The following is a 144,179-nucleotide window of genomic DNA, read 5'->3' on the forward strand; positions in this document are numbered from 1 at the left end:
AGGATGGTAAGTAAAAACTTAAATTTTATAAAATTCAAACATTTAGTTAAAAATCTAACAAACATTTTGATAACATAACAAAACTAAAAACATTTTTAAACACCCAGTATTTTTACCATTTAAATACTTCAATCTCCCATAAAAAGAGAGCCACACACACACGAGCAGAACTTTGCAGCCCGTCTGCAAAGCTGTTAAAAAAATCCTCTAGTAAACAAACCAACACGTGGCGCTCAAACATCAAAAGAAAACATTACACTTAACATTCAAACAAACATACATAGATTACATCTTTATGGTGTAAATAAAGTGTGAGTAATGTAAACAAATCATAAAAGCAGCAGCAAGCTGGCAGTAGCAACTGCGGACAACATGTGGTAGCATCTATAAGACAAGAAGATAAAGTGCGTTAGCAAACACATAAAAAGGATTAAATATTAAAATTTTTCTAAAATTAAGTAAAAAACACACATCAGGAAATGAGAAGAAAAGTATTAGAAATACACTTAAAACGACAAGAATTTACATTAAAAGATTTTTAACTCAATTTCTATAATAAATAAGATTAATTTATAAAGATGTTTACAAACACTCACATACAGTATATACATTTGAACATATACATACTTATATACGTCTAAAAATTACATACATATGAATATACATACATACTTCCCTTTCATTTACACTTATTTTCTCATTTCAGAATCCTGTTTTCAAAACAGTGGGTCCTTATTAAATTAACACACTCTTGTATGTTGCTTTCTTAGTCATATGTTGCTTCAGCTTATGTTGTTGATATTAGTTACATTCGTTCTCTCTCCGTTTAAATGGAGAAAAACAGGGTAAAAGTCTTAAAAACTTCAAAAAGGGAATTTTTTATCTTTAGGTTTAGCATCAGCCTTCTTTTATTTGTGCGCCACCCTAGTAAACAGAAGAGTTAAGTAACAATAAGGGATTATTACAATTGTTCTTGTTATTGCTTTTATTTTACATATGAGCCTTAATTCATGCAATGAAAATAATGTTAAAAATTCTTATGTTTCTAATTAGAAATTTTTGTTTTATTTTTCTTACACTCTTGACATTAGAAATGTTCTAATTTCAAAAAACAAGTTCTTTTGTTACAATGTTCGTATATACTATTTTTATATGTATGTAATGTATGTGTATGTATGTTAATGTGTTTGTTTGACAAACCTGTCAATCCTTGTCTTGCTATTAAAAGAAAAACTACTTTAGAACTATAAAAATTGTATAAAGAATTAAATGGGGAAATTAGTGCAAGACAAAGAAACTTTCATTAATATAATGGTATTAGCGTTTATTTAACCCTTTGAGAAACTACGTTTTTAAGAAATGTTTTATATTTTCTTTAAAAAATCTTTCAAGCAACATTCTTAAATGACTTTATTTAAACAAACGAGACAACAAATTGGTTGAAAATAAAGTATTATGTATTTTAACATTGGATTTAATTAATATTTTTTTAAATTTTTAACCAGTTAGTTTAATTAATTAGATTATTAAACTTATTAACTTTACATCTATTTTCTATTAAATATTTAATTCATTCAATTAATAGATTAACTTTAATTTTTGGTTCAACTAACGATTCTTTTGATTATTTCGTTAGTTGAAAATTTTTTTTATGTTTACAAATTTGATAAAAATTTGGAACTAGAAAGGCTTAATACAATTATTTTTTTAATTAAAATCTACTTTTTCAAAGCTTTCCAATAAATGTATAAACTCATTCTAAGGGTTAAAGGAAAAAACTAAAAAGTTATTGCCTATTTTTTTCAAACTTCAAATATCTTGTTTAAATGTCCTGCTATTTAAACACATACGAGGCAATTGCTACAAACAACACTACTCTACTTTTCATTATTATAATAATAGTTATAAAAAACAAAACTTACGCAAATTGTACATTTGAGACATCAAACAGGTTTTTTTACGCCAAATACACACTTACCGTACAAAGTCCTGTTTCAACCGTCAATATCCTTTTCTTTTACATATCAAACTCATTTTAACCCTATTTGTTCTATATAAGGAAACAAAGGCAAATGTATTTTATGCTTAAAAATGAAATCATTTAAATTACAGAAAAATCTGTTTAATATTAATCAACTATGTATGCAAACATAAAATACAATAGCCGGGAAATTACTTTATTTTTATATGAACCACCATATGTTCTCTAACTCCACGAAATATTATCATCATCATCGACATCGTTGCAATCATTGCAGCGTGGGTAGTTTTAGTTTTCTTTTCCAAGGAGCAGGAGTTTTTAAAAGCACTCATTACACCTTTTGTTCAGACAGCCATCTTTTCTCATTTTCTGTTCATTTGCTATAATAAGTTAGTCAGGATATGTGATTTTTTTATTTCTGCCATACGCACATTCTTGATTTTCAAATTTAAACAATGTCTACTTTGCTAGTTATAATATTTAGTAGGAACACCTACGAGGATTAACTAAAACGTATTCATTATTAAAATTTTTGCAAGCTGAAGTAGGTATCACAAACCTCGTATATTTCCTGTTAATTGTTGTAACTTCTGTAATATTTTCTACTGTAGCTGTTACTGCAACCGTAAAAAGTAATCCTTCCAATCCTAACATTATCTCTGCAGTTTTGGGTTGCAGTTCCTAATGTCTATGGACGTTATGACACTCTCAAAAGTGTCACTATGTCCATAAACAAAATGGCTAAATTTAGCGAATCCGGTATTTGAAATACCCCTGCGCCTGACCGCAGCCCCGCTATCCCGCAATATACAGCAAAGTTGGAAGCAATTATATCCGGGATATGAGTGCCTCTTTCTAAAATTCTAAACAAATATTTCAGCTCATGTCTCTTTTAAAAGTATTAAAGACCGTTAAAGAAAATAACTAACTAAAACTAACTACACACTAACTAACGAAACGAAAACGAACGAACGAAACGAACGAAACGAACACGAACGAACGAACGAACGAACGAAAAGAACGAACGAACGAACGAACGAACGAAACGAACGAACGAACGAACGAAAGAACGAAACGAACGAACGAACGAAAAAACGAACGAAAACGAACGAAAAAGAACGAACGAACGAACGAACGAAACGAAACGAACGAAACGAACGAACGAACGAACGAACGAAAAACGACGAACGAACGAACGAACGAACGAACGAACGAAACGAACGAACGAACGAACGAACAACGAACGAACGAACAACGAAAACGAACGAAAACGAACGAACGAACGAACGAACGAACGAACGAACGAAACGAACGACGAAGAACGAAACGAACGAACGAACTAACGAAAAACGAAAACGAAACGAACGAACGAACGAACGAACGAACGAACGAACGAACGAACGAACGAAAGAACGAACGAACGAACGAACGAACGAACTAACGAAACGAACAAACGAACGAAACGAACGAACGAAAAAGAACGAAAGAACGAACTAACTAACGAACTAACTAACTAAAACTAACTAACTAACTAACTAACTAACTAATAACTAACAAACTAACTAACTAACTAACTAATTATTAACTAATTAACTAACTAACTTCTTATGTTACGATTGACTTTCCTCCAGATTACTTACAAATAGTCTGTCAAATCATAACCTCATACATATATGTACATATATTCAAGTCAAATAAAGGCGATACATTGAATCCTTGAAAGCTAATGGGTAATATCTATCACTACCACCGCCACAGTGAACAACTACACCAAATCACATATAGTCGTAATTTTACTTCATCGTTGGCCTTAAATGAGTGTAGTGTATAACGGTACGCATTAAAAGCAATTCACTGAACGCTTAATGCAAAAACATTTCAACTCCAAAAACTAAAAAGTAAATTGTTATCAAAACCAAATTTTTCAAGTATTTAAAGACAAATGTTTTATTTTAATTTCAATAGGATTGAGCCCATTTAGAAAACTTGTGCTAATTCATTTTTCAAACTTTGAAGTTAATACATTATTGTAGTAAGTGCACCAAATATTTATATGTGTATCCCTCCTGCCTTCATGTTTAACGCTTGCACATGTATGTACATATGTATGGTATGTATTTGTTGCAGGCAATGTTGTCGGCCGTGTTACATCAGGAAGTTACTTGTATTCTGTGTGTTTCTTGTTTGGCTTGACTTGCTATGCTTTAGTCGGGCCTAGTGTGGCTTTGCCTTTTTTGTAAAAGTTTTTACCTTTTTTGCGTTAGACTTTAAAAGTATGTGTATGTCTTCTTAGCACCTTCTCTAACACCCACTCATTTATTTGCTTTAATTATTTACCTCCATTTTTGCTCACTTTATAGATATATAGTTTTTCATTCTAATGATTAACACAATTGTTTTAATGTATGTATGTGGATGTGTTTTGAAGTTGGAAATTACTTTAAATTAGAAATGTCCGTTACACGCATTCAATATGCATATGTAGAAGTTTTTTTTAATGCATACATACATATGTATGTAACGATATATTTTTAAGTGGATTAAGTTGGTCCCAAAAAGTGTTTCTACGAATTTTAAAATTGATTTAAGGAATTTGCAATTATTGATTTCAGTTATTTGCCAAAATAAAATAACTCTAAGACAACGGAGTATTTTCAAAAAGCCTTTATGTAGTAGTCTTGACTATAGACTGATCTAAAGTCTTTTCAATTGATAGAGCTTTAGACCCCTGATCGGCAAAGATCTTCTTTATGAGCTTTCTTGCACTCTTAATTTCACTCGCATGTATGCTTACACATGTATAAGAAACGATAAAAACCTGTAAGAGAACTTATTTTTTACTCTATGCCGATGTAGGCTTTAGAATAAAGATCTTTTGTTGTCTTATCAACAAAAGATCTTTAGTCTTGGTAATGATGAATCAGTTAAGAATTTCTCAAAAACTCAAGATCATGTTTACTCAGCAAGATTGCAAATTTCAATAACATTAAAAACTAAAACAATATCACTGTTACCAATTCAGAAGGATAGATATGCCTTAAGGATTCAGTCATTGTGCTCTTAAATTTGCGGAAACTTATAATTTATATCTTATGTTAAGTCATTCATTTAAAAAGATAAAGTTTAAATATAATAAGTCGCTAGTTTTCGTTCAATCCTGATTTCCAGTCAAGACTAGATAACAGTTTTATAAAAGTAGTGTTCATTTTTAGCCATATCTGAAATATTTAAAGTAAAGCTACTTTCCCCATTGGTCTCCTTGGGTTTAGCCTGTAATGTATTTCCATCCCCGACTATTGAAGTCAGAATGTGTATGAAGACACGAAAGTATAAGATGCCAGTTCATTAATTGCTTTAGCCTACCTACATGGGATTTAAAGAATATTTTTGAACATCATAATCGGTTGTTTGTTTCAAATTTTCAAAAAAAAAATTGTTCCTTTCAATTTTAAAACATTTTAGCCCACTGTTACCATCTTATTAAAATATAAATACATTAATGAAAATGCTGGCTGAAAACTAATGCTGAACAAGTATATTTCAGTCTACGAGTTTGAGTGAGTAGTCTTCATGTGTAGTTGTAAAAGGGGTTTAAACTTTTCTAATACAACTTTTGCAGTAACATGTTGTTAATTGGAGAGTTTGTTTTTTATAGTTTAGCAATAGTTCAAAAGCAAATATAGAAATATAAATAAATTAATACATATGAAGCAATAATAGCAAGAGAAAGAGTTAAAATATTATAATTCACTCAAAAATAGTGGTAGTGAAAGCTTATACTAATGAGCAGAAAACTTCAAAGACAACTAAATAAATAAAATAATGTAAACTAACATGCAACATGGTGGGAGGAAGAGGAAATATACACACTCATATAGCCTTATATGTGTTTTAACAGTAAATGTATGAGTGTGCTCTCTTATAAGGATTTATACAATTTGTTGCACTTGTAACTGTAAATGGGAGAGTTAAAACTACTACTACCACTACTACTACCCCCCAACATCATTAGTTTAAAAACTATTAAAACTACTGATTATAGTTGCTGCTTCTGTACATTTAACAGTAGCACGAATACAGTTATAAACTTTGCTAGTGTTTATTATAATGAGTACTATGGCTTTATGTATGTATGTGTATTTCTGCTTGTTTATGCTTTCCTATATATTGCCATCTCGTTTTTTTACTCTAGTTCTGACTTATTAATGGGATGGTCCTAGATTTTCACTACTAACCAAAATTTACACTGTTTTTTAATGGAGTTTTTCAGTTCTATATATACACGTGTGCATGTGTGTTTGTTTTCATGATTTTCACAAACCTACAGCTTTTTTTAATGAGTCGGAAAAGCGTATAAATGTTTAAGATTTTAACTCAAATAACTTGTTTTTTCTGTTTAAATAAATTTTTTTATTGTTTAAATAAATAGATGAGTGAATATTTTTACGCTCAATATGGAAGTAGAAATTGAAATTTATTTAAAATTATGTTTTAAAAGAATGTATTCTTTGTAGATAGAAAAATGAAGATATAGAGTAGATGGTTGAACATTTTCTGTAATTGTGTTTTAGTTTATCTGACTTTAGATTTGATAAAAGATCTATATTCGTTTATCTGTGCAACAGGTCAATTTGCCATGACTCCCGCTATAAGGACTTAACTTGTCCCCATGGGTCGTCGTTCATGGAAGGATCTTTTCTGGGTTTCGATAGATTTGTTATTGCTTTATTAGTATTACCTAACATTCAATTGTAAAAATAAATTAATGTATAAATTATATGGATATCCTTTAGATATCCACTTTAGTGGGGATTTGTACTGATGTTTGTAAAGCATAGAAATAATAGTCCTACACCTACACCTTAAAGTATACCAATCAGCTCAGAATCATTTTCTGAACTGATTAAGCCAAATGCGTCTGCCTGTCTGTCTGTCTGTCTCTCCATATAAACCTTGTAATCAAACTACAGGTCGCAATTTTGAAGGGTTGCCCCTATACAACCGGACCTTGTAATTACGCCACTCATACTTATATCCCTACTAGCCCCCTTATAACCCCCCTCTGAAAATGCTTGAACGTAGTTAGTTCCCTCATAACACTTGTATTTCGATGAAGATTGCATAACTACTCCGTAAAAACTTTCATTACCATGTAAGGGATTAAAATTATAAAATTTACTTACACAATAGCATTTCAAGTCATTATTTTAACACGGTCATGTCATTGGAGGCAAGTACTTACCACAAGCGATTACAAGTAATTAGAAAAAGTAGCTTCTATATCTTCACTGGCAAGATGACTAATGAATTAGAAAGTATTTATATAACACATTATTAGTAAGACACTATTAGACTACTTTTAGTAGTAGTCTTTGAAAAGTATGTTCTTATGTATGTAACTACCATTGAACGAAAAGTCAACTGAGATGAAATTTTACCCGAAATAAATCCATTTGGTGGCTACTTCTGAAGCAGTGAACATCTTCAGTGCAATGAATGTAATACCTCATCCAAAGGACTTTGTGGTCTTTGTAATGCTAGTACAAATTAATTTTAATTCACGAAAGTCCTCAGATGAACCACCGTACACTACACCGCAGTCAAGTTTGTTTTCGAAGGATCGTTCGATATGTGGTACTATGTCAAAGCAAATGTGCGAGGAAATGAAAACACAGTCTCGAATATCTAAGGGACGCTCAATTTTAAAAGATTTCAGAATTTAGGGCAAAATTCAAATGCTTTTTTATAAAAAATAGTACGTTTAAGATATATTCATAACTCTCTGATAATGTTAGACATTTTAGAGGAACATCGAGGTTATAAAAATGTGGTGTTTAAGGGCTTAATATTTAAGAATGTAAATCTACAAAAGACGGCATTTTGGAATCAATTCTTTACTAGTTCTGCTGAGATAGTAACTTTTACGTATGAACATATAAATATATAAATTTGTTGATATTCCTACACATACACACAACGTATCCTTATAATAAGGTTGAAATTTATGTATTTTGTATAGAAAATAAAACCAGATTTTTTAATGCTCAAATGAGTAAAATTAATGATTGTTAGTATAATTGTATGAAAACACACACACATCGCAAAAAGAGACACATACTTTTACATAAACAAAAACACATCTAACTATGTTTGACCCCTTTCCATTAATATTTTCTTACATACTTTTCATATGAACCAGTGTAGATTTCATTAATCTAGGAATTGGATACAGGTTTTTTTGTTTCTATTGCTGTTACTATTGTTTTAAATTTATTTGCTGGGCTTTTAGAAACGCAAAGGGTTTTCTCTTTTTAATTCACCCCCTTTCCTTCAGTCAGCGACTACCACTTCTTCTTTGTTATTTAACACACACGCCAAAAAAAAAAAAAAGCAAAAATCCTTTTGTTGTAGATTTTTAACATTTTTATTCATTTATTTTAAAATTTATTTCCTCTTAACAAAGTAGATTTTAATTTGCATGAATGAACCTGTGTCCACAGCACAACAATGAATGGCTAACTGCCTGGCCGACTGAATGACTGAATGGCTGGATGTTTGTTTGTATGCACTACGTCCTTATGAATATGTTTATATGTCTGGTCATTTTTTATATGAATTTACTGACCATCATTACAATACTCTGCTCTACGTTCAGTGTTGTTTTTAAAGTTTCACGCATTTTGTAAGTTCTACGCAACTCGCATCTTTTTTTTTACAGCGTTTGTCAGACAAGTCGTTTAACACACGCATTGAATAAATGACTTTTAAATGTTCACATCCGTTTTTGTTACTTTTTCTCATTTTAAATTTAGTAAATCAGCATGCGTTTGTTGTAGAACAGTGGGTGGAAATTATAGGAAATTATATGTATATTTTAGTAAATACTTTGTGGCAAATTTTCTATAAAACAATTCAATAAACTTTTTATTTTTATTTAGAGAACAAACCATTTTCTATGGAAATCTCTTTGGTGGACTTTTCAATTGATTTAATTAAACAATTATTCGATCTTCAATAACATTTCGTTAGAAAACTTTTCGATTGAAGAGTTTTTTTAGAACAGTTTTCCAATGAAGAGTTTTCTTTAGAAAACTTTTCCAATAAAGAGATTTCTTAAAGAAAATTTTTCGATCTGCGATGAGTTTTGTTTAAGAAAACTCTTCGATCAACCATTTCTTTCAAAAATCTTCTTGATTACATATTTATGTACTTTCTCTACAAAGTTTCGATCATCGATCAATTGATGAGATTTCTTTAAGAAATCCTTGATCATTGGTGAGTTTTCTTTAGACAACTTCTCGAGCATCGATGTGTTTTGTTTAGATCGATATATTTTCTTAAGAAAACTTTTCGATATATGATGATCGATATTTGTTCATTCGATATGTAGTCTATTAGTATTATTTGCACTCAAAAATAGAGTTTCTTTATAAAACTTGTTGACCAATAAGTTTTCTCTACATTCTTTTAATTACAAGATCTTTTGATTGTTCTAGCTTTATTTACAATATTTAACAAGTAAGAAGTTATAGTCGGGCGAGGCCGACTATATAATACCCTACACCTGTTACAAATATAAAATATGATTTAGTTTTCATAATAAAGTATTTAAGTTGAATTGTACCTTGCCTCAGATATACTTAAGCCATTTATTTTTGAATAAAATTGTGAATAGGGGCTATGGTCAAATGAGACCCTATAATTATAAAATTCATGAGAGTCATCAAGGCTAGTATAGAACTTGGTTTTGCTGCTTTTTGTCGAGATATGATTATATTAAACATAATTATGAACTTGAAAGCTCTACTCGTCCGGTTCAGTTGTATGAGGGCTAGGTGAAAACATGGACCGATGTTAACCATTTTCAATAAGCTTCGTCTCCGGTACCTTGGAAGATTATGTGCCAAATTTCATTGAATTATCTTGCGACCTGTAGTTTGATTACAAGGTTTACATGGACGGACAGACGGACGGACAGACGGACGGACAGATGGACGCACATAGCTAAATCGACTCAGAAAATGATTCTAAGCCGATTGGTATACTTTAAGGTGGGTATAGGACCAATATTATTGTGCGTTACAAACATCAGCACAAACCCAATATACTCACCCCACTAAAGTGGTGTAAGGTATAATGATCGATTCAATTTTCATTAGAAGATTGTTCGATCGAACTAGTTATTCTTTAGTAGATTTTTCTGGAAGTGTTTTCCATAACTATATTCGTGATACTTCAATAGAATTTTCGATTTTAATTTAACATATTGTAGCACTGTTCTTTTTCGAAGAGTGTTAGCACAACGTCAGCAAAATTGTATATGTGAATTTTCGATTTTATTTTGAACAAATCCCTCACATTGTATATCCATACAATTTTTTTCCACGTAACCTGGTACTCTGTGCAACCTCATTTCCGTCGTTGTGCGTATGTTTAACATTACATGGCGGAATGACGGCAAATGATTTTGATGATATGCTGCTGGTGGTGTCGAGGTTGGTCGTAGGCCGTGGTAGAAAGAGATGGTGAGAGTTAAATGGTCACTACGGAAGTGTTGATGGAGTAAACAAACACCAGTAACATACCAACATATCCACAGCCACATCCACTGGTGAGTTTCCCTTCAGTTTTATTACAATAACAATTTCCAGCAGCAGGAGCAGCAACAGCTTTGGCTTAAACAAAAACATATAATGTTAAAAGCAGAAATTTGTATAATTTTAAAGGAAAATTAATGTTCAATGTATTAACATTTTAACTACACAGAAGCTGCACAGATTTTAATTTAAAATGGAGTTTTTAATAAGTTATTAAATACAAAATTGCTTTACATTGCAATATTTCCGTTTCCGTTAAGTTAGAGCAGGAGTGTGCTGTTATAAAAATTCATGCAGAATTTTAATAAAACAGCCAAAGAGAGAGTCTGCACAAGTGATAATTTTGAAGGCATTAAATGTTCTGTCTGCAAAGCTTAACAAAGCTACTGTGTTTATGAAGATAAAGTTGTTGTTGCTGTTAATTTTAAATTCTCCTCCCACCCATTGTATTTGTTTTGAATTGTTTGTTTATGTGTGTGTGTTTACGGTTGTTTATGATTGTGTGTGTGTGTGTATTTGAAAAACCAGTTATAACTCTTTCATTTTATTGAGCTTAATTCTTATTCTCATTATTTTGGGGCGAAAACTAACTCAAAAACACATGCATAAAACTCAAATTAACACATTTACATATTAACATTTAAATTTACATATGCACATACACACACACAAACATCATAAAACAAGTTTTCAATTGCTGCTGTATATGTATGTGTGATTTTTTGTTGTTTTTGCTAAAGAAGGCAGGTTGTTTTGAAATGTTTGTATGTAGGATTTTTTTCTATGGTGTGAGTTGGTGTGTATTGTATTGCTTTTTGAAAATTTGAAAATTTTTCCTATGAAAAATTTCAAAATTTTCAACTCGTTTTTTCCACACTGAGCTTAATGTTTTGTAGTTGTTGCTGTTGTTGTTGTTGGTAGCAAATAATTTTGTTATCACATTTGAAATTTGTAAGGCGCTTCTACATGATTTCAAAAGGTTTTTCCGTCACACATTTAAAACCGTTTTCAAACCGTACGCACGCATTAAAATTGTTGTTTAGAAACGAACCCGTCGTGTCCTTATACATTTACAAGTGCAACATACATAAGTGTATGAGTGGCTGTGTGTGTGTAAATTGCAATTTCTAACTTTGAAAGTGTTTCACCAACCAACCAACCAGCCAGACAGTCAGTCTAGTTGAATCAAATCAAACGTTAACATAAAGTGTTAGTGTGTGTCCACAAACACACACACACACACTCACATTTACTCACTTAGTTAGTTTGTGCAACATAAATGCAACGTGCATTTTTAGCGGTAGCACATATATAAAGTGATTAAGTTGCCTCATAACGTCCTACACGCATAATAAAACGTTACGCATACAAAACTAACAAAATAGCAAAAGAAAAAAAAAGAAATAAAATTTGTTGTCAATACCAAACAGTGGCAAAATTCAATGATTTCATTTCGTCATCAACGTTGTAGCTTTGCATTGCATGTGTTTATTTAGCCACGTTACTGGGCTCATTTGTGTATTTACATTAACGTGGCCATCTTTATGGTTGGATTTTTCCTGATTTTCGTGGCCAAACCTACATACACGCATTAGTGTCTATCAAGTGTTACAATTTTGAAAAGGTTTACATACAGACGACGTGTCACTTTACATATTTCTGACCACTAACTCGGCGGCCATCTATATTTCCGGTTCACAAAGTTGTGCATAATTAACACTAGTCAAGTCTAGCCAAAGTTCAATCATTTATTAACGGCTAGAAAAAAAGTGTTTTATTGAGTTAAAAAGTGTAATTTATAGATTTACAAGTTTAAAGAAATTTGATTTAATTCAAAATAATAATAATAAATTTATATAAAAAATTTAACGAATCCTTACATTTAAAAGAATAAAAAATTTAAAAAAAAAGTTTGAAAAATTATTAAAAATAAATTTTATATTATAAGCAAAAAGTGTTATCTTGTTTTAAAGTGCAAACAAATCTCAAAATATATTGTTAAAAGCTGCTTAAACATCAAAAAAGTGAGTTTGAAAAATATATTATAATATATTAATATAAAATTTTTTATAAACCACTAATTTTATTATTAAATCGTTTTCAAAGTTGAATGGATATACACAACTGACAGTTCCTTTATTTACTGTTAACAATTCCTCATTCCCATATCATTAGTTCTTTTCAAGCTATAGTGCATTATTTTTTGAAAACTTTTTAGAAATCCTTTGTAATCATAACAATTTTCGACAGAAAGGGAATGAAATATTACTAGAATATAATAAGAAAAAAATGGTGGACATCATCTAAAAAGTCAGTCAGTTAATTTCGTTAAAATCAGATGTAGAAAACCGGCTTTAAATTGTTTCCAATATTGATGATACCAAGTTGTTGCTACCAAGTTTGATTTTAATAACATTTGGTGCGAATATTGCTCTAAACGGATTGTGACCACATTTTTTTTTTAATTTTGTTCATAAGCGAGATATTTGTATAAAACTGATTTCTGTAACCTTTGATCCCCAATATCTCGCTTAGCGTACATGAGATTATTGGTGACTTTTAGCGCCTTACTTGAGACTCTAAGACAAAACTCTGTGCCAACTTCCATTTAGCTATCTTCACCACCATTAGTAGTGATAAATGATATATATAAGTTTGTCATTCCGTGTGTAATAGAAATATTTATCTGAGACCCAACAAAGTATATATATTCTTTATCAAATTCTGTGTCGATTTTGCTATGTCCGTCTGTCTGCCAAAAACAAAAATTAACCAAAAATATTCATTGTTGTTATTGTTTGGTATTGAAAATCAGCAAAATAGATTCACAGTATTAAAAGTTATCAGTAAAAATTTCAGACTACCTCCAGTCGTTTTCTCAAACTCAAACTACAAATGATAATTCGATGAATTTTGTCACACTTTATTTCATTTATGCAGGGATCAATTATGAAATTCAAAACAATGGATTAAAAAAATTCCATAGTCCCCAAACTAAGGTACATATTTCCGTAAATGGATTTATCGTTAATAACTTCATCAAAAATAGTGGTATCAACTCAAAATTTTGTACATATGAATATAATATGAACAGAAATCATACTACCAACGTAGATTTGTATTGGTCCACAATTGGTCATATAAGGACCACTTTCGAAAACCACTTAAACGAGCTTATTTCATTTATAAATAAAGCTATCGATATAAAATTCGGCACGAATATGTTTTGTGTATGTATCAATCACTCTACGAATTTTTTTTCGGATAGTCCCGTAATTGGTCATAGCTCCCATATAAGGTCAACTTTCGAAAATCACTTAAACGCACATATTCTATTAACTAATAAAGTTATCGGGGTTAAATTCGACGCGAATATGTTTTGTATATATATAAATCATTACGCGTAATCGGAACGGATCGGATCCATAATTGGTCACAACTCCCAATAAGGATCATATTCGAAAATAACTTAAATGCATAATTGCATTGACAATAAAAGTTATCGGGATAAAATTCAACTTGAACAAAATATGCAGAATTTACCCTTGTGAAGCCTCCTTTGATTGAATAAGTCCGACTATAATACAGGCCAACGAATTGTTTGGGTTTGTGAAAACTTTTTAAATCAATTCGACTGCTTTTAATGTACTTTTAGCTGCTGAAACCAAATCTGATATCTGTTTTTCTCATCATCTCACCCATCGTTTTATCGCAAAATGGCATCGAATATTATTTACGTTTAAAGGTTAATTTCGTTTTTTCCGATGTCATCGTAAATATTAGTCTTAATTGTATATTTTTCCTAAGTTTCATTTAAATCGGTTGAAAACAAAATAATATTTCACTATGTTTTCAAGAAAATTTCCTAATATTGCATAGCTTAAGTTTGACCTTCAAGTTTATAGGTTAATATTATCCGATTTAACTAATACTTCAGATGTATGTTTCATATTATCTTAAATTATATAATCTGAAAAATTTTAATATAAAATTCATAACAGTAAAGAATAAATTCGGTTATTCAAAAATTTTAACAAAAATTTTTTCTCGAAATCCTTAAAATTCAAATCGCAGGTACCGCTAATGTGTAAGATATATGGACCTAATTTCTTTACTTTTTTATTCCCTTCTTTATTGTACACAAGTCACATGGAGATTTTCTGAAATTTCTAAAATTTACTTAACAAAATTGTTAAAAGTTTAAAACTGGAGTTTTGAAACTGCCATCTGAAGAGTTTTCCATTTATGGCTATACCCCAAATACGGTTTGCCCTATCTAATGAGGATAAAAGCCCACATTTAAGTTAATACGAATATATTTAATGTAATGACATGGTTTTATTAGAATATTTCTCAAAATTTGTTAATTTGTTTTAAATATTTCTCAGATAAATATTTTGTGCCACTAAAGGATCAGAGGAATTTGTAATAACTTTTAAAACATAAATTTTGTGACAACATTTTTGTAAAAATCTTTTTCTCCTCAGAGCCGTGGTGCCACCAGATAACGTGCACCTCTATCGAGCAAAATGGGAATAGTGAACATTATTTAAAACCTTTTTTATTCGCAGGTTCAAAGAACCAAGACGGACGGACGGACGGGCGATTTGATCCCTGTGGGCATTTTAATTTGTCTTTACATTATATAGTTAAAATCTATTAATATTTTCGACTTCCTAAGACCTAAAGTTTAATTTCTATTGCGCTTTTTTAAAGATTTTGGTCATTTTTAATGCTAAACATTATGAATCAAAATGAAGGATTCCATTATCTATGTAAATTTTCAGACAATATATAATTTGATTGGGAGTAGTAAAACATTTTGTTCTAATTCATTTGGTTTGACCAATATGGGTCATTTACAAAATATTTGTCTTCTCATATCTTCCGATTAAACTCTTTTGTATCTTCCGAAGACAGACGGACGGAAATTGAAAGATCGTTTGATATTTGAATAGAGAATCAAGATATTCATACTTTTTTGTCCCTAAAAGCAATATATCGATATGTTACAAACGGATCAGCAAATGCCTTCATCTTTATGCATTACACAGAAACTCATACATACATTCATACATATAAGCATTACTTAAAACCAACAAAATATAATGCCTACTTTAAGGGGTTCAAAGAACAAACCTTTAATTCTTTACAATTCTCTGGTTTTGTTAATATAAATAAAAAATCTTTTATAAATTAAAAAAAAAAAAAATACACATATTTAACAACAACTGAAAAAACAACAACATGGTCTCTCAAAAAAAAAGGAAAATAATTTCCATTTACTGATTGTCTGTCCATTTTTTGGACAAATGATGAATTAAATGCAAAAAACAGCACATAAATGAGAAAACGAAAAAACGCTGGTAAATAAAAAGAACAAAAAATCCTGCTAAAAATGTGCGTATGGAAAATAAATGAGATTTTTTTGTTAATGTTGTAGTCCTGTTTATAAATGTCTGTTTACATACAGTAATACATACATAAATACATATGGTCATTCATTTATACATAGATATGTATATACATATATACATTTGTATGCATTTATACTATGACCAAACATGCGAATACATTTATTTCATTTTAATTTTTGTGCAAAAATTGCAATGCGTTGTATTTCATGCGTAACATGGCATTAAAATTAAATCGATAAAATGCCAACAACACATTTGTTTGAATAAAACAACAACAGATCGTGCTGCAATTATACAAAATACAATATTGAAATGAGGAAAAAAATAATAAAATGAAAATAAAACAGAAATTTAACTGAAAACAAGTAAGAAAGTATAGTCGGGCTTGGCCCACCATATGATACCCTACACCAGTTATGAATATTAAATGTAATTTATTTTTCATAACAAAGCATTTATCTTTAATATTACCTTGATTCCGATTTATTTAAGCAATTTATTGATGAAAAATTTATTTTCTAAAAGAGGATTTATATGGGGGATAGAAGCAAATATGGACCGATGGGCTGTATAGATTTGTATTTATATAATATTTGTCTGTGCTAAATTTCATAGCAATAACAGTATTAATAAATAAATTGCGGATATTCAAGTCACTTTTTGAAGGGGGTTTTGTATGGGAGCTAGTGTCAAATGAAGTCCGATCATTTCGAAATTCGGCAAGGTCATCAAAGTTTGTCTAAAACTTAGTTGTAACACCTTTTATAGAGATACATTTATATTACACATAATTATGAGCTTAGAAGCCCTTTTCGGGGGTTCAGTTGTATGGGGGCTAGGTGAAATAATGGACCGATTTTAACCATTTTAATAGGCTTCGTCCTTGGCCAAAACAAATGTGTATTCCAAATTTCATCAAATTATCTTGAAAATTGCGACCTGTACTTTGATAACAACGTTTACATGGACACACGGACGTTCGGACGGACGGACATCGTTAAATCGACTCAGAAAGTGAATCTGAGTCGATCGGTATACTTTAAGGTGGGTATAGTACTAATATATTAATGCGTTACAAACATCAGCACAAACGCATAATACCCTTCCCACTACAGTGGTGTAGGGTATAACAACAAGAATTGCAAATAAAATTGAGGGAAATGAGCAAAATTTTTTTTAAATAATAAGGAAATGAGTAAAAGTTACAGAAAATTAAAAATATAAAGTGTATATGGAGTTTTTTTAAAGTTGTTTAAAATACTTATTTTGAAAAGAAATTTAAAGTGTTGAAAATTAAAAGTTGTTAAAGAAAAAAAAAATTAAAAAATTTTATATTAAATGCTTCTTAAACTATTTTGTTTATAATCAATGTGGAATTATGATACAGACAACTAAGTCGATCTTGATAAGATAATAGTTTATTAAAATTTTTATTTTGATTTACTTAAAGCATAACAATTATAATTAAATTTGTTTTATTATTAACTTATCGAAAATTATTATTATTCAGTTATTTTTTTCATCAATTGATAATATTCAACTGTTATAAATTTCTTATCAAAAAATATTGCTTTTTAATGAAAAGTGTTTAAATTTTGTTTAATATTTTAAATAAATTATCGATTTAATTACTATTAAAGAGATTTGTGTTAATTTATAAATTGTATTGAGATAAAAAGAGACAATATTTGTTTATAACATTGAGGATTCTAAAAAGTTTATAAGTCTCTTTTAGGAACACAAACTAAACAGAATTTCGTTAATGCACAGAAAAAAATAATACATAACTAGAATGAATTTTGTAATAAATTGTATGAATCGAACATGACTTTTTTTCCCAAACCATTTTCATTCGGAATATTAAAAGTTCATAAAATGTATGAATTTGTACATGAATGAACTTTTTGTTTTTTTTTACTTATTTTCTTTGATTTTCATAAAAAATTGCAATAAATATCCACATTGCAATAAATATCCAATGTTCTATTTTTTTAGAAAATAAAATAATAATAATTAGCGAATTTTTATGAAAAATAAATAAAAATATTGGAAAACAAAATATGAAATAAAAAAACATCAGCAATATAGCAAAACATCCATTCTTCAGACAATCCTGCAAGTTACGCGCATTTTCATTGTTTTCAATCTAAAAATCATAAAGAAATAAAAAATTTTCCAAAGAAAATTTCAAACATTTTTTAACAAATAGAAAAATAGAAAGAAAATTTTTAATTTTTTAAGTCAAGGCTTCTAGATTATTTTTAAAAAAATAAAAATGAAAAAATTCATACAGTTTAGGAACTTATGTAGCCTATACCACTATAGTGGGAAGGGTATTATGCGTTTGTGTTGATGTTTGTAACACACTAAAATATTAGTACTATACCCACCTTAAAGTATACCGATTGACTCAGAATCTGAGTCGATTTAACGATGTCCCTCTGTCCGTCCGTGTGTCTATGTAAAAGTTGTTATCAAAGTCCAGGTCGCAAATTTCAAGATAATTTGATAAATTTTGGCCCAAGGACGAAGTCTATTGAAAATGGTTAAAATCAGCCTATTAGTAAACCTAGCCCCCATACAACTGAACCTCCGAAAAGGGCTTTAGAGCTCATAGTTATGTAAAATATAATAGCATCACTATAAAAGGTGTTACAACTAAGTTTTAAGACCTTGCCGAATTTCGAAATGATCGCACCTCACTTGACCCTAGCCCCTAATAATAAGTCTGCTTCAGGAAGTGACTTGAAAATCCACAATTCATAACTACTGTAGGGTATCATATGGTCGCCCGACTACACTTTCTTTTTTGTTAATTTTCATACTTTTTGGGGGCTGCTTAATTCATGACTATAATTTAGTTAAAAGCATGATACAATTAATAAGGTAGACTCGTCCACATAGCTGATCATCAGCTGTTTCAATCTTATCTGTCAAAATTCCTGTTTGTTTATATTATGAAAAAATAGCAAAAGTTGTAAAAAATTTTAAAAAGTGAAGAAAACTATGTTTTTAAAAGTGTTTTCTGGGTCAATCGTGATTAAATATCTTTGTTTTCCTTCTATCTTGATAAAATAAGAAAATCTTTTGCTCCGGCATACGTTCCGGACAATTTTTAGCACGACCAATTACTTTTCACAAAAATCACGTTTTACTCGCAAAATTTGTCTTCCCAATAGTTATAGTTATGATTTTCAGGCATTCCACGTTTAATTAATTTAATATTAATTTTTAAAATATTTGCTAAAAACTCATATTTTTATTGTGTTTATTTGTTGCTTTTTCATTCTCCGCATGCAGTTTATTTTGACTGATGGTATTATTTCACAATAACAAATCGCCTGTTGTTTTCGTATGTATTTGGATTTGTTTTAGCAACGAGGCTACCTTATTAAGTGTACACTGGTTGTACACTGTGGTTTTTCCCAAATATTAGCTATCGAGATCAATAAAAGTTTAACTAAAGATTTGTATACCTTCCACCAAAAAAATGATGGCTCTTTCATTCCGTTTGTTATAAATCGAAATATTGGTTATAGATCCATTATGTGCATTCTGAGTACCAATTAAATTCTAAAATGATTTAATCATTTCCGTCCGTCTGTCTGTTGAAAACACTATAAGGTCCGAAGTGAGTTAACGGACTGAATTTTTCTACATACATATATTTTATATTAATGAAAACTTTCAATATCTTATAAGGGGATAAAATGCTAAAATTTACTTACAATAGCATTTTAAGTCATTAATATATTCTACGATGATCGTAGAAGAACACATAATTACCTTATTAGAGTACTTCTATGAAATCCAAACGATAAGTAGTAATCTTTGAAAAATATATATTTTCCAAAAATTATTTATTCTAATTATTATATACATATGCATATTCCTGTTCCGTATGAAATTCTGAGTCGATTAAACTATGTCCGTCTGTCCCGCTGAAATTTGATCTCAGAGCAGTTTGGCTTAATGCTGCTTTTATTATACAAAAGCTTTGTTGTATTCAATATTGATTTTGTTCTTTATGGACCAATTTCTTCCGATTTTTAAAAAAGTGATTCCCTTTTAATTTCATTGACCAAAAGACAAATATTTTGTTAACTCTGAATTCTATAATTTCAATGCCATAGTAAACTTATTTAAATTAAGGCAGGTAGCTAAGGTTCTAGTGGAACCTGTTCTAGAAGTGATAAGTAGGAACCTGTTCTCAAAATTATCATGAGCATTACTTTTTTGCTAAAAAAACGATTTTAGTAAAACCGCTTCTAAAGGAATCCTTTCTAGTTAATTATTGATATTTTATGCATTTTTTCCAAATGTTCCAAATCTCTCATTGGAGATTTCAACACGTACAACATTTGAATATTCTAGTTCCTATATTTTGTATAAAATTAATTCATATGGAAGGCACCATGTCCTGTTGCTAGTTCGGTTTTTTTTTGCAAATTGTTCACATGGATTTCAGTGTTGCTCTTGCAAAATTTGTGAATTCTATCTATAATGGTGCACACGATATACGATTTTTTTATTTAATTCTTATGGTAGGGACCATGCCCGCATGATCCGCCAATTAGGCAAATACTAACATGGCTGTCAAAATTGTTTGTGCAAAATTTGAGCATCTAGCTCCAATAGTTTCACTGATATAAGAATTTGTACTTATTTCATATTCATATTATCTTTAATATTCATTTAATATTCACTCCAAATATAGTTTCCCAGATATAAGAAATATGGTATTTCTTATCCGCCCATTATTCATATTGACACTAAAGTTTATCTTACAAAATTTGGGAACTGTAGCTGTTATAGTTTTCCAAATATACGTCATTTGGTATTAGCTAGCAATTTAGGCGTGGGATGTGCCACACCCACTGTAGCTAGTTCACCCATTTTACCCCCAGTTTTCATATATGTGTCAACGTTGTTCGTGAGAAATTTGAGAACCCTAGTCGTGTCAGTTTCCGGGATAGTTATTTAGTAAGTGGGCGTGGCACCTCGCCCACTTGAAATTTAAAAATAGTTTGAGGGGAGTGTCAATTATGGATCGGTCCTTATAAAATTCGATAGAAACACTTTTTGGTTCTTACAAAAATTTCAAATTTCATTCATTGCAGCATTTAAAAGCCTGTAATGAGCGTTGAAGTAATTTTTTGAAGGACGACCTCATTAAGGAGGGTTTTGAGGCCCTACAATGTAGGGTCAATTATGGACCGATCATCATAACATCTGGTAGAGAGTTTTTGATTCCTATAAAAATTGGTTTTGTCAGTTATAAATCTTTAAACTATAGATCGCCTTAGAATCTACTAAGGACCCCCGAATATATGTTTATACTTTTGGATGGATCTTATGGGGGTATACAATTTTTTAAAAACCTTAAAATTTATATGCATTATCAATATTCATTAGATTTTTTAAGAGTTTTTTATAATACGACCTGCATCATAACGATGAGATGAAATTATAATAAAAATGTTTAAACTGTTGTTATCTGCTATATCTACCACCACCCTAATCTACATATACCTTCAAATTCATTCTAAACAACTACAATTCCAATTATATTTCAATATTAATTAACAATTTTATTTAATTAATTTCTATGTAATATAAACTAATTTTAGCATTTAATAAATCAAAGCCTTTACAAATATTTTTAGGATTAACAACATTATAATAATTTTGTATGTAGATTTTTTGAAAACATTTAATTTGTTTTTAATTGATTTTACCTGAGGCCTCTTGGCCTCAGTTTTTGTTAACAATGACAAAGTATTTGTATAATTTTTACAAATACATTTGTAAATAAACGTATATAGATAAGTTATAGGATGTTTTTTTTTTTAATTTTCCATATATAAACCATAATGTTTTTATTGTATTTGTATGCGGTTGTTGAGTTGGTTGACCACTTGTTTAACTCTTCCTCTAAATTAAAACAAAAATAAAAAACACAATATTTAAAAAAAAATTGAAGTTCAGGGTATTTAATAAAAAATGTCTACATTCTGTTTTTTTTTTAATGGGCAAAAACCCGGTTCAGTCTACTTTGAAATTAAATGGTGGCTTTTCGAATTGTGAGTATTTGGCGACCACTTGAATTATAAATTGTATACAATAATACAGTTTTTTTTTTGTTTTATCATATAAATATGTATATTTTATTTACCATGTATATTATAGAGTATTTACATACATATATGGTAGAAATATTTTCATTTTTTATTTAAATACATATATTATTTGTTGATTATCATTTGGTTGGCTACACCAAGAGAAATTTGAATAGCAAAAAATTTTTAATATTAACTACAGGGTCAAAGGTCTTATTTTTAATAAATAATAACAACATTTTATTCTGTTCGTTTTTGGACTTTAATTTAACTTTAAGAATGTAATTAACAGAAGTCTCCCAAATTTCTAAAAAAGTATTGCATAAAGTAAGGCTGTTAATAAAAAATATTTTGTTGTATAACTTAGGCTGGTTTTTTGTAGAACTCTTAACATCGTCGCATTGTGTTCATAGTTATTTTATTATATACATATATATGTATATTTTATTTATATATAATAAAGTATTGGTCTCTTTTAGTCAGTTGTTGTTTATTTGCATTTTTATAAATGTTTTATATACATTTATTTTGTTTTCTGTTATTTTATATATTTTTTGTAATTTTTTTCCATGTTTTTGTTTGTTTTTATAGGCTGTTGTTGTTTTCACTGTTGTTTTTTAGTTGGTCAACCGTTGAATTATCAATTTCGTGGTGTAACTTGTGGTAAATAAGTGCGGTAAACTTCAATGATTTTTCAAGGTTTTGTGATTGTTGCTGTTTTTTGTAGTTATTTTGTTGTTGCATTTTAATATTATTCACTTTTGTTTATAATTTTTTAAATGTATTGCAAAGTTTATATTGAAAAAATAATTTTAATGAGAGAATTTTAGTGTTTTTTAGTAGAAGCTAAAAAGTAGGCAATAGTCTTTGTTAGAAGAAGCTAAGTATGCTATAGTTTTATTGTTAGACAAAAGCTTGTAAATATGCAAAAAGATATGAAACTATATTTTAAGTTATAGAAATGCATTCTGGAAAAATGTAGAGCGAGAGGACAACGTTACCTAGTGGTACCACGGCTGTAAAGGGGAAAACAATTTTTACCAAAATTTTGCCACTAAATTTATCTTTTTGGATTTTAAAAGCAAATAATTTTAATATGTATGCAATTATCGTTCCAATAAGATATAAAACTCAAAAGTCGGTTAAGAATTGAAAAAAGTTATTTAAAAATTCTCCGATCATTTAGTGTCACAAAACCCTTAAAAGCGAAAATTAAAAAAAAAAATAAACAATTTTGGAAAATATTCTAATAAAACCAACATCTTTGTATTAACTTAAAAGAGAGTTTTTATTTTCATTAGTTAGCGTAAACCGTATTTGAGATATAGTCATAAATGTGAACCATTTAGACGGCAGCTTCATAATTACAATTTCAAACTTTTAACAATTTTGTTAAACTAATTTTAAAAATTTTGAGAAAATCTCCATCTGACTTATGGACAATAAAAAGGGAGTAAAATAGTAAAGAAATTAGGTTCATATCTCTAAGAGATTAGCGGTACTTGAGATTTAAATTTTAAGGATTTCGGAAAAAAGAATTTTTTTGTAAAATTTTGGAAAAACATTAGAATTGGTTTCAAAAGTTTTTACAAACCTTCATTTTGATAGACTATGTTATTAAAAAAGTTGTTCAACATTTAAATATTTTACAGAAAATGTAAAATATATATGTAATTTCTATTTTCTTATGCCTTCTTAACCTAAACCTAAAATCACAATGCAACGTTTTTATGGTGTATAACCCTTCTTAACCTATGTCTTCTTTTGTCTTTTTTATCATCTTCTCCTTAATTCATCTACATCACCTTTCTCTCCCTCTCTCTCTCTTTAAACAGTATCTATCTTTACAGACAATACAAAGGGACCCAAGTAAAGCTTACTCCTTGTAGTTAGCAGTCTGTGAAACCTAACCTAACCATGCATTTCCTAATAAGTTAAACTTATATGTGCTTTCAATCCAGTTTTTAAATAAATTCACTTTCATGTATTGATTTCAACGGTTGCCTTAGCCAACTCATTAGGAAACCTTTCCAAAATTTTAGGAAAACTTAGAAATGCCGTTATTTTAAACACAATAAGAATTTTCACCAAACATTAAAGTTTTCTGATTAGGACAAATATAGAGTATAATGATAACAAAACATATGCAATATGTTATTTCGTGGGTTGTTTCGGTATTTTGCTGATATATCTTCGTTATTTATGGACCGAAAACTGAAAATTCGTTTCAATAAACAGACGGACAGACAGACAGACAGACAGACAGAGAGACAGAGATAGCTTAAATATTTACAGTTGAAAAGTATATTATATTTGGACGTTCAGAAAGAAGATTCTAAAACGAATTTTGTGAATATTTTTTTTTGTTTCTCTCTAACAAGAGACTCTCAGAATTTGATATAAGTTAATTTATAAAAATTCATTTTGTTCAGTATTTCAAATCGATCCCAGATAGGAGATCGTGGTCAAACGAAACATTAAAGCAAATTCCTGTAGGAATCTGTTGTTACCCGGAATAGTGAAATGTTGGAACATTAAGACATTGGCAAGCATTTGTCGAAATTAGATCTACATCAAGGGCGTATTTAAATTTTAGATCACCGATCAGTAACACGGATTAGAAAATTATAGGAAACTATATCCAGCAAACTGAGTTTGTGATTATTGGACCATAACTTTAACATTGAAGAATTTTTTTCGAAAAAAGTTGCTTCTAATAGTTATCAAGCATATCCTAAATTCGTCTGAATGTATGTTATATCTTGTAGGAATATATATTTCTTTACAAAAGAATATAACAAACTGCTCCAGGTGAGGCTCGAACTCACAACCCCGGCATTGCTCACAAGCTACTGATTATAAGTACCGTGCGCTAACCAATTGCGCCACTGGAGCGCTTAATGCAAATTTGTCCGTCTCATAATTTTGAAAAATATTTTAGATTTATTGGAAATAAATGTTTCGTGGACGATTTCTATTTATAGTTGTTAAAATTAATATCGAAGGACCTCAGATTTCTTATGAACCAAAACCATGCAGCAAAACTTCGCATTAATATTAATATCATGTACATATTATCTGCAAAAAAGGCCTAGTATTTCGTAATAAATGAAGGTTTTCTTGTCAACTAATTATATATAAATAATACTTATTTATATTCCTTAAACTGACACAGCTGCATAAAATCTACTTTTTTGTTTAATTTTAATTATTATTGAAACTTTTACTGCATTCTTTAGTAGTTTTTATTATTATTTATTTTTCCCCACTTTAAGATAAATCTCGACAATAAACCCTGTTCATAATTAATATTAACTGACATATTCGATCCAACTCTTACAAGCCATACATTAATTATAAACAATGACTATGTATTGTTTAAAAAAGGTAAAATCCCTTTAACAAATACTACATATGGGCTACATATTTTCTCTGGCTTTAATTAATAAATTTTAAATCTTTGGATAATAATACTGGGAAAAAAACCAACAAACAACAACTTCAAATGACAAATAAACTGCAGGCACACGAGCAGAGTTAATTTGTCGCATTAATGTATAAAAACCAAATTGATAAGGCGGGCAACAGTAGTAACAACAACAACAATTGCAAATAAATGAATATGTGGTTGGAGGGCGAGAGAGGTTAAATAAAGGTGGGCGTTTATTGTTTATTAATTTTGCTACAAGTGTTTAAAAAAAAACAGTAGATATCTACTTTTATGTTTTTGTTTTTTTCGTTTAAGCGAGGTTGGTTTATTAAATGTCGACTTGTGTTCTAAATTTACTTACCAAGAACCACAATAAATGCTTTTTGATGGCGGAAGCTAATGAAAAGCTTTTGACAAGCTTAATACCAGCGCTCCAGTGGCGCAATTGGTTAGCGCACGGTACTTATAATCAGTAACTTGTGAGCAATGCCGGGGTTGTGAGTTCGAGCCTCACCTGGAGCAGCAGTAATATTTTTTATTTATTTAAAAATTTTTATTTAAAAGCTTTCAAGTTGAAATAAAGTTTTGGGATGTCAAAAGTCTGATTTTAACTTTAAAATTCCCAGAATGCTTTAAAAAATGTTTAGAAGTTTTTCTTAATTAAAAGATAATCATCAAAAACCTTTAAAGTAACCGAAATTTTAATTCAACACACTTTAATAAACAACCCACGCATAACTATCCGGTCTAATGTGGTATTGGTGGGTAGTGTTTAATATTTCCATCTTCATTTCCATAAAAAGGATATTAAATATAAATACAGGATATGAACAAGCCTTCGGATACGTAAATATAACAAAAAGTCCAACAACAGCAACAAACGCTGACCACTACGCAAATAAACAAGAAATTCTGTTAAAAACATTTTTCACGGATTATGATTACAAAAATAGCAACAACAAAAGAAATAAAGAGATTTAAAACTTTAATCTGGCTATAAAAGTTTATTATTAAGTATAAAATTATATATTTCATTTGTTATAGTTGTTGTTGTTGGTTATTGGTTGTTGCCAAACAACAGCAACAACATGAATTACTTTTTACATACACGAACACACATACACACAGTTACGAACAACTACAAGTACAACAATAATCATCAATAAGAATTACAAGTTGTTCAACTGCTGCATTAACAACGGCGGCAACCAAACCTTGTGGTTAAACAATGCAAACGCCCACTATCACTAGACATCATGAGAATGACGATGGTGATGATGATGATGATGTTGTTATATCCATAAAATACAAAAAATTATAAATGCAAGCTGCAGGTTATTGTTGTCAGTGTAATGTTGACGATGACGATGATGATATTGTTGTTGTTATTGTTGATGGCTGTTATTATTATTTCGACTGTTGTGTTTGGCTGCTAATGACTTAATAAATCATCGTTCTCGCCAATTGTGCCAATTGAATGAGTAAAACAGATGTGTTGCTCTGGCAACCAATAACCCAAAAACCATCATCATCACCGCCGCACATACACACACACACGCACAACAACTCAGTATTAAAATGTAGTGGCAGTAGCCGAATCATCATCATTGATATGAAACATAAAAATCCGCGAAAAAAAAAACAAGTTTCATTGTTGCATTTATGCTAAATACAACAATCTGCAACATACATTACGAAACTCTGACAATGACGTTGGTGATATTGATGCTGGCTGTACTACAACTACTACTACTACGTACTATACAACAACAAATAAAGTCCACTATAAAATCGGCGCCGAAAACATAATTCAATAAAAATCCGCAAATTCCTTTAATCCTCAATATTCATTAAAACGCGCCCGAAAAAATAAAAACAAACAATATCCAGATGAACGATGAACAGTGGGGGATAAAAATCGATTTGTATTGATCAAAGACAAAAAAACATTGATGGAAAGCTTGCTTAAGGTTAACTTAATCTTTTCACAAAATGTTGTGGGTTTACATTAGATTGCATCTGAAGATGTTGTCTGGAAAAACTGATCGTTAGCCGTTCTAGAGACATTAATCATTATTTTTTTTTTTATAATCCAAAATTACTAGTTTTTGAAAACCGAGAGCTTATAGATCGTATCCTTGATTTTGTTAAGAACTATTTCATTACAAAAACTAAAATGTTTCTTTATTTTTTGCTGCTCACTGTTTATGAACTTGCATTAACCCTCATCCGCATATTGGCAGTGATTGCATATAGTTTTTGATACGCTTTCACAGCCAACGACGTCAATTAAACCACTTATACATATAGTACATCATAAAACTATACTGCACGCACATGTTGTAATATAAATCAATTAAAAAGGTTGTACCGAATTTCATATACCCTTAAACCCAAACTATAGAAATAACAACTTAGAAATTGTAGTCTATCCAGTGCGTTAATAGCTAACCTATACCGAAAATATGGCCAATTTTAAACCGATTATCATAATTTCTTATATATAATTTAAGTATTATTTATTTATTTACTTATTTATTTATTAACCATTATACCATTTACTTTCTAGATAATAATTACCGATATAACATATTATATATATTCTGGATCCTTATTGATAGTGGAGTCGATTTAGTTATGTCCGTCGTACTGTCTGTTTGTCTATACATTTTACGAATTATACTGAGGTCAGGATTTTCAATCGCTAGTAGGTTACCGAGGACTGAGAGGTATATAGGTGAGATTATAAAAAAGGCTCTGTCTAGGGATGCTTTAATGTTTACATACGTTTTGCTTATTATACACTTCACCTTCGTGAGAAGGGTATATGTATATAAATTTGTCATTCAGCTTGTAATTTCCACAATATAATATTTCACCCTATAAAGTATACATATATGTCTATACTGAATCCTTATAGATAGCTGGGTCGATTAATCCATGTCGCTATGTCTGTCTGTCAGTCTGTTGAAATCAATTTTCTGAAAACCCCAGATATCTTCGGGTCTTCAATAATTCTGTCAGAAATGCTTCCAAGAAGTTTCCTGTTTCCTATTATTTTTCAATTTAAACGTGTTTTAACGAAGTTATAAGCGATTTTAGTTTTATAGGGATTTCCGACCAAAATATCGATTTTTGAAGGGAAATATAAATGATCACAAAATAAGCTTATTTTTCAATTTAAACGTGTTTTAACGAAGTTATAAGCGATTTTAGTTTTATAGGGATTTCCGACCAAAATATCGATTTTTGAATTGAAATATAAATGATCACAAAATAAGCTTATTTTTCAATTTAAATGTGTTTTAACGAAGTTATAAGCGATTTTAGTTTTATAAAGATTTCTGACCAAAATATCGATTTTTTAAGGGAAATATAAGTGATCACAAAATAAGCTTATTTTCAATTTAAACGTGTTTTAACGAAGTTATAAGCGATTTTAGTTTTATAAAGATTTCTGACCAAAATATCGATTTTTGAAGGGAAATATAAGTGATCACAAAATAAGCTTATTTTTCAATTTAAACGTGTTTTAACGAAGTTATAAGCGATTTTAGTTTTATAGGGATTTCCGACCAAAATATCGATTTTTGAATTGAAATATAAATGATCACAAAATAAGCTTATTTCTCAATTTAAACGTGTTTTAACGAAGTTATAAGCGATTTTAGTTTTATAAAGATTTTTGACATATAAGTGATCACAAAATAAGCTTATTTTTCAATTTAAACGTGTTATAAGCGGTTTTAGTTTTATAAAGATTTCTGACCAAAATATCGATTTTTGAAGGGAAATATAAGCGATCACAAAATAAGCTTATTTTTCAATTTAAACGTGTTTTAACGAAGTTATAAATGATTTTAGTTTTATCAGGGTTTCTGACCAAAATATCGATTTTTGAAGGGAAATATAAATGATCACAAAATAAGCTTATTTTTCAATTTAAACGTGTTTTAACGAAGTTATAAGCGATTTTAGTTTTATAAAGATTTCTGACAAAAATATCGATTTTTGAAGGGAAATAAAAGTGATCACAAAATAAGCTCATTTTTCAATTTAAACGTGTTTTAACGAAGTTATAAGCGATTTTAGTTTTATCAGGGTTTCTGACCAAAATATCGATTTTTGAAGGGAAATATAAGTGATCACAAAATAAGCTTATTTTTCAATTTAAACGTGTTTTAACGAAGTTATAAGCGATTTTAGTTTTATAAAGATTTCTGACCGAAATATCGATTTTTGAAGGGAAATATAAGTGATCACAAAATAAGCTTATTTTTCAATTTAAACGTGTTTTAACGAAGTTATAAGCGATTTTAGTTTTATAAAGATTTCTGACAAAAATATCGATTTTTGAAGGGAAATATAAGTGATCACAAAATAAGCTTATTTTTCAATTTAAACGTGTTTTAACGAATTTATAAGCGATTTTAGTTTTATAAAGATTTCTGACATATAAGTGATCACAGAATAAGCTTCTTTTTCAATTTAAACGTGTTTTAACGAAGTTATAAGCGATTTTATTTTTATAAAGATTTCTGACCGAAATATCGATTTTTGAAGGGAAATATAAGTGATCACAAAATAGGCCTATTTTTCAATTTAAACGTGTTTTAACGAAGTTATAAGCGATTTTAGTTTTATAAAGATTTCTGACATATAAGTGATCACAAAATAAGCTTATTTTTCAATTTAAACGTGTTTTAACGAAGTTATAAGCGATTTTAGTTTTATAAAGATTTCTGACCGAAATATCGATTTTTGAAGGGAAATATAAGTGATCACAAAATAAGCCTATTTTTCAATTTAAACGTGTTTTAACGAAGTTTTAAGCGATTTTAGTTTTATAAAGATTTCTGACATATAAGTGATCACAAAATAAGCTTCTTTTTCAATTTAAACGTGTTTTAACGAAGTTATAAGCGATTTTAGTTTTATAAAGATTTCTGACCGAAATATCTATTTTTGAAGGGAAATATAAGTGATCACAAAATAAGCTTATTTTTCAATTTAAACGTGTTTTAACGAAGTTATAAGCGATTTTAGTTTTATAAAGATTTCTGACATATAAGTGATCACAAAATAAGCTTATTTTTCAATTTAAACGTGTTTTAACGAAGTTATAAGCGATTTTAGTTTTATAAAGATTTCTGACCGAAATATCGATTCTTGAAGGGAAATATAAGTGATCACAAAATAAGCCTATTTTTCAATTTAAACGTGTTTTAACGGAAGTTTTAAGCGATTTTAGTTTTATAAAGATTTCTGACATATAAGTGATCACAAAATAAGCTTCTTTTTCAATTTAAACGTGTTTTAACGAAGTTATAAGCGATTTTAGTTTTATAAAGATTTCTGACCGAAATATCGATTTTTGAAGAGAAATATAAATGATCACAAAATAAGCTTATTTTTCAATTTAAACGTGTTTTAACGAAGTTATAAGCGATTTTAGTTTTATAAAGGTTTCTGACCGAAATATCGATTTTTGAAGGGAAATATAAATGATCACAAAATAAGCTTATTTTTCAATTTAAACGTGTTTTAACGAAGTTATAAACGGTTTTATTTTTATAAGGGTTTCTGACCAAAATATCGATTTTTGAAGGGAAATATAAGTGATCACAAAATAAGCTTATTTTTCAATTTAAACGTGTTTTAACGAAATTATAAGCGATTTTAGTTTTATAAAGATTTCCGACCAAATTATCAATTTTTGAAGGGAAATATAAGTGATCACAAAATAAGCCTATTTTTCAATTTAAACGTGTTTTAACGAAGTTATAAGCGATTTTAGTTTTATAAAGATTTCTGACCAAAATATCGATTTTTGAAGGGAAATAAAAGTGATCACAAAATAAGCTCATTTTTCAATTATCAATTTTTGAAGGGAAATATAAGTGATCACAAAATAAGCCTATTTTTCAATTTAAACGTGTTTTAACGAAGTTATAAGCGATTTTAGTTTTATAAAGATTTCTGACCAAAATATCGATTTTTGAAGCGAAATAAAAGTGATCACAAAATAAGCTCATTTTTCAATTTAAACGTGTTTTAACGAAGTTATAAGCGATTTTAGTTTTATAAAGATTTCTGACCGAAATATCGATTTTTGAAGGGAAATATAAATGATCACAAAATAAGCTTATTTTTCAATTTAAACGTGTTTTAACGAAGTTATAAGCGATTTTAGTTTTATAAAGATTTCTGACCAAAATATCGATTTTTGAAGTTATAAGCGATTTTAGTTTTATAAAGATTTCTGACCAAAATATCGATTTTTGAAGGGAAATATAAGTGATCACAAAATAAGCTTATTTTTCAATCTAAACGTGTTTTAACGAAGTTATAAACGGCTTTAGCTTTATAAGGGTTTCTGACCAAAATAACGATTTTTGAAGGGAAATATAAGTGATCACAAAATAAGCTTATTTTTCAATTTAAACGTGTTTTAACGAAGTTATAAGCGATTTTAGTTTTATAAAGATTTCTGACCGAAATATCGATTTTTGAAGGGAAATATAAGTGATCACAAAATAAGCTTATTTTTCAATTTAAACGTGTTTTAACGAAGTTATAAGCGATTTTAGTTTTATAAGGATTTCTGACCAAAATATCGGGTTTTGAAGGGAAATATAAATGATTACAAAATAATCTTATTTTTCAATTTAAACGTGTTTTAACGAAGTTATAAGCGATTTTAGTTTTATAAAGATTTCTGACCGAAATATCGATTTTTGAAGGGAAATATAAGTGATCACAAAATAAGCTTATTTTTCAATTTAAACGTGTTTTAACGAAGTTATAAGCGATTTTAGTTTTATAAGGGTTTCTGACCAAAATATCGGTTTTTGAAGGGAAATATAAGTGATCACAAAATAAGCTTATTTTTCAATTTAAACGTGTTTTAACGAAGTTATAAGCGATTTTAGTTTTATAAAGATTTCTGACATATAAGTGATCACAATTTAAACGTTTTTCAATTTAAACGTGTTTTAACGAAGTTATAAGCGATTTTAGTTTTATCAGGGTTTCTGACCAAAATATCGATTTTTGAAGGGAAATATAAATGATCACAAAATAAGCTTATTTTTCAATTTAAACGTGTTTTAACGAAGTTATAAACGGTTTTAGTTTTATAAGGGTTTCTGACCAAAATATCGCTTCTTGAAGGGAAATATAAGTGATCACCAAATAAGCCTATTTTTCAATTTAAACGTGTTTTAACGAAGTTATAAGCGATTTTAGTTTTATAAAGATTTCTGACCGAAATATCGATTTTTGAAGGGAAATATAAATGATCACAAAATAAGCTTATTTTTCAATTTAAACGTGTTTTAACGAAGTTATAAACGGTTTTAGTTTTATAAGGGTTTCTGACCAAAATATCGCTTCTTGAAGGGAAATATAAGTGATCACCAAATAAGCCTATTTTTCAATTTAAACGTGTTTTAACGAAGTTATAAGCGATTTTAGTTTTATAAAGATTTCTGACCGAAATATCGATTTTTGAAGGGAAATATAAATGATCACAAAATAAGCTTATTTTTCAATTTAAACGTGTTTTAACGAAGTTATAAACGGTTTTATTTTTATAAGGGTTTCTGACCAAAATATCGATTTTTGAAGTGAAATATGTGATCACAAAATATGCTTATTTTTCAATTTAAACGTGTTTTAACGAAATTATAAGCGATTTTAGTTTTATAAAGATTTCCGACCAAAATATCGATTTTTGAAGGGAAATATAAGTGATCATAAAATAAGCCTATTTTTCAATTTAAACATGTTTTAACGAAGTTATAAGCGATTTTAGTTTTATAAAGATTTCTGACCAAAATATCGATTTTTGAAGGGAAATAAAAGCTCATTTTTCTATTTAAACGTGTTTTAACGAAGTTATAAGCGATTTTAGTTTTATAAAGATTTCCGACCAAAATATCGATTTTTGAAGGGAAATATAAATGATCACAAAATAAGCTTATTTTTCAATTTAAACGTGTTTTAACGAAGTTATAAGCGATTTTAGTTTTATAAAGATTTCTGACCAAAATATCGATTTTTGAAGTTATAAGCGATTTTAGTTTTATAAAGATTTCTGACCAAAATATCGATTTTTGAAGGGAAATATAAGTGATCACAAAATAAGCTTATTTTTCAATCTAAACGTGTTTTAACGAGGTTATAAACGGTTTTAGTTTTATAAGGGTTTCTGACCAAAATAACGATTTCTGAAGGGAAATATAAGTGATCACAAAATAAGCTTATTTTTCAATTTAAACGTGTTTTAACGAAGTTATAAGCGATTTTAGTTTTATAAGGACTTCTGACCAAAATATCGGGTTTTGAAGGGAAATATAAATGATTACAAAATAATCTTATTTTTCAATTTAAACGTGTTTTAACGAAGTTATAAGCGATTTTAGTTTTATAAAGATTTCTGACCGAAATATCGATTTTTGAAGGGAAATATAAGTGATCACAAAATAAGCTTATTTTTCAATTTAAACGTGTTTTAACGAAGTTATAAGCGATTTTAGTTTTATAAGGATTTCTGACCAAAATATCGATTTTTGAAGGGAAATATAAGTAATCACAAAATAAGCTTATTTTTCAATTTAAACGTGTTTTAACGAAGTTATAAGCGATTTTAGTTTTATATAAAGATTTCTGACCGAAATATCGATTTTTGAAGGGAAATATAAATGATCACAAAATAAGCTTATTTTTCAATTTAAACGTGTTTTAACGAAGTTATAAACGGTTTTAGTTTTATAAGGGTTTCTGACCAAAATATCGATTTTTGAAGGGAAATATAAGTGATGACAAAATAAGCTTATTTTTCAATTTAAACGTGTTTTAACGAAGTTATAAGCGATTTTAGTTTTATAAAGATTTCCGACCAAAATATCGATTTTTGAAGGGAAATATAAGTAAGTGATCACAAAATAAGCTTATTTTTCAATTTAAACGTGTTTTAACGAAGTTATAAGCAATTTTAGTTTTATAAGGATTTCTGACCAAAATATCTATTTTTGAAGGGAAATATAAGTGATCACAAACTAAGCTTATTTTTCAATTTAAACGTGTTTTAACGAAGTTATAAACGGTTTTAGTTTTATAAGGGTTTCTGACCAAAATATCGATTTTTGAAGGGAAATATAAGTGATTACAAAATAATCTTATTTTTCAATTTAAACGTGTTTTAACGAAGTTATAAGCGATTTTAGTTTTATAAAGATTTCTGACCGAAATATCGATTTTTGAAGGGAAATATAAGTGATCACAAACTAAGCTTATTATTCAATTTAAACGTGTTTTAACGAAGTTATAAGCGATTTTAGTTTTATAAGGATTTCTGACCAAAATATCGGTTTTTGAAGGGAAATATAAGTGATTACAAAATAATCTTATTTTTCAATTTAAACGTGTTTTAACGAAGTTATAAGCGATTTTAGTTTTATAAAGATTTCTGACCGAAATATCGATTTTTGAAGGGAAATATAAGTGATCACAAAATAAGGTTATTTTTCAATTTTAACGTGTTTTAACGAAGTTATAAACGATTTTAGTTTTATAAAGATTTCTGACCAAAATATCGATTTTTGAAGGGAAATATAAGTGATCACAAAATAAGCTTATTTTTCAATTTAAACGTGTTTTAACGAAGTTATAAGCGATTTTAGTTTTATAAAGATTTCTGACCGAAATATCGATTTTTGAAGGGAAATATAAGTGATCACAAAATAAGCTTATTTTTCAATTTAGACGTGTTTTAACGAAGTTATAGTTTTATAAAGATTTCTGACCAAAATATCGATTTTTGAAGGAAAATTTAAGTGATCACAAAATAAGCTTATTTTTCAATTTAAACGTGTTTTAACGAAGTTATAAGCGATTTTAGTTTTATAAGGATTTCCGACCAAAATATCGATTTTTGAAGGGAAATATAAGTGATGACAAAATAAGCTTATTTTTCAATTTAAACGTGTTTTAACGAAGTTATAAATGATTTTAGTTTTATCAGGGTTTCTGACCAAAATATCGATTTTTGAAGGGAAATATAAATGATCACAAAATAAGCTTATTTTTCAATTTAAACGTGTTTTAACGAAGTTATTAGCGATTTTAGTTTTATAAAGATTTCTGACCAAAATATCGATTTTTGAAGGGAAATATAAGTGATCACAAAATAAGCTTATTTTTCAATTTAAACGTGTTTTAACGAAGTTATAAGCGATTTTAGTTTTATCAGGGTTTCTGACCAAAATATCGATTTTTGAAGGGAAATATAAATGATCACAAAATAAGGTTATTTTTCAATTTAAACGTGTTTTAACGAAGTTATAAACGGTTTTAGATTTATAAAGATTTCTGACCAAAATATCGATTTTTGAAGGGAAATATAAATGATCACAAAATAAGCTTATTTTTCAATTTAAACGTGTTTTAACGATTTAATTTTATAAAGATGTCTGACATATAAGTGATCACAAAATAAGCTTCTTTTTATACCCACCATCAAAAAAGATGGGGGGTATATTGTTTTTGTCATTCCGTTTGTAACACATCGAAATATTCATCTAAGACCCATAAAAGTATATATATTCTGGATCCTTATTAAATTCTAAGACGATCTAGCCATGTCCGTCCGTCTGTCCGTCGGTCCGTCTGTCCGTCTGTCTGTCCGTCTGTTGAAAACACGATAGAGGCCAAACGGAAGCAGCTAGCGAGCTGAAATTTTGCACAAATATTTTATATTGATGCAGTTTGTTTGGTATTGAAAATGAGCAATATCGGTCCACGATTTCGCCTAGCCCCCATATAAGGTCCCCTTCAGAAAACGACTTTAACGCTCATAACTGACTAAAAGAAACATCTATAGCGACGAAATTCGACATGAACATATTTTACAGGAACCTTAATATCATTGTAAAATTTTTTAAGGATCGGTCCATAATTGACCCTATCCCCCATATAAGGTCCCCCTCTGAAAATGATATTAACGCTCATAACTGACTAAACGAAGCAGCTATAGCAATGAAATTCGACACAAGAACATATCTTATAGGAATCTTAATATCACTGTAAAATTTTATAAGGATCGGTCCATAATTGACCCTATCCCCCATATAAGGTCCCCCTCAGAAAATGACATTAACGCTCATAACTATCTAAAAGAAGCAGCAATAGCGAAGAAATTCGACATAAACTATTTTTATAGTATTCTTAAAATTATTGTAAAATTTTATAAGGATCGGTCCATAAATTACCCTATCCCCCATATAAGGTCCCCCTCAGAAATTGACATTAACGCTCATAACTGACTAAAAGAAGCAGCTGTAGCGATGAAATTCGACACAGACATATTTTTTAGGAACCTCAATATCTTTGTAAAATTTTATAAGGATCGGTCCATGATTGACCCTACCCCCCATATAAGGTCCCCTTCAGAAAAGGCCATTAACGCTCATAACTGTTTAAAATAAGCATCTATAGCGATTAAATTCGGCATAAACATATTTTATAGGAACCTTAATATCATTGTAAAATTTTATAAGGAACGGTCCATAATTGACCCTATCCACCATATAAGGCCCCCCTCAGAAAGTGACATTAACGCTCATAACTGACTAAAAGAAGCAGTTATAGCGTTGAAATTCGACACAAATATATTTTATAGAAACCTTAATATCTTTATAAAATTTTATAAGGATCGGTCCATAATTGACCCTATCCCCCATATAAGGTCCCCTTCAGAAAATGGATTTAAGGCTCATTACTGTCTAAAAGAAGCATCTATAGCGATGAAATTCGACACGAACATATTTTATAGGAACTTTAATATTATTGTAAAATTTTATAAGGATCGGTCCATAATTGACATTAACCCGTCTCCATCTGAAAATGGCTTTAACTCATTACTAGACTAAACTAAAATCGTTCTAGAAAATTTGACGAGGATCGGTCCATAATTGACCAAACGCACCCCCCCCCCCCCCCCCTAAATAAGGTCCCTCTCAGAAAATAACTTAAACGCTTTTTACTACCTTAAAAATGCAAGTATAGCGACAAAATTCGACAAAAATGTCTCTATACATAGATGTAATAAATGAGAAAATTGTTTGGATAATAAAAGCATGGATTCTTAAATATCAAAGTTTATTTATAAGGAAGCATTCCTTTTTGGCAATGATTTGATGGTGGGTATACAAGATTCGGCACAGCCGAATATAACACTCTTACTTGTTCAATTTAAACGTGTTTTAACGAAGTTATAAGCGATTTTAGTTTTATCAGGGTTTCTGACCAAAATATCGATTTTTGAAGGGAAATATAAATGATCACAAAATAAGCTTATTTTTCAATTTAAACGTGTTTTAACGAAGTTATAAGCGATTTTAGTTTTATAAAGATTTCTGACCGAAATATCGATTTTTGAAGGGAAATATAAATGATCACAAAATAAGCTTATTTTTCAATTTAAACGTGTTTTAACGAAGTTATAAACGGTTTTATTTTTATAAGGGTTTCTGACCAAAATATCGATTTTTGAAGGGAAATATAAGTGATCACAAAATAAGCTTACTTTTCAATTTAAACGTGTTTCAACGAAATTATAAGCGATTTTAGTTTTATAAAGATTTCCGACCAAAATATCGATTTTTGAAGGGAAATATAAGTGATCACAAAATAAGCCTATTTTTCAATTTAAACGTGTTTTAACGAAGTTATAAGCGATTTTAGTTTTATAAAGATTTCTGACCGAAATATCGATTTTTGAAGGGAAATATAAATGATCACAAAATAAGCATATTTTTCAATTTAAACGTGTTTTAACGAAGTTATAAACGGTTTTAGTTTTATAAGGGTTTCTGACCAAAATATCGATTTTTGAAGGGAAATATAAGTGATCACAAAATAAGCTTATTTTTCAATTTAAACGTGTTTTAACGAAGTTATAAGCGATTTTAGTTTCATAAAGATTTCCGACCAAAATATCGATTTTTGAAGGGAAATATAAGTAAGTGATCACAAAATAAGCTTATTTTTCAATTTAAACGTGTTTTAACGAAGTTATAAGCGATTTTAGTTTTATAAAGATTTCTGACAAAAATATCGATTTTTGAAGGGAAATATAAGTGATCACAAAATAAGCTTATTTTTCAATTTAAACGTGTTTTAACGAATTTATAAGCGATTTTAGTTTTATAAAGATTTCTGACATATAAGTGATCACAGAATAAGCTTCTTTTTCAATTTAAACGTGTTTTAACGAAGTTATAAGCGATTTTATTTTTATAAAGATTTCTGACCGAAATATCGATTTTTGAAGGGAAATATAAGTGATCACAAAATAGGCCTATTTTTCAATTTAAACGTGTTTTAACGAAGTTATAAGCGATTTTAGTTTTATAAAGATTTCTGACATATAAGTGATCACAAAATAAGCTTATTTTTCAATTTAAACGTGTTTTAACGAAGTTATAAGCGATTTTAGTTTTATAAAGATTTCTGACCGAAATATCGATTTTTGAAGGGAAATATAAGTGATCACAAAATAAGCCTATTTTTCAATTTAAACGTGTTTTAACGAAGTTTTAAGCGATTTTAGTTTTATAAAGATTTCTGACATATAAGTGATCACAAAATAAGCTTCTTTTTCAATTTAAACGTGTTTTAACGAAGTTATAAGCGATTTTAGTTTTATAAAGATTTCTGACCGAAATATCTATTTTTGAAGGGAAATATAAGTGATCACAAAATAAGCTTATTTTTCAATTTAAACGTGTTTTAACGAAGTTATAAGCGATTTTAGTTTTATAAAGATTTCTGACATATAAGTGATCACAAAATAAGCTTATTTTTCAATTTAAACGTGTTTTAACGAAGTTATAAGCGATTTTAGTTTTATAAAGATTTCTGACCGAAATATCGATTCTTGAAGGGAAATATAAGTGATCACAAAATAAGCCTATTTTTCAATTTAAACGTGTTTTAACGAAGTTTTAAGCGATTTTAGTTTTATAAAGATTTCTGACATATAAGTGATCACAAAATAAGCTTCTTTTTCAATTTAAACATGTTTTAACGAAGTTATAAGCGATTTTAGTTTTATAAAGATTTCTGACCGAAATATCGATTTTTGAAGAGAAATATAAATGATCACAAAATAAGCTTATTTTTCAATTTAAACGTGTTTTAACGAAGTTATAAGCGATTTTAGTTTTATAAAGGTTTCTGACCGAAATATCGATTTTTGAAGGGAAATATAAATGATCACAAAATAAGCTTATTTTTCAATTTAAACGTGTTTTAACGAAGTTATAAACGGTTTTATTTTTATAAGGGTTTCTGACCAAAATATCGATTTTTGAAGGGAAATATAAGTGATCACAAAATAAGCTTATTTTTCAATTTAAACGTGTTTTAACGAAATTATAAGCGATTTTAGTTTTATAAAGATTTCCGACCAAATTATCAATTTTTGAAGGGAAATATAAGTGATCACAAAATAAGCCTATTTTTCAATTTAAACGTGTTTTAACGAAGTTATAAGCGATTTTAGTTTTATAAAGATTTCTGACCAAAATATCGATTTTTGAAGGGAAATAAAAGTGATCACAAAATAAGCTCATTTTTCAATTATCAATTTTTGAAGGGAAATATAAGTGATCACAAAATAAGCCTATTTTTCAATTTAAACGTGTTTTAACGAAGTTATAAGCGATTTTAGTTTTATAAAGATTTCTGACCAAAATATCGATTTTTGAAGGGAAATAAAAGTGATCACAAAATAAGCTCATTTTTCAATTTAAACGTGTTTTAACGAAGTTATAAGCGATTTTAGTTTTATAAAGATTTCTGACCGAAATATCGATTTTTGAAGGGAAATATAAATGATCACAAAATAAGCTTATTTTTCAATTTAAACGTGTTTTAACGAAGTTATAAGCGATTTTAGTTTTATAAAGATTTCTGACCAAAATATCGATTTTTGAAGTTATAAGCGATTTTAGTTTTATAAAGATTTCTGACCAAAATATCGATTTTTGAAGGGAAATATAAGTGATCACAAAATAAGCTTATTTTTCAATCTAAACGTGTTTTAACGAAGTTATAAACGGTTTTAGCTTTATAAGGGTTTCTGACCAAAATAACGATTTTTGAAGGGAAATATAAGTGATCACAAAATAAGCTTATTTTTCAATTTAAACGTGTTTTAACGAAGTTATAAGCGATTTTAGTTTTATAAAGATTTCTGACCGAAATATCGATTTTTGAAGGGAAATATAAGTGATCACAAAATAAGCTTATTTTTCAATTTAAACGTGTTTTAACGAAGTTATAAGCGATTTTAGTTTTATAAGGATTTCTGACCAAAATATCGGGTTTTGAAGGGAAATATAAATGATTACAAAATAATCTTATTTTTCAATTTAAACGTGTTTTAACGAAGTTATAAGCGATTTTAGTTTTATAAAGATTTCTGACCGAAATATCGATTTTTGAAGGGAAATATAAGTGATCACAAAATAAGCTTATTTTTCAATTTAAACGTGTTTTAACGAAGTTATAAGCGATTTTAGTTTTATAAGGGTTTCTGACCAAAATATCGATTTTTGAAGGGAAATATAAGTGATCACAAAATAAGCTTATTTTTCAATTTAAACGTGTTTTAACGAAGTTATAAGCGATTTTAGTTTTATAAAGATTTCTGACATATAAGTGATCACAAAATAAGCTTCTTTTTCAATTTAAACGTGTTTTAACGAAGTTATAAGCGATTTTAGTTTTATCAGGGTTTCTGACCAAAATATCGATTTTTGAAGGGAAATATAAATGATCACAAAATAAGCTTATTTTTCAATTTAAACGTGTTTTAACGAAGTTATAAACGGTTTTAGTTTTATAAGGGTTTCTGACCAAAATATCGCTTCTTGAAGGGAAATATAAGTGATCACAAAATAAGCCTATTTTTCAATTTAAACGTGTTTTAACGAAGTTATAAGCGATTTTAGTTTTATAAAGATTTCTGACCGAAATATCGATTTTTGAAGGGAAATATAAATGATCACAAAATAAGCTTATTTTTCAATTTAAACGTGTTTTAACGAAGTTATAAACGGTTTTATTTTTATAAGGGTTTCTGACCAAAATATCGATTTTTGAAGTGAAATATGTGATCACAAAATATGCTTATTTTTCAATTTAAACGTGTTTTAACGAAATTATGAGCGATTTTAGTTTTATAAAGATTTCCGACCAAAATATCGATTTTTGAAGGGAAATATAAGTGATCATAAAATAAGCCTATTTTTCAATTTAAACATGTTTTAACGAAGTTATAAGCGATTTTAGTTTTATAAAGATTTCTGACCAAAATATCGATTTTTGAAGGGAAATAAAAGTGATCACAAAATAAGCTCATTTTTCTATTTAAACGTGTTTTAACGAAGTTATAAGCGATTTTAGTTTTATAAAGATTTCCGACCAAAATATCGATTTTTGAAGGGAAATATAAATGATCACAAAATAAGCTTATTTTTCAATTTAAACGTGTTTTAACGAAGTTATAAGCGATTTTAGTTTTATAAAGATTTCTGACCAAAATATCGATTTTTGAAGTTATAAGCGATTTTAGTTTTATAAAGATTTCTGACCAAAATATCGATTTTTGAAGGGAAATATAAGTGATCACAAAATAAGCTTATTTTTCAATCTAAACGTGTTTTAACGAGGTTATAAACGGTTTTAGTTTTATAAGGGTTTCTGACCAAAATAACGATTTCTGAAGGGAAATATAAGTGATCACAAAATAAGCTTATTTTTCAATTTAAACGTGTTTTAACGAAGTTATAAGCGATTTTAGTTTTATAAGGACTTCTGACCAAAATATCGGGTTTTGAAGGGAAATATAAATGATTACAAAATAATCTTATTTTTCAATTTAAACGTGTTTTAACGAAGTTATAAGCGATTTTAGTTTTATAAAGATTTCTGACCGAAATATCGATTTTTGAAGGGAAATATAAGTGATCACAAAATAAGCTTATTTTTCAATTTAAACGTGTTTTAACGAAGTTATAAGCGATTTTAGTTTTATAAGGATTTCTGACCAAAATATCGATTTTTGAAGGGAAATATAAGTAATCACAAAATAAGCTTATTTTTCAATTTAAACGTGTTTTAACGAAGTTATAAGCGATTTTAGTTTTATATAAAGATTTCTGACCGAAATATCGATTTTTGAAGGGAAATATAAATGATCACAAAATAAGCTTATTTTTCAATTTAAACGTGTTTTAACGAAGTTATAAACGGTTTTAGTTTTATAAGGGTTTCTGACCAAAATATCGATTTTTGAAGGGAAATATAAGTGATGACAAAATAAGCTTATTTTTCAATTTAAACGTGTTTTAACGAAGTTATAAGCGATTTTAGTTTTATAAAGATTTCCGACCAAAATATCGATTTTTGAAGGGAAATATAAGTAAGTGATCACAAAATAAGCTTATTTTTCAATTTAAACGTGTTTTAACGAAGTTATAAGCAATTTTAGTTTTATAAGGATTTCTGACCAAAATATCTATTTTTGAAGGGAAATATAAGTGATCACAAACTAAGCTTATTTTTCAATTTAAACGTGTTTTAACGAAGTTATAAACGGTTTTAGTTTTATAAGGGTTTCTGACCAAAATATCGCTTCTTGAAGGGAAATATAAGTGATCACAAAATAAGCCTATTTTTCAATTTAAACGTGTTTTAACGAAGTTATAAGCGATTTTAGTTTTATAAAGATTTCTGACCGAAATATCGATTTTTGAAGGGAAATATAAGTGATCACAAACTAAGCTTATTATTCAATTTAAACGTGTTTTAACGAAGTTATAAGCGATTTTAGTTTTATAAGGATTTCTGACCAAAATATCGGTTTTTGAAGGGAAATATAAGTGATTACAAAATAATCTTATTTTTCAATTTAAACGTGTTTTAACGAAGTTATAAGCGATTTTAGTTTTATAAAGATTTCTGACCGAAATATCGATTTTTGAAGGGAAATATAAGTGATCACAAAATAAGGTTATTTTTCAATTTTAACGTGTTTTAACGAAGTTATAAACGATTTTAGTTTTATAAAGATTTCTGACCAAAATATCGATTTTTGAAGGGAAATATAAGTGATCACAAAATAAGCTTATTTTTCAATTTAAACGTGTTTTAACGAAGTTATAAGCGATTTTAGTTTTATAAAGATTTCTGACCGAAATATCGATTTTTGAAGGGAAATATAAGTGATCACAAAATAAGCTTATTTTTCAATTTAAACGTGTTTTAACGAAGTTATAGTTTTATAAAGATTTCTGACCAAAATATCGATTTTTGAAGGAAAATTTAAGTGATCACAAAATAAGCTTATTTTTCAATTTAAACGTGTTTTAACGAAGTTATAAGCGATTTTAGTTTTATAAGGATTTCCGACCAAAATATCGATTTTTGAAGGGAAATATAAGTGATGACAAAATAAGCTTATTTTTCAATTTAAACGTGTTTTAACGAAGTTATAAATGATTTTAGTTTTATCAGGGTTTCTGACCAAAATATCGATTTTTGAAGGGAAATATAAATGATCACAAAATAAGCTTATTTTTCAATTTAAACGTGTTTTAACGAAGTTATTAGCGATTTTAGTTTTATAAAGATTTCTGACCAAAATATCGATTTTTGAAGGGAAATATAAGTGATCACAAAATAAGCTTATTTTTCAATTTAAACGTGTTTTAACGAAGTTATAAGCGATTTTAGTTTTATCAGGGTTTCTGACCAAAATATCGATTTTTGAAGGGAAATATAAATGATCACAAAATAAGGTTATTTTTCAATTTAAACGTGTTTTAACGAAGTTATAAACGGTTTTAGATTTATAAAGATTTCTGACCAAAATATCGATTTTTGAAGGGAAATATAAATGATCACAAAATAAGCTTATTTTTCAATTTAAACGTGTTTTAACGATTTAATTTTATAAAGATGTCTGACATATAAGTGATCACAAAATAAGCTTCTTTTTATACCCACCATCAAAAAAGATGGGGGGTATATTGTTTTTGTCATTCCGTTTGTAACACATCGAAATATTCATCTAAGACCCATAAAAGTATATATATTCTGGATCCTTATTAAATTCTAAGACGATCTAGCCATGTCCGTCCGTCTGTCCGTCGGTCCGTCTGTCCGTCTGTCTGTCCGTCTGTTGAAAACACGATAGAGGCCAAACGGAAGCAGCTAGCGAGCTGAAATTTTGCACAAATATTTTATATTGATGCAGTTTGTTTGGTATTGAAAATGAGCAATATCGGTCCACGATTTCGCCTAGCCCCCATATAAGGTCCCCTTCAGAAAACGACTTTAACGCTCATAACTGACTAAAAGAAACATCTATAGCGACGAAATTCGACATGAACATATTTTACAGGAACCTTAATATCATTGTAAAATTTTTTAAGGATCGGTCCATAATTGACCCTATCCCCCATATAAGGTCCCCCTCTGAAAATGATATTAACGCTCATAACTGACTAAACGAAGCAGCTATAGCAATGAAATTCGACACAAGAACATATCTTATAGGAATCTTAATATCACTGTAAAATTTTATAAGGATCGGTCCATAATTGACCCTATCCCCCATATAAGGTCCCCCTCAGAAAATGACATTAACGCTCATAACTATCTAAAAGAAGCAGCAATAGCGAAGAAATTCGACATAAACTATTTTTATAGTATTCTTAAAATTATTGTAAAATTTTATAAGGATCGGTCCATAAATTACCCTATCCCCCATATAAGGTCCCCCTCAGAAATTGACATTAACGCTCATAACTGACTAAAAGAAGCAGCTGTAGCGATGAAATTCGACACAGACATATTTTTTAGGAACCTCAATATCTTTGTAAAATTTTATAAGGATCGGTCCATGATTGACCCTACCCCCCATATAAGGTCCCCTTCAGAAAAGGCCATTAACGCTCATAACTGTTTAAAATAAGCATCTATAGCGATTAAATTCGGCATAAACATATTTTATAGGAACCTTAATATCATTGTAAAATTTTATAAGGAACGGTCCATAATTGACCCTATCCACCATATAAGGCCCCCCTCAGAAAGTGACATTAACGCTCATAACTGACTAAAAGAAGCAGTTATAGCGTTGAAATTCGACACAAATATATTTTATAGAAACCTTAATATCTTTATAAAATTTTATAAGGATCGGTCCATAATTGACCCTATCCCCCATATAAGGTCCCCTTCAGAAAATGGATTTAAGGCTCATTACTGTCTAAAAGAAGCATCTATAGCGATGAAATTCGACACAAACATATTTTATAGGAACTTTAATATTATTGTAAAATTTTATAAGGATCGGTCCATAATTGACATTAACCCGTCTCCATCTGAAAATGGCTTTAACTCATTACTAGACTAAACTAAAATCGTTCTAGAAAATTTGACGAGGATCGGTCCATAATTGACCAAACGCCCCCCCCCCCCCCCCCCCCCTAAATAAGGTCCCTCTCAGAAAATAACTTAAACGCTTTTTACTACCTTAAAAATGCAAGTATAGCGACAAAATTCGACAAAAATGTCTCTATACATAGATGTAATAAATGAGAAAATTGTTTGGATAATAAAAGCATGGATTCTTAAATATCAAAGTTTATTTATAAGGAAGCATTCCTTTTTGGCAATGATTTGATGGTGGGTATACAAGATTCGGCACAGCCGAATATAACACTCTTACTTGTTCAATTTAAACGTGTTTTAACGAAGTTATAAGCGATTTTAGTTTTATCAGGGTTTCTGACCAAAATATCGATTTTTGAAGGGAAATATAAATGATCACAAAATAAGCTTATTTTTCAATTTAAACGTGTTTTAACGAAGTTATAAGCGATTTTAGTTTTATAAAGATTTCTGACCGAAATATCGATTTTTGAAGGGAAATATAAATGATCACAAAATAAGCTTATTTTTCAATTTAAACGTGTTTTAACGAAGTTATAAACGGTTTTATTTTTATAAGGGTTTCTGACCAAAATATCGATTTTTGAAGGGAAATATAAGTGATCACAAAATAAGCTTACTTTTCAATTTAAACGTGTTTCAACGAAATTATAAGCGATTTTAGTTTTATAAAGATTTCCGACCAAAATATCGATTTTTGAAGGGAAATATAAGTGATCACAAAATAAGCCTATTTTTCAATTTAAACGTGTTTTAACGAAGTTATAAGCGATTTTAGTTTTATAAAGATTTCTGACCGAAATATCGATTTTTGAAGGGAAATATAAATGATCACAAAATAAGCATATTTTTCAATTTAAACGTGTTTTAACGAAGTTATAAACGGTTTTAGTTTTATAAGGGTTTCTGACCAAAATATCGATTTTTGAAGGGAAATATAAGTGATCACAAAATAAGCTTATTTTTCAATTTAAACGTGTTTTAACGAAGTTATAAGCGATTTTAGTTTCATAAAGATTTCCGACCAAAATATCGATTTTTGAAGGGAAATATAAGTAAGTGATCACAAAATAAGCTTATTTTTCAATTTAAACGTGTTTTAACGAAGTTATAAGCGATTTTAGTTTCATAAAGATTTCCGACCAAAATATCGATTTTTGAAGGGAAATATAAGTAATCACAAAATAAGCTTATTTTTCAATTTAAACGTGTTTTAACGAAGTTATAAGCGATTTTAGTTTTATATAAAGATTTCTGACCGAAATATCGATTTTTGAAGGGAAATATAAATGATCACAAAATAAGCTTATTTTTCAATTTAAACGTGTTTTAACGAAGTTATAAACGGTTTTAGTTTTATAAGGGTTTCTGACCAAAATATCGATTTTTGAAGGGAAATATAAGTGATGACAAAATAAGCTTATTTTTCAATTTAAACGTGTTTTAACGAAGTTATAAGCGATTTTAGTTTTATAAAGATTTCCGACCAAAATATCGATTTTTGAAGGGAAATATAAGTAAGTGATCACAAAATAAGCTTATTTTTCAATTTAAACGTGTTTTAACGAAGTTATAAGCAATTTTAGTTTTATAAGGATTTCTGACCAAAATATCTATTTTTGAACGGAAATATAAGTGATCACAAACTAAGCTTATTTTTCAATTTAAACGTGTTTTAACGAAGTTATAAACGGTTTTAGTTTTATAAGGGTTTCTGACCAAAATATCGATTTTTGAAGGGAAATATAAGTGATCACAAACTAAGCTTATTATTCAATTTAAACGTGTTTTAACGAAGTTATAAGCGATTTTAGTTTTATAAGGATTTCTGACCAAAATATCGGTTTTTGAAGGGAAATATAAGTGATTACAAAATAATCTTATTTTTCAATTTAAACGTGTTTTAACGAAGTTATAAGCGATTTTAGTTTTATAAAGATTTCTGACCGAAATATCGATTTTTGAAGGGAAATATAAGTGATCACAAAATAAGGTTATTTTTCAATTTTAACGTGTTTTAACGAAGTTATAAACGATTTTAGTTTTATAAAGATTTCTGACCAAAATATCGATTTTTGAAGGGAAATATAAGTGATCACAAAATAAGCTTATTTTTCAATTTAAACGTGTTTTAACGAAGTTATAAGCGATTTTAGTTTTATAAAGATTTCTGACCGAAATATCGATTTTTGAAGGGAAATATAAGTGATCACAAAATAAGCTTATTTTTCAATTTAAACGTGTTTTAACGAAGTTATAGTTTTATAAAGATTTCTGACCAAAATATCGATTTTTGAAGGAAAATTTAAGTGATCACAAAATAAGCTTATTTTTCAATTTAAACGTGTTTTAACGAAGTTATAAGCGATTTTAGTTTTATAAGGATTTCCGACCAAAATATCGATTTTTGAAGGGAAATATAAGTGATCACAAAATAAGCTTATTTTTCAATTTAAACGTGTTTTAACGAAGTTATAAATGATTTTAGTTTTATCAGGGTTTCTGACCAAAATATCGATTTTTGAAGGGAAATATAAATGATCACAAAATAAGCTTATTTTTCAATTTAAACGTGTTTTAACGAAGTTATTAGCGATTTTAGTTTTATAAAGATTTCTGACCAAAATATCGATTTTTGAAGGGAAATATAAGTGATCACAAAATAAGCTTATTTTTCAATTTAAACGTGTTTTAACGAAGTTATAAGCGATTTTAGTTTTATCAGGGTTTCTGACCAAAATATCGATTTTTGAAGGGAAATATAAATGATCACAAAATAAGGTTATTTTTCAATTTAAACGTGTTTTAACGAAGTTATAAACGGTTTTAGTTTTATAAAGATTTCTGACCAAAATATCGATTTTTGAAGGGAAATATAAATGATCACAAAATAAGCTTATTTTTCAATTTAAACGTGTTTTAACGATTTAATTTTATAAAGATGTCTGACATATAAGTGATCACAAAATAAGCTTCTTTTTCAATTTAAACGTGTTTTAACGAAGTTATAAGCGATTTTAGTTTTATCAGGGTTTCTGACCAAAATATCGATTTTTGAAGGGAAATATAAATGATCACAAAATAAGCTTATTTTTCAATTTAAACGTGTTTTAACGAAGTTATAAGCGATTTTAGTTTTATAAAGATTTCTGACCGAAATATCAATTTTTGAAGGGAAATATAAATGATCACAAAATAAGCTTATTTTTCAATTTAAACGTGTTTTAACGAAGTTATAAACGGTTTTATTTTTATAAGGGTTTCTGACCAAAATATCGATTTTTGAAGGGAAATATAAGTGATCACAAAATAAGCTTATTTTTCAATTTAAACGTGTTTCAACGAAATTATAAGCGATTTTAGTTTTATAAAGATTTCCGACCAAAATATCGATTTTTGAAGGGAAATATAAGTGATCACAAAATAAGCCTATTTTTCAATTTAAACGTGTTTTAACGAAGTTATAAGCGATTTTAGTTTTATAAAGATTTCTGACCGAAATATCGATTTTTGAAGGGAAATATAAATGATCACAAAATAAGCATATTTTTCAATTCAAACGTGTTTTAACGAAGTTATAAACGGTTTTAGTTTTATAAGGGTTTCTGACCAAAATATCGATTTTTGAAGGGAAATATAAGTGATCACAAAATAAGCTTATTTTTCAATTTAAACGTGTTTTAACGAAGTTATAAGCGATTTTAGTTTCATAAAGATTTCCGACCAAAATATCGATTTTTGAAGGGAAATATAAGTAAGTGATCACAAAATAAGCTTATTTTTCAATTTAAACGTGTTTTAACGAAGTTATAAGCGATTTTAGTTTCATAAAGATTTCCGACCAAAATATCGATTTTTGAAGGGAAATATAAGTAAGTGATCACAAAATAAGCTTATTTTTCAATTTAAACGTGTTTTAACGAAGTTATAAGCGGTTTTATTTTTATCAGGATTTCCGACCAAAATATCGATTTTTGAAGGAAAATATAAGTGATCACAAATAAAAAAAATCAATATTTTTAACATAATCACTGGTGTAGGGTATCATATGGTCGGCCATGCCTGACTATAAATTCTTGCTTGTGTTTTTTTTTTTTTTTTTTTTTTGGGTGTTTTGTTTCGTTTAGCGGTCTCGTTGTTTTTTGTGTTTTGCTATTGATAAAATGGAGGTTGAGTCGAAAAAATTGAATTAATTGTTTGTTTTGTTTATTATACAAAAGCGAACTTATTTTGAGGCTTAATACATGTAGAACTTAAATAATAAAGTCCTCTTATACATCCATTTATTCAAATCTATATTAATTAAACCCAACTTAAACTATAAAATCCAAACAAATGACCAGCTTATTGCAACTGTTAGTGTTGTGTATATAATATTTTCCCTTTAAGTATTTACAATTTATTAAAAAATAATCCCTTTTTAACCTGTAACACGTAAAATGTATAAAAACATTGTATTTATTTATATAAAAATTTATATTAATATTAAGCCAAAGCTGTTTTGCTTGTAGTTGTAATTTTTCATAGCAAAACCCATTTATTGTTTTCATATCCGGTCCAGTATTAAACTCTTATAGAGTGTAGTTGTTTTTTTTTCTGTATTTTAAAGCTTTACTTTTGGTTGGTTTTTCATCGTTGTTGTTGCTTGATGATGATAATTTATGTTTTTTGGGGTGATAAATTTGTACGTTACAAAAATTAATTCAATTTGTTGTGGTTGCGTTAGTGGCAGTGTCAGTGGCACTCACTAGCAGTTGCCCTGGTAGTTTTTTGTTCAGTGGCTACTATAAGTCCAGAGTTTATATTTAATAAGTATTATAATGAACAATATATAAATATTGATAATTTGTAATAAATTTCGTTCGTTTATTAAAAAGTACAAACATGAAGGCGTATGAGTGTTTAAGTGATTGGGAAAATTAAATATTAAGTATACGTTAAGGTGTCGAATAGAGTTAATTTTAAACAGCGGAAAAAGGTTATTTGAGATATTAAAATAAGCATTACTTTAATAAGAACAACTTGATGTTGTTAAGTGTATCAAAATTTAGATTTTTAGTAATATTGGAATGCTCATTTAAAAATTGTATTTTCTAACTGTAATTTGTCAAAAATCATTGTAAATATTAATTATATTTCCTCTTTAAATACCATTTAACTTTTTCCTCCGCTACAATTGTTATTGTTTCTTTTTTTTTGTTGTTTTTAATCGTATTACAATTGTGGCCACAACATTTTCATGACAAAAATTACTTTTAATACAAAATACAATTTATGTACCCCGTGTTTTTTTGCGTTTTTTTTTTCGGACACGTAGTAGTTGAAGCTCGTATGTGAAACCACAAGAACCAAAGTGACAAACAAGCCCCTCTTTATGAAGAATACATAAGGACACATGCAATCTATATAAAAAATACTCAATTGCATTGTATTCAGTTTTTTATTCAAAAAACTTTTTGCAGTTTTCCATGTGAGTTTATCAGCCACGATATTAATGGGGGAGAAAAACCGAAAAAATGTCCTCAAAAAACATGAAAACAAAAATCTTAAATAAAAAACAAGAGTCGGGATAAAAAGATGAAAATCTGAAAAAAAGCAGAGAAAAGTGTTAAACACCAAAACAATGCACCGGAGTCACATAATCAAGCAACCAACGAACCAACCGTTCAGCCAGCCCACGAATCAACCAAACGACCAAACAATTTGTGTGTGTTGTATGAAGTCCCTGCAACAAAACAAGAGAAAAAAGAAACAATAATCTGAACACACAAATACGAGACCAACAAAAATAAAGTATAAAAAAGTGATAATAAAAAAACTGCAGAACAAAAAAGAAAGACGAAAAACTGCACACGCAATAAACGACAAGTGCATATTAAGATGACCATCGAAAACTGGCCACATTTACATGGAGGATAACAACAGCTTGTTTCACCATCGTCATCATCATCATCAATGGCCCATCATACTACTGCAGTAGCTTCAACACCGGACAATGACTGTGTGTTTTATTTTCCTCTTTTTGTTACTGTTTATTGTAGTTTATTTTGCCACGAAAAGTAACCGAAAAATCAAAGAAAACATACGCACTGGATTTAAAGCGAATAACAATAAAAACGCTTCACATACAAGGACATTTGTGGCGGGTAAAATAAAAAGTATAAAAATCAAAATTGTTGAAAAAAGCAGTTGTAAAAAAAAACAAGAAGCACGAAATCTGTTTTCATTTAAACGGAAGTTGCAAACATGGGAAGTTTATCTGGAAACCTCTGAAATAACCATAACTTTATATATGTTGCATGTTGCATATTGTCGGCAATAAAAAGTTAAGTATTTTTATATACATACACTTAAAGATTTATCAATGTGAACAATTTTGCAATAAAAATTTTAATTTTTTTATAAATGTCTGAAAATATCAATTATTCCCTATATTTCTGCAATCTGAGAAGTAACACTTAAAAATGAGATCCAACTTCCCAGACGCGCTTAATTAGCCTAAAGGAAATATGTATCTTTAAAATTGGAAATTTTTACATTCTCGTCTCAAATCAATTATATTTTTAAAGTGTATGAACGACAAAATGTTCAAACGTCTTTTTGTATATAAAACAGTTAAATTTGCAACAGCATGTGCATTTTTTATTGATTTTTTTATAGTATTTTTTTATTTGTTTGGAGTCATTATTACCACAGTGGGGTAAAAAATTGTATTTCAATATCTTAAAACTAAACTAGAACTAGAACTGAAGTAGAACTGAACTAGAACTGAACTAGAACTGAACTAGAACTGAACTAGAACTGAACTAGAACTGAACTAGAACTGAACTAGAACTGAACTAGAACTGAACTAGAACTGAACTAGAACTGAACTAGAACTGAACTAGAACTGAACTAGAACTGAACTAGAACTGAACTAGAACTGAACTAGAACTGAACTAGAACTGAACTAGAACTGAACTGGAACTGAACTAGTACTGAACTAGAACTGAACTAGAACTGAACTAGAACTGAACTAGAACTGAACTAGAACTGAACTAGAACTGAACTAGAACTGAACTAGAACTGAACTAGAACTGAACTAGAACTGAACTAGAACTGAACTAGAACTGAACTAGAACTGAACTAGAACTGAACTAAATATGCAAATAAAAACATCGATTGAAACCTATTTTAACCTACTGTCCGTCATACATATGTCTGTTGAAAACCTTTTCTTATTTTATTACAACCTTTTTCCCCAACCATACAACCCAAGCCTAACAATAACAAGAAGGATGATGTGTTAATGCATTTTTCAGTACATTGTTGTCGACTTTAATACACAGACTCCAACAAAACTTCAACAATGAGCAAGCAACAAAATACAAAAAAGAAAGCAAAAAGCACACATGGGAATAAATATATACTAAAAAGAGCAGGAAAAACAGGAAACCGTGCAACTGGCCAAATGCATTTCCTCACGTAACTTGCACAACATATTTTCTACTTAATTCTAGACGTATTTTTTACCAAGTCATTACCATAACGGCGATGTTGCTGATGACGATGATGATGATGGTGGCATTGCAGTTGTAAGAGAATCACATTGATGATGATAACCATTGTTTTTGTTATTGTACGTTGCTTTGCTGACCTGATGAACATGATGAAGCAACAACTTTTGTGGTTCATGACAACCCCAAAAGTGTTGTTATTTTTGATGTTGTTATTATTGTTGTTGCCGTTGAATTACTTTATTTTTACATTGTTGTTATTTTTCTCCAACATATGTTTGTTTTTATTTCACAATTCTCTTTTTTTTTTGTTTTTATTGTTTTTTTACAATAAAATTTTTATATTGTTTTTACATGTTTTATACAATTTTCATGTTGTATTTGATGTCGTTGTTGTTTTCATATGTATTTTTCGCTTACTGACCACATACGGTTGCTGATTTTTGGTTTTGCCATAATTTCCATTGCTGTTTCTGTTATTTATTTATGCAAATGTATTTGTGTGTGTGTGTGTGCGAAAGAGTTTGATTTTCTCTAGTGCTTGTGCATCCTTTTTATTCATATTTTTTTGTATTTATTTTTCATTATATTTGTTCTGTTTTTTTTTGCGTGTAATTTTTATTGGTTTGTCATATTTTTGCTGGCTATGTTGTTTGTTCATTTTCAATCGTTTGCACGTTGTTGAAATTTATAAAAGTACCTAGTTGTTTGAATGTATTGTATACTGACTGCTGTTTGTAGTGTAGAGGACCGACTGATCCTGTTGAGAGGCGTAAAATGAATTTAACTTGTTTTCTCACTACTGTGGCTTTTCTTTCAATAACAATGTTAATAAATTATATTGTTAAGTGATGTTGTTGCTTTACCATGTTTAATAAACTCCTAAAAGTAGTACTTTACATGTAAGTCAATTATTTGTTTTAAGTAAATAATTTAAAACCAGGAAATATTTTTTTTATAACTGAGCTAGAACTAAAAAAGAACGAAACTAGAACTGAACTAGAACTGAACTAGAACTGAACTATAACTGAACTAGAACTGAACTAAAACTGAACTAGAACTGAACTAGAATGACTAGAACTGAACTAGAACTGAACTAAACTGAACTAGAACTGACTAGAACTGAACTAGAACTGAACTAGAAGAACTAGAACTAGAACTGAACTAGAACTGAATAGAACTGAACTAGAACTGAACTAGAACTGAACTAGAACTGAACTAGAACTGAACTAGAAACTGAACTAGAACTGAACTAGAACTGAACTAGAACTGAACTAGAACTGAACTAGAACTGAACTAGAACTGAACTAGAACTGAACTAGAACTGAACTAGAACTGAAACTAGAACTGAAACTAGAACTGAACTAAACTGAACTAGAACTGAACTAGAACTGAACTAGAACTGAACTAGAACTGAACTAGAACTGAACTAGAACTGAACTAGAACTGAACTAGAACTGAACTAGAACTGAACTAGAACTGAACTAGAACTGAACTAGAACTGAACTAGAACTGAACTAGAACTGAACTAGAACTGAACTAGAACTGAACTAGAACTGAACTAGAACTGAACTAGAACTGAACTAGAACTGAACTAGAACTGAACTAGAACTGAACTAGAACTGAACTAGAACTGAACTAGAACTGAACTAGAACTGAACTAGAACTGAACTAGAACTGAACTAGAACTGAACTAGAACTGAACTAGAACTGAACTAGAACTGAACTAGAACTGAACTAGAACTGAACTAGAACTGAACTAGAACTGAACTAGAACTGAACTAGAACTGAACTAGAACTGAACTAGAACTGAACTAGAACTGAACTAGAACTGAACTAGAACTGAACTAGAACTGAACTAGAACTGAACTAGAACTGAACTAGAACTGAACTAGAACTGAACTAGAACTGAACTGAACTAGAACTGAACTAGAACTGAACTAGAACTGAACTAGAACTGAACTGAACTGAACTAGAACTGAACTAGAAAACTGAACTAGAACTGAACTAGAATGAAACTGAGAACTGAACTAGAACTGAACTAGAACTGAACTAGAAACTGAACTAGAAACTGAACTAGAACTGAACTAGAACTGAACTAGAACTGAACTAGAACTGAACTAGAACTGAACTAGAACGAACTAGAACTGAACTAGAACTGAACTAGAACTGAACTAGAAACTGAACTAGAACTAACTGAACAACTGAACTAGAACTAAACAACCTAGAACTGAACAGAACTGAACTAGTGAACTGAACAACTAGAACTGAACTAGAACTGAACTAGAACTGAACTAGAACTGAACTAGAACCGAACTAGAACTGAACTAGAACTGAACTAGAACTGAACTAGAACTGAACTAGAACTGAACTAGAACTGAACTAGAACTGAACTAGAACTGAACTAGAACTGAAACTAGAACTGAACTAGAACTGAACTAGAACTGAACTAGAACTGAACTAGAACTGAACTGGAATTAAACTGGAATTAAACTAGAACTTAAAGATCCATTAATCCATTGTGAAATACAATGTTTTTGTTAATTAGAACTGCCAAATTTGGTATGATAAACGTTTTTAAATTAAAAAGTCAAACTCACATTTTTACCTTCTGACTTGTGTCAGGGGTTAAAGAAAAACCAATACAAATTAAATAGATACAACTAATAAAAACTAATTTCTTATTGTAATGGCAAACAAAACTAAATTTAAAATATGTATGTTGCAATTGACAATAAAGTACACACATGTCATGTTTAAATGCTGCAATAAATTGAAACAAAATAAATCAATAAAATAAATATAATAATACGAGAATACAGACATTACTACAAATACTTTCATATGCATGTATGTTGTTATAAATGTATTTGTTTAATTATTTTTTATACTTATATGTATTTAAGCAAAAATATTAGACTAGAGAAAAAACAAAAAATTAGCATGTTGATTTGATTGTAAAAAGTCACAACAACAAATAAATATAAAACATAAAAACATTTTTACAAACATAAACTTTAAATTAAAAATTTTTACAAATCTATGTGTGTATGTATGTCTTCCTAAATGTGTGTTATGTTATAAATACAATTTTATAGAAATAAATAAATCCTTAGAATTTTTTTCTAGAAAAAAAACAACAACTTGTGTATTATTTGTGGAAAATCAAAGTAAACATAACAACACAACTTATGGCCTACCAATATTATTCCACACAACTTCAATACCACAAAACGTGGTTAGTTTTTGGTAATAACCGAAAATCTGCATTTGCCACAAAAGGCAATAAAGAATGCAACAAAAAAATTATATACCAACAAACTTACAAACACACATACACTTAAAAGTCTATGCAAATTTTCAAGAATTTGAAAAAATTCTACTTATATGTATGTAATATGTATGATTATCGTTTGTGTGTTTATATGTAGAAATTTTCACCAAATTTTCTAAGGCCTAAACATGATAGACATGTAAACTTTACTTTTTTCCCTTTCCGCAAACTTAGAAAAAGGGATAAAGTCCTTTAAGGTTATAAAGATTTTAAGAGTGTGTGTGCTTAGCTGGTAGAGATTTTTTCTATTTGTTTTTTTAACCACCCTAGAGTTGAAATAATTTTACACAATTTTCTGGTAGGCCACAGACAACAAACTGCAGCGAGCCAAATGCATTTGCAAAATGCATTTCTACTCAAATGCATTTATTCTGTTATGCTCTGTAAAATAGAGATATTGCTCAACATTTGCAGATTCTGTTAAAAGAGCAGTTTATAAAGTTTATTGGGAGAGAATATGTTTACATAAACTGTTAACTAAAAATACTATAAATAAAATTCTTCTGCACGTTTGAAATCAAAAGGGGAGAAAATCTATGAAACGTTTTAAAGTACTTTTAAGGATGATATGTTTAATTTTTAGTACTTTTTATAAAACTACTTCTTATGTCTTAATAACTGACATTTATTTTTAATTAATGCTTTACTCCCATATTCGTGATTTTTATGACGCCCATAATCGTCCATCTTAAAAGTAATACATCGAGTTGTAAGAAGATTTCATATCAATTATCTGTAGAAACTTTCAGTTCATTTAAATGAATAAACTTAGAAATACACGAAAAGAACGATTCATGTTGTTTTTGACATATCATGAATACGAAAGAGTAAAGTTTGCTTCAAAAATCTTTTACATTTTAAAAAGTCTGTCTATCCCAGGAAAAACTAACATCGAAAAATAATGAATTAAAAAGCTAATAAACCACTTTTCAATACTTACTCATTGGCATTTCAATTCATTATTTTAACATGAAGATGTTATTAGAGCAAGAACCTTACACTTTGGCTTACAAATAGGGAGTTAAATACGTACTTACCACATACGCTTACAAAGAGATAGTTGAGTGTGTAGTGTTGTTTTTAAAGAGTGCAAGAATACCAAATAGGTAGTTTATGCCTGTTAGTCAATTATTCTACTCACTGCTCCAATGCTTAGCTATTTTACTCGGTTTCTATATCAGATTAAAATAATGTCATTACTAGACCCCTTATAAGTAATGCAGACTGTATGTAGTTGTCATTAAAAAGTAAGTAGTTTGCAAATTATTGAAATTTAATTTCAAACTTCTCGTTAAAAGTCAGACGGACATTGAAGTCAAAGTGCTTTACGTGAGTACCTGCCGTGTTGGCCTATGTCACGGTGGTCTTTTTCAACCATTGGGTGAGCTTTGTGACGACTCACCACCGCCCCTTCAATCTTCAATGAAGAAATCAGGCGGCAATTTTTGTACGGTCCATGTACCTAGCACCTAGGGGAAGTAATTGGTAGTCCAAAACACAGATCATTTTAATAAACAAGATTTATTTCAGTGGCCACAAAGACCTACTGTGATAAGTTGAGCATGTTTTAAAGTAAACTCCAACATACTCAACCATGAAAGGAAAATTGTCGATAAATTAAAGAAACGTCAGTGACGGTTTACACCACAACTCCTCCTACATCCTGCCAAAACATAATTCAGCACATCATAAGCGATCAAATCACTCCATCTGTCAAATCCATTAAAACATCACTATTTGGTCAGACTGGCAGATGATGTAACTCCAAAGAATCTGCCTGTTCGTTTTTTTAAATATATGGTACATATATATGTACAAGGTAACAACGTTTAGAAAAGCCGGGGTATACACTCTTACCAGCAATTACTAGCCAGATATTCAAACAAATTCATTTGAAGTAAAAATAGTTTCCTTTAATTGAAAAAAAAAAACAAAATACACACATAATTCTTAATAAGCCGTAATTATTTTCAGTACATAGACCCATTTAAGTAAAATTTCGAATTTTGTCGAATCTATGCTTTATGTACGAAAATTAAGCAGAATCAGCAAATTCTAAAATCTAATTTCACTGAAATGTGTGTCAGAAATTTTTTAATTTATTCCATTTCAAATTTGAATACGATCTAACATATCGTTTATCAAAAGAAAGACAATACAGCTTGGTACTTTTCATGTTTTATTAAGAAAATTAGTATACTTAATAAAACATGAAAAGTACCAGGTACCTTTCAAATGTACTTAAAATTAATGAAAAAGGATTAATTTATCATAGAAATTCCCAAGACGATTAAATAAAACACAAACAAACATTCCTACAAGTGAGTGTTGTACTCTAAAAACACACTCCCCACTGCATAAAAACAAACAGAGAGTAAAAAGCAAAAGAACTTAAAACACACATGGAGCAAACAACTAATTAAAACCTACATATGCATATGAAAACAATAAAAAAGGATGTATGCAGATCACACAAATACTCTCACAGCAATAAAAACTAAATGAAAAAAAGAAAACCTGCAGGCATACCAACCAGCCCTTCAAACATTTAAAAGAGAAAACTATTGCGCATCACCCCAGACGCCACGTCAGAAACACTTCTGGACGATTGTCAGACGAGAACGCACATTTTACAAAAACAAAATACATTGATTTCGAATTTTCTTCTTCTAGAAATATACTTTTAAGTTACTTCCGGATGATAGTTAGAAGAGTGCATCCATTTTGCTTAAACAAAAAACCATGTCTGTTGAATTTTTTTCATCTGGAAGTATACGTTTTAGTGACTTCTGTATGAGAGTTGGGTGAGAACACACATTTTACAATAACAAAATACATTGTTTCCTAATTTGTATCTTCTTGATTTGTATGTTTATGTCACTTCTGGAAGACAGTTTGAAGAGTGTTCACATTAATGTTGTATTTTATTCATCTGGAAGTGTGGATTGTAGTCACTTCTGTACAATTGTCAGACGAGAGCACACATTTTACAAAAACAAAATACATTGATTTCTAGTTTTCGCCGTCTGGAAGTATACTTTTAGGTTACTTCCGGATGATAGTAAGAAGAGTACAAAAACAAAAAAATATAAATACTCCATCTTTTAGCGTGAAAAAAAAAATAAAAATAAATAATGCAGAAATTTTGCTAAGTTCAGTGATGTTTTGTGTTTTGTTCAGTCATGTTCAGTTTTAATTATTCATCGTAAAACTTAAATGAGTTATTGAATTTAATGTTCATAGAAAAATAGTGTAATTAAAATATTGTGAATCTTAAGTAATAAAAAACAATATGACAGTGTTGTGTTAAAAATCAACTGTTAATTAACATTTAAGAAGGTTTTCTTAATTGGCGAAGTGTATTAAATATATACCAAAAAGTATAAGGAAGGATTATATAGATAAAATTAAAAAGTAAGTTGTCATATTAAAATACTATTTTAGAAATATGTTAACAACTCTAAACGGCTTCCATTTCCATTAATGGAATGTTTTATTTTCAGGTGATGTAAAAAAATATATGAATTTTGCAATAGTTAGCATTATAATTAGGGTTTGAAATATGTATGAAAATAATAATAAAGAATACTTGAAATACGTTTGAAAATTTTTTTAGTTTCAAGCTTACCTCTAGCCTTTTTTTAAATTTGAAATACATTTGAAAAATACGTTTGATTTCTAACTGCCTTTTTGTTTGAGAAGGCCATAATTTTCCATTTGAAAACAAAAATTTTCAAATTTGTTCTCAAAGGCTATGTATGAAATTTGAATAGGTTTTCAAATACATATTTACATCATTTCAAAGGTTTTTGCTTATTGGGTTATGTTTAAAAAAGTCTAATATGTTTAATAAAAAATGTTTTTATATTAAATTTCGACTCTCTCTTAATTCGTTTAGGAAGTATAAGCATTTAAAGACCTTTTCAAGTTTTACATTTCGGCTTTCATTTGATGAACATTGCATTTTTAACATATTTAGATTTATTTGAGTTAAATCTTAACTTTCAATATTTTTAAAACTATTTGCGCGTTTAGGTCTGGAATCATTATATTGAAATTAATACTACTGTTTTATACATAAATTATTTTTTGACTTGGGTCACTCGACACGAAATTGCCCATATAAGATATTTAATATTGAAATCAGATAGTTTTAAACCCACCTTTTTTAAATAAATACAATTTTATTAATTTTCATATAGCTTTGGATTTAATTATTCTAATTATAGTTATTAACACCAGGTCTTTCTATGACCTATCATATGATACTAATATTCTTAATATTTAGCATGCCGTTCCCAAGATATTGAACCTAAGTATTAGAAGAGAGCAAACAAAAAATAGTATTGCAATATTAGTGTCAAAAGCAATATCCCGTTTAGGGTCGTTAAGGTGTTTCTATCGTTAGTGACTGTAAATAATTTAAAAAATAATCCATGACTTAGTAATTTCAGATCTTTATAGACGGTTTAATTCCAAGTTATTGAAAAAATTTTCATGAAAGGTAATGTTTTTATTGATTCAAAACAATAAATAAATAAATTAATTAATTTTTAATTATTTTATTTTTTAGAAAGCAGTAGCTAATATTGTACCCCCTATTAAAATACTTCTAACCGAATTAAAATATAAAAAAGGGATCTGGTAAGTTATATATGTCTTATTTCATCACGTGGTTCCATTAAAAATGTCGATTATTTGCAGAAAATGTAAAAAATGGATCTGACCGTTTAAACTTTGGTGGTAAATGTATTGGACATGATAGAATCCTATTTTTATTGCTTCCTAAAGTATAACTGGTAATTTCATTAAATACAAAAGTATGTATATTCAATATTAATTATAAAATTATTTTGGTTTATTTCGTTGAAGGATTAATGCGTTCCATAATATAACTCTTACAATTTGATGGATTAATCATAAAATTGATGAAGAACTACAAAAATATTTTAGAGTCCAACGTTTTACAATTTTTGGAAGTATACCAGTCAGCAGTTGGAATATTAATACAGATTCCCTGAAAATTATCTTATTATAAGGTAATAATTCTAAATTTTTGATACATATGTACATTAGACCGACTCACTCTGTATGGAAAGCAAAAACGTGTTTTTGTTACCCCTCCCAAAATTTACCTTGCTTTGTTTTATGATGATTCCCAAAATATTTTAAGTGACCGCTGGACCAAATTAAAAAAAGGTATTTTGGAATTATTTTTTTTAAATTTTTGTTTGTTTTAAAACAAAATATCCAATACGGGGTATCGTTTAAAAGGTATTTTAAAGCCGCGTACAATGATGTATTAATCATAAATAACCGTTTGCTTATAATTGTCATATTCCAAAATATTTAAAATTGTTAGGTTTTTACTAAGAAAAATGAAATATATGCACAATTTTGCAAATTTTGCGCACCACTAGACTTGGCTTCAAAAAACCTTTCAAATGATACAACATACTGTATATATTGTTTAAGAAATGCTGTATAATTTAAAACAAAATAACTAAAAAGGGACTTTTTTGTAACCGGTTCAGCTCACGAACGGCCATCGATAGACTAGAAATATTTTGGGAGCCATTATAAAACATAACAAAGATTTTTTGAAGCTGGATAAAATATTGAATTTAACATGAAGAATCGTGTTCGCATACGATATTTTCTTTAAAACTGTCCAGCTCACAAATGGACAACACTTAACCGAAAATATTTTGGGTAACATCATATTACATAACAGCGAATATTATGAGGGGGGTAACTCAAGCACCATTTTTTGTGAGTCGGTCTAATGTACATATATTACTTTTTTTAGATTAGTTGTTAAATCAATTATATTTTCTACTATTTTAATTTCAATTAATTCAATAAAAACTATAAAATTTCATTTTATTTAGATTTATTTTTATAGATTTTATTTTGGTGAGTATACAAATAGAAGAAGAGAAAACTCATCTTCTAGAAGACGAGAATACTTATCTTCTAGAAGAAGAGAATACTCATCTTCAAGAAGAAGAGAATACTCTTCTTCTAGAAGAAGAGAAAACTCATCTTCTAGAAGAAGAGAAAACTCAACTTCTAGAAGATAAGATAGGAACACTTCTAGAGGATACTAGGTAGTCACTTCAAGAAGTGACTTCCTAGTCACATCTAGAAGAGTCTTTGGCAATACCTTACTTCCAAGAGTCATCTAGAAGTTTCTTCTGCGGGTCTTCCAGAAGTATCTTCCAAGTTACTCTTAGACGTTCCCCAGCTCGGCATCAGTTCTTCCCGACTGGTGACAAGAATTCTTATACTTCCGCAACATCGCTGGCGAGCTTTTAGCACGTTTGGAAGTTTCGCACGGGTAACTTCCGCAATAGAAAATGTTTGTAGGGAGTCAACCAACCATTAGCAGCCAACTTTGCAGAAGCAACAACAACAATTACATACACTAACAAGTACATACAGTGGACGTCCACTAGTACGAATTATATAGTGTCAGGCCCTTTCGTAATACCGAAAAATTCGTATTATTGAACAACACATTTTGTATGTTTAAATTCAAATAATACACATAAAATATTGGATTTTATTTATTTTTGTTTTATTTTTCATGAAAAATTACATAACGGAACAAAATATAATAAATGTGTATTATTTTAAATAAATTTCTTGTACATAAACAGGCATAAAAGGGACATATTTACGTATATGAATTGTTAATTTTGAAAGTATCGTGAGTCCAATGGTTGAAATGAGATATATGTAGAAGGTATTAAATTTTAATGTTTTTAAAAAGATGTGTGCCAAAGACAATTTGCAATTTACATATGTGTTCTAAAATGTATTAAAATGTTCAGATTACATAAAACATTTATTAGAAACTTGAATGGAATATACCACAATTCTCTAATTTATAATTTTCTCTTAAAAATTAGAATAGTTATCCTTAAACCCATTGTTTGGAATGTGGAGTCACACTACTTTCAAAATTAACAGTTCATACATACATATGTATATAAATATAATTTTACTTATTAAAAAATCCATCATTTAACATCGATGTTTATTACATTGTAAAATGATTCTTACGGCTTTTTCAATAACAGCGCTTTTGACGCTTCAATATTGTTCTCAGCAGAGTTATTGTCGGGAACTAATAAAATACTTTCCTCATTGGCGTTATCATCCAATTTAATTTCTTCTCTTGGGTCATCAAAATTCCAATAAAATAAATTAATAACACTAAATAATTGTTGATTTGTAAATATACATGCAGTAAATTGTGTGTATAGGATTTTTAAAAATACAAAACACTTGTAATAAATACAAAAAAAACTTCAAAATTACTGAGCTTAAGGTGAATGATACCGAAATAATAAAATAAAAACATAATAAAAACTTCATTCATACGTAAATAAAACCAAAATTCCCATAAAAAATGCGTTATTCGTACTATCGAACAGAAAAATTGTGACTTTATTCGTACTATAGAGTAGACAATGCAACAATTTTGCCATTCGTATTATTGGATATTCGTAATAAAGAGTGTACGTACTATTGGACGTCCACTGTAACTGTAAACTCTTCTCCATTTGATGGAAAATTGTTTTGTATATTTTATTTGTTGTTTTTGTTTTAATTTTAATAGCAAAACAACACTTGCGCTCTCATGTACTCAACATCTCGTTCATCGTCCTCATCTTCAGAGCTCCAATATACAGCCAACAAACACAACAACGTAAATTGAGTGTTTGTTTTTATTTCTGTTCAGTTCAGTTCTTTTTATTTTGCTTTTTGTTTTTTTTTTTAATACAAAATGACTACTACCACTACTAGAGTCTAATACTACTACTGGTTGGCTAACTTTGGCGCTTGAAAATTCAACAACGAAATTTAAAAAAAAAAATCATAATAAAACAAATAAAATAAAATTGAGAACTAAAACCAAACAAAAAAAAAAAACGCAACCAAAATAAAATCAACACAAATTTTCCACACATCATCACTGACACAACAACTAAACGCATTCCCGTCCTTCGTGTCATGTGCAAGAGTTCAACCAAAAAAAATATTGAAAATATAACGTGTGTAATTTTATTTATTTTTATTTAAAAAAATGCAATAAAATAAAAAAAAGAAATTCATTTAAAATTGTGTGCAAAAATAAGAAAAAGAAATAAAAATTGTGTCAAAATTTCATTGCCGGTTGCAGGTTTTTCCCAAAAGAAAAAAAAAACACAAATAAAAACCACCTCCAAAAACAACTCAAAAACCCACCCATCATCATATGTGGCCACATTTTAGTGGTTTTTGGATTCAAACACAATCAACGTCTTCGGAAAAAAATAGTGAACAAAAATTTTTGTGGAATTAATGTTTATAGTGTTTTTTAAAATAAAAAGGTAAAATAAATCGATTTAAAAAAAATAATCAGAAATTTTTAAATAATTAAAATGTTATGGATTTAATTTTTCAAATTCCGAGATTGAAAGTACTTAGTTTTTCTCAGAACGATATTTATTGTGCGATATATGTATTTAAAAGTTGCTGTAATACTACAATATGCTATTTATTGTGCAATATATTTAAAAGTTGATTTGACTTAATATGACAATTTCTATTCTATTATCGGCATATTTAAGTGACAATTCCACTTTATATAATACGTTAATCTAACGGTGCTTACATCTCAAAGTTTAATGATCGAAGCAGTTTCTACCAGTATATATTTAGATTCAAACATTCTGTACCTTTAAGTAGATTTTTTAACAACCAGTTTTTTATGGAAAGGTTACTAGCGTTTAAAACTATATTGTGAAATTGTAGATCGTAATAATTAAAACAATTTCCTATAAAAATAATCTATAATAATCTAATATATTCTAAAGTTATCTTATCTAATAAAACTCACTCTATTAGTTGGAACTTAGTGACAACAATTTCTAAAGATTAAGTGAATTGTGTGTGCTTCCGGATGGCGTGTCAAAATGTCCAGGGTTGTTATGACACTTTCATAAGTCTCCCAATGTCCATGAGAAAAGTGGCATAAAGTCCATTTATCATAAAAAAGCTTAATATTGCGAATTCGGTATTCGAAATACACCTGAGTTTAAAACCGCTGTGCTCCGCCGAAAGCCGGCTATCCTGACTACTTTTTGAAATTAATCCAAAATGCAATAACCAAAGTTCCGAGAAATTCTATCCGAGTGTCACTTCTTAAATCCTTAACTAATTTTCCAATATAATTATGTTCTAAAAGTCTATAGACATTATGACACGGCACCTGCATCCGGTAAGTTAATAGCTATTGTTCTAGTATGTCAGACTGGAGCTTGTCGATTCAACTCTCCCCAGAACCAATGGTAAAGGAGAGAACAACAAGTCCGACGAAATAATTAATTGATTCATAAAAATAGCAGAGCTTTGATTTGTACGATCGCAAAAATGTAACAAATTTCCCCAATTTGCTTTATTTCAAGAAACCGGGTTTCGAAATACACCTTAGTCAAAGGCCGGCTGAACAAGATACCTTTTAAAGTGAATCCAAAATAATTGGCATATACACTAAGTTTAGGAGTAATTCGTAGCTCTATATTAGTACCTTCCATGTTGGCTTACAAATAAGTTAAGTAAGTGCATACCACATTCGCTTACAAAAAGATAGTTGAGTAAGTAGTTTTAATTTTAAAGAATAGTGAGAGCCAGCGAGAATACCAAACAGGGAGTTTATGCTTGTTAGTCAATTGTTCTACTCACTGCACCAATGTTTAGCTATTTTACTCGGTTTCTATATCAGATTAAAAGAAAGTCATTACTAGACCCTTTATAAGTAATGCCGACTGTATGTACCTACTGGTCATTAAAAAGTAAGTTGTTGAGTAAGTAGAAGCCATTACCAGGCTTTTGCTGTGATACTAGTTTGGAAATTACTGAAATATAATTTCAAACTTCTTGTTAAAAGTCGAACTGACGTGTGATGTTACTCCAAAGAATCCGAATGTTCGTCTTTTTAAATCAATGGTAAATACAAGCTAACAACGTCAGAAGAGCTTTAGATCACCATCGATCGTGTTCGAGTCCGGAGTATTTACTCTTCACATTATACGCTGAACTCTTTTTAACAAAATAGTGTTTTCAAAAAAAGCTACAGTTACAAGTCCTAAAAATCTACATCTAAGATACAAGTTGACACAAGTACACTATCATCTTGATTCCAAAAAAAATATAAAGAAAGCAAAATAATAAATTTCATTAGGAATTGGTTGAAGGATTCGGCATATTCTGTTTATTGGAAAGCTTCTTTAAACTCGTGGAATTAATTCTCTATAAGTTTCCGGTACTTTTGCCGATTCAACGGGAATCCTCAGAAAAGTGACTGCGGTGATTATTTGTTGGGAATGAGTTCATATTACAAGAACAGAAAGCAGACTGAGTCAGGATGAATGTTTCGGATGAAGGTGTCGTATGAAAGGTTCATTAGAGATCGATGTACAATATTCCTGTGCTTGTCTTGTCGATAAAGTTTCATTATTTGTATGAGTCATTTAGAGGTTTGTTATTTTCATAACTGAAGTTTGGAAAAAACCGATGTCTTGGCTTATTCTTGTATATCGTGCGTCGGTCTATCAAATACGTCTGTTGCCGAATCAACAGGGCTCACAGAATTAGTATGGTTAAGTACATTCTGTATAGGCAGGTTTCATACACATATGGTAAAGCAATGATTATATATGTACTTCTAGTACTTGAGCAAAGTACCTGTACATGATCCGGTGTACGACATGTTCAATAATGGAAGTTTCAACGGTGAGGTGTTGGGTCATTTCTAGCTCAGCTTTTGGTTGAAAAAACGTCGCTTACATAAAGCACTCCACTTACCCACCAACTCCAAGATTAGAATATTATCACCTTTTTTTAAAAAACTCCAGTGATTATCACATAATTATAGTGTAGAGGTCTGATAAGGCTTAATTTTTTTCTGTACCAAGTCAGATTTAATGATGCAAGAAGTGTTTAACTTCGAAATATTAATTTCCTAAGACAGACTTTGTTACTTTTATGGATGCTTACATTGAACACGGATTCTAACAAATGTGGGAGTTTGTTTACTGCTCGAACATCGAACGAACGACCGATCGAAAATGGCCAAATACCAATCGAGCCCGTATCGGACTATGATTTTCAACTTAGTGACAAGAACGTACAAAGTAGAAAAACTCAAAAGAATCAATTATCATGTTTCTCATAATATATGCATTTTTTTGGCTCCATTCTGTAATAAAAAGTGAATAAACTTTGACTGGATAAACATCCCTGGATAACATTAAAAAGAAAAAGAAAACCACTTTCCATAACTTACTCCTTAGCATTTTTACTCATTGTTTTAACACTGTGATGTCATTTGAGGCAAATAATTACTACGCTCGCTTACAAATAGGGAGTTTAATAAGTACTTACTACGCTCGCTTACAAAAAGGTAATTGAGTAAGTTGTTTTGAATTAAAAAAGGGAGCGGTATATGAATAGCTGCACCACTCCTAGCTATTTCATTGCTCGTCAAAGTCGAACATAAGTACTACTATATCAGATTAAAAGTAAGTCATTATCAGTCTCCTTATAATTCGTCAAAGTCGAAAATAAGTACTACTATATCAGATTAAAAGTAAGTCATTATCAGTCTCCTTATAATTTGAAGAAAAAATGCAAATAATCCTCCCACAAATAAAGTTTAAATTATTTTTAAAGGTTTTCCAAAATATTTTGATCAAATAAATCAATTTTTATTGGTTGGAATATGTTAAGAGCACCTTTACAAAATGATTCACTATTACAGTTAAACTTCGATTATTCTAATCTCTAATAACAAAAATACGAAATTTAAAATTTATTCGAATATTTTCTTGTTCATATTTTTCTTTTCTGACAAACTTTTCATTTATTGAATTATGTTAGTAGAAAAATCAAGGCTATTTTTCATTTAAACTCAAATATGATTTTATTAACAAATTACCTCTAACAAAGTAAATTGCTCTTTAAATGCACAATTATTATACCAAGTAATATATCCTTAAATATCAACTTCAAAAACATTAAACAACTCATACTTCAAATCTAATTCTAACAAATAAATATCCTAAGGTAAACTATATACAATGACACTGTAAATGACAACATGTCAAAATAATTCTTTTTTTCTCTCTCAATGGCCCCCTGTCCAAAATACTTTCTCTAAGAATAACAAACACAATGTCACAAAATGTCACAAGGAGGTGTTGCTGATGCAAAAGTCTTAAATAAAGTGTCGGAAATAAATGCTATGGAGTTTGTTAGAAATAATGCATTTAATAGAAGTAGTAGAAGTAGAAGGGGGTAAGTGATAGAGTCTGTAAATTAATAATAGTATTGGAAACACATTAAATACACAAATGCATGTGTGTTACTCATACCTCTTAAAACAAAACTTACTTTTAGATTTGAAGTAAAGAATTTTGCAACAAACTTGATAATTATTTGATTTGTAAAGAAGGAGTTGAAATGGAGTTGGAGTTTTATAAGTTGGGAGAAAAACAAGGTTGATTACAACTGCATTTAAACATTTAAGGGTGTTATGTGATAAACACTTCTTAGTTGTATACAGTTAGACATCTATACGTACATACATGCATCTGTGAGTTGAGTTTTTGAATATATGTAAGTGTGTGTATGAAAGGACGTCTTGCAGTTTATGTAAAATTTATGTAAGGGAGGTTTTAAAGAAACTTTAAACACTTAATGCAACTAATCAAGGGGCCTTTATAGAATTTTTATTTCTATTCCACAACTAACCTCAAATCTAAATATGTCGTGATTTTCAGAAATAAATTATTGATAAATTTCCTTATGTTCTCAACATGATTTCTTTATTCGTTCTAAACGTGATGAGTCCTTTTTACTAGAACTCAATCTCAGGATTATTGGTGTGATCCTTAAGTACTTCTAAGGAGTTTTCAAGAAAAACGTTCTTTGGTACGTGTCATACTTTTGTACGTCACTAGTTTAATTAAGTAATTCCACAAGCTTTCCTAGAACTTGTTTCTTGGGAGACAAATTCAATAAAAATCATTGATCAAAGCACTGGTTCCAGAACGGTTCGATAGAATGAGAGTCGACTCCATAACGCTTCCAAAGTACCAGTTCCGTAGGTGACATTTCGAAATTTTCCTAGAATTTTTCGTGAAATCCCCTTAATAAAGAATGGAAAATTACATGTAGTTGTAATGGGAAATTCTTTATTTACAATTAGAAATAATTGTAATTGGAAAATTTTCAATTACATCTATAAATAATTGTAATTTGCAAAACTTCTATTATAATCACAAGTAATTGTAAAGTTTCAATTATCAGGCATGGTGGTAATGATTACACAAAGTAATTCATTACGTAGTCAATTACAATTACTTGTAATGTGTAATTGACCAATAACCAATTACAATTACTTGTAATTGTAATTTTGGTATTACTAATTACAAATTACATGTAATTATAAGGAACAAAATTCGCATTTACAAGTAATTGTAATTGGTAAAACTTCTATTACAATTACAGGTAATAGTAATTGGCAAAACTTCAATTACAATTGCAAAGAATTGTAATTGGCAAAACATAAATTACAATTACAAGTAATTGTAATTGATAAAGCTTCAATTACAATTACTTCAAATGTAATTGTAATAGAAAATGTAGTTATAATCTCCAAGCCTGTCAATTACAATTTCTTCAAATGTAAATGTAATTGAAAATGGAATCATTACCCCTTAAGCCTGATTACAAGTAATGTAGTCATTGAAATGTAAGGCCCCCTTTATGGTTGGTAATTTACAACCCTAAATCCATATTTTCCTACAAATATTAACAAATTTGTTACAAACTTTAAAAATCTAGAAATGGAAAGTCATTTAATTTGTTAAATTTCAACAAGAACAAGAAAATGCATACTTTGGGGATTTCAATTGATGATAGAGATGTGCATAGACAAAGTGGTAGGGGAAAATGCATACTTACACACATATGTATGTATGTTTGTATGAAGAAGTCTAAAAGTGTAAAGAACTCATTTGTAAAGCTAAAACTGCATTAAAGTAAATTTTTGCAACAGGATAAAGATGATAATGATGATAATAAAGGATAATCAAACTTATACAAATGCACACATATAAAATGTATGTATATGTGTTAGATTTTGTAGGTATGTATGTGTAGAAAAACATCATTGTTGCATATGTCTGCGGTTTTTGTAGGTTTGTTATTGTTGCTGCTGCACAAAAAACCTAGATTTTTATTAGTATGTACCTTATTTGTTAAATTGTAAGTTTGTACTTGTTACAGTTGCAAATGTTATTGATGTTGTTGTTTTAAGACTTATGTATGTTGACATTGCATGTCATCATAAACAAACATGCACTCAAATATAGGAAATATTTTGATTTGTCTCTATGCACATCCTTCCGCCTATAACTTCTAACTAATTGTCTAGCTATCTGGATGATCCCTAAATTCACACATAAAACATTTCTTTCTGCATAAATTTATGTATGTATGTATGTACGGTTCACTTCATACATTCATTTATCTCTTCAAACCAATATTCCTTGGAAATTTGTGTGTGTAGATTGTATATTATGATTTTAGCACTAATTTTGTCATGTTAGTCATTGATTGAAGTTATGTTATGGTTTTCCAATACTCCGGTATATATACATAGTAAAAGTGTGTGTGTGTGTGTGTGTGTAACGGAAATGCAAATTATGTAATGTGTCAAGTAACCGGAAAATTCATTTTAATTGCTCTGAATCTGTATGGATTCTCATCTACTTCATTCCCACTGCGTGTTGTTATCATATGAGTTTCACAAACTACTACTGCCAAAGGTGTTTTAAAGGACATTGTTTGATTTTTATAAATGTGTGCATCTAAGTGTTAAGTTGCTGCAATTTGTAACGTATAATGGTTTTTGAGGTATATATTGTAAGGAAAACATTTACATACATACATTTAAAGAGATAATTTGAAACTGTTTTAAAATCTTTAAGTATCTTTAATAACAAAAATGTCTTGAAGTAGATTAAAAATTATTATTTAACATTTTCTTGTTTATTCTATTAAAACTCCTTTTATTTTTCAGCCTAATAAATACTAAAAAATACCGCCATGGCGGTCATTAAAAATACAGATATTGTAAAAATATCTGACATTTCATCAACATAAAACAACAAACATCTATTAAATTTACATTACTGTATACACACTTGTCATAAAAGAGAGACCACCCTACAAGAAGCCCTATTAAATTGTTTAGATATGTAGACATTCTTCACTAAAATTTAATGATCTTTATATTAAAGCCAACAGCAAACATTAAGAACAACAAAAACATAATCAAATTATAAACAAACAAATAAACAATTTTTAAATATCAAAACGATCATCACGATCACTATGATCATCATTATTAGTCTTATGTTATTGTTCGCACGCGCTTGCGCCTAAATCCTTTTGATACTTGTTGCAACATGTGTATAAAAATGAATGAGCGTGTATGTCAAATTTTATGACTTTATTATGAATTTTATGACTTTTTATAAAAAAAAACACACATTCGCTCTTTCAATGTTTTTGTTATTGTTGATCTTTTATTTTATTTTGTTTACACAAAATTTTTGTTTATCATAAAAAAATTATGAATTTTTGTATTTTGAAAAATTATTTTAAATTTAGAGAACTGTGTGTGGCTCTCTTATTATACTTTAAGATTAAGGCCTACAATGGCGATTAAATTTACTTTAAAATAATCATACGGGTCTATTCATACTTGTATTATAATTGTAAAACCTGTAATGAAATGGTTCATAAAATAAATAATTGTGCAATCCATAGAATCGACGTTGTATCGTTGTATGTCTTATTTTTATACTCACCATCAAAAAAGATGGGGTATATTGATCTTATTATCCCGTTTGTAATACATCGAAATATTTGTCATAGACCAACAAAAGTATATACATATATTCTGGGTCTTTATTACACTCAAAGACGATCTAGCCATATCTGTCTGTCTGTCTGTCTTGCTGTTTGTCTGTCTGTCCGTCTATTGAAAACACGATAGAGTCCGAGCGGTAAGAGCAAGAGGATTGAAATTTTCTACAAGTATTCCCTATAGGTAAGGTTTGTTTTAAAATAAGATCTTATTATTACAATTTAAAGATGGTTTAAATAAAAATTTTCGATACAAAATTTATTCTATAAAACTGATGATGAATAACACCCAAACTAAATTTTATAAACTTAACTTAGAATACACAGAATCATATGTTTATTATATTGTTCTGATTAATTGCAACAAATCACTTTATCAAACAAGTCTATAATAAAATTTTTCATTTAAAGTAAGCTGAAAAAACAAACACAAAATTTAAGGAATAATAAATTAAATTGTGCTAAATTTTCTAGGCTTTTTATTCAAGACAATTTTTCACCAACTTTATTAAATTAAAACCGACCAGTAGTTTTAGAAGAAACTAACAAACAAAAATCAGAAAGTACTGATACACTAACATTCTTAAATAGTAATTTTTCAATTCAGCAAACACATGCACGCAAACTTTAACAAAACCCAACAGTTTTTAAAAGGAGCTAAGGTATCGCTATAAGGCAGTAACATTCGTGAATCTATGACTGCTTGCTTCATTTCAAGTTTTATTTTTCGAGCGTATATGGACTCTTCGGTGTCCACAGCTTAATCATCAACTTTAGGCAGAAAGAAGGTGTTTTAAACAGTTTCTTCCATTAAGTCTTAGCAAGTTGTTATTTAACTAGACACTACTTCTGAATAATCACCCCGAACTACAGGGAAATGCTTCCACACACTTATAAACAGAAAAACCTAATCAACACTTAAAATTTTGCCAAAACAATTTTAATCATTTGATCCACAAAAACAACCACAAATAAACTCTTTTTTGTGGAAAGCATCTAAGAACAACACAAACATGCAACACACATACACACACATTACGCACACATACTCTATAGACGTACATTATTTAGAGCAGTATGTGTAAAATGCATTTGAAAATAATTCTTTTTCTCTTTTCTAAACTTTGCACTTGTTTCAAAGTGATTTATCTTTTCTTTTTCACATGCAACTACAAAAAATTCTGGAAAAAATCTTGATAGAATTTTCAACACTCCTACAATGTTATTATGCCACTTTGGGGTGCCCCAAATGCACATACAAATATACGTACATATACATGCATAGAAAACAGTCAGATTTTTTTTCCATCATGTCCCCTGCTTTAAGTCTACAGTAATCAGGCTACAAAAGCATAAATTACATTTCCTGTATTTTTGAACATATACGCACTATGAAAGGAAATACTATTTTCCTGACACTCTTTAGCATACACTCACTCACACATCTATAAGCCAGTTTGAAAATTGCATTTTCATCACAAGAGGTCCCAACTTTTCTACTGAAAAACAATTAAGGTCTAAAATTCTTAATTGTAGTACTCATTCAGATTTTTAGTCAACAAGACTTGATAGGCTGGAGACTGTAGAGAAAACAAAAAAAGAAAACAAACTGCAACAGCAATGGAAAATTTCAAAGATGTATGAAATCTAAACATTATTGCAACTGACATGCCATACATCTTTGCGTAAAAAAGCACCAGGGTATATGAGTGATTTTGTGTGTGTTTGTGTGCATGCATATTATGTCGTTGTTGTCGTGGCTCCGGTGGGTACTTAAAAATGTCATCCTTAGGTCTGTAGCCTAATGTCTAACCATGGCCAGTGTATGAGCCTTAAACTGAAGTAAAGTGTTTGTCAACGTTGCCACAATGCAGTTTAAGTGTGGCATCTAGACGCGACCACCACTGGCACTATGTATGTTGGAATAGAAACATTCTCACCCACTATGAAAACCTACAAGTTGTTGATGACGACTACGACGACATCATCGTAGTCGTACAACAAGTGACAGTCACAAAACCTCGAAATTGACCAAAAGTATAGTTGATTTTGGCAACGTATTTCCCACTCCTTTAACACAAAATGATGTGAAAGATGTTTAAAAATGCCAAAAACATTTACACATACGTTTTCCTATGTTAGAACAAAAAACAACAACTCGTAAACAACATACAGTTAGCTGTACAGGGTACAAGATTTAGTCTTTGTACGAACAATAAGCAACAAAAACAACATTTTGAGACTACATCATTTTTGACATAAAACTAACTTTGTCACCATCAAGGTTATTACCACAAAAACCATTACCACCACTGTGTTACTGCTACTGTTACGACAGTCAATCCTACAGCAAACACCGCCAAGAGATATTTGGAACAACAAAAAAATCTTGTTTTTAGGGACCTAGGGAGTTAAGGTATGATTTCTTTGGTTTTAGGAATTCTAACAATATGCAGTAGTGATAAATAATGAATATATTCTTATTAATCAATGAAAAATAAAGGACAGAATGTTTTCCGATTACCGATAACTCGAAGTAAGTGAGTTCTGTTTTAAGGTTAAAATATATTACTTTTATGCTATCGTGAAACAGAAACTCAATATTCGTTTTAGAATGAAAATTGTAGAGATGGAAAAGGAGATCTCTTTTGCTCCCATCCTTTTAGAAGTACGTTAGTTCAGAACATTGGTCCAGAACAAGTAAGAATGTATAGTCAGGCATGGACGTTCATATGATACCCCACACCAGTGTGCCTATCCGTTCATATGATACGCCAGAGTGCCTATCCTTATAAAATTTGTCGGAGGAATTTACGTCTACATTAAAGTTATTATGAACTTTGACCTCTAAGTCATTTTCTGAAGGGGAGTTTGTATGGGGACTTTGGTCAAATGAGGTCCGATTATTACGAAAGTTGGCAGTATCATTTAGACTTTAATAAAACTATGTTTTGCCGATTTTTGTTGAGATACTAGAACATTTAACATAATTATGAGCTCGAAAGCCCTTTTCGGAAGTTACGGTTGCTTGGGGGCTAAGCGAAATAAAGCACCGATTTTAACCATTTTCAGTAGACTTCATCCTTGGAAGAAAAAGAAGAGTATGTGCCAAATTTCATCAAATTATCTTGAAAATTACGACCAGTAGCGTGTGCACAATATTTACATGGACACACAGACAGACGAACGGACATAGTTAAATCAACTCAGAAAGTGATTCTGGTATACTTTAAGGTGGATATAGAATCAATATTTTGGGGCATTAAACACATCAGCACAAACGCATAATTCCCTCCCCAATAAAAAGTATAAAAATTATTTATCAATATCTACCGATAACTGTTTTTTTTTTATTGTTCTATGGTAATTTACAAGCAAACTGTATTAGTCTATTTAAGGGTCTATATATAGACTAGTCTGTTTACAAATCGATTGAATAGAAAAATGACTTAACATGTTGTATGTATAGTATTTACAATGTCAAAAAGTACCGTACAATAGAACTGAATTTATACATTTATTTCGGCTCTATTGATCATTCATAAAAGTCAATTTTCGTGACATCAACAGTGCCACTTAAAAATAAATTCTAACTTTAGGGTTAATATAAAGCATTTTTAAGAAAACCAATTTTTTTATATTGTATTAAGAGATCATTACTTGTATAATTGAAGATCTTCTCTATTATTTATATTATATTTTCAATCTATGAATTCCACGAATTCATACCTTTAAATCTGTAGCCCTCAAACACGACTCCCATACAAATAAAGTCAACCAAAAACTACAAGACACACCGTATCAGCAACAAGGACAATGTAAGGAATAAATGCAACCTCCTCCTCAAACCACCCAGATATTTCTACAAAAATGAAGACAAAAAATTAAACTGAAAAATCTCTTCTAGTATAGAATGCAATTTACGGAAATGTATTTAAACGTAAGAAATACTACAATTACCATAATTTAATATGGCAATTTAAGGATGTTGCAACTACAACTCATGCAATCATCATTATCCATATCATCATTGTTCTCCGAATGTTGAAGCAAATGCAGTTTGAACTGCAGTAATAGCTCTGCATGTTGTTGCATTCATTGTTTTTCTCTTAAACAATTCTGTAAGGAAAGAAAAATGTAGTCAACACTATTGTTTAAGTTAAATCTTTGTAGTTTTTTTTTCCATTTCTGAGGACAATATATAGTAGTTGTAGTATGACTTTTAAGGCTGTAGATGTTCGTTTGAGGTTATGGAAAGCAAACAGTTTTGTTTGGTCCTGAGTGAATTTTTCTGGTAACCCATAATTGTGTTGGAAGATTTTTGTTGTTATTGTTCTTATTGACTTGTTTGTTGTGATTTGTGAAATGGTTAGTTTGGAATTAGTAGGATTAAAATCTAGGCTTTAAATTTTTAAGAGATCAGATTTAATTTTAAATTTTAGTGCTAGATGACATATCACTAAAACAAAATCCTTTGAAATACCTATTGCTTGGTCAATATGTTGTCTACAGTTACTATCTTTTTATAAAATTTAAACAAAGTGAGCTTGAAACTTTTTTAATTTAAAATCGATTTTCAGCAAATTTTGGTCATTTACTCCCAATTTTAGCATCCCCATTTTTATCTACAATAAAGGTCAAACATTTTACTAATATTTTAAATTCTTCTACGTCAGACTCTGATAAATAACCAAATATTAAAACGGGTTTTTGCTTAAATTTTATTTTACCAATTTACTAAAGAACTCTAATACACACTTGCAAAAAAAAAAAAAAGTATAAAAAATTAACATCACATGTGGTATGTTTTACTATACATTTATGTCTGTGAAAAGAACAAATAAAAAATTCCAAAGAACACAAATAAAAAACTTGCAACCAAAGTCCAATTAAAACTTAACTACATCACAAAAAATTGCTTAAAAAAAGAACAATACATGTCCACAGAAAAAAACTGTATGTTAAAAAAAAACTAATGGCATTTAGAAAAAATGTTTTCTCCAACGGAAAAAAACTCAAATTTCGTTAAACCTTTATGTACCCCAGAAAAATGCCAACATTGTAAATTGAAACCACTTCCGTTGAAAATAGCAACAACAACAAAAATTACAACAAAAAAGAGAGTAACTTGGTTTATCCTCCAAACAAGTTGTATAAGGATACTTACTACACTAACGATGAAAGTCACAAAACCATGAATTTTGATTTAACAAAATACTCATTTTGTTAACTCATGGTTAGAAGGACAACGAAAAAATTTCTATAAACCGTAAAATCAAGGTGACAAACCGCGTTTTTCCCAACTACCTTCCCTGTATTCAAATTTTCATTTAACTCCATCATCATGGTTGATATTGCTATTAAACGTTGTATTTTAATACTTTTAGCGATTGCCATGTCATAGACAAGCTGTCGAATAAATAAAGTATTACAAGCACCTTCTGAACTCATTGACATTATTGGTGGAAAAAAGAAACGGAAGAAAAATGTAATGAATAGAAAGTACAGATGGACGGATGTTTTGTTGGATAAAGGAAAAAGTAATTTCGTAAAAATAAAATATCACAATTTATTCTCTTGATCTCTAGTTTAGTTCCAGTTCAGTTCTAGTTCAATTCTAGTTCAGTTCTAGTTCAGTTCTAGTTCAGTTCTAGCTCAGTTCTAGTTCAGTTCTAGTTCAGTTCTAGTTCAGTTCTAGTTCAGTTCTAGTTCAGTTCTAGTTCAGTTCTAGTTCAGTTCTAGTTCAGTTCAGTAGTTCAGTTCAGTAGTTCAGTTCTAGTTCAGTTCTAGTTCAGTTCTAGTTCAGTTCTAGTTCAGTTCTAGTTCAGTTCTAGTTCAGTTCTAGTTCAGTTCTAGTTCAGTTCTAGTTCAGTTCTAGTTCAGTTCTAGTTCAATCCTAGTTCAGTTCTAGTTCAGTTCTAGTTCAGTTCTAGTTCATTCTAGTTCAGTTCTAGTTCAGTTCTAGTTCAGTTCTAGTTCAGTTCTAGTTCAGTTCTAGTTCAGTTCTAGTTCAGTTCTAGTTCAGTTCTAGTTCAGTTCTAGTTCAGTTCTAGTTCAGTTCAGTTTCTAGTCAGTTCTAGTTCAGTTCTAGTTCAGTTCTAGTTCAGTTCTAGTTCAGTTCTAGTTCAGTTCTAGTTCAGTTTAGTTCAGTTCTAGTTCAGTTCTAGTTCAGTTCTAGTTCAGTTCTAGTTCAGTTCTAGTTCAGTTCTAGTTCAGTTCTAGTTCAGTTCTAGTTCAGTTCTAGTTCAGTTTCTAGTTCAGTTCTAGTTCAGTTCTAGTTCAGTTCTAGTTCAGTTCTAGTTCAGTTCTAGTTCAGTTCTAGTTCAGTTCTAGTTCAGTTCTAGTTCAGTTCTAGTTCAGTTCTAGTTCAGTTCTAGTTCAGTTCAGTTCAGTTCTAGTTCAGTTCTAGTTCAGTTCTAGTTCAGTTCTAGTTCAGTTCTAGTTCAGTTCTAGTTCAGTTCTAGTTCAGTTCTAGTTCAGTTCTAGTTCAGTTCTAGTTCAGTTCTAGTTCAGTTCTAGTTCAGTTCTAGTTCAGTTCTAGTTCAGTTCTAGTTCAGTTCTAGTTTCAGTTCTAGTTCAGTTCTAGTTCAGTTCTAGTCAGTTTAGTAGTTCAGTTCAGTTCTAGTTCAGTTCTAGTTCAGTTCTAGTTCAGTTTAGTTAGTAGTTCAGTTCTAGTTCAGTTCTAGTTCAGTTCTAGTTCAGTTTAGTTCTAGTTCAGTTCTAGTTCAGTTCTAGTTCAGTTCTAGTTCAGTTCTAGTTCAGTTCTAGTTCAGTTCAGTTCTAGTTCAGTTCTAGTTCAGTTCTAGTTCAGTTCTAGTTCAGTTCTAGTTCAGTTCTAGTTCAGTTCTAGTTCAGTTCTAGTTCAGTTCTAGTTCAGTTCTAGTTCAGTTCTAGTTCAGTTCTAGTTCAGTTCTAGTTCAGTTAGTAGTTCAGTTCTAGTTCAGTTCTAGTTCAGTTCTAGTTCAGTTCTAGTTCAGTTCTAGTTCAGTTCTAGTTCAGTTCTAGTTCAGTTCTAGTTCAGTTCTAGTTCAGTTCTAGTTCAGTTCTAGTTCAGTTCTAGTTCAGTTCTAGTTCAGTTCTAGTTCAGTTCTAGTTCAGTTCTAGTTCAGTTCTAGTTCAGTTCTAGTTCAGTTCTAGTTCAGTTCTAGTTCAGTTCTAGTTCAGTTCTAGTTCAGTTCTAGTTCAGTTCTAGTTCAGTTCTAGTTCAGTTCTAGTTCAGTTCTAGTTCAGTTTCTAGTTCAGTTCTAGTTCAGTTTAGTTCAGTTCTAGTTCAGTTCTAGTTCAGTTCTAGTTCAGTTCTAGTTCAGTCTAGTTCAGTTCTAGTTCAGTTCTAGTTCAGTTCTAGTTCAGTTCTAGTTCAGTTCTAGTTCAGTTCTAGTTCAGTTCTAGTTCAGTTCTAGTTCAGTTCTAGTTCAGTTCTAGTTCAGTTCTAGTTCAGTTCTAGTTCAGTTCTAGTTCAGTTCTAGTTCAGTTCTAGTTCAGTTCTAGTCAGTTCTAGTTCAGTTCTAGTTCAGTTCTAGTTCAGTTCTAGTTCAGTTCTAGTTCAGTTCTAGTTCAGTTCTAGTTCAGTTCTAGTTCAGTTCTAGTTCAGTTCTAGTTCAGTTCTAGTTCAGTTCTAGTTCAGTTCTAGTTCAGTTCTAGTTCAGTTCTAGTTCAGTTCTAGTTCAGTTCTAGTTCAGTTCTAGTTCAGTTCTAGTTCAGTTCAGTCTAGTTCAGTTCTAGTTCAGTTCTAGTTCAGTTCTAGTTCAGTTCTAGTTCAGTTCTAGTTCAGTTCTAGTTCAGTTCTAGTTCAGTTCTAGTTCAGTTCTAGTTCAGTTCTAGTTTAGTTCTATTTTAGTTCATATCTATTTCAGTTTATGTTAAGTTGTCGATATTTTTTTTTGTAGATATATTATTATTTGTAGATATATTATTGTTGGTATACGAAATACAAAACCGTAGATATTGCCTAAAAATATCAAGATCGGCATTTATTTATTGAAATTGCTATGTCCCTTGTGTAATATTAGGAAATTTTCGAAAATTTAGGTTTTTTTCAGGAAAAAGCATTTAATATTTTGTGATGCTATTTGACACAAAAACTTGGTCTCTTAGTCAAAATAAAAACCAAAACTAAAGACAGACATAGCTTAAAATTTAAAGGATTTATGGTAAACAAACAAAATACGTTTCGTTTTTTTTCACATCAAAGTATTTAATGGAAATTGAAATTTTTTTGCAAAAGTTTTTTTGTGTAACTGTTGGCCAAAAGTCAAACCAACAAATGTGGCCAACACGACTTTTTTCTAAAGGGGTGGGAAAAACAAAAAACAGCAATTATTAAAGCAACAAAAATAATTTTAGATATAATTTTTTATACCAACTTTTTTCTCTTTGCAGATGGCTTGCTAAATAAAAGAAAATAAATTGAGGAAAAAGTATAACAAAATAAACTAATTAAAAAACAGCCAAAATTTATAAAAAGTAAACAAACAATATAGAACTTTTTCATACACAACTTGGTGGCTAAAAATTCTACAAAAATTGTGCGCTTTAAACAAGTTGTTGTAGCCAATTACGGCCACACCCATCACTATACAACGCCCCCGCAAACAACACCAACAACGAGTCTCCATACCACAAACAACACCAACAAAATGCATCTCACAACCACAACAACAAATGGCACGGCCAATACCAACAATACGGCCACAGCCAATAATAACAACAACAATAATAGCCAGAATAACAATAACAACAGTTCATCAAATACAAATTCCAATAACAACAACTCATCAAATGGCAACAACAACAACAACAGCACAGAACAAAATACTCCGCCCACAGCAGCACAACTACTCAATGAGGCCTACACTAAAATGACTTCAGACATTTTAGCCGAACGTACGCTCGGTGATTTTCTAACCGAACATCCGGGTGAACTAATACGCACCAGTAGTCCGCTGTTCGTCTGCACTGTGCTACCGCCACACTGGCGTTCCAATAAAACGCTGCCGGTGGCATTTAAGGTTGTTTCTTTGGGCGATATAATGGATGGTACTATGGTGACGGTAAGAGCGGGCAACGATGAGAATTATTGTGCCGAATTGAGAAATTCGACGGCAGTGATGAAGAATCAAGTGGCTAAATTTAATGATTTACGTTTTGTGGGACGCAGTGGTAGAGGTAAGTGTGTGTGTGTGTGTGTTTTTTTATTTTTATATTAAAGTTTTGTGAAAAAAGTTCCGCAGTAGAAAGAGTCAATTTGTGTTATAATCTTTGACGTCATCTGTTTTGTCGATCTTTTAGTCCTAATATTGCATTCGAAATTTCTTATGATTACTCTTATTAAAGATGGTTTTTTTCTTTTAAAATCAATCATGATATTACTCTTTTAATATCGGTGCTTTAGTCTACAGTTCCGTTCTAGTTTAGTTCTAGATCAGATATTTTATTTCAAACATCTCTCTCTTGATTTTACACTTCATATTTATTTTCTTTTGTCTATAGAGTAATCCTGGTAAGTAGGCTACAACAGGCCCGATACTGGCTTGTATTTCTTCGGATTTGATGTAGTATACATTCTCCTATTAACCTAATCGAAGTATGGGAAGGCACCAAAAAGTACCTTTTGCGCACCATTATTATATTTCATTAAAATTTTATCTTTAGTTAAAATAGCAATTTTCCCGAAATAATTAACTCTAAAAACAACTTTTCTCTATTTTAGTATTTTACTTTACTGAAATGTCCTTGTAATTGTTGTGAATTACTTTTAATTTTACAAAACACTTAAAACTTTTTTGCTGTATTTTGTAAATATGAACAAAATACTGCTTTTAACAAAACAGGACACTTGAAAAAAACCAATAGTGGTTGCACTTTAGTAAACAACAGCAATAAGATAACATCCAAGGATTAGTCGTTAACAATATTTTATTCTTTGTTGTATTTACACTTGACCAGAAGAATCCTTCATTTAAACAATATAAATAAAAAATAGACAACAACTGCGAATTCTTCTGTTGAATGAGGGATTTTGTATGTTTTTTATGAAAAAACTTTTTTTTGTATAAAAAAAGGTCAAGGGTCATGTGCAAAGTGAACAGTTAACAAATTAAATACTTTACTTTATATAGAAATTCAGTTAGAATTGAAATTAACAATTTGTTTACAGACAATTTTTAAAATTTTTATCACAGTTGAGCTTCGGGTGACATTTTACCTATCTTTTGCTTTCGAATTTTTTTTTTACCCGCAAAACCTATATTTAAGTTTAAGTTCTTTGCTTAAAACTTTCCTTTTTAGTGTTAATTTAACACGCAGCAATTTGCCATTTTTCTTCTATTTTTTATATATTTTTTTAGCAACTCAGTTAAATGTGTTTCTACTACTGAGTTTTTTTTACAACAATAAACAACTTTATATATTGTGTTTATCACAAAAGTTCATTAAGTGTTGCAAGAAAAAGTTTTTCGTGTATTTTATATGGGAAAATTAAATAACAAAACTCCATTAAATAAAAAACAGTAAAAAGGAAATAGAAATCATTTTTAGAACACAACATTTTAAAACTAACAATTAATTTTAAAACTGAATTTAATTTCAAAAAATGTATACATATTTAATAACTTTTTACTTTCTTACTCAAACGTTGCATGTCTGTTTACAAATGTTAATATCATATCAATCATTTACCCAAGTGTTTGCGTTATTAATCGTTATCATGTCTAACATTTTATTGTCATATCAATAAAAAATTTGTTTATCAACATCATTAAAAATTGTTTGTCATTTATATCTTGCCAAATCCAGGTTAACCGCCGTAATTTCATCCAAACATGCTAAACTCATTTTAACACTCTCTTTGAAATCAATAAGAAAACAAAAAACATATTTTAATCTACTAAGCAAACACAGGTTTTATTAAACCACCTGCAAAAATATAAAGATTTCGTAATGTTTACCTTTAAAAATAATAAGCCATGACGAATTTTATAAACCCTTCATATATTAGGTGAATTTAAAAAATAATGGGATTTAGTTTTTAGCAAAAAAAAAAATGAATCCAATAGAAAATATTTATTTTTCTGTCTAGTCCTGTCAGTTCTAGTTAGGGATGCCAAACGGGACTGGCTTTTACAAATCCCGGGATTCGGGATTTTGAAAATTGCAATCCCGGGATCCCGGGATTTTTCGGGATCCCGGGATTTTTCGGTATTTCGGGATTTTACGGGATTTCGGGATTACATGAATTTAATTATTTTATATATGAAAATCTTTAAATCATCATATTTGTAAAGAAAATTGTTTAATTTTGTGGAAATTTAACAGACAGAAGATATATTTAAATTAAAACAATCCAATTAATTCCAATTTTTAAATAAAAACTTTCAGAATTGCATAATTTCTGAATCTTTTTAAATACATACTTACTTCCTAAATAAAAATAAATATCAATATTCGAACATCAATTTAGAACCTATTCTTTGAAAAATATTTGGAATTTTACTCAAAATACATATTAGTTTTGGAACATATTATTATATTCGTAGTATTAATTTAAAATTTTAGGTGCATTCAGAACAAGGTAATTTACCTTTACCGGTATCATTCAGATTTGTAGAAAGTTAGAAATGTAAAATCCTCTAGTATTGAAAAATAAAGTTTGTATTCGACTGTGCCGAAATTAAATACCCACCATCAAAATATTGTAATGTATTGATATTAATATCAGCATCAATGTGATTTTCAGAGGAGGTCCAATTAGGTTTTTTTGTGTCAATTTTGGTCCAAATTTGCAGCCCAAATAGAATGAGTCTTCTAACTCGTGTTTTCAGCTTACAGACACAGAATGTGTATACTTTTTGGGTCGGTCTACGACCAACATTGCAATGTGCTAACAAGTAAAAAGTTATAGTTGGGCGAAGCCTACCATATAATACCCTACACCAGTTATAAAAATAAAATGTGATTTATTGTTCATAATAAAGCATCTAAGTTGAATTGTACCTTGCCTCAGATATAATTTAGCTATTTTTTGTTGAATAAAATTGTGTACATTTAAGTCATATTTCGAAGGGGGCTTTGCATAGGGGCTAGGGTCAAATGAGGCCGCATCATCAAAAAATACATCAGGGTCATGAAGGCTAGTATAGAACTTGGTTTTGCAGCTTTTTGTCGAGTTACGAGTATATTGAACATAATTATGAACTTAAAAACCCTATTTGGGGGGTTCAGTTGTATGGGGGCTAGGTCAAATATTGGACCGATGTTATCCATTTTCAATAGAATCCGTCTCTAGTACAATAGAAGATCATGCAAAATTTCATTGAATTATCTTCAAAATTGCTGTAGTTTGATTACAAGGTTTACACGGACGGACGGACATAGCTAAATCGACTCAGAAAATGATTCTGAGCCGATTGGTATACTTTAAGGTATAGGACCAATATTATTGTGTGTAACAAACATCAGCACAAACCCAATATACCCTCCCCACTAAAGTGGTGTAAGGTATAAAAACGAAGTGAATAAATAAATTTATATGTGCTATGTGTATGGACTCATACCACTTTAAAAAATAAAAGGTTCAAATATGTATAAAATTAGCTCTGCGGAATTTTGTTTTGCATGAGTCAAAAATAAAATAAGATCGTAATTTTCAAATTAATGAAAATTATGACTCAAAAAAAGAAAATAAAAACAGTTTTTTGAAACAAATCCTAATCCCGAAAAAATCCCGGGATTTATTTTCCAAATCCCGGGATTCGGGATTTGCATATCCCGAAAAATCCCGGGATTTTCGGGATCGGGATTTCGGGATTGGCATCCCTAGTTCTAGTTCAGTTCTATTTCAGTTCTAGTTCAGTTCTAGTTCAGTTCTAGTTCAGTTCTAGTTCAGTTCTAGTTCAGTTCTAGTTCAGTTCTAGTTCAGTTCTAGTTCAGTTCTAGTTCAGTTCTAGTTCAGTTCTAGTTCAGTTCTAGTTCAGTTCTAGTTCAGTTCTAGTTCAGTTCTAGTTCAGTTCTAGTTCAGTTCTAGTTCAGTTCTAGTTCAGTTCTAGTTCAGTTCTAGTTCAGTTCTAGTTCAGTTCTAGTTCAGTTCTAGTTCAGTTCTAGTTCAGTTCTAGTTCAGTTCTAGTTCAGTTCTAGTTCAGTTCTAGTTCAGTTCTAGTTCAGTTCTAGTTCAGTTCTAGTTCAGTTCTAGTTCAGTTAATTTAGTTTTTTCTTTACTCTGCATAGGGTAAGGAAATGTATTAAATTACCTGCTTGTTTAACAGACAAATCAATTTGTTTTCATTAAATATTTGTTTTAAGCGTGTAGAAAAAATTCATTGAAAATTATTCAAAGTTTGCATGCCGTGTTCCAATAAAAATTTATTTTTGTTGGTTTGTTTCTTATTTATTTAACGATTTGTCAAACAAAATATCTCCCACTTTGAGTGCTTACATAGGTATGTATGTTATGTATAATTTCTAAATAGAAATTTCCATAAACAAATACAAATAAAAGTACAAATAGGCAGACAGTCAAAAACATATGTATGTATATCAATAGACCCACAAAGTATCATATGAATGACATATCTTTATGGAAGAAAGTTACCCTTATTCTTCAATACTCATTTGTTTATCAAAGTTTATTTGTACAAATTTGCACCTACTTTTCGTACCACCAAGTTGTATTATACGCAAATCAAATAAATGTAGGTATGATGTCATATCATAAATCAAATGCTTATGAATATTTGTATAGAATTTATATTGTGGATTTAAGGATTTTCGAAAAGTCTTTAAGATTGATACGCAAATGGAAAGTACTTAAATAGATATTTATATAAATACACAAAATTCATATAATATTTGCCACCAGTTGTGTGAGGAGTCAATACTTTAATTTTGGACAGTATTTGTATGCTATGTTTAAGTATGTAGTTAAGAGGTAAAATAAATCTGTTGTGGTCAAACAATTTTGATATCTGAAGTACTTATTAATAGCAAATTACAAAATCGTCGATTAATAAGTTAAATTGTATAAATACATATTTTATCTTTAGACCTTTAATACTTAATTTCCATTAAGTTTTCTTTTATTCTTTCATTCTTTAAATATTTGTTTTACCAATGGTAAACCCGCCTTTGGTTTACCCAAAAAATATCAACAATCTTAAGTCTATAAAAATGTTTCTCTCTTTTGTTCTTTTCGAAAAGGACAAACGACACCCTTATAATCGCCGAGTAAATATAAAAAGGCGTTAAAAAGGAAAAACTCGATGACAAAAAAATCCTTTACACTTGCCACCAAAAAAGTGAACACAAAAGACTTAAGAAAATCTTTTTAAAAACTTCTTACATAAGTGACTCCCCAAATAGAAGTGTTTTAACGAAACTCCAGAACAAAAAAGTTTTTCCTTAAACATTTTTTTCAAGCAAATATTTATTTGTCGGTTATTTATGTAAAACTTGGTAGCTGATGAAAAGATTTATAACTCTTTGAGTTGCAACATTTTTTGTTTTAAATTTTGCGTATTTAAAATTTAATTAACTTGTTTTCTTTATATTCTTTGTCAGAAGAGAAGTGTTTTAATTAAAATAAAATAAGAACATTTAAATTACCTTGGAAATTTAGCTGTCTTTTGTTATTTTTCTATTTAACAAAAACAAAAAAGCGTTAATCATTTACACACGTTCACCATGGTATTACATATGTATGTAGTTAGTTAGACACAGTCACATGTGTGAGTAGAGGAAAAAATAAATCTTTATTTGTTTCCTTTTTATTTTTAAAATTTTCCTTATAAATTTCCAGTATTGTTTATGAACTTCTTTTGAATTTAGTTAAAACAATTGTCTGAGAGTTGTCACTTGTTTCGGTTGCTGAAAATAAAGGGTTGTATTTAATAATAAATGATTGGTTCAAATGTTTTCAATTAAGGTGGAAAAAGGAATTATATTTTTAAAGAAATTTAAAGGAAAGTAGATTTAATTTATCTAAGCAGTATAAACATTAAAAAGTCTTACAGATTTTAGTTCAAAAACTGTAATATGAAACCAACTGTCAGGTGCACAATCTATCTAAATTCAAACGTCTCGGAATTTTCTTATAACTTATTAGATTTATTTCAATGAAAAGGCTAAATCTTTTCTTAAGTACATATTTCAAAACTTGATCGTCTTAAATTAAGTTCATTCTGGCTTAGATTTAAAATGTATTCGAGTTTAAAAGAAACCAATTCAATTTAACAATGTTTCTTTTTGTTTCCGAATATATGGAAAATCGTGTATCTTTGCATTTGAAATAGTTACGAGTACATTTTGTTGCTTTCATTTTGTATGTGGCAAGACCACAAAACCAAAGCCTCAATAGAGGCCACACCGTGTCGTCAACACAATTTCAATCATTGTATAATTGTAAACACCCGCTTTTTCGAAAAACGAATAGACAAACTAAACTGGTGCTACAATAAATAGTCAAAATGCAATGTATATATCTTAAGCAGATGTTTAAAGGAATTAATTGACAGTATTTATTGAAATTGTATACAAACATATTTTTTTAATTGAATTCAGATTGAGCTCTAATCTATAGATGGGCTCTAGCTTCAAGCCTATAGTACAATATCTACTATAAACTAGTCTATAGTCCGGACTATATTATAGTGTTATAGTTGGAATGCAGTTTTGGAATTTAATCTATGGTCTATAGTCTAGTCTATAGTATAGTCTATAGTCTAGTCTATAGTCTAGTCTATAGTCTAGTCTATAGTCTAGTCTATAGTCTAGTCTATAGTCTAGTCTATAGTCTAGTCTAGTCTAGTCTATAGTCTAGTCTATAGTCTAGTCTATAGTCTAGTCTATAGTCTAGTCTATAGTCTAGTCTATAGTCTAGTCTATAGTCTAGTCTATAGTCTAGTCTATAGTCTAGTCTATAGTCTAGTCTATAGTCTAGTCTATAGTCTAGTCTATAGTCTAGTCTATAGTCTAGTCTATAGTCTAGTCTATAGTCTAGTCTATAGTCTAGTCTATAGTCTAGTCTATAGTCTAGTCTATAGTCTAGTCTATAGTCTAGTCTATAGTCTAGTCTATAGTCTAGTCTATAGTCTAGTCTATAGTCTAGTCTATAGTCTAGTCTATAGTCTAGTCTATAGTCTAGTCTCAGTCTATAGTCTAGTCTATAGTCTAGTCTATAGTCTAGTCTATAGTCTAGTCTATAGTCTAGTCTAGTCTAGTCTATAGTCTAGTCTATAGTCTAGTCTATAGTCTAGTCTATAGTCTAGTCTATAGTCTAGTCTATGGTCTAGTCTATAGTCTAGTCTATAGTCTAGTCTATAGTCTAGTCTATAGTCTATTCTATAGTCTAGTCTATAGTCTAGTCTATGGTCTAGTCTATGGTCTAGTCTATAGTCTAGTCTATAGTCTAGTCTATGGTCTAGTCTATAGTCTAGTCTATAGTCTAGTCTATAGTCTAGTCTATAGTCTATTCTATAGTCTAGTCTATAGTCTAGTCTATAGTCTAGTCTATATCTATATATATAGTCCAGTCTATAGTCTAGTCTATAGCCTAGTCTATAGTCTAGTCTATAGTCTAGCCCAACGGTTCCCAAAAGGGGGTCCGCGGACCCCTAGTGGTCCGTAGCAAAATCCTAGGGGGTCCGCGAAGACGAACGAAAAAAATCATGAATAAAAAATATTCTCTATATGTTACAAAATATTAAAAATATCTCCAAACTTTTCATAAATACTAAAATACACAATTTTTATTCAATAATCCCAGATTTGTTGGTGACTCTTTGAATTTTATTGTTTCGGTCGTTTATCAGGATGAAGCTAGGCGCTACAAATTTATTGTTTCACTTTTATAAAGTAAAGTATTACGTGATTTGTAATTTTTATAAATATATATGTATCGAAATAAATGTTTTTATAGCAGACGGATAATGATTTGCCTTAGAATTAAATACTGATACTGGTATCCCGGAATATGAAGTTAGGTCACATTTCATAATATTTTTTTAAATTGCAAGCAAAAGTGTTAATCTAGTTAATTTTAAATATAAATATTCCATTCCAACGTGATACACAGATTTTAACTTCATTTTGTTGTCCAATATTATTAAATCAACATCAGAAAATTCATAGCGTTTTGCGTAAATAGTCAAAACCACGCAGTAAAATAATTCGTAGGTATTTTAAAATTCAAATTTAAGATCCAAATTCACAGTACATTCGCAAAGAGTTCAGGTCATATTTTATGTGGGTAACGCATTCCGCAACAACATCGAAGAAGTCTAACTTTCACATATTTTCCCGAAAACTTAGCTTACATACTCAGCTCACTCCTATGCAATCGCAAAAAAATTTAGAAACATGACTCTTTAAGCACATGTCGACAATACTTGTTAAAGAAACCTTTTCTCTACCTTGACGAGAAATGAACATGAAAGCTCTCACGATCATAAAATTAAACATCATGTTAGAAGTCATTCTATATTTAAAACCATGAAATTGAAAACATCTCCGAAATACTAAATGTTCTCAATGTACGGGAATATTTTATAGGGTTTATAGACAATTTTCGGACGAACAATTACACAGTGATACAGCAAAAAAATGCAGGGGTTCTCATATACCAATTCCATTTCGTTATAGTCCATAGAGTAGGAATTTATTTTTAATTTTTCCCGATCACTTCGTTTAGTTCCTTTTTAAGAGCAAAAGTTGTGAAAAAGAGCTATTTTTGAAGTTTTAACTTTAAAAAAATATATGTTTGGTAGTTTGCAACCGATTTTCAAATTGGATATTTTGTTTTAAAGATACAAGTGTTGTCTTTCAACCCAAAAAAATAAATCCAAAATTTATGATTAATGTCTTGGTTATGGTCATTTAAGTAAAAAAACTAACACTTTTTTCACAATTTTTAATTTTCATACTGCTCTACGTTGGCCATGAAGTAGTAACTTTAGCTTTTATTACATTTGAAAAAAGGCACATTAAGTTGGGTTTCCAATGATGGTCAATTTATGATAATCGATGAAAAAGGTTATGAGTTGTGCTAAGTTTTATAAAAATATAGCATATTTCTTCCATACAAAAACGTTCATGTTTCTGGTTTTCTTTGTAACAAGTTTAAAAAATGTTTATAAACATTTTTATACAAAAATTAATTTGTATGGAGAAAACCAAAAATTCGAGAAACATGCTATTAGAAAAATTGGCATAAATCATCCAGTTTTTCATAGATTTTTATGAAATAACAAGTTTTAGAAACCTTCCTTTATGTGATTCTTCAGGAAAGTAATAAAAGATGAATTCACTGCCTCATGGTCAAAGTAGAGCATGATGAAAATGAAATTTTTTAAAAAAGTGTGAGTTTTTTTACTTAAACGACCGTAACTCAGACATTTGACCATAAATTTTGGATTTCTTTTTTTGGATTAAAAGACACTTGTATCATTAAAAAAAAATATCGGATTTGAAAATCGGATGAAAACTACTAAACTTATGATTTTTCAAATTTAAAACTTTAAAAATGGCTCTTTTTCGCATCTTTTGCTCTTAAAAAGTAAGTTAACGAAGTGATAGGGGAAAACTAAAAATATATTCGTACTCTATGGACTATAACGAAATAAAATTGGTATATGAGAACGCCTGCATTTTATTTTTCTTCACTTTTGTATCACAGTGTTATTTATAAGAATAAGATATAAAAATATGTATGGGGGTCCGTAAATTAAATAAATTCCTCAAGGGGTCCGCGAAGTAAAAAATGGTGGGAACCGCTGGTCTAGCCTGATGTCTAATCTATAGTCTAGAATAAAATGCAATATGTAGTCTCATCTAGAGTCGTGAACTTAATTCCTTTAAACTGCTGCACCAAAAAATCCACCAAAATATTGATAACTCAAAAAATGCCTTGTAATAAATGTCACAATGTAGAAATCACCCATACATGCCAAGGCTGATGACGGCATAAAGCATTAAATGTCAAACGATGAGCACGTCATGAACAACTATAGCCCGCTATGCCAGGATGGATACAACATTAAAAACAAACGATATATCAACAAAAAAATGAAAAACATAGATTATTTTGAATGGAATAGTTAGATTTTTGTCTATTTGATTCATATTGTAAACGGAGATATTTTTTTTAATTTTTCTCTATTTGGACTATTGTTTTTGTTTGAATATTCGGTAGCAGTGAAACCGCAGCATAGCGTTTACTCAAATAAAGCAATTTTTTGTGTGTTTGAATACGGATGGGGGCCATCGGGATGGACTGGCTGGACGTTCAGTCATCTAAGCAAATGTGAATTTGTATAGAAAGTACGAATGTACGGGTGATATTTAAAATGAAATGCTTTGTAGTTTATTTGTAATACAAGCATTTATTTGTTGCCTTCAGGGTGTGGGGTTAAATCACTTACACACTTACGCGCTCATCTAACAACATTTAAATCGTATGGAAATGTTTCAAAATAAGTGTATATAGTTTTAGGCATACAATCATTTCAATTGTTTAGAAAAAAAGGAAAGAACTGCTTTTTTCTATAGTTTGAGTTTTGATGATGGCTCCAAATTTAAAATAGTCGTTGGCGAAAAAAAAACTCGTTCTGTTTGTTTAGAATAATAGGAATCAATTCAATTTTATTTATACGGTAGTATTCTCTATGCATTGCTGTATTTTATGGTTGTGTTGTCGAAAACAAACAGCAGCTTCAGCAATGAAATATGTATGTATTTTATGTGTACTGGTTATCTATTACCAGCTTCAACTCGTGCTCCTCAGGGTATTTGTATGTATAACAATTAACTATACTATGTACTATTCTATACTTTAGTGCTGAACTATTTGTTTTAAGCTTCCTGGTCTTTTACGTCGATTGATGGGTATGTATGTATGTGGAAACAAAAATCCTTTAACAATTATCATCACAAAGGCCACAAACATTTTTGTGCATCATTTAGTGTGGGTTGTAGTATTTTTTTGTACTTTTGTTTGTTGGTTGCTAGTCTGTTGCTGTTGTTTTTTGCAACATTCCATTTAATGTTTAACACGTTTTTTCTTGCAATCGACACTAAGAGAAATAATTTGTTTTTGTTCGTAAGTAAGTTAAGACTAAAGATTAGGCTATAGTCTCGACTATAGATTGAGCTTTAACGAAATTATATTTATAATCTATAATCTCAACTGTATGCATATATCTTGACTATAGGTCAGTCTATCATCTCGACTATAGGTCCGTCTATCATGTCGACTATAGATCACTTTATAGCCTCCACTACATATTAGGGTATTGTCTTGATTATAGATTACTTTACAGTCTCGATTATCTATAGTAGAGGCTGTATATCTAGTTGTAGCGAATATATTTCAGTCCAATTTCTTGACTATGGAACAGTCTGCAGTCTCGGTTTTTGATCAGTTCAAATTCCCGACTTTGTATCTGTCTATATTAGAGATTAGTATATACTCTTGACTATAGAAAAGTATATACTCTCGACTATATATCAGATCAGTTTAAAATCTCGGATATAAATCATTCTACCATCTCGGTTACAGATTAGTCAACAGTCTCGACTGCAGATCAGTCTTTAATCTCATCTATAATCTCGGTTTTAGGTCAGTCTATAGTCCTGACTATAGATCAGAGTATATTTACGAGAGTAGATCAGTCTATACTCTCGACAATAGATTAGTCTATAATATCGATTATGGATCATTCTTTGGAATCGACTATATATTAGTTTATACTGCCATCTATAGATCAGAATACAATCTAAAATTATCTTGTTTTGGCAATAACAATATTATTAATTAAAAATATTTTTCTTTAATTTACTTTCAGGGAAAAGCTTTACATTGACAATCACAGTTTCAACAAATCCGCCCCATATAGCCACCTACAATAAAGCCATTAAAGTCACCGTCGATGGACCCCGGGAACCGCGTTCAAAAACCAGTAAGTAGTTCATAAAGCAGACAAACAAAAATTTTAAGCAATACAAGAATAAAATTACACTTTCTACAACAGACATTGATAACACAGTAAAACTCATAAATCCTTGAATATAAAATGGGGGTAAAATAAGATTTAATTTTAGTTAAACATTCTAAAATACAAGACAATTCATTAGATTTAGTGATAAATTTACACAAAACACTAACATTTAAAGAGAGAGATAGAAATATACAAAAATTATAAAATTCTAAATGGGAAGTATGCCCGGAAATAGGAATGATTCGTTGGAAATTATTTGCTTTTTAAATTCAGGATTTTGAGCTGGACATTAAGTACTTATAATACATAGAGACTGATTTTGCGTATATGGCCTAGAGTTTGATCCCTATGAAAATTTAATCCCTAAACTAAGATTTAAACCATCACATAGTGACAAGGATGTCGAAGAGCTTTACGTAAGTACCTGGCGTACTTGGCCCTATCTCACGGTGGTACCACTGGGTGAGTAAAAAGTAAACAACGCACAACTGTGTATCTTACACGCAGGTTGCAATTTTTGTACATGGATAAAGCCGGTCCATGTGCAAGCACTTTGCTCGAGTACTTGAGCTATCTAATCTCTGACCATTGCTGCCCTGTTGCTTAACTTCCGAGATGTAAAACATCACTTCAGAGGGATGGCCTCTGTTGATTCGGCAACAGCACCTAGAGACGAAATCGGTAGACCGAAGAACGAATCCATCAAATAAGCCGAGACTATGTTTTTACTTTCAGTGGCACACTGTGGTAATTCTGATATGAACAGAGTTTACTCTGAACATATCTGGACAAGGAAGGAAAATTCACCTAACTAAGCCAGGCAGTAAATTGTAAACACCAATTTATAGTCCCGGCCGGCTAGAGGTATTGGTAGCACCTATCTACCCCCGGATTGCAATACACCAAGATGGGATCTGTCATCAGGGATAACATGCCCGGGGGGCATCAGATAATGACAATGTTATGAAACAGGTTGCACAAAATTACCATGAAATATATATCTGAGACTAGCTTTACTTCCCTTCCGACTAGTCTAGCTTCTGCCATTCATCCAAAGATAGTTTATGGCCATTTACATACGGTTGGAAGTTGTTATTGTTTTGTCCTTGTTTGGTTTTAAATACTCATTCTCTATGCCATACATTTTACATACATACATATAGAAAACAATTCATCTTTTAAGAATATTCATTAATGCTAAATAACATTACAATAAAAAGGGTTAACAAAAACAGCAATAAACAACTGAAAATGAACGTACAACTTTTGTAAAATAAACTAGAAAATGCTACTCTTACATCTGCATTGTACATTGAATTCAAAAGTCCATTTTGTTTTTAAAATATTTATAAAGATGCAAATATATTACATTTTGCATATGTTAAGCCCTAGGTTTGCTTTCTTTCTTTTATACAAAAAAAAAAGGAAAACAAAAAAATTATAACAGTAAAAAACTATATTTTTATATAAAGACTGTTGGTAAAATATACATTTTATGGAAGTAAAATAATATAATCCTTTTTGTTACTCATACTTAAATATGTCCTTGTCCTTTAAGTTACAATAAAACACAATTGTTTTATTCATTTTACTTACTATTCCACAAAATGATTTATCTCATTTATATATACACAGACAATTGCAAATATGTATGTCTGTATATAAAAGCAAACATATACACACACAAAACATTAAGTTACATCCTCTTTTTTGAAGGCTTCTGTTTTAATTTCTAAACTTTAGTAGTTTTTCATTTTTAGAAGAGAGGAGAAAGAGAAACATTTTTAGTTTTAATATTTTAAAAGTTTTCTATTGTTGCAAGTTTAGAAAAAGGGTTATTATATTTTAATGAAGGCATTTATCTGTAATAAGGTGGTATCTCTATATTACATTTTCAACTTCTAGTATTTTTTTTCCAATTCTTAAAGACCAACTCGTAGAATCTGTCCACAATTTTAATTTCTTACAAATGCATAAATATTATGATGGAGTCTATTAAGACATAGAATATTAACATTTGCAATTGGTAAAATGTAAAATGTGAACTTAATATGTTAACTTTCAAAGGCAATTTAAATTATTTTAAGAAATCTCTTTGTTCAGTAAATATTTAAAATTTACCTAAATTAGTCCTTAATTAATATTAATCATACGCCATGTATAACAATAAGAGCGTTGAAGAAATTAATGTTAATAATTATGGAACTATAAAAGTGATGCGTAATTAAATCGAAATATAATAATAAGAGAAATTAAGCTTTAAGATAAATATTTGATAGAATACAGGACACATTTTTATAAATAAGTAATCATTCTCAAACTTTAAATGGGTAAGAACTTCACCTTTCTTGGGTATAATGGTTGTGATATAATGTGCCCAGTGGGCCACTTTTGGTAAGCAGAACTAGCGCTGTGGGATGAACCGAACGTAATGTTACGGTGCCCAAATTATGATTTTTTGAACTTCTTAACATAACTAACTCAAAATTTCACTTCATTCCTCGCTATAAGAACACTACCCTAATATACAATACATTCACTAGACACTTATGTATGTGTTAAACTTTATCCAAGAAGTATTACTACAAAGAAAAAAAACTAATAAAGTTTTGATTAGGGTTAAATTTTAACAAGTACAGTTTACACCTTAGTATTAACACTCTACATCTAAGAAAATTTGTTTCCACACACTCACACAAAAACCTTAATTAAGAGCAGATTATTAAAAAACATTCAAAACATTCAGTGTTATCAATTTTAGGACAACAGCAACAATTTCATTTCGCTTTCGGCCAAAGACCTTTTCATTTTTCAACGGATCCTCTATCCGGTTTTCGTATGCCACCAATTGGCAACTGTCAAAGTAAGTATGAATTTTAATTAAACATATTAACATTTTCATATATCAAAAATATAAATAAATTAAAAGCATGATTTAAATCCCTTTTTTAATTTGTTCAATTTTAAGTTCATTTTAAATGTTTTTTTTGTTTTATTAAATATTTTGGTTTGTTGTTTATATTAACAAAGCTACACTTAAAACCATAATATTAATAGCTGTTAAGTGTATATATTTTACGTTTTTCTATTTAAAACAAAAAAAAAAAAACATAGAATCTGTGAAAAAAAGCTGCTGTTAAAAAAATAATAATACCACTGTCAGACACCACAAAATCGAACCTCAAAAAGCCGCATAAAAATCCACACAAAAACGATTAGTTTGTTGGTTTGTTTGTTTTTTTTTTTTTGCAATTTTTTCAATATAGGTACTTTCACAATTATTTGTTAAACAAATATATAAACATACACAAATTTTTTCATAATAGTTGAGGTAAAAAGATTGATGTATGAATGATTTTTTGTGTATTTCATGAAAAAATTCTATAGTTTTAGTGAACAACAATTGAGGTTTTATTTTGTCACAGGAATATAGTTAATTTTAGCTAATAATATTAAAAGCAGAAATACAACAAATAATTAGATTTTTCAACAAAAATTTTAATTCTAAACATAAAGTGAGAATAGACATTTTTTTCATACTGATAATTCATAATTAATATTAATCATACGTCATGTATAACAAAATGGTAGTTGTATAAATAAATATTAATAATTTTGAAAACAGACAAGAGGAAGAGATCAGGGGCCAAAGTAATGAAAATGGTTATTCGATCAATAAGTTAATAACTTAGTTAGTAGTAAGTTAAGCTAGTGAGTTAGTGGTTAGTAAGTTAAGTTAGTAACTAGTAAGTTAAGTTAGTAAGTTAGTAAATTAGTAAGTTAGTAAGTTAGTAAGTTAGTATGTTAGTAAGTTAGTAAGTTAGTAAGTTAGTAAGTTAGTAAGTTAGTAAGTTAGTAAGATAGTTAGTTAGTAAGTCATTAAGTTAGTAAGTTAGTAAGTTAGTAAATTAGTAAATTAGTAAATTAGTAAGTTAGTAAGTTAATAAGTTAGTAAGTTAGTAAGTTATTAAATTAGTAAGTTAGTAAATTAGTAAGTTAGTAAGTTTGTAAGTTTGTAATCAGAACAGTTCCAGGGACTCAAGTCTGGTTATTCTCTCATTCGAAAATACCTTAAATTGTCTTCATTTTATTAAAATAATTGGTATTAATTACACTTTCATATACAGACTTGCCAATGCAGAATTTTTCTACAATAAATTAATTAATAATCTGCTAATTTCAGCAGCAGCAACAAAGTATAATTTTAAATTTGTGGCCTTTATTTTATAATGTCTGCTACAAACTTCATTTTGTTTAATTTACAAATAAAATTATTTTAATAAAAAAACACAACTTTAGCATTTATTTAAAATACTATGATGGGTTTTTTTTTAGCATACACAACTATATGATTATTATCATTATTATGAATATAAATATTTTTTCCTATAATAATAAATAATTTATTCATAAATAAATTACCTTGCAGTTGTAGTTGTAGCTGCCTGTATACTGAGGTTTATATTCATATTTTTATGATTGTCGTTTATATATTTTTGCAATATTTTTTTTGTAAATGTTCGTTTGTTGTTTTTTTGTTTTCAGCAACCAAACACGAAATAATAAATTGAATTATGTGTTTTCTGGAAAAAGGCATTAAATTAATGTCATAAACATCAGTGGTATAAATTTAATAAATTAAATGTTGTTGCTGTTGTTGTTAAAGCAGTTGCTGCTGCAATTATATGTTGCATGTATATTCTCTACTGTCAACAGCTAATGAATTGACTGTTTTTAATTTTTTTTAATGTTTGCAGCGGCTTTTGGTGATTAAATGTGTCTGTTTATAAGTTACATTTTTAACTAGTCTAAAGAAATTAATGCAAAATTATAAAATACATAAGTACCAACTCTGCTTTAACTACTTTTTACAACTTTCTACTTCTTCTTTCGACATTTTAACTACATATATATGTATGTATGTGTTTCATCGAGCAGACATCGCTCTGTGTGCTTTTAGCCAGAACATATATTAAGGAATCCGAGGCTCAACTCATTAATATAGGATTCCTTAATATGGGCTTCACCTATGCATCCAACTAAAATAACTCGTAGTGAGATCCCTGCGAAAGCTCGTTATAAATTCAAAAGCGATTAGATTAGATTAAAATTCTGTTCATCACCAACAAATCACTTAAATGTTTAGCTAAATACTTTATTCTTAAAAATGTTTGATTTATTAAGTTCTGTAAATTTCGATCATAAAGCTTTCAAGCCACCATGTAGCTTGGAAAAAATTCAAAATTTATAACAATTTTAATAACTTTTCGAACATCTCCTTGAATTAGTATATTATAGGACTTACGCCCTTAAATTATTTCACCTTCCTATTAAGGATATCAAATATTTTATGTATATAATATTTGCATTTATTCATTTATGATTGTGTATGTGTGTTTAACTGTTAAATACCACTATATAAAATTGAAAATCAAAATTGTTATTTATTATTTATTTAAATATTTTATTAAGCTAAACCCGCACGACTTAATTACTGGCAACGTAAAAAAAACAACAAACAAACAAATATTTTATTAATTTCACAATTTTAAATGACAGCCACACACACACACGCATATTTACAAACAAAAAAATTACAAACAATAATTTCGTATTGAAAAAAATGGTAAAAATCACAATATTTAACAAACTCTGGGCTTAATACTAAAGTGATCAAAATACAAATATATTAATACATAAATACATACATATGTATATGTATACCCGGCAGTATGGGAAGGCTATCCCCAATTTATGATTTTGCATAAAATTATCGATTACTACTTACTATGACTAGCCTAAGTGTCTTAAAGGTTTACTTAGAAACACAGGTATGACAATTAACTACACGTTATATTACTTAGGAACAGTAAAGTAACAATTGATTTATTCTTTGTATTTTCATCTAAGTATGTAGTTATAAATTTGTGAGTGGAGTTATATTGATTCCCTACAGAACTGCTGGGTATTTTATATATATATTTTTTTTATTTATGACTTTTTTGTTGTTATTATTGTTGGTAATAAAGCCACATAATTAAAGGAGGTAGAAAATGTTTAAGCCAATAGCATTAATAAAGCCACCACAAAATCAATATTCACCATTTAAACTGGTACCGCGCGCGCCTATAAAAACTAATTAATAATTTTCGAATGGTCTATTAATTAAGCCTAATTATTATACATACATACATATACACATACATAAGTTTGTATGTATGTGCGGATTTATTTATAATTTTCTTTTTTTGCATATATTGCAACATAAAATTTTTATATAAATATGTACATTTACATGTGAATACATTGTATAGTGTAGGACATGTGTTCGTGGGTCTATTGGAAAAAAATAAAAAACATTTTCTGATATCATCAAACTGTGTAAGTACAGTCCTATGTAAGTTCAATTTTAATCAATTAAAACTAATTTTACTGCCATCGTTGGGCAGTTAAATTCTTCGTGTCGTCATAATAGAGGCATTGGCACAAAGGATCTACTAGAGCAGTTGATGTAGACTTAAGAACTTTTTTGTGGCACAATTCAAATATATTCAGCTACTGATCAATATCATCAAACCTATGTTACAGTTTATTCAGAAATTAAACTAAAGAGGATTTTTCTTTCACTTTTTCACCCCCCCGGGGCATGTTTCCATGATGATAGATCCCATCATGGTGTATTGCAATCCCGGGGTATAGAGGTGCTACCAGTACCTCTAGTCTGCCGGGACTATAAACTGGTGATGTCACTTAACTCCTCGGCTAGTCCTTGGTATGATTTGACATGGGGTCTAACCAGAGAACCACATAATCTGGTACTACGGGTGGCCAGTTGCTCACAGGACCATGTACTGGCTGGTCAGTTGGTTGAGGTTCCTTCGGGATCCACCTAGTGGCTGTGGTTTAAGCCCAAATTCGCGCGGAGAGTCAATATTTCGGAATAAGTTCGGTGCTGTTGACGAGACAACATATACCCCACATAGGAGTGACTGTGGGACTAAGCGTTGAAAATGAGTTGGTGTTAATTGTATCTGGTACGAGATGAATGTGGGGTATGCGGGCCTCACCCACCCATTTACCTAGAATAAGTGTGTCGTATGTTTTTCTCTTATGAATGTGTCGGATGAATGAGAAGTGTGCTGGGTTGAATGATGATGGATGAAAGGTATCATATTCAAATGATACCATTGAATTTTCCTTCTTTGTCCAGTAAACTCTGTTCATATCAGAATTACCATAGTGTGTCACTGTGACTAAGAACAAAGTCTCGGCTTATTTGATGGATTCGTACTTCGGTCTACCGGTTACTTCTCTAGGTGTTGCTGCCGAATCAGAGGCCATCCTATCTGCATGGTTGTAAACGGAAGTGATGTTTACATCTCGGAAGTTAAGCAACGGGACATCAATGGTCAGAGATTAGATAGCTCAAGTACTCGAGCAAAGTGCTTGTACATGGACCGGCTTAGCCATGTACAAAAATTGCCACCTGATTTCTTCATTGAAAATTGAAGGGGCGGTGGTGAGTCGTGAGTGGTTGAAAAAGACCACCGTGAGATAGGCCAACACGGCAGGTACTCACGTAAAGCAGTTCGACATTTCTATCACATTCAAGCCACGTTGCTAGTTCTATGTTCTCTAAAAGAATTGAACTTATGAATGTGGAAAATTTTGATTAAGTGACTAAATATTTCATCCATAAAAGTACCATAAACTTTTCAATTTAATCACGTTTATATAGAGGCTACAAATTCGAAAAAATCTACACAAAACAAAATTTAAAATGTCTGCTGCAGCACATATACACAAACAGAATTTGTAATAAATTGTATTTGAAAAAAAAGAAAATATTGTATGTATATAAAAACATTGACGGTATCGTAGAGGACACCAGCAAAAACATCATATTTTATACATATTTCATTTCACAGACAACTTTCATAGATAGGCACCAATATCACAAACCTACATACATATGCAAATATCCAACAAGGCGACAGACATTGGAAATCTAATGAATTCAATACAACATGTGTATTTTAGATGAAATACTGAAAAAAAATTATAAAAATAAACACAACACTACCATGGCCAGTAACCCAGCTCCATTGAGAGCAAATGCTTCAATTAGTTTGATATAATATAATAAAATGTTACATACACACACATACGAACTTATTTATATGTACAAATATAGGAAATTTTTGTCATGTTTACTTTTTATCCCAACCGAAGGACGGATAGACAGACCCATAGATTTCTTTTTCTATGGAAGTTTTGTCTATGTCGTTATGTCCAATAATCAGTAGCCAAAACCCGCATAATGGTTGTCATTCATTTACACTAGGGCTGCATATACAATGTAGTATGCGACACGCCATATTGGCATAATTAGCGGCCCACATTTATTTTATTGATGGTCATTTGCTTCGGTAATTTTTTGTTTTATAATTTGAATATTACAGCATCCTTCTAATGACTTTTAACTACACGCAATTTTATTTATATGTGCAGTTTTTATTTTGCAATTTTTTTTTAACGTTTAATAGGTAATATTGGGGGGAATTTTAAAAATCCTTCAGGTCCATAATGCCAAAAAACAGTGTTCTTGAAATATGTAGTTGTGTAGTTGAAAGGCTGAGTTTAAGTCTCCAATATTTCCATAGATTTTCATATAAAATTATGATTTACATTTTAATCTATAGAAAATTTAATGTAACACTTTTTCTATAGAAAAATTTTTTCATAGAGAAAGGTATGAGTATAACAGTTTTTACCGATTTATAGAAAAGTTTGTGAATAATAAAGTTTTTACTTCTAAAAAAAGTGTTCTATAGAAGAAAAATATAGAAGAATTTTTGGACAATAATTTTTTTATACAAAAATATGTGTATAACAGTTTTTTATATAAAAAATATTTGTGTATAACAGTTTCTATAAAAAAAATTTGATTATAACAGCATAACGATAGAAAAATGTTGTAAATTTTTTCTATAGATAAATGTATGTATAACAATGTTTGCTACAGAAAAATTTGTGTATAGAAATTTTTTCTATAGAAAAGCATATTTTTATGGAAAAACTATAGAAATATTTGTGTTAAACAGTTTTTCCCGTAGAAAAGTTTCTATGTATAACAGTTTTTCTGTCATAAAATGTTTAATTTTACTAAACATTGTGTATAACACTTTCTCAACCAAAACAACTTGTGTTTACCATTTTTATTTTGGAAATAATTATAACACTTATAACACTTTTAATTGCATCTAACAGAATTTTCTATAGAAACAAATTTTTTATATTTTCTTTAGTAAAACCTTTCTATAACAGTTAAGAGCTTTGTAAGTTCTTGAACTGTATTATCGGCTTTACGTTATTTATAATTTTTTCTAAGTTTTTACGCTTGGCATGTGCATGTTTTCCATTTTTAAAAGTTTTCCGTTTTGTGTTGAGTCTTCCTTAGTTTTTAACAAAAAAAAAAAAAAAATCAATAAAAATAAAAAAATAAGCAAAATCACTTAACACTCCACCCCCATGTGTCCCAATTTTTGGTTCATTTAGGTGCCAGCAATACACATTGGGGTTATGGTTCAGCAACCGCCTATTCACCCTATTTGGCCAGCAGTGGTTTATCATCATGTACAACCCCAACATCAGCACAATTTAATAATCCAGCTTTGGGTTTCTCCTGCTCATCCAATGAGCAACCGAATAATCAAGATTTTACAGGAGCTTCCAATAGAGATTGTGTGCCAAGTAAGTGTTGAAAAGAAGAAAGAAAAAAGGGTTGAAAAGTGACAACAGAGTAAACAATAAAAATAACAATTTTCAAATTTGTTCCCCAAAACAGTGTTACCGGATTCTACAGCATCCGATTTGGATCAGCATTTAAGTAATCTAGTGGGTTCTACTACCGGGCAAATGACACATCATAGTTTATTGGGATCTAGCGGACAAACTGCTATTTCATCAACGGTTAATGGTGGAGCAGTGGCGGGTACAAATTCCATATTAGTGCCGCGTTATCATAATACCAACAACGATTACAATGTACATTCTAGTCAAAATGGTCCACGCAGTTTAAGTGATTCTTCTCAAGCTGAGTCACCGGTGCAGGAGGATTTACTATCGACTAACACACCCAATTTGGGAGGTACTAATGGTAATGCTGCCGCAAATGGTGGCACAAATAGCAATTCGAATGGTTCAGCCAATAATTCCTTGGTGGGAGCAAATCAGAATTTCAGCGGTATTGTAAATCAAACACAAAATTCAGCAGGTTATGGTGGAGCAACTGGCACGGGTGTGGGAGTGGGTGGGGGACATACTGGTGCAGCTGGAGCTGGCTGTAATGGTTCTTTATATCCTGTCTTACCGGCTAGTTTATTGTATTCACAACTTTATACCGCCGCCAATCAATCGCATGGTTTCCATTCTCATGCCTTACCCTCCCACACTTCCCCCAATTCCACAGTTCACGGTGAATTGCAAAGTGTTATGGATCATATCAGTAATGTGGGTGTAAGACAACAGCATAATATCATGTCCGGTGGTGGAGTCACCCACCCTGGAGATTTGACCTTAATAGGAAATTGTGGAGCCTCGGTGAGAAATATAGAAGATGGTAATACTAATCGGCAATTGACCGCCCTGGCTGCTCATCGCGGTCATCATAATCCAGCTGATAATGGGGGTAGTGTTTGGCGGCCATATTGAGGTCAGGTGCTTTGGTGCGGCTCGGCTGTCCTTTAGTGTTACGAGAATCCAGCGGAAGAGGGTACGGCTGTAGGTACAGAGAGCAAGCACTGGTAAGAAATCTAGAGTTGAAATATAAGTGTGATTTTGTAAATAATTGTATAGATATAAAAATTAGTTCAATATTTAAAAGAAAACAAAAAGCAAACCCAAAATTTTAGTTAATTTATTTCAAATTCAATTACCACATAAGACTAAGAAGAGTTTTTAACAAATGAAAGAAATATCATTTAAAAAACGTACTCGTATAATTGTTAAATTAAATGTTAAATCTTTTCGTATAAAAAAACCCCAAAATAAAAAATAAATAAATTTTTGCAAAATCACTTTAAACAGAGCGCATCTAAGTTCCTAAAAAGAATTAAAAGAAATTTAAGTTTAATCCTTTATATGATTTTCAAACAAAATCTTGTAATTTATTGTAAATATGTTTTTTTTTTTTCTTCCTTAAAATCCTTCTTCCTGTTTATTTAACTGTAATAAATGTGCAATTTGTTTTTCTGTTTTCAGTTTGTTAAATGATTTTCTAATAAAATTAAATAAATTGTGTACTATTATCATTAATAACAAATAAAAATTTAAAATAAATGTCGTTTAAATGTAGTCAAAAATAAATATATATTTAAAAACTATAATTATAAAAACCTTTTTTGTAAATATTAAAATGGATAAAAATTATAAATTAAAAAAAAGAAGAAAAAAAATTAACTTCCCCCAAACAAAATCTAGTCAATATTGAAATAGTACAGAGGTAAATTACTTTAGACTTTACTTTAACATAAAAAAGAAAATAATAACTAAAATTTTCAACATTTTTAAAATAAACTCAAAATATAATAATAAAAATAAAACTTAAAAGAATTGAAATAATAAGATAATGAAAAGAAAATAAATTTAATGCAAATTTTAATTAAGTTCATCATACAGAAACTCTATAAAGTTTATTATTTGTAGTGTCTAAACTGAAAATGATTTTAAATAAAAAATAATAAAAATAAACTAATATATAATTCAATTATAGAACAGAAAACCAAAAGAAAAAAAACTTTATTATCAACTTGAATATGATGTGAGAAAATAAATGATTAATGATTATACATACAAACAAAGTATATGTATTAATATTCTCAAAAGAAACATATCTTCAAATGAGTTTTATTTTAAGCTTTATGGACAAAAAAAAAGGGTAAGATTAAAGGTGTTGTTTAAACATAATTAAAATTCGACATTCTACAGAAAAGAGTCGAATAGAGAACAATAGAGTCGAATGAAACGTGATCATTTAACAAATCTGCAAATATTCTTTATATTTGACACACTAGCGCATCATATACCAAATTTAATTTTAACCAAAAAAACTTTAATTACCAAGTAAGGGGTTAGAACTTACTTATACAATATAGTATTTTAATATAATATAGTTAGTTAGTTAATATAGTTAGTTAGTTAGTTAATTAGTTAATTAGTTAGTTAGTTAGTTAGTAGTTAGTTAGTTAGTTAGTTAGTTAGTAGTTAGTTAGTTAGTTAGTTAATATAGTAGTTAGTTAGTTAATTAGTTATAGTTAGTTAGTTAGTTAGTTAGTTAGTTAGTTGTTAGTTAGTTAGTTAGTAATTTAGTTAGTTAGTTAGTTAGTTAGTTAGTTAGTTAGTAGTTAGTTAGTTAGTTAGTTAGTTAGTTAGTTAGTTAGTAGTTGTTAGTAGTTAGTTAGTTAGTTAGTAGTAGTTAGTTAGTTAGTTAGTTAGTTAGTTAGTTAGTTAGTTAGTTAGTAGTTAGTTAGTTAGTTAGTTAGTTAGTTAGTTAGTTAGTTAGTTAGGTAGTCGTTAGTTAGTTAGTTAGTTAGTTAGTTAGTTAGTTAGTTAGTTAGTTAGTAGTTAGGTTAGTAGTTAGTTAGTTAGTAGTTTATTTAGTTAGTTAGTTAGTTAGTTAGTTAGTTAGTTAGTTAGTTAGTTAGTTAGTTAGTAGTTAGTTAGTTAGTTAGTAGTTAGTTAGTTAGTTAGTTAGTTAGTTAGTTAGTTAGTTAGTTAGTTAGTTAGTAGTTAGTTAGTTAGTAGTTAGTTAGTTAGTTAGTTAGTAGTTAGTTAGTTAGTTAGTTAGTTAGTTAGTTAGTTAGTTAGTTAGTTAGTTAGTTAGTTAGTTAGTTAGTTAGTTAGTTAGTTAGTTAGTTAGTTAGTTAGTTAGTTAGTTAGTAGTTAGTTAGTTAGTTAGTTAGTTAGTTAGTTAGTTAGTTAGTTAGTTAGTTAGTTAGTTAGTTAGTTTAGTTAGTTAGTAGTTAGTTAGTTAGTTAGTTAGTTAGTTAGTTAGTTAGTTAGTTAGTTAGTTAGTAGTTAGTTAGTTAGTTAGTTAGTTAGTTAGTTAGTTAGTTAGTAGTTAGTTAGTTAGTAGTTAGTTAGTTAGTTAGTTAGTTAGTTAGTTAGTTAGTTAGTTAGTTAGTTAGTAGTTAGTTAGTTAGTTAGTTAGTTAGTTAGTTAGTTAGTTAGTTAGTTAGTTAGTTAGTTAGTTAGTTAGTTAGTTAGGTAGTTAGTTAGTTAGTTAGTTAGTTAGTTAGTTAGTTAGTTAGTTAGTTCGTTAGTTAGTTAGTTAGTTAGTTAGTTAGTTAGTTAGTTAGTTAGTTAGTTAGTTAGTTAGTTAGTTAGTTAGTTAGTTAGTTAGTTAGTTAGTTAGTTAGAGTTAGTTAGTTAGTTAGTTAGTTAAGTTAGTTAGTTAGTTAGTTAGTTAGTTAGTTAGTTAGTTAGTTAGTTAGTTAGTTAGTTAGTTAGTTAGTTAGTTAGTTAGTTAGTTAGTTAGTTAGTTAGTTAGTAGTTAGTTAGTTAGTTAGTTAGTTAGTAGTTAGTTAGTTAGTTAGTTAGTTAGTTAGTTAGTTAGTTAGTTAGTTAGTTAGTTAGTTAGTTAGTTAGTTAGTTAGTTAGTTAGTTAGTAGTTAGTTAGTTAGTTAGTTAGTTAGTTAGTTAGTAGTTAGTTAGTTAGTTCGTTAGTTAGTTAGTTAGTTAGTTAGTTAGTTAGTTAGTTAGTAGTTAGTTAGTTAGTTAGTTAGTAGTTAGTTAGTTAGTTAGTTAGTTAGTTAGTTAGTTAGTTAGTTAGTTAGTTAGTTAGTTAGTTAGTTAGTTAGTTAGTTAGTTAGTTAGTTAGTTAGTTAGTTAGTTAGTTAGTTAGTTAGTTAGTTAGTTAGTTAGTTAGTTAGTTAGTTAGTAGTTAGTTAGTTAGTTAGTTAGTTAGTTAGTTAGTTAGTTAGTTAGTTAGTTAGTTAGTTAGTTAGTTAGTTAGTTAGTTAGTTAGTTAGTTAGTTAGTTAGTTAGTTAGTTAGTTAGTTAGTAGTTAGTTAGTTAGTTAGTAGTTAGTTAGTTAGTTAGTTAGTTAGTTAGTTAGTTAGTTAGTTAGTTAGTTAGTTAGTTAGTTAGTTAGTTAGTTAGTTAGTTAGTTAGTTAGTTAGTTAGTTAGTTAGTTAGTTAGTAGTTAGTTAGTTAGTTAGTTAGTTAGTTAGTAGTTAGTTAGTAGTTAGTTAGTAGTTAGTTAGTAGTAGTTAGTTAGTTAGTAGTAGTTAGTTAGTAGTTAGTTAGTTAGTTAGTAGTTAGTTCGTTAGTTAGTTAGTTAGTTAGTTAGTTAGTTAGTTAGTTAGTTAGTTAGTTAGTTAGTTAGTGTTAGTAGTAGTTAGTTAGTTAGTTTAGTTAGTTAGTTAGTTAGTTAGTTAGTAGTTAGTTAGTTAGTTAGTTAGTTAGTTAGTAGTGTTAGTTAGTTAGTTAGTTAGTTAGTTAGTTAGTTAGTTAGTTAGTTAGTTAGTTAGTTAGTTAGTTAGTTAGTTAGTTAGTGTAGTTAGTTAGTTAGTTAGTTAGTTAGTTAGTTAGTTAGTTAGTTAGTTAGTTAGTTAGTTAGTAGTTAGTTAGTTAGTTAGTTAGTAGTTAGTAGTTAGTTTAGTTAGTAGTAGTTAGTTAGTTAGTTAGTTAGTTAGTTAGTTAGTTAGTAGTTAGTTAGTTAGTTAGTTAGTAGTAGTAGTAGTTAGTTAGTTAGTTAGTTAGTTAGTTAGTTAGTTAGTTAGTAGTTAGTTAGTTAGTTAGTTAGTTAGTTAGTAGTTAGTTAGTTAGTTAGTTAGTTAGTTAGTAGTAGTTAGTTAGTTAGTTAGTTAGTTAGTTAGTAGTTAGTTAGTTAGTTAGTTAGTTAGTTAGTTAGTTACATTTAAACCTAATATTTCGTCGTAGATCTTCTCAAGGAGTAGTTATATTTAATTTTGAGCTCGTTTAGGTCATAAATGGCGACTACCGTCAATCAACTTGAAAGCACCTCAACTCCAAACATGTGACATTTTACTGCGATATATCCAATAATTCCACAAATAAAAGTTTCACAGCCACTAAGCAGGCGACGGGAATACTCCCAAAAAAGGAATTTTCTAATTGAGGGGTTATATGGGGTCAGAGGGGGAAATATGGGGAAATCCTTATAAATTTTGGCAGAGGGATTTACATCTACATTGGTTATTTATGCAGAATATCATCATGATATAGTATTTATAAGTGAATGTTGACCATCAAGTCATTTTCTAAAGGGGACTTTGTATAGGAGATAGGGTCAAATGAGGCCCGATCATTACGAAAATCGGCAGTATCATTAAGACTCATATAAAACTAAGTTTTGCCGATTTTTGAACTGATGCAGGAACATTTAACAAATTTATGAGCTTTAAAGTCCTATTCGGGGGGTACGTTTGTATAGAGGCTATACGAAATAATGGACCGATTTTTACCATTTTCAAATTATATTTTAAAATACGACCTGTAGAGTGGGCACAAGATTTACATGGACACACAGACGGATAGACAGACGGACAGAAGGACGGACATAGCTACATCGACTCAAAAAGTGATTTTGAACCAATTGGTATACTTTAAGGTGGGTGTGGGACCCATTTTTTTTGGGTGTTACAAACATCAGCTCAAACGCACAATGTGTAGGGTATTAAAATAATATTTAACTTAAATTTTAAGAGTTAATCTCTTTGAAAAAATAGACAAATTGTCACCAAAATATCTATCTAAAATACACCTTTTAATCCGCTCCACAAAGGTATACAAATAACTAACAAATTGACATTCATACTATGATACAACCGACTAACACCTACGGAAAGTAATTTTCTGCTCAATTAACTAGAACACATTGTGGCAACCAATTACGTTAAAAATATCCATAGATAAAGTTACAATAATTGTAACAATCCAACTAAAATGTTATAAAAGACAAACGAATAACAGACCAATCCAATAGATGGAACAGAAACTAAAAATAAAAAATGCCAAATGAAACGAAATGGAACAAATAAAAAATAGAAATAAAAGCAAAAAAGAAAAACCACAAAAATTAAACTTATCGAGAAAGAAAACTTCGGAGAAAAAAGACAAATTAATGTTTTATTTTTAAAAGGAATTTAAAAAACTAAATACATAGTTTTTCTTGATAAATTTAATAAAAGGATTAATTAAAATCCTTCGTTTTATTTTCGACAAAAACATTCTTTTAACATATTTCGCATAACAAATGATTATATAAGTTGTTAAACAAACAATGCTCATACTTAATAATTATTAGCTGGAAAAATGAAATTAAACTTTATCTCTTCAAACTCATCGACAACAAGTATATTTACAAGATATACATTTGCATCTTAAGTTAAGAAGGGAGTTAAGGTTTTCTTTTCTTTATACTTTGGAGTTGTTTTACACTAACACATACACACACAATTTACAAATAAAATGCCTAATTAAAAATTCTACACATTACTTTCGCCTTTTTGAAAAATTTTTCACTTTTTATTTCTTGTTACTCCTGCCATTAAATGAAAAGGACGAAAGTTTTTTGTGAAATACAAAGCATGTATATGTGTGTATGTTAAATTAATATTTGTGTGTGTATTTGAGGTCTGCTGTCTACTTGTCTAACCCTTTTGATATCTATCTAGTAAATGTGTTATAGCGGGATTCACATATGATACAGAGAAGTGTCTATATTCGCAAATTCTAGACTCCTTTTGTTTTAATAAGATACTACCACTCTGTTTTTAAATACCCAAAGAATTCTTTATTTCTGAATGTCTTCTTAATGTTACACACTTAAATAAAACATGAGTATGAGTCATTATATCCTTTACTTAGTAACCACTTGAGACTGTTTTCTGTTTTTAAAACTTTTCCAAAAAAGTTGAAAAATTAAGCGTGTGTGTGTATAAAGGATATTCACTAAGAAGTATGTTTGTTAGGTAGGAAATTGAAACACATGAATACATTAAATAAATTCTTGTAAAAACTACTTGTTTCTCTTTGCCTAACTTAGAGCCGTAAAATAATTTCTACAAACAGGCATTTGAGATGATTGTCTCAAAGAGTTAATGTGTAGAATGAACTGTTAGTAAGAGTATTTAAGGTGTTTTATTGCTACGTGTCATATGTTAAATCCCTTGGCGACCACATGTGTTAATGAAATCTACACTTGTCATTAGGCAGCTCAAAACCACTTTAATAAATTTTATGAAACATCATTAAAAACATTAACACATTTTTCGTACACGGAAATGGGACTAAATAGATGCAAAGAAAATACAAAATATTTTCTTCCTTCATTATCATTCATTATTGAGGTAAATGTTTATGATACAGGAAGTGTTTTATGTCAAAGTCAAAATATAATAATTTCAAGTTAATATGTAAGAGAAAAATTAATTTTGTATATAAAGCAATTGGATTTTGAAGACTGTCACAAAACTAGCCATTTTTGGAAAAAGGGGCCGGTTCCCTATCGAACAATTTATATACACAACACTTGGCTTGTTATTAAGGATCTACAGATTTGTCAAGATGTCGAGGTGTTTAAGGTGAACACCTTGACGGCTTCATTTCATGGTGGTCTTTTTCATTCACAAGGTAAGCTTCATTGACGACTCATGACCGCCCTTTTGTGCTTCTTACACGCCGGCAATTTATGTACATGGTTCTGATGGTCCATATACAAGTACTTTGCTCAAGTACTCGAGCTATATAATCTCTTGCTATAGTAGCCTCGCTGCAATTTATGTACATGGTTCTGATGGTCCATATACAAGTACTTTGCTCAAGTACTCGAGCTATATTATCTCTTGCTATAGTAGCCTCGCTGCCGAATGAAAGGTATCATAAGATAATTTCAATACATACCCCGACAAGAAAAAGACAATCACTGGTTTGGAGCCAATATTTCGAAATTTTACATGAATTTACATGAATAGGTTCCATGTTGGCCTCATTTCTCTGTAGTTCGTTTTCAACAACAGGGAGAGCAGACTAGACGTCTCACCACCACCACATTATGCAATTTTTGTACATGTTTCTGCCGATCCATGCACAAGCATTTTGCTCAAGTACTCGAGCTTTCTAATCTCTTATCAATGCTGCCCCGCTGCTTAACTTCCGAGATGCAAATACATCATTTCCGTTTACAACCACGCAGATGGTATGTACTCTGTTGAGTTGGCAACAGCACCTAGAGAGGTATTCGGTAGATTGAAACACGAATCCATCAAATAAGCCGATGACTTGTTCTTACTAACACACTGTGGTAAATCAGGTATGAACAGAATAAACCCAGAACATACTTGCACGACACAGCGATCAACATCCTACGCACTCACTCTAGGAATACGGGTGGCAAAGGTTCGCATACCCCAATATTCTTCCCGTATCATTTACCCTTAATTCCTACTCATATCCAACGCTTAGTCCTACAGTATATCTTCTGTGGGGTAGCTGTTATCTCGGCAATAGCACCAAACTTATCCCGAATTATAGACCATGCATAAGTCTTTTACCTCTCCAATAACCGGGACAAGATAAAGTCAGAAACTCTCCCCTGCGGGCTACCGGTTCCCGTGGTACCAGATTATGTGGTTCTCTGGTTCGACTTCATCTTAAATCATTCCAAGAAAAGGCATGTCTTTTACCCGGGATTGCAATAACACCAAGATGTGGGTTTTTCATCAAGGTAACATGAGATATTGGTAGCACCTCTTTTCCCCAGGCTTGCAATAACACCAAGATGAGAAGGGTAATCAAGGTAACATGCCCTCAAGGGGGACAGGATGTTTGGTAGGCAATGGGCTGATGGGTTAGAGCCAATAGAAGGAGCGAATCCGATAGTATATCAGCACATACCCAATCAACTCAAATCTAACATTTTATTAATCCACAGCCTTTCCCTGTGAACAGTAACAGAAACTGATCCAGAAAATTATAATATCGAGGTGCATCGATTTTTAACCAAGCGTCCCAGCGAAGTTTTGTTCAAACCACAGCCATTACATGGATCCCAAAGGAACTTCAACCAACTGATCAAGACAAAGTCTAGCGGGCAACTGACCACTGTACTAGATTGAACTCCATGTCAAATCATTCCAAGGAAAGTCGTAGGATACATTTGATCACCACCAGTTTATAGTCACGACTGACTAGAGCTATTGGTAGCACCTCTTTACCCCAGGCTTGCAATAACACCAAGATGAGAAGGGTCATCAAGGTAACATGCCCTCGAGGGGGACAAGATGTTTGGTAAGCAATATGAGTGATCACAGATTTTCACAATTTTCTCAATTGGAGCGGTTTAGAAAGATCTACAGTCGATTTTAGGTTTCCATATGAAATATAAGTGATCCAAAATTTTCACTATTTTCTCAATTGGAGCGTTTTTAAAGGAACTTGAACTTTTTTGCATTATTGCGGTTCAACTTCTTTCTTTTAATTTCAGCATTATTTGGAGAACTACGATCGATTTTAGGATTTTCGTATAAAGATCCCTTTATTTAAAAAAAACACAACAAGGAAATTTGTTTAAAACAGATATATCTTCTTAATTTGAATTACATAAATAGAAAAAATGTATATTAAATTAAAAACCAAGCTACAATGAATACAAATACCTTTTGCAAATATTTATCAATTGATGATGATATTTAAAATTTTAATTAAATTTATTTGGAGTTGTTTTTTTCTCATATTTTTTTCTATGCTCTAGCCATGCAATAATTATTAAAAGTACTAATAAAACTATAATAATTGCATTACTAATTAGTTGGATAATATTAGATAAAAATTCATATTTGTCATTTCATTTATTTTATTTATTATAACCAGGTTTTTTCTCTATCTTTTTTTGCCAGAATTTATATAAATTTTAAATTATTTGCAGCAACAACAACATTAGCACAAAAAACGTGAAATAAATATATTAAAATATCAAAAACTAATTACCAATTTAACAGTTGAATAGTCATTAGATTTTCAATAAATTAAAAATAAAATTTGATTATGAAAAATATGCAACAAAAAAAGGGTGAAAAGGAAAAAAACTCTATAAATAAAAATAAAATTAAATGCAAGGTTTTGCATATAAAATGAAAATTTATAATAATTATTAAATCACACAGAAATCAAACAATTTAATTAAATACCCCTTAATGTCCTTGGGAATGGTTTAAAAGTCACTGAGTCAGTCAGTCTGTCTGTCAGTTATGCATTCTCATTATTATCATAATCATTTCATTGTTATTTGTTGGAACATTTTTGTTATTTACAAATTTATGAGATTTTATTTATTTTTTTTTTTTTTTTTCATTTAAACAAAAATATTTTCCAAAGCCACATTGAGATTTTCTATGTTGTTTGTGGTGGGCATTATGCAAAAATTTTTAGAACGAACCTTTTTTATTTTTTGTTAAACAAAATGTTTATTCCTCTATTAAAAAAAAAAAAAACAAGAAATCAGGAATATTTAACATAAAACTAGCGTTAAATTTTGTATATTTTGTGTACAGACAAATGTATGTTGTGGATCAACAATTTGTAGGAACGAGTTCAAGTTTGAATGTTTGCATACCTGCATAATGTTGAAATAATTTTGACCAACATAAAAATATATTAAAATCACTGCATTATACATATCTAGTGTGTGAGAAAATTTTTCAAATTTTTGTTAACGTGTTGGGCAAGTACTTACACGTCGTTAACAAAAGAATTTGACTAGATTTGTTATTGTGGTGGCCATTAAAACATTGCATAAATATTTAGTTTGTTGGCAAACTTTAAAACACAAACAGTACTATAAAATATTTTTCAAGTGTTATTTAAGGCGAATTATTTTTCGAAGAATATATCATTTTATTTGATTTCGAAAATCGAATTTTCAATCCTATTTTTCCGAACTATGTAACGTGGTAGTTAGAAAACTTCTAACACTTACTCTTACAACAGTTAAAAAACCCAAAAAGAACAACAGTTCTAGTTTTACTTTGTTCTCGGGCAACAAAGAACAAGAGTAAGAACAAGTTCTCTGCTTATTTGATGGATTCGTATATCGGTCTTTCGATTATGTCTCTAGATGCTGTTGCCTACTTAACGGAGACAATTCCATTTGCGTGGTTGTAAACGTGGAATTAGGCCTTCAAGGCAGTAAGTCGGAGTTTGCATAATCCTAATTTTCCCTATTATATCTTGCTGGGTTATATTCTGCAGCTAGTCTTAGCCCATAAGTTAACCCGTTAACCAACAAAGGATTTGTCTCATATGATCACATCCGTAGTTTGAAAAGCCCAATCATACCCCCAGGATATAAGGCAGTTCCGTGGTATAGATTTCAAAGCAAGGAGACCTTTGAAGAATCAGGACCGACAGAGTATATGAATGAAAATACTCGAGTGTAATTGTCCATCGCGATCAATACTTTCTATCTTGTTTATACCCTATAGTGGTTGCCTATGACTGTAAGAGCGAAAAAGTGATTGCCTTAAAATCACTTTCTAAGTCAATCAAATATTTTTCTCCGTCAAACAACCTCTATACTATTACCCCGTTAGAATTTCAATTAAACACTCAATTTCTGAGTACCCAGAAATCATACTGTAAAGTATATTAAAAATCACCCTCACCCTCAGGAAATTAATATACATTACAAACTACAAATTTTATGATAATCGGGCTATAATGGAACCCTTCTCAGAAAATTTGTTTATCGTCAAGAAACTATATTTGGTCTATAGTAGACCTAGCCTCAAAAGAGAGCCTCCTTTAAAACTAATAACGAATTCGCAACAATTTTGGATTTCAATTCAATACCACTATGTTAGTACAAAAAATATGAAAATCGTTTTACTAAATTCTGTAATAATCGGCTCATAAATAACCATCTTCTTCAGACAAGTGTAGAGTATCATATAATCGGCCATGACCCACTACATCCTTTTCTTTTAAATATAAAATTTTAATTAAAACATACAACTGTCAACATCATCATACTCCGGTGTTTTATTATTATTATCTTTTTTGCTTTTTATCATAACCTAAAACCACTTTTCATATGCTAAATATAAACAACAGAATAAAAATTTCAGTTCTAGGTTTTTTCCCATATAAAAAGATAAAATGGAATCAACAGCTTCATCTTTCACAGAAATAAATTCTCTAGTAATATCTACTTAAAAATAATATGCTAAAAAAAACTTTTCTACTTATGTGTTGCAAGCATATAAATATGTTATATGTATGTAAATGATATGAGTTATAAGTGTTTGCTTATGTGTGTAAGAATATTTTTAAGTACAAAACTTTTCATATCCGCTTAATTAAATTAAGCATACAAGTCGAGTACATAACTGACAAAGTGGCATAAACAAGAGATTAATAATTTGTAGCATTATTTTACGCGTATATTTTTTGAGCTTAATATAAAAGGTTTAAACTTATAGCTTCACTTGAGAAGTTTGAAGAACTCATAATATAATGAATGCTAATGAAGCAAATGAAGAATAAGCACTGAAAATTGTATTGTAGTTAGTTAGCTAGGTAGCTAGTTAATTAGTTAGTTAGTTAGTCAGTTAGTTAGTTAGTTAGTTAGTTAGGTAGGTTAGTTAGTTAGTTAGTTAGTTAGTTAGTTGTTTGTTGTTATTTAGTTACTTAGGTAGTAGTTAGTAGTTAGTTAGTTAGTTAGTTAGGTTAGTTAGTTAGTTAGTTAGTTAGTTAGTTAGTTAGTTAGTTAGTTAGTTAGTTAGTTAGTTAGTTAGTTAGTTAGTTAGTTAGTTAGTTAGTTAGTTAGTTAGTTAGTTAGTTAGTTAGTAGTTAGTTAGTTAGTTAGTTAGTTAGTTAGTTAGTAGTTAGTTAGTTAGTTAGTTAGTTAGTTAGTTAGTTAGTTAGTTAGTAGTTAGTTAGTAGTTAGTTAGTTAGTTAGTTAGTTAGTAGTTAGTTAGTTAGTTAGTTAGTAGTTAGTTAGTTAGTTAGTTAGTTAGTTAGTAGTTAGTTAGTTAGTTAGTTAGTTAGTTAGTTAGTTAGTTAGTTAGTTAGTTAGTTAGTTAGTTAGTTAGTTAGTTAGTTAGTTAGTTAGTTAGTTAGTTAGTTAGTTAGTTAGTTAGTTAGTTAGTAGTTAGTTAGTTAGTTAGTTAGTTAGTTAGTTAGTTAGTTAGTTAGTTAGTTAGTTAGTTAGTTAGTTAGTTAGTTAGTTAGTTAGTTAGTTAGTTAGTTAGTTAGTTAGTTAGTTAGTTAGTTAGTTAGTTAGTTAGTTAGTTAGTTAGTTAGTTAGTTAGTTAGGTAGTTAGTTAGTTAGTTAGTTAGTTAGTTAGTTAGTTAGTTAGTTAGTTAGTTAGTTAGTTAGTTAGTAGTTAGTTAGTTAGTTAGTTAGTTAGTTAGTTAGTTAGTTAGTTAGTTAGTTAGTTAGTTAGTTAGTTAGTTAGTTAGTTAGTAGTTAGTTAGTTAGTTAGTTAGTTAGTAGTAGTTAGTAGTTAGTTAGTTAGTTAGTTAGTTAGTTAGTTAGTTAGTAGTAGTTAGTTAGGTAGTTAGTTAGTTAGTTAGTTAGTTAGTTAGTTAGTTAGTTAGTAGTTAGTTAGTTAGTTAGTTAGTTAGTTAGTTAGTTAGTAGTTAGTTAGTTAGTTAGTAGTTAGTTAGTTAGTTAGTTAGTTAGTTAGTTAGTTAGTTAGTTAGTTAGTTAGTTAGTTAGTTAGTTAGTTAGTTAGTTAGTTAGTTAGTTAGTTAGTTAGTTAGTTAGTAGTTAGTTAGTTAGTTAGTTAGTTAGTTAGTTAGTTAGTTAGTTAGTTAGTTAGTTAGTTAGTTAGTTAGTTAGTAGTTAGTTAGTAGTTAGTTAGTTAGTTAGTTAGTTAGTTAGTTAGTTAGTTAGTTAGTTAGTTAGTTAGTTAGTTAGTTAGTTAGTTAGTTAGTAGTTAGTTAGTTAGTTAGTTAGTTAGTTAGTTAGTTAGTTAGTTAGTTAGTTAGTTAGTTAGTAGTTAGTTAGTTAGTTAGTTAGTTAGTAGTTAGTTAGTTAGTTAGTTAGTTAGTTAGTTAGTTAGTTAGTTAGTTAGTTAGTTAGTTAGTTAGTTAGTTAGTTAGTTAGTTAGTTAGTTAGTTAGTTAGTTAGTTAGTAGTTAGTTAGTTAGTTAGTTAGTTAGTTAGTTAGTTAGTTAGTTAGTTAGTTAGTTAGTTAGTTAGTTAGTTAGTTAGTTAGTTAGTTAGTTAGTTAGTTAGTTAGTTAGTTAGTTAGTTAGTTAGTTAGTTAGTTAGTTAGTAGTAGTTAGTTAGTTAGTTAGTTAGTTAGTTAGTTAGTTAGTAGTTAGTTAGTTAGTTAGTTAGTTAGTTAGTTAGTTAGTTAGTTAGTTAGTTAGTTAGTTAGTTAGTTAGTAGTTAGTTAGTAGTAGTTAGTTAGTTAGTTAGTTAGTTAGTTAGTTAGTTAGTTAGTTAGTTAGTTAGTTAGTTAGTTAGTTAGTTAGTTAGTTAGTTAGTTAGTTAGTTAGTTAGTTAGTAGTTAGTTAGTTAGTTAGTTAGTTAGTTAGTTAGTTAGTTAGTTAGTTAGTTAGTTAGTTAGTTGTTAGTTAGTTAGTTAGTTAGTTAGTTAGTTAGTTAGTTAGTTAGTTAGTTAGTTAGTTAGTTAGTTAGTTAGTTAGTTAGTTAGTTATTAAAACGTAGTTATTACCATTTCATTAGCTTCTATTTTAATAAATTTAAAAAAGTTTAAAAAACTTAAATATTACTTTTAAAAATAAATTTCTATTTAACTGCATAATTTATCTAAATAATATGAATTTGGAAAACTTAAACATAGACATTAGCATAACATATTTCAAATTAGACAATTTTTAAAATATTGTTTAAATGAATATAACGACATGAACCATGAAATCAATTGGTAGCCAAATTGCATAATGAATGAACGAACTGAATGATAGAATGAATGACTGAATGCATGATTACATACATCCGAACAAATGTTAATAATGAACAAACATACATACACTTTCCTAAAAGCAGGCTATAGAAAAAAATCAAACTAAATACAACAAAATCATTCATGTGATGCTTTGCTTTAAAAAAAGGCAGGAACAGGAAACAACATCAGCAACATTTTTAGATTTGTATGCGATGTTTTTCAACATTTTATTTTTAACAACAAAAAAAATATTGAAAATATATAAAATCTATTTTATTTTTCGCTTATAGTTTTGTTCGAACACAATACGTATAGAGGAAACATTGAATAAAATTAAATGTATGGTGGTCAGAGACAACTAAAATCATGCATATTCAATACATACATTCACAAATACATGCTCGCTGTAAGGTTGTAGTGTGTATTTTACCCTTTTCTGGTATTAGAGGAATAATATGTGCGTCTAAGCGTATATAGTTTGGATGAATGCGTGTCTGTGTGTGTATTTTCTAAAACTATGTGTTTATGTGTATTCGTGCATTAAAATTAATTAGATTCAAGGGAGTTATTTTGCAACTCAAACCGCAAGAATTAATTGATTCAAATCAATATTCAACATAAAATTTAAATTCATCTACACCCCTTTAAAATTAACACAAACATAGATACATACATACTTCTGGCGTTAAAACAAATACATGGAGATTTACACATACATACATACTTATGTCAATATGTATGTGTGTGTGTTTCTTGTTGAGTATTTGTTTTATGTGTTTGATATATTTATTTGTTGTTTTATTTTTTTTTCTATAGCTATTTGTTGAAATGTGTGTTTAGATTGGTGTGAGTGTGTGTGGCATTATATTTAAAACTAATACTCAAAGTTTTTTTATTGGTTAGATTTGGTAGATTTTATTCTTTCCATTTATTTTATTTATTTAATGTAAATATTGAAAATTTATTCATTTATCTGTTGTTGTCTAGGTGCAGCAGTGTGTATGTTTAGTCCTTTCTATATAAAGCGATTAAGAGCATTTTTTTTTTATATAAAATTATTTATTTTTTATTAAATAATTTGCAATTTAATTATTTTAATAATAACAGTGGTCGGCACTGAATGCCTGTTTTAAGAAAAATCATATAAGCATTAAAGTTATTAAAAAACATAAATCCGCTTTTAATTTTTTCTGTCACGTCGAGTTTCTGAAATATTCAAATATTGCATTGACCTCACCTACCTCTCTTCAAACTATATTTCTTTGATGTCATTATATTTACAACATTTTAGGTTGAAAACCTGCAAAAATTCAACGCCAAGTGAGGTTTTATCTGTTATAAGTTATAAGCACTCAATGTTCAAATTTTGAAAAAAAAAAAATATAGGTTTCCACAATATAATTTTCCAACCCTATATAGTAATACATACATATATTCTGGATCCTTATAGATTGCGGATTCGATTATTCCATGTCCGTCCATCTGTCCGTCTGTCTGTCTGTCAATCAAATCAAATCTGAAGACCCCAGATATATCTAGATATCTATATATAACATTTTCTTCGACTTCTGTCTGGCATGCTTTCTAGATGTTCAATATTCTCAATGGCGATCTATATCCCTAGAAATAACACGAAGTTGACTCATGATATCTAAAGTATATCAATATATGCATATATATATATGATATACGAGCGATTTCCTATGAATTTTTCCTTCGGTTTATAATCTCATTAATTTTACTATTTACTAAATTATTCCTTAGTAAAACCTAATTTGAAATAAATTGTACTTACAGCAATAAGATTTATATTTTTGTTTTCAGTAAAATTTAAAATTCCAAAAATGTTTATTCTATGGTCTGACAGAAAAAAAAAACTAAATATAAAAAAATTTGTTTTGTAATAACTTGCATACACATTGATATATTTATGTACATCATACCACATACACATACATAATCACAGCCAAACATGCCCGCTAGTCCCGGATGGAACGATATATGGCCTTTTAATAGTTATTTTTAATAAAGGCAACTTATTAATACTTTTTTGTTTTAATAATATGGCTGTATTGAGTTGATATACATAATCCGATCTTAAGCCCCAAGACCTATAAAAAAATCAAACAAATCAGATGAGTTAAAGAACAAAAACTTAATTTTGTTATGTATCCAATTAAAAACAAATTAAACTTTACAACAAAAACAACTTTGCCCGAGATAGAGAATTTTTCAATCCTTTAACTTTTTTGACCAACAACATATCATTCCAAGCTCTGTCGGGTACATAACCAATTTTAATACCAACATTTTAATAAAATAAAATGATTTTTAATATTATTGATGCTGATAATGGTCAAAACAGAAGAGAGGGATTGAACCAGAAAAAAATCCTTTTTGCGTTTTTTTTGCTGTTGTTATTATTGTATTTAGGATTTTAGCTAAACAGTTTACAAAACTAAATCGCATTGGTATGTACAATATAAATTTTTAAATCTATGTGTGATTGTGTACATACATACACATAGATGTATGTATATGTAGAGGGGTTTGAAAACGTTTTGTGGTTAAATGAGTTGCAAATCATTTTAATTAAAATTTTAAATTTAGAAAATTTTCACAAATGATTACATTATTCATTAGTTTTCATAACAATATACATAGACATATGTACATACATTAGGGTGGCTTCCTAAACAATAGGAAATTATAAAGTATGAGTGTCACCGCTAAACCAGTTCCACCAGAATGTGTCCCATCACAGAATCTGTTCTGTTTCAAATTATCTTAGAAAATAATTTCTAATTTTATTGCACTACACATATTGAAAAACAATTCGTTGTCGCAATCTAAACTTTATGCATATCCGTTGTCTAAAAGGTAACAAATGTGGTAACCTCAAAATGCGTTGCCAATAGTGAGCTTACCATGTTTGTTAACATTTAGACAACGGATGTGCATAAAGTTTAGATTGCGACAACGAATTGTTGCAATGTTGACAAAGTTGCATGGTCTACATTACATGTTGTTGTTGTATGTATGTATAGATTTGACAATGGATGTTATTAAAAAATGTTGTGTCAATTTGGTAACAGGCGTGTATATATTTTTTTCCTCTGCGTAGAAATAATTAATAATTCTCTAAAGTATTTCGATTTAGGAATTGGTGAATTGGGTTAAAAAACTTTATTTTAGTAATAATAACAATTAATTTAAAACTTGTTTTTTTTAACCAAAAGTTATTTTACATTATGTCACGTTATTTTTTCACACCCTATAAATAGAGCCTCCCTTATATTTATGTGATCATATGTATGCGTCTTTGTGTGTATGTGTGTGTTTAAAACATTTAGAAATAAATAAAATAAAATCCATTTTGTAAAATATTAAAATTTTCTAGTTGCAAAATTAAAATAATTGTTGTATTTAGTGGCTCAAATGAAAATTAAAAACAACTAAAAATAAGTGCTATATAAAAATTGAATTGAATCATTTGGGGCGCTATCGAAAAAAAATATTTATTATGTGAATGTATTTATAATATTTTGGACTTTCAAACAGGTCGCAATTTTAAAGATAATTGATAATGAAATTTGGTACATGATTTTCTATTGTACCAGAGACGAAGCTTATTGAAAATGGTTAACATCGGTGCATTACTTCACCTAGTACTCATATAACCGAACCCCCGGATAGGGCTTGTAAACCTTGTGATCAAACTGTGACCCGGATAGGGCCACAGTTTGCCGTATCTCGACAAAAAGCTGCAAAACCAAGTTCTATACTAGCCTTGATGACCCTGATGAACTTTATAGTGATAGGGCCTCATTTAACCCTAGCCACTATACAAAGTCCCCTTCAAAATATGACTTAAATGTTCACAATTTGATTCAACAATAAATAGCTTAAGTATATCTAAGGCAATGTACAATTCAACTTAAATACTCGGCTCGACTATAATTTCTTACTTTTTTATACTTAAAAATATTGATCCCCATTTATCTGTTTAGCAGCATTTTCAGATCGAGGAAATGTTGCCAATTCGTCAGTACGACTGTTCGTGAAAATGCTTTAATCAAACTGAAGGTTTCACTTTTTAAAATCATTTAATACAAAGTTCAAAAACTAACTCTATTATTTCACTTTTAAAACATGCAAAGCCCATATGCTCAATTAGCATAATTTTGCTTCAAGTATGCGATGAAGTTTTTGTTTCCGATCTTCAGATGTCTGTTTCCTTTGAATTTGTCTATACCATAAAGCTACTTTTTAACTTTAGAACACGATTGAGTCTTTCAACCTTTGCGTCCCGCAAAAAACGTAATTCTGAAATCAAGTGCAAAATACTTGATTTATTTACGGATCGTTTAAGTGCGGAAAACCTGATTTAAACTTTATTTAGGAATTTTTGGTTTTATTTAACCTCAAATGCATACTTGATTTAAGATAATAAAGAAACAAATTTAAGAATGTAAAACATTGAATAAGTTTCAAAATGGGCTTGATTTAAGAACGAAAGTTGGCATTTAAATAAAGATATAAAATATGGTCATATCGTTTGTCAAAATCTCAACTACTGATAGCAAAAATAATCTTAACTAAATAGGAATTATATATTAATATACGAATGAATGTATTTATACCCTACACCACTACCCACTAAGGTAGGGTATATTGGGTTTGTGCCGATGTTTGTAACATACAAAAATATTCGTCATATACCCACCTTAAAGTATACCAAACGGCTTAGAATCGTTTTATGGGTCGATTAAGCTATGCCCGTCCGTCCTTCGGTGCGTCTGGCTGGCTGTCCAAGTAAGCCTTGTGCGCAAGGTACAGGTCGCAATTTCCGACTCTACATTAGCAATAACAAAACAAACAAGTAAGAAAGTATAGTCGGGCGTGGCCCCTACACCAGTTATGAATATTAATGTGATTTATTTTTCATAATAAGGCATTTATCTTCAATATTACCTTGTTCCGATACATTTAAGAAGAATATATTTATATTTACATGATATTTTATTGTGCTGAATTTTATCGCGATATTTGTGTTTATAAGTTAATTTTGGACATTCAAGTAATTTTCTGAAGGGGACTTTGTATGGGAGCTAGGGTCAAATGGGGCCCGATCTTTATGAAATTTGGCAGGGTCATCAAAACTTCTATAAAACTTAGTTGTGCAGCATTTTATCGATATACCTGTATATTTAACATAATTATGAGCTGAGAAGCCCTTTTCGGGGGGTTCTGTTCTATGGGGGCTAGGTGAAATAATGGACCGATTTTAACCTGCGTAACAAATTTCATCCAATTATCTTGAAAATTGCGACCTGTACCTTGCGCTCAGAAAACGATTCTAAGCCGATTGGTATACTTTAAGATGGGTATAGGACGAATATTTTTGTATGTTACAAACATCAGCACAAACCCAATATACCCTCTCCACTAAAGTGGTGTAGGGTATAAAAAAACAACAACGCCAAACGAAGCAAAACTCAAAAAACAAAATATGCCAAGCAATGAAACCAACACACATCCAAACATAACTTTTTTCAATAAGCTATGTTGTTGTTTCTTTTTCTGTCTGTTTTGATGAAATTTTTAGTGGTTGTCTCTAATTTTTGCTCATATCTCTGTTATTTATGAATGTATTTTGCTGATTTTAAACAACACTCTTCTCAAAAGCCTGTCTGACAGAATTATTGAAGATTTGCATCCCGAAGATGTCTGAGGTCTTCAGAAAATTGATTTCAACAGACAGACAGACAGACGGACGTGGCTTAATCGACTCCGCTATCGATCTTAATCTCTAAAGACGTTTTAAGCTTGAGTTGAGAAAAATCAAATAAAATTTAATATGCGATTTTTCTTTCTATGTTGCTGTGGTGGGTGCGAGATCAGTGCTTTAAAACTCTTGATCTCTAAAGGATTAACTATAGAGCCAGCGAATGTAATACGTATGTATAGATAAATCCTCCGACTCTCGTTCGGCTTACTTAGTCGAAATAATAGTATTAGAAATATATTTAAAACCCTTTGCTACTATATATTCAATTCCTCAATTATGTCCATAGAATTTAGTATTTGTCTAACAAAAGGTATTTTAAAACATACAGCGCCCTCTCCATTTAAAATTTGTCGTTAAATATGAAAATAAAAAATTTAAGAGTAAAAAAAAAATAAAACGCCAAAGAGATTTTTTTTCATAGACCAAAAATAATATTAGAAAAAACACTAAGAGAAAGCTTTTTTTCTTCGACTAAGAAAATTTTCTTATAACTCAAACAAAACAAAATATTACTTGAAAGTCAGAAAGTTCTTCCAGTTTTCCCCCTTCCTTCACATAAAAAATAAAAAAACAGGGAAATTTTTTTCTTTTACTTCTATAAGGGGTGGTTTTTTATGCTTTATATTTCTAATTAAGGGATGAGGAACTTTTTTTCGAGGGGGTTTAAAAGACTTAGAAGAAAGTGTGCTGATGAGGGTGGTTATTCAACTTTGTTTGAGTTATTTTTTTCTTAAGCTTATGAAAAGTTTCTTAGGGAAAAATAAGTTTACTTAAGGAAAGAAAAAAATCTTAACGGAGCTAAAAATTACAAAAAAATTGTAATGTAGCCAAATTACTAGAGATGGCGTTTTAGTAAATATACAAAGCTTTTTATTTATTTAAACTGCTAACAATATTTATTATATTTATTCCCTAAATAAAAATTAATTAATATTTGTTTTATATTAATTTTATAAAATTTAAACAAAAAAATCCAACAAGACTCCATTTTCTTTCTTACATTTACCGTTACACACTTCTTTGCTTGTGTGTTTGTGTATTTTACTCTCTTATTTTCTCTCTCTAAAACTGTTCATCAACCAATTATATTTTGTGGTTAACCGCAAAATTTATTTTAAAGATTTTACTCTATACGTTTGCATGTATGTATAACAGTAAGTGTGTGTGTGTGAAAGTGTAGGCTGTATTAGTTTTATCTCTCTCACTCTCTGTCTATCATTTCTAAATTTTCTTGTGGAAAACCTTTTATATGAAATGTGTGGTGTATTTAGGTAGTTTGTCATTGTTTATGTTCCAAAAAAAAAAAAAAAAATCTCATCAGATATGAATGAATTTGAAATTGTACATATTTTTATATATTTTCAACCCTTGTTTATTGTTTTTGTGGTCGAATTCCCTTATTGATACATACTCATAGTTTTGTTTAATTTAATATTATAAATACCTTTTTGTACTGAACAAGAGAAAAAGAGGTGAGTTTTCTTTAAGAGGGTTATTTTTTCTCTTTGTATTTTTTAAGCATATTTTCTTATGCAAAAATAAACTTATAACTGACTTGTGGTTAACCACAAAGAAAATAAAAATATACATACATTCATTCCGCCTTTACTTTTTTATCATTTCCTTTCTTAAAAGAGTTCAATACTTTTTTTGTCCAGAATGTTTGCAGATTTTTTTTGTTTGTTTTTCCGATTGAACATTTTTTATTGATCCCTAATGATAAATTAAAAATGATAAATATTTATGTATGTCTTTAAATCAGTCATGGGCAAACACATACCACCATGTGTATATTTGTGTGCGTTAAGCAGCAGAGAGATGACTGCACGTTATAACAAAATGGTGGTACACTGAGAAAAGTTTTGAAATTAGTTTTCTATTGCAAATACTTTTTACGACGAGAAAAACTCATGAACTTTTGGGCATTTTAAACAAAAATGGAATAAAGGGAAAGAGTTTTTCATTTAAGAAAAGTAGTAGTATTTTTAAAAAGTAGTATTAAATAAAACTACTGAAATATCATTAAGAAAATCACGACTTTCTATTCGATTTCGAACTTTTAAGGGATATTACCGAGATATTAACTGAACTTAATTTAAAGTTCAACTAATCTATCCAAATCAATGTTTCCTTTATATTCCTTAATACGCAATAAGTCACCAATGTGTTGATCGGTTAACCTTTTAATTGCAACAACTTTACTTTTCTGTCATGTCCCCTAAGGTCATTTAAGGGTCCATGGCAAGTTTCATAATGCCTTTTCAAAAAAAAATAAAGCTTTTCTACATATAATTTTATAACATACGACGCATTGTGCCTCACCGTCCATGTTTTCTATAAAAAAGAAATCATTTTCCCAATTTATATCAAACATTTTGCTAGGTGTAATAAAAGAGAAAAAATCATAAGCATAAAAAAATCCGCAACGTGATCTTGCTTCTACAAAAGCTGAACAGCAACTGATTTGATTTTGATTTCTGAGATCGTAACAAAGCAACAAACAAGTGGTCATTTTAGTAAAACACAGACACACTAATACACACAAGCTTATAGTGTAGGTGTGTCAACAAAGCGTCAGCAGAATTTCTTGGCCTATGCACGCGTGCATTAAAATTTCAGTTTTGCTCGTGACTGCTTTAAATCATTGAAAATAGGGTGGCCCAAAATGATGTTTCCAAACAAAATGAAATTATTTCTCATTCTATAAGTAAACTTCTTAAAACTTTTCTTCTTTCGTCAGTTTGATAAAAAAAAAAATATTTTTTTTTTTCAAAGACACCAAAGACATAGATATTTGGTATCAAATTAAAGGCCTTTTAAAAGCAGATCCTAGAACATTTATAAAATAATGTTTAAGTCCAAAACTGTTCGAAATTTTAATCATTGATCCATCTTAATAAATATTGACGCAAGGATAAAAAATTAAATATAAGTAGGAAACATCAGAAACTTCTTTTGGACCACACTAATGTTTACAACATTTATAAAAGAAATCAGAAATCAGAAAACTTAAAAAGCTTAATCAGCAGCCAGAAGTAAGTTGTTATGTTAGTTAGTTAGTTAGTTAGTTAGTTAGTTAGTTAGTTAGTTAGTTAGTTAGTTAGTTAGTTAGTTAGTTAGTTAGTTAGTTAGTTAGTTAGTTAGTTAGTTAGTTGTTAGTTCGTTAGTTCGTTCGTTCGTTCGTTCGTTAGTTCGTTCGTTCGTTCGTAGTTCGTTCGTTCGTTCGTTCGTTGTTCGTTCGTTCGTTCGTTCGTTCGTTCGTTCGTTCGTTCGTTCGTTCGTTCGTTCGTTCGTTTCGTTCGTTCGTTCGTTCGTTCGTTCGTTCGTTCGTTCGTTCTTCGTTCGTTCGTTTCGTTCGTTCGTTCGTTCGTTCGTTGTTCGTTCGTTCGTTCGTTCGTTCGTTCGTTCGTTCGTTCGTTGTTCGTTCTTCGTTCGTTCGTTCGTTCGTTTCGTTCGTTTCGTTCGTTCGTTAGTTCGTTCGTTCGTTCGTTCGTTCGTTCGTTCGTTCGTTCGTTCGTTCGTTCGTTCGTTCGTTCGTTCGTTCGTTCGTTCGTTCGTTCGTTCGTTCGTTCGTTCGTTCGTTCGTTCGTTCGTTCGTTCGTTCGTTCGTTCGTTCGTTCGTTCGTTCGTTCGTTCGTTTCGTTCGTTCGTTCGTTCGTTCGTTCGTTCGTTCGTCGTTCTTCTCGTTCGTTCGTTCGTTTCGTTCGTTCGTTCGTTCGTTTTCGTTCGTTCGTTCGTTCGTTCGTTCGTTCGTTCGTTGTGTTTCGTTTTTTTGTTTCGTTCGTTCGTTCGTTCGTTCGTTCGTTCGTTCGTTCGTTCGTTCGTTCGTTCGTTCGTTCGTTTCGTTCTTTCGTTCGTTCGTTCGTTCGTTCGTTCGTTGTTCGTTCGTTCGTTCGTTCGTTCGTTCGTTCGTTCGTTCGTTCGTTTCGTTCGTTCGTTCGTTTCGTTCGTTCGTTCGTTCGTTCGTTCGTTCGTTTCGTTCGTTCGTTCGTTCGTTCGTTCGTTCGTTCGTTTCGTTTTCGTTCGTTCGTTCGTTCGTTCGTTCGTTCGTTCGTTTGTTCGTTCGTTCGTTCGTTCGTTCGTTCGTTCGTTCGTTCGTTTGTTCGTTCGTTCGTTTCGTTCGTTCGTTCGTTCGTTCGTTCGTTGTTCTTAGTGTTCGGTCTTTAGTTTTTCGTTGTTAGTTCGTTGTTGTTTCGTTTGTGAGTTAGTTCGTTAGTTAGTTAGTTAGTTGTTATTAGTCGTAGTTAGTTCGTTCTTTTAGGATGTATATATCCGCTCCTTTCCCTCACCATTTTTTGCTCTGGACTCCATATTAGACATTTTGCGATCATTTTTTGGTTTACTCAGAAAGCGTTATATCTATAAATTGGAACACATAAAACTACCATAATGCATAATTGATTCATAATAGACTAGAGTCTCTGAGCTATAAAGTATATTATGAATGTAGAATATAAATTATATAAAAACATATTTCCCTTTATAAAAACTTAACGATTTGTTTAGTTTACTTTTCTTACGTTGCTATGGTCGACAGTGATGTATGTGAAATAATGAATGTAAGACTTTAATATGCGATATTAAAGTGTTTTAGCCTTGTGGAGAAATTTGCTAAAAAATTTATTAATAATTAAAAAAAGTATTTCTTCATAAATAATACAAAATTAATTGGAAAACGGTTTCATTGTATTCTTCAATTCAAGATTCAATAGTGTAGATTTTTATCGATTTATTTCCCTACTGGGTCTCCTATAAATGCCATCTACTTAAAAATATTTGCAACATATCAAATGCATGTTGTAATTAATAAAATTAAAAAAAAAGCAACAGCAAATAACGAACGCAAACATCGTTACAAGTGATTGCTGTGGAAGATCTTCTTTTGCAACAAAAAATAAAAGAAATAAAAAAAAATTTAATAGTTTATCCAAGTTAAAAAGTATCGCCTTTCAAGTCACTAACCACGAAAGATATTTCTCTGTTTTAAAGCAACAACAATACAGGCAAATATTGCAGAATATTATATTGTACACTACATACTACAAGTGGAAAATAAATATAAAGAAAATTTCTATTTTAATACTATTAACCCATTGGTGTTAATAACTACTATCGGTTGTCATACAAAAATTATTTGAACGCTATGACTTGGAATAAATAATTGTTTGATTGCACTTTGCATTACCAATTCTTAAAAATCCCACAAATTTATAAAGCTTTTTGATATAAGACAAAACTGCTTTTCCAAAACAATACATTGTAAAACTTCCAATCACCTAACGGGTTAATACTATGTGTAGGTTATAAAATCTCGTGGTATGTGTATGCAACAGCTATAGATTATAGTAATTTATAGAGAGTTTATAATTAAAAATTATCCTAGACTGGCAAAGAAAAACCAAACAACGACTAAACTTAAATGTTAAAAATGTTTGCTTCTAATAAAAAATAAAAATAAAAAACTCCATAATATTAAACATTTAGTAGCATCTACAAAATGTTAGCAAGTTGTAGCAATATTAAAAATTTTTTGTACTTTTTTTCATTTTGCTGTACAAGAAGACTCTTGTAGGAGAGTTTGTTTGGAAAATATTTGCAATATCAGTATGTTTGTTGTTCTATATTTAAAAAAATTATTATAAAACTCAATAAATTCAAAGTAATGTTAAAAACATTTTTGGTAATATTAAAATTATATTGCTTCTTTTTTGTTGGTGTGTTACTCTTAATCAACATACACGTTTACTGGGAGAGCTGGGAATATTTGCTTGATTTAAATATTGAATTGTTTAGGGCTGTTCACTTAAGTTAAAGAAAATTGAGATTTAATGAAATGTATTTAATATAGAAGACTAATGCGTCTGAAGTTTGATTATATACCTCCGCCTTTTTATATGTCTGTATAGATTATTAATCCACAAATAGCAACATTCTATATACTACCGACTCATATTCGAAATCTAAGGAATAAGTAAATCGCCATATCATAATTAACTATAACCGTAGATGCAGTGGGAAAGAACACTTTACCTCCCTCTTGTGCATCTAATTTGTTCAATAATTTCCAGAGTCAACTTCGTGACTTGATATCCATTATCAATCAGTCCATGAGAAATATCTCGTTATTATCTCATATGATAACAAGTAATCTTATATTCCCACCATCAAAACATATGTTGTAAAATTACCCACCTTAAAGTATATAAGTGGCCTACGGTAAATTAGTGGTTAGTGTTCAAGTCTGGTAGACCGGAGGTGGTGGGTTCGATTCTCACCTGATGCACTGGTTAAGGAGCGCACAACAGGCCCCATAGAGGCCTAGGTGTATTTATGTATGTATGTACACCTCCTTTCAAACTAACTAACTAACTAAGTATACAGCGGCGTAAATCGTAGACCTTTAACCCATTTCAATTACCAACTATTTCTGATCATTAGATTAAGGGACACGGATATAATTATGGCAATATTATCGATGATAAAATGCTGGAAAACCAGATATAGATCAATTCTGAGATGTTCCCCTCTCGACCGTTAAGAATATAATTTCTGAAATATGTTTTGATAGAGCCGATGCTTACATGAGCATATTTGAAGATCAGTCTACCTAGTAGGTCTTGATTGCTGTTTTGGCAACCATGCAAATTGGTCTTCTATATTTTAACATCTATAGATGTCATAATGACGATGTGAGGGAAATGATATGTCATCATCAAAATCCAGCTCATAAATTTAACCAGACTTTGGGAAAGACATATTTTTCTGATCTATCTGTAGTTCGATTGAATAATCTTACTATTTTATATACTCACTACACTCGTCTTGATTCTCGTTTATTTCTCTGCAATCTCTCTGTCTTTCTGCAGTTTTGTTTTTCGGAAATTTGTATTTCTTCTTGTGGTATCCAAAAAGTTGAACTGTAATACTCTTTGCAGCATAACTGTCTAACATTATCCTGAAACTACTCTTTTGGCCTTCACATAGAGCTGATATGAGTCCCAGGACATGAAGGCATCCGGGGAGGAGATATATCTGAGGAATGGGCAACCAAAGGTCGTCTCTAGTCTTAACTCTTGCGCATGTCCATTCATCTATCTAAGGGATTGATAGATGAAAGGGCTTTGAGAGTGAAGAAACTCAGGTGGTCAAATATCTTCACTCTAGCCCACTATTACACAAGATAGGACTAGGACTCCTTTGTCTTTTAGTGAGAATTTGATTAGGGGGCTCACGGGTAGAATTACTGCTCACTGCATGATTGGACACATTTTGGAACGTATAGTTTAGCTTTTGTAGAAGTTGTTTAGACGAGGAAGAGAAGTAATACTTTCTATGTGACATCCCAGCGTTACAAAAGCACAGACTATTATATCTTGGTAGAGCTCTTTTCCATGATTATGAACAGATTTATTAAAAGTACCGGCTGGTTCTCACGGGCACCACACGAAGCACATAGTAAACGAAATTAGGGAGAAAAACCATTCTCCCCTTCTGTATAAACTCTTGGCACCAGTTCTAAGGGTACCACAATGGGCGACAAGGCCTCCGAGTGAACTCACTAACCCACGTAACCTAACCTATTTTGTAGGTCTTAACCTGAGCCGTTAATAAAATTGTATATATATTTGTGACCTTCTCTTTTTATTATCAAAGTGAACACCCCTATGCTTCTTGATACAAATTTATTAATATTTTGTGTTATTATTGGGGAAATATTGATTTTTGTTGTTTTTTACAATTTTTTTCTTATAGAAAATACATGAAATATTTATATATTTTTCCAATATTTTAATAAACATTCATGGCATATTTGTCTGTTGTGTAGACAAATTACAAGGACGTTATAGTCCATTGAAGTCTAACAGCGAAAAATTTAAAGGAGAACAGAAGAAGCAAATTTTGTCTAATAACAAGAAAGCAAGCAAAAAAAAAAACTAAATTGATTAAAAACCGTTTAATTTGGTTTAATCTAATATTTTATTTGTGTAAGCTCTCTTTTTTCGTCAATTTTTCTTTTGTTTTATGGTGTCTATCAATTTGTTTTGGGTTTTACTGGGAAACTTTTAAATTAAATTAATTAATTTTGCTGATTAACAAACGTTATATATATATACGTGAAATGTTGTTCTTGTTGTTTTATTCCTTTGAATATAAATACTAATTTATTTACAAAAACTTTATCCCTTTCTTGTACCTTCATTTCTCATGCTTATTTTATATATATTTTTTTTTTTCTTTAGTGCTGGAAATAAATGCAAAATTTTTAACATCCTCTATACATTTTATATTTTATTCCTTTATTACTCTCAACTAATTTACTTTTTCTTTGCCTGCTGCTGGTCTTGTTTCTTTTTTCTGTACTGCTTTGTTGTTTGTACTATTTCGTTGCCCTGTTTGTCTACTTAACCTAAAGTAAATGCCAAAAATTTCAAACACTAATGAATTATCCTTGATTAGGATAATGTATGATGTGGTTCTTATAAAATGCTTCCGTTTTTAAAAAAACTTAAAAACTTTATTCTACTGTTGCCTTTAACATCCTGACTGCCATTCATTTGAATGACCAAGATGAGGGTGATAGTGATGATGGCGATGATAAAGATGATGACGACGACAACAACTTTGCTGTTGTTGTTGTTGTTACTAAAATACAAAAAATTAAAAAGGGGCAAATTTATTATAAAACACTTTTTTCCTCACTAAATCAAGAAGTGCTAGATAAAAACTACTTAGCTGCCATTTAAAGGCTGCTGCTGTTTCTTTTGCTGCCGCTGCTGCTTAATTCATAATAGCAATTTATGAAAAGAGCCAAATTAATCAGACTAATAACGAAAACATGCCATAAAGATGGTTGTGGCATAAAATTTTATACAAAGTTTTTGGAAAAAAAGTTCCACTTACTAATGAAAAGATTTACGACAGTAGAAAATTATGTTAAAGATGTTGCAAAAGTAAAGAAAGATTGGTTGCAAATAAACATCTTTAAATATATTTTAGTTATTTCCCCTAAAATATGTTTTGTTAAGTGGTTTATTTTTATTAAGAAAGATACAATTAGCTTTTTTTAAAGAGAAACAAAGTTATGCACAATTTACAATTTAGGACAATTAAGTTTGGTAAAATATTTGGTGGTTGCAATAAGGAAAATGTTGATTTATTGAACTCATTTTCATTTAGCAAAAGTAATTGTTTCGGTACATTGGAAGTAATGATCTTTAGAACCAAAAATTGTCTTTTATACTGAGAATAACAACTTAAAAATGGGGACCTTTTTCAAAACATAAGTTTTTATTGTTTTGTACAAATGCTTCATAACATTCCCACCAAAAGATCTGTTCTTCTTTTGAGGCCAAGAACGAATCAAATTTCGGATAACCTGTACAGAAGTGAACCGTTGCCCAAAGAGAGCGTTGTCATTTATCGAAACAAATAGTAGTCGCACGGACTATAAGGTGGATGAGGTAAAACTTCCCAAAGAAACATTTGCATTCAGTACAAGTTCACTGTGATGATCTGGCTAGATGTCAGTAGCTCAAATATACAGTACCTCTTTCGACCTAATAAAGAGCAGCATTACCTTAGCGAAAGAGATTCAGCTAGTTATTGAGCTTCGGATACGATTTATTATCCTTCGGTTTATATAGATTATTAGTATTGTACCCGATTTCTCTGGTTATGGATGAATACTGCTGCTTGCAAACGTGTTGAAATTGCTGCTTGAGTAGCTCCCAATGATTTTACAAGCTCTCGTTGAGTTTGAAAACAATTGTCATGGAGTAATGCCTCCAATTCATGATCTTCAAACTTTTAAGTTGGTCTAAGTGATATTTACCTTCCATTTCAAAATAATTTTGAGCTCAAAAGACCTACTCGGGGGGTTCAGTTGTATGGAGGCGTGGTGAAATAATGGACTGATGTTAACCATTTTCAATCGTCTCTGTTGATACGGCAACAGCACCTAGAGACGTATTTGGTAGCCCGAAATATCCAGTCAATAAATCAGGATCCCTCTGTATGGAAGATAATATGACAAAGGATGTAGAATTTTCCAAAGTCAATTCGAACCCAATAATTTCCCCGATGAGTTGAGGGAACGGACCTCAACCATATGTCGCGTAGCATTAAACAATATTAATCCTGTTGAGATGGCAACAGCAACGAGAACTTCCCTGAAGTAAAAGGTCAAATAAATCAGTACTAGCCTCCTGTCGGGCAGAGGGTCTCTCCCGATCGTTCACCAATTACCTCAGTTCCATTCTCAGACCATTAAGAACGATCAACGGAATGACAGGCAACTACCAATTGTCAACCTGAAAATTCCCCAACATATACTGGCGCCCTACTACGCGAAGAGTAAGAGATACTTAACGGGTTCAGGAATCCAGCATAAGTTGAGATGGCAACAGCACCGGGGACAGAATCCAGACATATTTGGCCTTTGGATATATCAGTCCAGCAACATTCTCTCCCCGTGAATTTGGGTTTAAACCACAGCCACTACGAAGGAACCTCAACCAATTGACCGGTACTCTGATTGATGGTACTCTGGTTAAACCCCATATCAAATTATTCCAAGGAAAGTCCGAGGATACATTTGATCATCACCAGTTTATAGTCCCGGCAGACTAGAGGTATTGCTAGTACCTCTACACCCCGGGACTGCAATACATCAAGATGGAGTTTTCATCAAGGAAACATGCCCCTGGGGAGAGAAAGACAGACAAACAGACAGACAGGCAGACAAAAAGACGGACAGACAGACTGGCGGACGCATAGACGGACATAGTTAAATCGATTCAGTATAATATAACCCGATTGGTAAACTTAAAGGTGGGTATAGGACCAGTGTTATTGTACCTAATATAACCTCCCCACTAAAGTGTTGTAGGGTATAATTACCACGTAGTGATAGGATTGTGATAGGACATTTCCTTTATTACAGATCTTAAGAAAATTTTCCAAAACCATTTTTGTCATCTTAAATCTACAACTAACAAATTTACACATCATTAGCTGTCTTTTGTTTTATATAATGTACATAAAGAAAAAATGCAACCCTTTTAAGTAAATTACTTAAAACATAAAAAATAAATAAATTTCTTATTAGACTAAACCCCTCAAAAAAAGAACAAATAAAAAGTTGAAAAAAGGATTATTTGCATTAATAAACCTTAAAATCGATTACAAAGCTAAAACCTTTTAAATCTTCATCTTTCTTTTTTTTTTTTTTGTTTCTACCGTCACATTATTTTTCCACTTTTAATAACCCACATTGAATAATTTTACTTTGCTTCTACTTTTTTTCACATAAACTTTGGCCAAAATAAAAAATTGTGAAAAAAAAACAAATAAAAATTCTCTAAAATCTTTAACCAAAGAAATGGAAAAAAAAAATAAAACATTAAAAATAATGAAAAAGGAGGGAGGAATGGAAATAAAACCGTGGATTTTTTTATTTTGTTAAACCACCATGAAAATTTGCTGTAAATTCATAAGACGTTAAACAATTTCAATTTTTAAATCAATACTTTAGGTTAAATTGTTATATTCCTTTTTGAATATAAAACTTTAACCCTTTGGCTCTTTTTGATTTCATTTTCTTGGTAAAAAAATTAAAACAATCGCCCAATGTGTTTTACAGTCTGTTCATGAATTGTCAAAATGTCAGTTGTTTAAAAGGAGATTTTTAAATTTCTTCTTTATCAATTAAATTTTTTAGAAATTTTGCAAATATAAACCTATAAAATATCTGAGTTTTTCGATAATTGAAACCGCGATGCTCAGATTGATGAACAATCACAACAACTAGCTTAACCATGATCACTGCAAAAAATGATTTATTATTGACCAACAAATTTGATGATCTAGCTTTGAAATGTTTTTTACATTTTAAAGATCTGTCTCTGGCATAGTACGCGTATTAGTAGTCGCAGTAGTAAATATCGCTATCATTATTATTACTTTACATTGAACTTATTGCTACAGTTTCTCAGTCGCTTTCAACCCTTCCATTTGTGTTTATTGTATTTTTTCTCCGCTTTTCTTTCCGCTCACTCTTTTCGCATTGCTGCCGTTCCTTTTCCTGTCAATTTTGTTTATTCCAATTCTTTCTCCTTTAGCTATCGTTCGACACAAAAAAAAATACTTACACACGTACAACAATTCCAAATTATTTGTTATGGAGTGGTAAACATTTTCTCAGAATGCAACCAATACAAACATATATTGAAACACTTTCACACACACTTACATTTACTATAAAACGTTTATGGAACATTATTGTATCCTTTCGTTCATAAATCAAGTCTTTGGTTTAATTAAATCTTGTGTTGGCGGTAAAAATTTTATGAAAAACGTTTTTACTGCCATGTATAACGAGTCGTATACAGACAACGAGTGTATGAGTAAGTATTAGAGTGTCTATGTATGTGTCTGGAACGGGTTTAATAGCAAACAAGAGCATATAACAATGGTGACGACACATATTATATATTTTTCTAAAACGAGCAACGAAAAAAGCAAAGCAAAAATATATATGGTTCCAAAAATAATACACTCGAAAAAGTTTGAGCTATATATCAGTATATAATCTGTACTATATATCAATATATAATCTGGACTATAGATTCGTCTATAGTCTGGACTATAGATTCGTCTATAGTCTGCACTATAGATTCGTCTATAGTCTGTACTATAGATTCGTCTATAGTCTGGACTATAGATTCGTCTATAGTCTGGACTATAGATTCGTCTATAGTCTGGACTATAGATTCGTCTATAGTCTGGACTATAGATTCGTCTATAGTCTGGACTATAGATTAGACTATAGTCTGGACTATAGATTAGACTATAGTCTGGACTATAGATTAGACTATAGTCTGAACTGTAGAGTAGTCTAAAGTCTGGACTATATAGTAGTCTAAAGTATGGACTACAGAGTGGTCTAAAGTCTGGATTATAGAGTAGTCTTTTCTCTGGACTATAGAGTATTCTATTGTCTGGACTGCAGAGTGGTCTATACATAGTCTTGACTATTGATTACTCTATAGTCTGGACTATAGAATAGTCTAAGTCTGGACTATAGAATAGTCTAAGTCTGGACTATAGAGTGATCAGGACTATAGATTAGACTTTAGTCTGGACTATGGAGTATTATATAGTCTGGACTATAGAATAGTCTATAGTCTGGTCTATAGAGTAGTCTACAGTCTGGACTACAGAGTAGTCTTAACTTATATAGTCTTAACTATAGACTAGTCTAGAGTCTGTACTATGGATTTGCCTATAATGTGGACTATAGAGTAGTCTATAGTCTGGAATAGTCTATTGTCTGGACTACAGAGTTGACTATAGTCTTGACTATAGATACATCTAAGTCTGGACTATAGAGTAGTCTATAGCTCAGTGTGAATAATAGAGTATAGTCTGGACTATATAGTAGTCTAAAGTATGGATTACAGAGTGGTCTAGTTAGTTAGTTAGTTTGAAAGGAAGATGTACATATACATCAAATCCGTAGATATACACCTAGGCCTCTATCGGCCTTGTTGTGCGCTCCTTAACCAGTGCCTCAGGTGGGAATCGAACCCACCACCTCCGGTCTACCAGACTAGAACACTAACCACTAACCTACCGGAGTAGTCTAAAGCCTGGACTATAAAGGAGACTACGGAGTGATCTATAATCTTGACTATAGATTACTCTATAGTCTGGACTATAGAGTAGTCTAAGTCTGGACTATAGAGTGATTTGGACTATAGATTAAACTATAGTCTGGACTCTAGAGTATTCTATAGTCTGGACTATAGAATAGAATATAGTGTAGACTATAGAGTAGTGTATAGTCTGGACTATCGAATAGTCTATAGTCTGGACTATATTGTAGTCTATAATCTGGACTTTAGCGTAATATATTTTCTGGACTATACAGTAGATAATAGATTGGACTATTGAGTAGTCTATAGTCTGAAATAGCAGAGTGATCTGGATTATAGGTTAGACTATAGTCTGGACTGTATAGTAATCTATACTCTGGACTATAGAGTAGTCTACAGTCTGGACTAGAGAGCGGTCTATAGTCTTGACTATAGACTATTAGTCTATAGTTTGGACTATGTAGTAGTCTATAGTCTGGACTATATTTGGACTACAGGGTGGTCTATAATCTGAACTACAGAGTGTTCTATAGTCTGACCTAGAGTATTCTATAGTCTGGACTATAGAATAGTATATAGTGTGGGCTATAGAGTAGTGTATAGTCAGGACTATCGAATAGTCTATAGTCTGGACTATAGGATAGTCTATAATCTGGACTTTAGCGTAATATATTTTCTGGACTATACAGTAGATAATAGATTGGACTATAGAGTAGTCTATATTCTGAACTATAGAGTATTCTATATTCCGGACTATATAGCGGTATATAATTCGGATTATAGAAAAGTCTATAGTCGGGACAATAGTGTAGTCTATATTCCAGACTATAGATTAGTATTGACTATAGAATAGTCCAATATCTGAACAAAAGAGTAATTTAGAGTATGGAGAGTATTTTCCCCTCAGTCTTGAGTAAATATTCTAAGCATCAAACTTTGAAATTGTTTTTCTTTGAGTGTGAAAATCCATATAAAATACATATTTTTAATTAATAACAAATTATTATAAAATTCTTTTATTCTTTATATTTATACCATGAAAAATTTTTAAACTTTAAATAGAAAAGTATTTTATACTTTAAATAACCTTAAAAGGACACTAAATTTGTAAACAAAAATTCCAAACTAAATAAACTTAAATCATAATAAACTAGGAAAAAAAAATCCTAAAATACACTGGGGAAAAAACATTATTCGCCCAAAAAAGGTTAAGAAAAATCAAGTAGAAAAAATTTTTTTAAAGATTATCAAAAAACGTGTTGAAATGTTACAATTTCACTTGTATTTTACACTATCTTTAGCTTAGCAAAACAAATTTCACGCATGTTAAAATACGTTTAAGAATGTGGCCTTCAAGTTCTTTTTTAGATTTGGGATTTTTCTTTACTCTTTTTTTTTTTGTAACACTCAAAAATATCTCTTAACGTTTTTTTATTTCCAATACACGACTACATGATTTATGGCTTAAATAGAAATAGGTCCTTTTTTCAAATAATGTTAGCCACATGCAATACGAATGATTTTTTGCTTTTACACCCGCAATATATTCTAGATTTGCAAAAGTATTCTGTAGCTCAGTATTTGTGTTCAAAAAGCAATTTGTTTTGTTGGTGTATGTGTGTTGAAATGAAAGTGTTAAACGTATGTTTATTTTGACTTAAGAAAACGTGTTTAGCTTTTTGATACAGAAAAAATGTTACGTATGATAATGAAAAAAAAAAAAATAAGTCGGAAGTTGTAGACAGAAAAATAACAATTTCCCTTAAGTCCAATATGTGGTTTGTGTTTAGGCTTAGCACGAACTTGTTACTAAAGGATATGTTTTTAGATTTTTCCTTGAAATTTGATTTATGTTTTTAGTATATGTTAAATTTTTAAGGGGTTTCTATACAAATACACTTGTTTGTCTTACATATGTGTTGTATTGTTTTGTTGTAGTTATATAAATCATTTTTTTTTTGCTGTTGATTTTTCTACAAATTTGATTAATTTCTTAATTGAATTAACTTTACTATTCTATTATGTTGTGTTCAGTTGTTTACTGAGACATGAGTGGCCTACAGAAAAATACTTGAGGTTTTAATTATTTAATTGATTTTTAGCAATGACTTGAAGAAAATTTATTGCAGAAAGTTATTTTGCTAAATAAACGTTATGTGTTCTAAAAATATTTTGATTTCAATTACTTTTTATATATTTTTGCAAGTAATAGTAAATTTGTTTCTAAAAATCTTTTGATTTTCCATGAAATTTAAAAAAATTTAAGTTTTACAAAAGGAAAATTATTAACCCCTCCCCCCATCTTTAACCATCATATTGTGTGCCTTTGAAATTGCCTTTACAATTTAAAATATATGCTTAGTTTTAATTTAAAAATTTTAAATTTAAACATTAATCAAACATATCTTAAGTGTTTGTATGCCCCTTAGAATTAAAAATAATTGATTTAACACCCACTGTAAGCTTTAGAAATAATATAATAAAACAGAATCTTTATTAACATGAACTAAAATAAGAAATATCAGCAGCCTATTTCCTTTTTCATAAACAAATATTTCCCCAAACAATACTACCACCATAGGAAAAAAAAACGTATATACTGATAAATGAATAGAGAGAGAATGTATTAATAAATGAAATAACACATGAATAAACTTTACTACATAATTTTTACCAAAGTCAAGACAACCAAAACAACCAAGGAATCAAACCAATGCCATGGTAATCTTACAACTTGGTGTGGGTCATTTCATTTTTATGGCAAACCCAAAAAAAGAAAAACTCTAAATCTTTGGGAAAGTGTAGAATACCAAAAAAAATGTTGTAAATGAAAAACGGAAATCAATCATTAATTTTTCTGTCGTTAGCCAAATAACATGGATATACCAACATATAGCAGAAAAGAAGTAATTTTAAATAGGGTGTAACATTGTTTCATACAGACATACATCTGTATAATGATTGTGAGGTGTCAGCAAAACGTTGCCCGCTGTGAAGAGGACAAGGGTGTTTTATAGAAGTGTATGTGTATATAAGTGTTGACAAAACGTCTATGATTAGATTTTTGAGATCTCTGTACACTGTTTCCAATGATATAGCTTAAAGTTGTTTATAAGTAATGAGGAGGGTGTATACGAATTCTATTGAAAGATGTAAAAGTTGACAGATAATTTTACATATGTAGTTCTCCTAAGCTATCAGAAATCATACAATAAAGTGTGGTCAAAATCAAAACAATCATAATTTAATATCCTTTAACTGTGATCATTTTTAACATATGTACGGACAGAGTTTAAGGGCCTATCCTTACACATATTGGTAGAGGAATTTACGTCCACATTAAAGTTATTTATGCCGAATTTCGTCGTGTTATTAGTTAATGGGTGGATTTTGATCTTCAAGTCATTTTCGGAAGTGGAGTTTGTATAGGGGCTAGGTCAACTGAGGCCCGATCATTACGAAAAGCAGCAGTGATTTAACAAAATCGCTATTCGGGGCTACGGTTGTATGGGGAACAATATAATGGACCAATTTTAAAAATTTTCAATAGGTTTTGTTCTTGGGTCAAAAGAAGAGTATGTGCCAAATTTCATCCAATTATCTTGAAAATTGCGACCTATTACATGCCCACAAGGTTTACATGGACAAATAGGTAGACAGACAGACAGACTGACTCACTGACCGACTAACTGACTAGCTTCAGAAATCGATTCTGAGTAGATTGGTATAACACCAGAGACTTTGGTAATGGAACGCACAACAGGGCCGAAATTGCCTTAGGTATATTTCTTCGGATCTGATGTAAAAAAACTAATTTAGTATTAATCCATAATTGACCCGTTTAGGGCAGCATTTCGGACTTAAATCACAGTATGTACTTTTGTTGTATAGCAAACGGTGTCCTTTTTCCCACGTCAGTGATGTTGGCTATTTATAAGTATCTACATCTTGCAAATTTTAAAGATGAAAAGTGGGTGTTTGTCTTAATGTGTCTAGAGAATAAAACTAGAAAAAAATGACGAAGACAAACACTTGATAATGATTTTTGAATGTAAAATTTATTATGTTCATTTTATTGTTAGACACACTTATACAAATGTATCTGTTTTTTGATTTGTGTATATGTGTCTATAATAGCACCCTGCAGAACTGGGAAATTTGTCATCGAAAGTGCAATACATTTTTATTATTATGTTAAATTGCTGCTTTGTAGGCTTTCTTAGAATAAAAGTTGTTAAAAATTGTTACCTACAATTATTACATACTTTTTTATGAACACTAAACTGATGATTGATTTCCTTTCTAAATTACAGAGAGTGCAGGTCGGCAGTAAAAGAGAATTATGCCTAAATGGTATATATTGTCTTCTAAAATGCTGGGTAATCACATACTAATTTTAAGTTTCTAAATCTGTGCGTGTGTGCGACAACAACACTAGAAAAATACGATTACAAATCTTTTATTCATTTGTCTTTTTTCTGTTCAGATTTTTTTTCGTTTTACAAGAGCCTTCAAACAAACGTGTTGTTTATTCGACGTAATTTTCTAACTGACAATAAAGAAATCAAATTTTCTTTAACAAAAAGAAATTCATTTTGAGGTTCTTTTCTCATAATGCCAGACACTTAAGAACATTTTAATCAAATTGTTTATTTCTTTTCTTCATCTTTTGTTCATCTTAGCTCAGCTCATCTCATTTCGAGTCTTGTCAATATGGCACATCATTAATTTTGAAAAAGGTATTTTTTTGTTAGCCGGCTTTTTTTATATTTGATTTCTCGTTGGTTGCAAATTTTGCTTTTCTGGGGTTTCTTTTGCCATAAATATTTAAATATTTGGTAAATATTTTAGAGGGAAAAATGTAAGGGGTCAGTTAGTTTAATAAATGATTTGAAATAGTTTTAGTTAAAAATTTTGGGAACTTTCTTTAAAAGTTCTAAATTAAACCTAAAACTCAACTATTTAACCCCTTAAAGTAGGCTTTAAAACTTAACTAATTTACACACACATACTAATTTAATTCCAACTTGATTCTCTTTTTTTCAACTCAATCATCTCTAATTTTCTACAAAATAATTGAAAAATCAAATAAACTTTGATGTCAAATGGTGACATGTCGGTTTATTTAACATCTCAATTGATTTACAGCAGGCCAACACAAAAAAAACAACACATACAAAAAGCAAACCCCATACTTTTGCAAATAGCTAAATGAGAAGCGTTTAAAAGTTTAAACTAACAAATACATACATACATATATAAAAAAGAATCTGCAAAATCATGCATAATCATGTTTATACAATGAGTTGCACAAAGTAAACCAGACGTTGCCGCCGATAAATATACAAACAAAATCAAAGTATCACTCTCACTGTATCTAAATTCAATTACTACGTGGTGGTCATTTTCAAAATAAATTCTATGGAATATTTTAGGGATATATAAAGGGTAGAAAAGGGTGTTATAATAAGGCAAGAGAATAGTTGATTTATTGCAAAATTTTATTAGCAAAAGTAGAAAATTTTAAAAACTCACTAATTTCCAATTTGAAAAAATTGCAGATTTTTATAAAAAATCTTGATTTTAGAACTTATCAACCAAAATAAGAGTGATCACACAATATATACACAGCCCTTCACTTATTCCTTAAATTGTTCAAACTCACTGCCTTATCTCGCCTTAAATTGAATAAATAAAGCTTTTGTTAAAACTATAAAAAGATGCAAAAGGATTTATAAAAAAAAATAAACACAAACAATTTAAACAATTTAAGTGTAGTGTTAGTTTGAGGTTTGACGTTGATGGATTTGCTGACTATATCTAGTATAATATAAATTCCCTTCTTCTTTTTTTCGAAGTGTGCATGCATGTGCATGTTTTCTAAAATTAAACTATTGTTATACATAGACAAAG

General features: G+C 29.8%; 1 protein-coding gene and 2 non-coding genes across 4 annotated transcripts; 2 read left to right on the forward strand and 1 right to left on the reverse strand.

Annotated features, from left to right (window-relative positions):
• Positions 1-24,917: 24,917 nt before the first annotated feature.
• Positions 24,918-25,009, reverse strand: Trnai-uau. The gene is given in 2 exon segments: positions 24,918-24,953; positions 24,972-25,009. It is a non-coding gene; the product is annotated as a tRNA-Ile (tRNA).
• Positions 25,010-25,974: 965 nt separating this feature from the next.
• Positions 25,975-26,066, forward strand: Trnai-uau. Its single transcript is given in 2 exon segments — positions 25,975-26,012; positions 26,031-26,066. It is a non-coding gene; the product is annotated as a tRNA-Ile (tRNA).
• Positions 26,067-65,185: 39,119 nt separating this feature from the next.
• LOC119602649 (runt-related transcription factor 3) lies at positions 65,186-105,077 on the forward strand. 2 transcript variants are annotated; one of them, XM_037954278.1, is made up of 6 exons: positions 65,186-65,287; positions 81,276-82,061; positions 93,725-93,838; positions 96,624-96,740; positions 103,436-103,630; positions 103,725-105,077. In XM_037954278.1, exons 2-6 carry the CDS (start codon positions 81,533-81,535, stop codon positions 104,588-104,590), a joined length of 1,821 nt encoding a protein of 606 aa, XP_037810206.1. In that variant the 5' UTR covers positions 65,186-65,287; positions 81,276-81,532; the 3' UTR covers positions 104,591-105,077. The 2 variants fall into 2 exon arrangements, with proteins under 2 accessions (XP_037810206.1, XP_037810207.1); XM_037954279.1 differs by having other exon boundaries at positions 96,639-96,740.
• The last annotated feature ends 39,102 nt before the right edge of the window (positions 105,078-144,179 follow it).

Source organism: Lucilia sericata, unplaced genomic scaffold, assembly GCF_015586225.1.
Source record: "Lucilia sericata isolate MDLA Ls3-8-SP2 unplaced genomic scaffold, ASM1558622v1 Contig000247F_arrow, whole genome shotgun sequence".
NCBI classification, from domain to species: Eukaryota; Metazoa; Arthropoda; class Insecta; order Diptera; family Calliphoridae; genus Lucilia; species Lucilia sericata.

Bases quoted from the DNA above. Each gene is read 5' to 3' on its own strand.
- LOC119602649 (XM_037954278.1), top strand. From the start codon at position 81,533: ATGCATCTCACAACCACAACAACAAATGGCACGGCCAATACCAACAAT. The intron at 93,839-96,623 runs GTAAGTAGTTCA...CAAAACATTCAG, and splicing joins GGAACCGCGTTCAAAAACCA to TGTTATCAATTTTAGGACAA. The intron at 103,631-103,724 runs GTAAGTGTTGAA...TCCCCAAAACAG, and splicing joins CAATAGAGATTGTGTGCCAA to TGTTACCGGATTCTACAGCA.